Consider the following 144,179-nt stretch of genomic DNA (forward strand, 5'->3'; position numbering starts at 1 on the left):
TGTGATCATTTAATTTTCAGTCTCTATATTAGCTCCATACCTATAATATTTGTTGTGACATGAAGCATGATCATCCATGTCCTTTATCTTGTTTCTTCTCTCTATCATACATTTGTTAGATAAATATATGTGTTCTAGTATTGTTGTTTCCCTTTGGTCATATTTGTATTCTTGTGTCAGTGTCTACTTTCTCAAGTAAAACGATAATACCAAAAAGACTAAAAGTACAATCTGAACCTCCCTTTGTTTCTGTGTCTTTTCCTTTATTGATACTCTTGTTAGTGTTAGTTTATTTTCTATTTTCATCACCCAATATCATGTTACCTAGCTTTAGCCGAGCATAGTTGCCATCGCCTAGTCCCTGTGGAGAACACGACACTCGCAGTTTGGGGCGTAAAAACCCCGCTATATTACAATTGATCACTTATCTCCCACAACCTTGTGCTCCTCCCTATGTCTCTATATCTACTACTTTTTTTATAACAAATCGAATAGTGCTGCGCCGTCCGCTGCACGCCCGGCTGGACACGCCTCCTCGCCTTCATCATCACCAACTGAGTCTTTTATAGGAGTAGGAGTAGAGAAAAAATCGAGTTGGTGATGATGGTGTGCTGTGCAATGCACGGGCATCTTGCTATTTTTTTGCATATAAGTCCAAACACCATGTAGACACGGTCTTTGAGCACGGTACGTAGTCGTTCCACGACCGGGCATTGAAGTTTGTAACTATTTTAGATTAGAATATACTACTCCTCCGGTGCTAGTAGTAGAGCAGAGTCCTACTCTACTACTCTACTCTAGCAAGCTAGGGCATAGTACTGTAATAGGTACTGTAGGGAGTACCAGTACTGTGATCACTCAAGCAAGTTGTCTGGCATCGATATGACCCTACGCTGCTGGTATGTGTCTCGTAAGCCAAGCGTGTGTTGTAGTCATCATCACCTATCCACTTCCCGCAGCACATATTCACTTCTCCATCTTTGTCCGCACATAATATCGTCCAAGCTTCCATCCCCGCTAAGGCGCCTCTCCCCCTCATCCGAAACCCAAGCACTAATAATGGCTGGAATTCGCTCCCCACATAGGTAATCAAGCTCATTGTTTCGCGTGTGGACAATCTCAGTACCATGCCGCTCGCCACGTGCTCGTTGGGGCTGTACCGTTTACTCAAAGCCCTCAGGCCAGAGCTTTTTAAGCCATCTCCTTGCTTGTTGATGCCGCCTGATCTTCAGAAACGGCATCTCACGCAGCTTAACGATCGTAGGGTGGCGAGCATCAACCCCCTTCACTGCGATCCGATCCCCGTCAGCCTCAACTACATTAACGGTATGTACTGGGTCGGCATGAACACATCTTAGATGGTGCTCATCGACGGTCGCGGTAGCTGGATGCTCGTGGAGGTCTACACCCAGCGATTGATCCCCCTTCCTTCGATTAACACTGCACTGCTTTGGCACCGCGGCCCAGAATACTCAGAATCTTACAGTAGCCAACATGATACCAAGTTTGATTTGCTCAAGGTTGTAATCTGCCAAGTGCCCACAAGATCTGCGAATTATAAATATTTCAGGCTAATTGCATTCTTCAACCGCGATCTCACCTATCTGACAGGTCACTGCGGTAAGTGGATAAATCTGCACATCCATCGCAGGATCATACATCCTCCATGGTTCTCTGATGCCATTGAACACAAGGGCTTCATTTACGCTGTTGACTCCTTCTATGGCTGGACGTATTGCTGGCCTACTCCAGTCATCACTACAACCGGCTGTTATAGCAGTATGTTACTTTCCTATGATATCATGATGGCTTGCTTATATTACTATCAACATTTACTGAAAAAATATTCATGCTCATGACATGTTGTTCTTAAGATTGACTAAATCAAAAGCCCTTTTTTGTTTGACTCCAACTGGATATGATGTTGTAGGCCGCCTGGTGTCCCTACCCTTCCTAATCCCAGAACCTTTCAAAGAAAAGCGGCATGGCAGTTGCAGGTGGTTCCTGGCTCGATCAGACGACAGCGAAAGATTGATGATCGTTCACACGTACCGGACGTGTTGTTTCGCAGAATACAATCACAGTCACTTCAAGGTCTTTGAGCAGGATCCCAGCTTCTCTGGGCCTTCAGGAATTTTTGACTGGAGGCTGGTAAGTAGCCTTGGTACACGCTCTCTGTTTGTCGGACTGAATTATCTGATTAACCAGGAGATAACTGACGGCAAGGATCATGATGGCAGCGCGGTTTCGTTCATCAGGCAAAACTGTGTGTACACATCGTACCATGCATCTCTGCATGCACCATACCCTGATATGTGTCGCCACGCTCTGCAGCCCAAAGTAGGAGAGAGGGTCGCAAGTATCAGACTTTGACCTGCTGGCTGGAGTTTCCCCCGTCAGGCACCCATCTGGTTCAAGCCGTCAGCTAATCTCCACATCTTTATTTAGCTTGACGCATACACTTGTTCTTTTTTGGTAGCCCTTTTGTAATGATGGCTGATGTTTGGTTTGGAAGAGAGAGCTGCGTCTTCACTCTTCTGGCCTGCTTACTGTTTCTGTTGCACCCCCAGCCCTGGTTGTTGCTGCTGCTGTTTTCAATGTACAATCAGTAGTATATTTCGTCTGTTGGTTGAATAAATGTATTGTTAGAACGACAAACATAATGTTTTGGAAGTCGTTGCATGGTTTGATCCTTTAGTGCCCCGTACCGTACGTAGCTCAAACTATTTTTCGTACGGAACACATTTTCCACTTGTTGATGACATGCAGCCCACTGATGAAGGCCCAATAGAGAAGCCCATAATTAACTGGAAGGGAGGCTCTCACATGAATCCGGCCTAGGTACATGCTCATGGTCCCCTAAACATAAATAAGTAAATAAATAAATAAAGCTAAATGCTCATGCACCAGTTCTTTATGAAAATAGGTAGCCCAGTATTTCTTTTTGAAGAATACCCAAGCTAGGCCTATTTGTTTTCTCCAAATTACTGGGCTACAAATCTTTCAAGATGAGGAGGGATGCATTCCGTCCTGGCCAAAGAGTATGGTCAATGTCTGTTAAAAGTAATATCAAAAGGGGTTGAAAATTCCAAAAAAATATAGCAAATGGGATATTAGTTTTTTAAATTTTGTTCTTCACTGATATCTTATACGTATTTCATTGGATTTAACATGACATAGTACTAATTTATTTTTAAATTTGCTTTAGTATGGCTATTAATTTTTGGATTAAGAATATTTCGTTCCCCAGCAAAAAATTGCGAATTTTCAAAATTTCCCACATATTTAGTTAGTTTTTTAACCCTGGTACTGACCAAAAAATGGATGACAATTCTAAAAATGGAAAACGGGCTGCAATAAATTCCATATGAATTAGAAAATGAGTAAAAATTATAAAAATAATAGCAAATGGGCTGTACACGCCACAGATTTCGAGGCTGACTTGTTTACGCAAGGCTTTGTCAGTGAACACACGATTCTAGCAGCAGTGACTGTTGGATGTCCATCCAATGGCCGACGTGCTTCTTCAATCTATGATCTTCCTACTCCAACCGCCTAAACTAGCACCGGCGGGACTGCCTGCTCCCTCCTCTTGTGGCCTGCTGTGATGCCGCACAGGCTTCCCCGGCCCACCCTACTCCCTCCGCTGGCCTGGCCGCACGCAATCAACTGCCTCCTTATTACGCGAAAAAATGATTCCTCCCACTGACATCTGGGGTGCACCGGTTGGGAGGCTAACCTGTGGGCCTACTACGTTGACGCGTACGCAGGGCTTGTCAACTTAGTCAACAAACGATTCTAGCAGCAGTAACCGTTGGATTTGAATTGAACGGTCCTGCTGCTTCTTCAATCGCTGCTCTTCTTGCACCAGCTGCCCAAACCAGCGCCGGGGAGACCGCCTGCTCCTGCCTCCAGTGGCCGGCTGTGCTGCCGTTGAGGCCTCATCGCCCCCTACTACTCCCACCACTAGCCAGGCCCTACAGCGACGGCAGCCTCACACCGCAGCCGAACCAGTGAACCCTCGTACTCCTTTCCGCGTGGGCATCCACTGTCGCGTCTTCCCTGGTTCTGTGTCGTCCCCTTCCTAGGCCTCGCCGTCGTCCACCGCCTTGGTGCTCTTGGCGCGGCATGGTCAATGTGGTCAACGACATTCCATCAAAAGAGTACTGTACGTGGAGAGGCTGACAGCTGGGCCCATGGCCACAACCCAGTTTTTTTGTGATTTGCCAAGTAAGTCGCTTTGTCAGGCCTGTTGGGGTGCAAATCTTTCAAGATGAGGAGAGCTTTCATTCAGCTGGCCAAGAAAATGGCCCATCAGTAATGAGAAATGGGTTGTACATTTTTAAAACACATCAAACCGGCAATTAGTTTCAAATATCTTTTTTTTCATTTCGAGATTTTAAATTACATTAATTTTTATGCGTGGAGAATTTGTTGGATTTTATATTGATATACATTTATTTTTAAAACCAGTTTGAACGTGAGTCGAAATTTCAGGATTAAAAATAGTTTGGACGACACCGAAATATGCGAAATTTCGTATAAGTTTTTAACCGTGGCCACAATATGGGTTGTAATGCTAGCAAAAAGAATATGGCCTCCAAAAAAACCTTAAGAATTAGCAAATGGGATGTAAATTATTAAAAATAATGGCAGATGGGCTGTATGCTGTTTTCCACATATTTGAGGCTTTCCTAAAAAAAGGTTGACGCACAAGCAGTGATTGTTGGATGGCCATCCAACGGCCGTCGTGCTTCTTCAATCTCTGCTCTTCCTGCTCCAGCCGCTCAAACAAACGCCGGCGGGACTGCCTGCTCCCTCCTCCCCGCGGCCGGCTCTGACAGCTCGGACCCACCAGCTATATCTTCGTACGCAAGGAAGTGCCTCCTTATTACGCACACACAAAATGAATACTCCCCCTGTTAGCTGGGACCCAGTATAGTGGCAGGCTGACTTGTGGGCCTACTAAGTTGATGGGGACGGAGGGCTTTGTCAACTTAGTCAATATGCACGATTCTAGCTCCAGTGACCGTACGATGTCCATCCAACGGCCGTAGTGCTTCTTCAACCTCTGGTCTTCTTGCTCCAGCCGCACAAACCAGCGCCGGTTGTGCCTCGTGCTCCTGCCTCCCGTGGCCGGCTACGATGCGGCGGAGGCCTCACCGCCCCCTACTACTACCACCGCTGGCCAGGCCATCCCTCTACTCACCCACACCCCCTGTTATTCTACGGCGATGGCAGCCTCACACCACAGCGAACCAGTGAACCCTCGTACTCCTCTACGCGTGGGCATCCACTATCGCGTCTTCCCCGGCTCCGCGTTGTCCACTTCCTAGGCCTCGCCGTCGTCCACCGCCCTGGTGCTCTCGGCGCGGCGTGGTCAACATGGTCAAGTAACGGCTTCCATCGAACGTGGACTGTACGTGGAGAGGCTGACAGCTGGGTCCACGGCCACAGCAAGGAAGTGCCTCCTCATTACGCGCAAAATAATTATTCCTCCACCTGACAGCGGGGACCCACCCGACGGGCTACCATATTTTGTGAAAAAAACATTTCCCCCCTGACTGCTGGGACCCATCAGCTACACCTTCGCACGCAAGGAAGTGCGTCCGAAAAAAAACTGATTCGCCCCCTGACTGCTGGGACCCACGAGCTACATCTTCGCACGCAAGGAAGTGCGTCCGGGCAAAAAACATGATTCACCCACCTGACTGCTGGGACCCACCAGCTACATCTTCGCATGCAAGGAAGTGCGTCCAGGCAAAAAAAACGATTCGCCCCCATGACTGCTGGGACCCACCAGCTACATCTTCGCAGGCAAGGAAGTGCCTGACAGTCGGGACCCACCTGGTCGAAGCATACGTAGCGTTGTCATTCTGGTCGCGAACGTGTACGTACATATATACTGGTTGATGTAGAGGCGCGCACGTGTCGTAGTAGAGGCGCGCACGTAGCATGTACACATACGTACAACGGCGAGGATGCAAGAAAGAAATACGGCCACGTACGGACGGGCAGGGTCTCGAACGCCTACTCGCGCATATGTACATGGCTGGGTCGGAACGGAGAAACAGCGTCGTCGTCGTGTTCATGAGGAGCCAACCGAATGGGTCGGAACGGAATGTGTGGTCGTGTTCATCGGGAGGGCTTGGATGGAACATGCGATGGAAACGAGGCCTGGTGTACCGCACAACGGAGGAAACGGCCTTGTGTTTGACCGGCCACGTCCGAAACGGGGTCCTGTTGACCGGGAGGGGCCTGGTGTACCACAAAACGGAGGAAACATACCTCCTACGGTCAAAACGAGGGTCATGTTGATCGGGAGGGGTGTGGCATACCGCAAAACGGAGGAAACGGACCTCCTACGGTCGAAACGGGGGTCCTGTTGATCGGGAGGGGTGTGGCGTACCGCAAAACGGATGAAACGGACTTGTGTTGGAGTGCTACGGTCGAAACGGGGTCCTGTTCATTGGGAGGAGTGTGGCGTACCGCAAAACGGGACTCCACGGGATACTGTTCATCTCCACCGTCGACCTCCTCCAGCCTCCACGGGCTCCTGTTCATCCAGCCTCCACCACGCGCTACTCCACCGGCTACTGTTCATCCAGCCCTCCACACCACGGGGTCCTGTTCAACCACCCCTCCACCGTCTATTGTTCATCCAGCCCACCACACCATGGGGTCCTGTTCATCCAGAGGCAACGCCACCGCTCACTGTTCATCCAACCCCCCCCCCCCCCGCAACGCTCACTGTTCATCCAATCGATCGGCTTTAGTTAGCAGCAGTAGCGAAGGAATTGCTCCATCGGGTTCAGTTAACAGCCATCGATCGATCGCTCGGGTTCAGTAACCCGTAGCCTGCAGTGCAATCGCTCGGGTTCAGTTAGAGCCCAACGCCTCGCTCGGTTTCAGTTAGAGCCAACGCCTCGCACACACGCGCATACATGTACGAGAGAAACGTGCATCGCTCGGCCCCCGACCTCCCATCGTAACCGGCAACTCCCCAAAATTTTCCTCCCCCTCGCTTCTACCACGGTTTTTTCTGTCATGAACGACCCAAAGAATGTCATGCACCTGCGTCTCCGGCCCGCCTAGGACGAAAAGCCCACTTTCTGTCATGATTTTTTGTCATGGAAGTAGGAGCCCACCACATCTATGATGATACCGGGTTTTTTCACAATTATCGTCATAGAAGTGTCATATGTATGACAGAAAAAATTTCGTTCGGCCCAAAATGCCACAGATGTGTCTTTTTTTGTAGTGCATGGTCCTTTAATAGGCCAAAAGTAAGATTGGGCCCTGATTGTGCCGAATAACCCACTGGTCATTAGCAGGCCAAAATGTATCTCAACTCGTGTTGGCCCATTTACAATGTAGATTGTTCACAGGCCGAAATTCAAACGGGTCGTAAATGCACCGACCTACTACATGGGCCTTTAACAGGCCGGAAGTTCGGTCGGGCTTGATTAGTATGAATTTTATATGGGCCATTAATAGGCCCGATGTGACATTTGGCCATATATGGCCCATGGATTTCGTCCGACGTTAACAGGCCGAAAGTCACAACAGGCTGGAAGTGGCCCAAATCTACAGCAGGCCTCTAACAGGCCGAATGTCACAATAGGCTGAAAGTGGCCCCAATCTACAGTGGGCCTCTAACAGGCCAAATGTCACAACAGGCTCGAAGTGGCCCAAATCTACAGTGGGCCTCTAACAGGCCGAATGTCACAACAGGCTGGAAGTGGCCCAAATATACAATGGGCCTCTAACAGGCCGAATGTCACAACAGGCTGGAAGTGGCCCAAATATACAATGGGCCTCTAACAGGCTGAATGCCAGACATGGACGAATATGACCCAAATCCTTGATGGTCGTTTATGGGTCGAATGTTTCAAGGGCCAAAAATGGGCCCAAATGAAGGAGGACCTTTAACAGGCCGGAAATAAAACGCATCATATTTCGGCCCAAATACTTAGCAGAATATTAACAAGCCAGAAGTGACCATGGGCCGCGATGATGACAAGTTTAGAACGGGCCATTGACGGGCCAATTTGACAATAGTCGTATGGGCCTTAACAGTGAATGGGTCGTCTGCAAGCAGTCCTTTAATGGGCCAGTCCGCTAATTTTGACTGAGCTAGCCTTTTTAACCTAAATGGGTCGTAGTTGGGCTTTGCCATGTGTCAACGTATCATAGGTGCCTCCTGTCCATTGGGCAGTTGACATTTGTCCTTTTCGGGTGCTGACACATGGTTGCTATAGCCAATGATAATTTTACCCGTGGAAAATCCCCATTGGTCGGGGCTGTTAACGGGTTATCAGATCCAAAATCGGACCTAATAGCATAACAGCAACCCATTAGGGTGGATTCCACGTGTCGGTCACCCTTGACGAAAGCACTTCTATGACACGCGATATATCGTCATGGAAGTGGACACTTCTGTGATGATAATTTTGGTAATGTCATGGAACACTTCTAATATAGCACAAGTATGACTATCTTGATTCTGTTATAAAACCGTCATGGATGTACATGCATGAAAAAAAAGTGACCTACTATGAGAAACACGTATCATCACGGAAGTGTATTTTTTGTATTGTTATTTCTTTCGCTGAGTAGTGTGTATTTTCTGCTCATCTATGTTAACCCGAGCTTACCCACTGCTATACGTTCAGTGTTCCGCACTTGCAAACTAATGTCCATTTATCTTTTCTGTCCAACTTATTCGGTGAAAATCAAAGCTTATCCAATTTTATCCCCTATTGTTGCATAGTACAAGGACCAATATTACATCTATGCTTTTGACAGCTTGAAGCACATCAACGATAAGCTATGGCAGGTTGACCCTCTCACCAACAACGACCGTCATTGGCGGGCTGCTGGTTCCCTCGGCCTTCGGCGACAACTCCGACTGCCCCTGCTCTCCTGACTAGCACAAGCTGCAACTCCTAGCGAGGTATGCACCTTCGTCCTTCCCCTTCCCCTTCCCCTACTGCTGCTACTAAGATTCCTTGGTCTTACTCATCTTGTCTCTTGTGTAGGGTGCACGAATGCCACTTCTTCCACCAGCGACCCTCCCCTCTATGCCCAGCCAGTGGAACACTTCAACACCATGTTTGGAGCTGCCAATGTCTTCTTGCAGGTAGCTCTCCATGTCCCTCTCCATCCTGCATTCCCCTGCAGATCCATTTTTCTTCAAGTCATCCTACATGCTTGCATACTTAGGCACATATGCTAAACTAAAACTAGTGCTATATTGCATCACTGATCTGCAGTGTATGTGGCATCTCATTCCTACTATTGCTATGTTCAACCACATTGCCAGTGTTCAGAAATGACACCCACTCACTATGCAAATGCATGCAACATAATCTGAAATTCATTCAGTTCCACGGTGCATAAACACTATAGTGTACAATTATCAACTTGTTTCACTATTCAGTTTGTCACCCATTCAGCTTACTTACTGGGCATCTTTCTTGTGAGAGTTTACTTGATAGTACAATATGTTATAAGAAACTACCATATCTTTGGAATGAATCACAATCACTCTTTATACACTTACAACTCGGTTTCTTTCATATAAGTTCTGATGCCTTTATTTAGGTTGACCTACTGCCCTGTTAACTGCTGTAACAAACATTATCATTTGCCAGTTTGCTCTGTGTTAAGAACTATGACCAGTAAGTTTTGTTTGCTAATTAGATTTCTGTGTGCATGCTCTTAATCCCCATAGCACTAAGAGAGGACCTTACTGATCCTCATATTACTAAGTTCTGTATCAAACATTATTATCTCTGTCCTCAGTAAGTCGCGGCGCTATGTTCTCTTTTTTGTTCAATTAGCTCTATCAAATATAATCAGTCTGCCTATGTTCCATTTTGCTATTTGTACTTAGGTAGAAAAGGCTAAAATTTGTACATGTATGCTGAAGCTGTATTGGTTGCTTATGTCTTCGTTTTTTTCTGTAATGATGATCTGAAATGTCACGCAGGTCATTATTGGTGTTGTTGCTGTTATTGTGGTTGTTGGAGGTGCTGTTGCAGCATCTGCCAGAGCTGTCATTGGGGCCCCAAAGGGCAACCTTCATCAGCCACAACCCCACAACAATGGCTCAAGGTTTTGTGCCCCATCACCATCTTTCTAAATTACTGAAATGAACAAAGACGTCATATATTTAGGAACGGAGGTAGTAATAAGGTTAAATAGAACAACAAGGGATGTTTCTAATTTGGTTATGCTAGAATAATCCATCAACTCATAATATTCTTGGAAGTCACTCTAGGTGTCAAAATGATAGTAAAACCTAGGTCTTGCATGGTTCTTGAATTAATTTTTCTATTTTATTGCTAACAAATATGGCCTATGTTGAGACTCTAAACATGTGGATGTTCCTCTCATTTACAGGAATTCTAGCCGAAGAAATTCGGAGAAAGCTTGAAGCCCCACTGAGCGACTTGCTTTATATGTTATTGACTTGTAATGTTAAATTTGTTGAGAATTTTGATGTACTGTTGCACATGTTACTCGAATGCTGCTATTTATGTACTTGTAATACTCACCATATTATTCGTTGTTTACTTGAAATGCATTCTTGGGCTGAAAGTGGCCGAAAATGTATATGTTGTATTGAATTTGCGTTGATTGTGTATGTCTATTCTACAAAAGAAGAGGCATGCTCCAAATGGAAAAAGAAGTGCAGAAATGTCTATTGGACCTAATCTATTTGGGCTTTGAAAAGAGGCCCGAAATATATTGGCAGCAATTAAGGCTGAAAATTAAATAGAAATGTGTAAAAAAGGCCGAGGCCCAAAAAAGAAACAGATAGTAACAGGCCATGGTCTAGAAAATTAAAAGGCTATAAGGTTGGTCCTCACCCATGTAGTTTTCCAAACTTAATAGGAAAAAATGCATAAAAGGCTGAATTGTTGGGCTCGGCCCATGTAAAACACCCAATTAGACCTTGCTGATTCTAAGCAATGACCTTTTCATTTGGTCGCAAATGTGCCACGTCATCTTGCCACGTTGGGTCTGACGTGGCCTGGGTAGACAACTAGCGACCAAAAGAAAAAGTCTTAGGACCAATGACCTTTTGTTTTGGTCGTTGCTTTCTATGACGATATCACAGAAAAGGTTGCTCAAATTCATTAAAGACGGTTAGCTTTTGACCAATTGTTTTTTGTCATAAAAAGGTCGCAAATGAAAAACAATGACCATTCAGCGACCAATAGTGATGGTCGCAAGTTGATATATTTCTTGTAGTGAGGTAGAGGGAGTGTGCGATGGTGATCATATGAATCTTGGAAACACTTCCAACACACATCGTCACCTCGCCCTTAACTAGTCTCCGTTTATTCTGCAACTCCTATTTTGAGTTACAAATATGAGCAACGGAACTAGTATCAAATACCCAGGCGTTACTATGAGCACTAGTAAGGTATACAACAATACATGTATATCAAACATACCTTTGTTTACTTTCCCATCCTTCTTATCTACGAAGTATTTTGGAAAGTTCCGCTTCAAGTGACTATTTCCTTTGCAGTAGAAGCATCAGTTTCAGGCTTGGGTCCAGCTTTGGGCTTCTTCATGGGAGCGGCAACTTGTTTGCCATCCTTCTTGAAGTTCCCTTTATTTCCCTTGCCCTTTTCCTTGAAACTAGTGGTCTTATTAACCAGCAACACTAGATGCTCTTTCTTGATTTCTACCTCCGCCGATTTCAGTATCATGAAGATCTCGGGAATCATTTTCGTCATCCCTTTCATATTATATTTCATCAAGAAGCTCTATTAACTTGTGATAGTGACTGGAGAAATATGCCAATCACTATCTTATCTGGAAGATTAACTCCCACTTCATACAAGCAATTGTAGTACCCAGACATTCCAAACACATGCTCACTGGCTGAGCTATTCTCCTCCATCTTGTAGGCAAAGTACTTGTCAGAGGTCTCATACCTCTCAACACGGGCATGACCCTGAAATACCAATTTTAGCTCTTGGAACATCTCATGTGTTCCATGGTGTTCAAAATGTCTATGGAGACCGGATTCTAAGCCATAAAGCATGGCGCACTAAACTATTAAGTAGTCATCAGATCGATCTTGTCAAACGTTCATAACATCCGCAGCAGCTCCTACAGCAGGTTTGTCACCTAGCGGTGCATCAAGGACATAATTCTTCTGTGCAGCAATGAGGATAATCCTCAAATCATGGACCCAATCCACATTATCGCTACCATCATCTTTCAACTTAATTTTCTCTAGGAATGTATCAAAAAAAGGGAGCTACATCGTGAGCTATTGATCTACAACATAATTTGCAAAGACATTGGGACTATGTTCATGATAAATTTTAGTTCAAATAATCAAATTACTAATGAACTCCCACTTAAATTAACATCCCTCAAGTTATCTTAGTGATACATGATCCAAATCAACTAACCGATGTCCGATCATCACGTGAGATGGGTAGTCATCAATGGTGAACATCTCTATGTTAATCATATCTACTACATGACTCATGTTTGACCTTTTGGTCTCCAGTGTTTTGGGACCATGTCTGTACATGCTAGGCTCGTCAAGTTTAACCCATGTATTCTGCATGTGCAAAACTGGCTTACACCCGTTGTATGTGAACATAGAGTCTATCACACCCGATCATCATGTGGTGCTTCGAAACGACGAACTTTGGCAACGATGCATACTCAGGGAGAACACTTTTATCTTGAAAAAGTGAAGGGATCATCTTATAATGCTATCGTCTTTCTAAGCAAAATAAGATGCATAAAAGATAAACATCACATGCAATCAAAATATGTGACATGATATGGCCATCATCATCTTGTGCTTTTGATATCCATCTCCAAAGCATCGGCATGATCTCCATCATCACCGGCTCGACACCTTGATCTCCATCGTTGCATCAGGGTCATCTCGCCAACTATTGCTTCTACAACTATTTCTAACGCATAGCGATAAAGAAAAGAAATTACGTGGCGCTTGCATTTCATACAATAATTACAATACAACCCTAAGGCTCTGACTGGTTGTCGATATTACAAAACATGATCATCTCATACAACAACGTATATCACATCACGTCTTGACCATATCACATCACAACATACCCTGCAAAAACATGTTAGACATCCTCTACTTTGTTGTTGCAAGTTTTACGTGGTTGCTACGGGCAACTAGCAAGAACCATTCTTACCTACGCAAAACCACAATGGTGATTATCAAGTTTTCTGTTTTAACCTTCTTCAAGGACCGGCCGTAGTCAAATTTGATTCAACTAAAGTAGGAGAAATGGACACCCGTCAGCCACCTTTATGCAATACAAGTTACATATCAGTCGGTGGAACCAGTCTCATGTGCATGGGCATGTAAGGTTGGTCTGGGCTGCTTCATCCCACAATGCCACCAAATCAAAATAAGACTTTGGTGGTAAGTAGTATGAAGATCACCACCCACAACTTCTTTGTGTTCTACTCATGCATATCATCTATGCATAGACCTGGCTCTGATACCACTCATCAAATATTACTACTAGGGAAAAGCCTAGGAGCAGCACGGGGTTTGAGTGTATCAGTAGCGTGGGTGCCCGCGCTACTGATACGGCACCACAGCTAACTTGTAGCAGTAGCGCGTGTTGACACACGCTACTACTATACATGGTTAGCTGTAGCGTGCGTTGCAAATAGCGCTACTGCTAATTAGCTGTAGTGGGTCTTATACCCCACGCTACTGCTATTACTTTCAAAAACAAAAAAAATTCTCGATCCTGTGCGTGCTGTCAATGGCAGCAATGGTAAGATCTAGCAATGATTGGCATCACCAGAGGCATGAACGGACAGCGGAAGACCAGATCCAGCAGTGGCTGTTGGAGAGGGCCCGTTTCTATGGCAGAGCCAGACCGCGGCGTGGGGCTCCTCTTCCCAACCATGCCAGATAGCTCCGGGTCATCCATGGCGACGACCTGCACGGGCATGGACATGGGAGGGTGAGTCAAACGAGAGGGAGAGAGAGAAAAGGAAAACCGAGGGAGAGAGGAAGGTGATGTAGGGAGCAGCGGAGCTAGTCACCGGTGGCGAGGTACTCCGGTGTGGTGGCGCGGGGCGGCCGCCTCCTAGACGTCAGTGGAAGACCGGCCAGCTCCTAGATGCCAGTGGCGCGAGGCGGCGGCCTCTTTTGGCGCCATGGAGGAGGATGGGTGCATGGGCAAGAGGTCCATGTCAGAGCATATGGAAAGTGAGAGGAGAGAGTGGTGGAAGAGAGGAGGGATTTGGGGGAGGAGATGGGGATTCGGCCGAGGATATGGCGACTTCACCTACCTCGTACTTAGTAGTAGCAAGGGGTATAAAACCGCGCTACTACTATAAACTTAGTAGTAGCGCGGATTTATACGCCTCACTACTACTATGGCATGTGTCGGGGGGCACGGTAGAGACTGCTTGGTAGTAGCGAGGGTTAAAAACCCGCGCTACTACTATCAACTTAGTAGTAGCGAGGGTTTAAAACCCGCGCTACTGCTAATTAGCAGTAGCGCTTCTTTTTGTGCCGCGCTGCTGCTAAGATTCTGTGTATAAGGTTTTCCCTAGTAGTGTATCCCAATACTACTCTAGCATCAACGAACATTAAGTGTGCGACCCTACGGGTTCGGGAATTATGTAGTCATGACCGAGACACCTCTCCGGGTAATAATCAATAGCGGGACCTGGATGCCCATATTGATTCCTACATATTCCACGAAGATCTTTTATTGGTCGAACCTTTATGACAACATACGTAATTCCCTTTGTCTATCGGTATGTTACTTGCCCGAGATTCCATCGTTGGTATCTCTATACCTAGTTCAATCTCGTTAACAGCAAGTCTCTTTACTCGTTCCGTAATACATCATCATGCAACTAACTCCTTAGTCACTTTGCTTGCAAGCTTCTTGTGATGTGTATTACCGAGAGGGCCCATAGATACCTCTGCGATACTCAGAGTGACAAATCCCAATCTCGATCCATGCCAACTCAACAAACACCTTCGGAGATACCCATAGAGAATCTTTATGATCACCCAGTTACGTTGTGATGTTTGATAGCACACAAGGTATTCCTCCGGTATTCGGGAGTTGCATCATCTCATGGTCGAAGGAACATGTATTTGACATTCAAGAAAGCAGTAGCAATAAACTGAACGATCATATGCAAAGCTAACGGATGGGTCATCTTATCCATCACATAATTCTCCTAATGATGTGATACCATTATCAAATGACAACACATGTCTATGGTTAGGAAACCTTAACCATGTTTGATCAACGAGCTAGTCTAGTAGAGGCTTACTAGGGACGCGGTATTTGTTTATGTATTCACACATGTATTTAAGCTTCCGACCAATACAATTCTAGCATGAATAATAAACTTTTATCATGAATAAGGAAATATAAAATAACAACTTTATTATTGCCTCTAGGGCACATTTCCTTCAGGTTGATCCTCTAGAGGGTGTAAAACCCATTCAATGTAAATGGATCTTCAAAAGAAAAACAAATGCGGATGGTAATCCCACCATCTATAAAGCAAGGCTAGTTGCAAAAGGGTTTTCGCAAGTTGAGGAAGTTGATTATGATGAAACTTTCTCTCCATTAGCAATGCTAAAATCTGTATGGATTATGATGGATATAGCTGCATATTTTGATTACGGGATATGGAAATGGATGTCAAAACTGCTTTCCTAAATGGAAATATGGAAGAGGATGTATACATGATACAACAGAAGGTTTTGTCGATCCAAAGGATGACAGAAATGTGTGCAAGCTTCAAAGGTTAATGTATGGTTTGAAGCAAGCATTGAGGAGATGGAATCAACGTTTTGATAAAGTAGTAAAAGAGTTTGGCTTTGTTAAAGATGATGAAGAAGCTTGTGTATACAAGAAGTTTAGTGGGAGCTCTGTAGTATTTCTAATATTATATGTGGATGCCATATTATTGATTGGGAATGGTACTAAGTATCTTGGCACAATAAAAGACTATTTAAAGAGTGTGTATTCAATGAAGGACTTAGGTGAGATTGCATGTAGTGGGCATAAAGATCTATAGAGATAGATCAAGACGTCTAAATAGCACTAAGCTACAGCACATATATTGACAATGTTTAAAAGAGGTTTAAAATGGAGAATGCAAAGAAAGGTTTTCTCCCAATGTCACATGGCATGAAACTTAGCAGAAATCAATGTCCCAAGACAGTTGATGAGTGAGTGCAAATGAGTGGAGTACCATATGCCTCTGCAATTGGCTCCATCATGTATAATATGATATGTACTAGACCAGATGTTTCTTATGCGGTAAGTGTTAGTAGCAGATACTAGAGTGATCCAGGATAGGCTCACTGGATAGCAGTTAAGAATATTCTTAAGTACCATAGAGAACAAAGGATATGCTCCTTGTTTATGGAGATGAAAAAGAACTCATTGTAAATGGTTACACCGATGCTAGCTTCGTGACTGATATAGATGACTATAAACCTCAATCAGGTTATGTTGTACACTTAATGGTGGTGCGGTTGTTTGGAAGAATTTCAAACAAAATAGTGTTGCGGATTCTACGACATAAGCAGAGTATATTGCGGCTTCAGAAGCTTCAAAGGAGGCGTTCTGGATCATTTTCCCAAGTGTTATGAACCCAACAGCCCTCTATTGTGGTAATAGTGGTGTTGTTGCTCATGTAAAGGAACCAAGATCACACATGAAGACAGAACACATTGAACAAAGGTATCACATTGTACGGCAATGTGTTGAGAAGGGCTATGTGAAGATTCTCCCAGATTCACACGGATTTGAATGTGTCAGACCCGATGATGAAGGCTCTACCACGAGCAAAGCATGAGCAACACCAGATAGCCATAGGTGTTAAAGAGACTATGCAAACTAGATTATTGACTCTAGTGCAAGTGGGAGGCTGTTGGAAATATGCCCTATTACATTTCCATATCCATAATTAAGGAGTTTATGTTCTATGCTATAACTGCTATGATCCTGGAATATGCGATTCAGTGGAAAACTCATATGCACGTGCGGAATGATAAATGGTAAAATAAAAGGTTCTTAGTCTCGCCTCTAAGACTAGCTCAAGTGTTGTTGGTGATCGCATTTCCGGATCTTAGGATATCATTAAGTGTAACGATAGTCCTAAAACAACATTGAGATTATGACGTTGGATGAACGATCATATTAAACTGACCCAATCTTGTTTGTTACGAATTGAGTTAATGTCATCAACATTGAATTGTAATAACATGGAGTGTTGACTTGTGAAATTTCTCTGAAGACCATGAGACTATTGTGGTCACTTCTTACCGTACGATGAGCTTTCGGGTTTCTCAAACGTCACCTGTAACACGGTGATCATAACGAATTTATAGGTTCATTAGAGAGTTTGACAAGTGACCAGATAGCTCAACAATGGGATATGCTCCTGCGACGATGGAGAGATATCCTTAGGGCCCTCTCGGTGTCACGGCATCAATCATCCTCTGGCCAGACACACGTGACTTCATCATGGGGATGCCAGAACAGAATAACAAGAAAGAAGAACAAAACCAGTAACGAGGATTTTGGTATAACGAGCATAGTGATGACTCGGGAGGATACCGATGCATCCCGGGTTTTGTAAAGTATCGTGAAGCAAAGGCAACATCACATGATAACCAAAGGTTCACGCAAATATCATTCGTGTGCAAATAAGGACCGATACAAACATCCACGGTAAGGCCTAGAGGTATTTAGAACATTTTATATTTAATTTAAATATCAATGGGCCTTAAAAGGCCAAGAGGTGGAAGGCAACTTGGGCCACAAGGGCCCAAGTAGGAAGGCGCCCCCCTTTCCTTGTAAAGGGGGCCGAATTGGACTTGGGGAGGAGTCCTACTCCTCCCCCTTCGGCCGGCACCCCAAGGGGGACTTTCCCCCTTGGTGGTTGCTTCTCCTCCTCCTCCAACCTATATACACTAGGTTTTTTGCTCTATTGGATATACAAGTTTTGGAGCTTCCTCTAGTTCTTCTAGCTCATGTTCTAGTTGGTCCTAGTTAACTAATTAGAGTGTGGCTAATCCTCTTGTCCTCATAATTAAAAACTCAGTGTGGTTCTAATCTCCTCCCTCTAATTCTTCGGTGACTATTATCTCTGGACAGCGAAGCGCTACCGGATCGTGAAGCTTGCGTGCTTGCAACTAAGTAAAGAGGTCGTGCTTTCGGTCTTCTGTTTGAGGGACTGTTCGTGGGCGGTACAAAGGATCGTTCATCAATGATTCGAGGGACTCCATGTACGTTCTACACCGACAGGTTCTTCCTTCGATGTAACTTGGTGATGGTAACGGTCGTGATCCCAACCTGTTATGAATCTTCGTATGATCTTGGGTGATTGTAGGTGCGATTTTTTTTGTTTTCTACTATGTTTCCCAACACCAACATCCAAATAGACACTGCGACGCCCAACAGAAAATCAACAAGAAAGGGGTGTGATCTAGCATAGCTCAGTAGTTCAGTTGACAAGAACACATAACCACCCAGAACGAGGTGAAGCAGAAGGGTACCGAGCGAAGCGATCCAGGGGGGCACAAACACAATGCCCCAACCTGACAAAGCTGGACAGCCAGGGAGACCCTACATCACCCAACAATCCGAGAGACCCGACAACATCCAACAAAGAAAGACGATCGACAATGTGACATCCTAATAGTCGATGGTGAGAATAGACCCGCCCATAACAAGGCTATGCAGAAGATTACCGAATGAAGCGACCCATCAGGCACGGGCGACAAAGCGAAATTATTATGGTCAATAATACATGGCCCCTCCCCCCGAGTCAGATACACACCCCAATCCGGAACACGCTAGGCGGGAAGCCCCAACGGTGTTGAACATAAGGGACCCGACCACGCGGCGGCCAACACCTGGGAGCCAGTGATACGTCTCCAACATATCTATAATTTATGAAGCATTCATGCTATATTACTATGTGTTTTTAATGATTATGGGCTTTATTATACACTTTTATATTACTTTTGGGACTAACCTATTAACCGGAGGCCCAGCCCATATTGCGGTTTTATTGCCTGTTTCAGTATTTCAAAGAAAAGGAATATCAAACGGAGTCCAAACGGAATGAAACCTTCGGCGGCGTGATTTTTTGGAAGAATATGATCCTGGAGACTTGGAGTCCACGTCAGAAGATCCTCGAGGAGGCCACGAGATAGGAGGCCGCGCCCCCCTTACAGGGTGGTGGTCTCCTGTCTCATGGGCCCCTCAAGCACCTCCCGGCCGACTTCTTTCGCCTATATATGCCTACGTACCCTAAAACCATCAGAAATCAAGATAGATCGGGAGTTCCGCCTCCGCAAGCCTCTGTAGCCACCAAAAACCTCTCGGGAGCCCGTTTCGGCACCCTGCCGAAGGGGGAATCCATCACCGGTGGCCATCTTCATCATCCCGGTGCTATCCATAATGAGGAGGGAGTAGTTCACCCTCGGGGCTGAGGGTATGTACCAGTAGCTATGTGTTTGATCTCTCTCTCTCGTGTTCTCTCCCGTGTTCCCTCTATGGCACGATCTTGATGTATCCTGAGCTTTGCTATTGTAGTTGGATCTTATGATGTTTCTCCTCCTCTACTCTCTTGTGATGAATTGAGTTTCCCTCTTGAAAGTTATCTTATTGGATTGAGTCTTTATTTGAGAACACTTGATGTATGTCTTGTCGTGTTTATCTGTGGTGACAATGGTATATCACGTGCCACTTGATGTATGTTTTGGTGACCAACTTGCGGGTTCCGCCCACGAACCTATACATAGGGGTTGGCACACGTTCTTGACTCTCCGGTAGAAACTTTGGGGCACTCTTTGAAGTACTTTGTGTTGGTTGGATGAATCTGAGATTGTGTGATGCATATCGTATAATCATGCCCACGGATACTTGAGGTGTCAATGGAGTATCTAGGTGACATTAGGGTTTTGGTTGATTTGTGTCTTAAGGTGTTATTCTAGTACGAACTCTTTTATAGATCGATCTGAAAGAATAACTTTGAGGTGGTTTCGTACCCTACCATAATCTCTATGTTTGTTCTCCGCTATTAGTGGCTTTGGAGTGGCTCTTTGTTGCATTTTGAGGGCTTGTTATATGATCTATCTATGTTATTATTGTTGAGAGAACTTGCACTAGTAAAAGTATGAACCCTAGGCCTTGTTTCCTATCATTGCAATACCGTTTACGCTCACTTTTATCATTAGTTACCTTGTTGTTTTTATATTTTCATATTACAAAAACCTATATCTACTATCTATATTGCACTTGTATCACCATCTCTTCGCCGAACTAGTGCACCTATACAATTACCATTGTATTGGGTGTGTTGGGGACACAAGAGACTCTTTGTTATTTGGTTGCAGGGTTGCTTGAGAGAGACCATCTTCATCCTACGCCTCCCACAGATTGATAAACCTTAGGTCATCCACTTGAGGGAAATTTGCTACTGTCCTACAAACCTGTGCACTTGCAGGTCCAACAACGTCTACAAGAAGAAGGTTGTGTAGTAGATATCAAGCTCTTTTCTGGCGCCGTTGCCGGTGAGGCTAGGTAAAGGGCACTCACTCACACCCCGTCAACTAAGCTCTTTTCTGGCGCCGTTGCCGGGGAGGTTAGCGCTTGAAGGTATATCTTTAGATCGTGCAATCGAGTCTTTTTGTTTCTTGTTTTATCACTAGTTAATTTATAAAAGAAAACTACAAAAAAATGGAGTTAAGTTTGTCTCATACGCTTTGTCTTTTTAATATATTTCGTGAGTATGATGGAGAGGAAAATTGTGCTCAAGTGCTAGAAGAAGAATGCTTTAAAATGCTTGGTACTAAATCTTTGAATGATGAGCATGATTGCAATGTTGTTAGTATAAACTCCTTGAATATCCATAGTATTAATGATGGTTGCTCTAGTCATGATGAAAATATCTCTTATGAGCATGTCAACTTGTGTGGAGTGCATGTTTGCATGAACACACCAAATAGAGAAGATATTTATTGCAAGAGGCATAAGCACTTAGAAACTAAATGGTTGCATGAAAGGCTAGGTGTGAGTGCTGAAAATTTAAAATTCCTTTGCCGTACTTGTGAACTTTGCAATGAACGTGGTCATTTACATCTCCTATGCAAATTGTTTCATGGTCGAATCGTGTCCAAAAATTGTGATGATTTGATCTCCATTGCTCATTACAATGAACTTAGTTTGCTTTTGGGTTATGAAGAATTGAAACGTTTACTGAAGGACCTTCCAGAATTTGCCCATAAGAAATTCCTTGATATTGATCTAGAAAAGATTTATTTGTTTTGTGCGGAGAATTGCATTAAAAATCCTTATATTGCCAATTACCTAAAGAAAAGAAAGCAAATAGAAGATTATGAAAATACTAATGAAAGGGAAGAGACTTCCCAATATCCTCCTATTATTTCTCATGATGAATCAGGTAACGAGGAGGAGCTTTCTATTCAACCAATCTCATCAATAAGGAGCTCAAAGAGGAAGGTTGAACCCACACATAATATGAAGAAGAAAACGAAAATAAGGAGCAAAAAAGGTAGAAAGGTATCCCTCCCAAATGATGTTGCTCCTACTACTCATTGTGATGATGATAATTGCTATACTATTGGTGCTATCAATATTTTTGATGATGAGAGTGATTATGCTTATGATATGAAAGGGCCCAAGCTTGAAGAAGCTATGTTTGATGAGGATGACATATTTGAGAATATATTTGCTGGAATTAATGTTTGTCCCAAGCTTAGGGATGCTATGTTTAATGAAGATGGTATTTTTAGCGTCCCAAGTTTTGATATGCAAAGTTGTTATGATGAAACCATGCCTCCTACTTATGATGATTATATTGGTGAAAGTGGGTTTGGAAGAGTGTCAACTTTAGGAATTAGTGATCCCACTATTTTGGAGGATGTTGAATCTTATTGTGACGAATATGAAAGTGGATTTGGAAGAGTGTAAACTTTATTTAGTGATTCCACTATCTTGGGAGAGGTTTCAATCGATTATGATGAGAACGAAGTTGCTACTTATGATGATTATTGTGATGAAACTTATGCTATAAAAAGTAGTGATGATTATATTTACAAATCTTGTCATGATTATGATTACCCTTTTTCTGAACATTACTCTTTTTATGTGGAAACAATTTTTAGTGTTCAAGTCTCTTATGATACTCCTACTATTCCGAATGAGAAGAATTTTGTTTATGTGGAGAGTAGTAAAAATTCTATGCAAGTAGATCATGAAAAGAATGCTTTAGGTGCTGGTTATATTGTTGAATTCATTCATGATTCTACTGAAAATTATTATGAGGGAGGAACATATGCTTGTAGGAGTTGCAATAATATCAAGTTTCCTCTCTATGTGCTTAAAATCTTGAAGCTATGCTTGTTTTACCTTCCTATGCTAGTGGATTATTATTCCCATAAGTTGTTTGTTCACAAAACCCCTATGCATAGGAAGTGGGTTAGACTTAAATGTGCTAGTCATGTGCTTCATGATGCTCCCGTTATGTTTCAATTCTTATCTTTTATGTGAGCATCATTGTCATCAGCATGCCTAGCTAGAAAGGCATTACTGTTTTTGTGTGTCCACATGATTATTCTACTGTATTAATCATGTTTTATAAATTTTATTTCAATAAAGTGCCAAGTAAGACCTTTAGGATAGCTTACGGTGATAGTTGTGTTGATCCTGCTGAAAATCAGAAACTTTTGCACCCAGTAAAGTAGTTTTGTTAATTCACAGAAACGTGCTTCTGATCTGATTCTTTTTTCTCTGGATTGGTACACAAGTTTCTCAGGACTTCCTAATTTTGTAGGAGTTTTGGAGTTCCATAAGTATACGTTTGATACAGATTACTACAGACTTTTCTGTTTTTGACAGATTCTGTTTTATATGTGTTGTTTGCTTATTTTGATGAATCTATGGCTAGTATTAAGTGGTATGAACCATAGAGAAGTTGTAATACAGTAGATATTACAGCAATATGAATTTAGAATGAGTTTATTATAGTACCTAAGTGGTGGTTTTAGTTTCTTATACTAACGGAGCTTACGAGTTTTCTGTTGAGTTTTCTGTTGTGGAGTTTTCAAGTTTTGGGTAAAGATTCGATGGACTATGGAATAAGGAGTGGCAAGAGCCTAAGCTTGGGGATTCCCTAGGCACCCAAAGGTAATATTAAAGGATGTCCAAGAGCCTAAGCTTGGGGATGCCCCGGATGGCATCCCCTCTTTCGTCTTCGTTCATCGGTAACTTTACTTGGAGCTATATTTTTATTCACCACATGATATGTGTTTTTCTTGGAGCGTCATTTTCTTTTGTTAGTATTTTCTTGCTGTTATTTAGAATAATGTTTTGCATCTTTAGTTTCAATAAAAAAGTCAAGGATAGCCTTTGCCATGCTTATTTTGCTAGTATACATGCTGCTGTTTGAAAACAGAAAGTTTACCGCTGTTGCAAACATTACCTAGAAAATTCAGAGCATGATATAATGTTGAAACCTTTTGCATAATGATCTCTGATAAATTTACTACATTGAGAATTTTATTTCATAATTTTTGGCGTTAGGGAAGTATTATTACTCTTGCATTCTTTACAGACTGTACTGTTTTGACAGATTGCTGTTATGGTTGCATTGTTTGCATATGTTTGCTTGTTTAATGATTCTATTTGAGGATAGTAGTATTAAATATACAGAGGCATTTAGTATGCAATGTTGGATAATAATTTTAGTGATTTGTTACAGTAGAAAATGATAAGGTTTTGCATTGGTTTATACTAACCTATCTCACGAGTTCTTGTTGAGTTTGGTGTGAATGAAGCTTTTGATAAAAAGAGAAACCATGATATGAGAGGAATTAAGGAGACACAAAAGTTCAAGCTTGGGGATGCCCAAGGCACCCCAAGATAATATTTCAAGAAGTCTCAAGCATCTAATCTTGGGGATGCCCCGGTAGGCATCCCACCTTTCTTCTTCAACAACTATCGGTTAGTATCGGTTGAGCCTAAGTTTTTGCTTCTTCACATGAGTTGAGCTATCCTTGCATTGTCATTTTATCTTGCTTTGCTTGCTGTTTGATTAGAGTACCAAGATCTGAAATTATTAAATGAGAGAGAGTCTTCATGTAGTTACATAATTATTTAGCTACTCATTGATCTTCACTTATATCTTTTTGGAGTAGTTTGTCATTTACTCGTGTGCTTCACTTATATCCTAGTAAATTGTTGAATGAGTTGATTGTCATGAATCTGAAATTATATATGCCTCATTTTCTTATCCCATGGGGAGTAATGACTTCACGTCTAAGAAGTAGAGGTTGTAAATTTATTGGAGGTTAGCAAGCATTGTATTGGTCATTTGAACAATTCATGAAAGAATATTGAAGGAAAGAGATTTCATATATAAATATACTATTGTAGACATCTTTTATAATTGGGAGCACTCATTAAGTATGACATGCTAAAGAGTGATGTTGGACAAGGAAGACAACGTAATGGTTATGTTTTCCGACATCTTAGTTAAAGTATATTGTCATGGATCATTCAAACATGTTGAGCTTGCCTTTCCCCCTCATGCTAGCCAAAATTCCTTGCAACAAGTAGAGATACTACTTGTGCTTCCAAATATCCTTAAACCCAGTTTTGCCATGAGAGTCCACCATACCTACCTATGGATTGAGTAAGATCCTTCAAGTAAGTTGTCATCGGTGCAAGCAATAAAAATTGCTCTCTAAATATGCATGACTTATTAGTGCGGAGAAAATAAGCTTTGTACGAACTTGTTATGGAAGCAATAAAAGCGATGGACTGCATAATAAAGGTCCATATACAAGGGGCAATATAAAGTGACATTCTTTCGCATTAAGATTTTGTGTATCCAACCCTAAAAGCGCATGACAACCTCTGCTTCCCTCTGCGAAGGGCCTATCTTTTACTTTATGTCTTTTACCTTTATGCAAGAGTCAAGGTGATCTTCACCTTTCCCTTTTCATTTTATCCTTTGGCAAGCACTTTGTGTTGGGGTGATCCTGATATATATATCCAATTGAATGTAAGTTAGCATGAACTATTATTGTTGACATCACCCAAAGGTGAATACGTTTGGAGGCAACATTATAAGCCCCAATCTTTCTCTGTGTCTGATTAAAACTTCATAACCACAAGTATTGCGTGAGTGTTAGCAATTGTAGAAGACTATATGATAGTTGAGTATGTGAGTTGCTACCAAGCTCTGACATAGACTTCCTGAAAATAAGATGGATTGCAATTGTTTGAATGACTGGGAATGAAGTTTGCTAGTTTTCAAGAAAGTTTATGGTCTATGCTTTAACATGTGAATTGCTTGTTACTTGATTATGAATTTTTTTATGAGATGAACTACTGTTATGACATATTATCATGCTAGAAAAGGTGATTGAAATTATCATTGATAAAACTTGTGCACCTTCTAGCATTCATACTTCATAAATTCTTTCTTTTATCATTTACCTACTCGAGGACGAGTAGGAATTAAGCTTGGGGATGCTGATACGTCTCCAACGTATCTATAATTTATGAAACATTCATGCTATATTACTATGTGTTCTGAATGATTATGGGCTTTATTATACACTTTTGTATTACTTTTGGGACTAACCTATTAACCGGAGGCCCAACCCATATTGCTGTTTTATTGCCTGTCTTAGTATTTCGAAGAAAAGGAATATCAAACGGAGTCCAAACGGAATGAAACCTTTGGCAGCGTGATTTTTTTGGAAGAATATGATCCTGGAGACTTGGAGTCCATGTTAGAAGATCCTCGAGGAGGCCACGAGATAGGAGGCTGCGCCCCCCTTATAAGGTGGTGGCCTCCTGTCTCGTGGGCCCCTCGAGAACCTCCCGGCCGACTTCTTTCACCTATATATGCCTACGTACCCTAAAACCATCAGAAATCAAGATAGATCGGGAGTTCCGCCGCTGCAAGCCTCTGTAGCCACCAAAAACCTCTCGGGAGCCCATTCCGGCACCCTACCGGAGGGGGAATCCATCACTGGTGGCCATCTTCATCATCCCGGCGCTATCCATGACGAGGAGGGAGTAGTTCACCCTCGGGGCTGAGGGTATGTACCAGTAGCTATGTGTTTGATCTCTCTCTCTCTCTCTCTCTCTCGTGTTCTCTCTCGTGTTCCCTCTATGGCACGATCTTGATGTATCCTGAGCTTTGCTATTGTAGTTGGATCTTATGATGTTTCTCACCCTCTACTCTCTTGTGATGAATTGAGTTTACCTCTTGAAAGTTATCTTATTGGATTAAGTCTTTATTTGAGAACACCTGATGTATGTCTTGCCGTGTTTATCTGTGGTGACAATGGGATATCACGTGCCACTTGATGTATGTTTTGGTGACCAACTTGTGGGTTCCGCCCACGAACCTATGCATAGGGGTTAGCACACGTTCTTGACTCTCCGGTAGAAACTTTGGGGCACTCTTTGAAGTACTTTGTGTTGGTTGGATGAATCTGAGATTGTGTGATGCATATCGTATAATCATGCCCACAGATACTTGAGGTGACAATGGAGTATCTAGGTGACATTAGGGTTTTGGTTGATTTGTGTCTTAAGGTGTTATTCTAGTACGAACTCTTTTATAGATCGATCCAAAAGAATAACTTTGAGGTGGTTTCGTACCCTACCATAATCTCTACGTTTGTTTTCCGCTATTAGTGGCTTTGGAGTGACTCTTTGTTGCATGTTGAGGGCTTGTTATATGATCTATCTATGTTATTATTGTTGAGAGAACTTGCACTAGTGAAAGTATGAACCCTAGGCCTTGTTTCATATCATTGCAATACCGTTTACGCTCACTTTTATCATTAGTTACCTTGTTGTTTTTATATTTTCAGATTACAAAAACCTATATCTACTATCTATATTGCACTTGTATCACCATCTCTTCGCCGAACTAGTGCACCTATACAATTACCATTGTATTGGGTGTGTTGGGGACACAAGAGACTATTTGTTATTTGGTTGCAGGGTTGCTTGAGAGAGACCATCTTCATCCTACGCCTCCCACGGATTGATAAACCTTAGGTCATCCACTTGAGGGAAATTTGCTACTGTCCTACAAACATGTGCACTTGCAGGCCCAACAACGTCTACAAGAAGAAGGTTGTGTAGTAGACATCAGCCAGCAACCCAAATCAGACACACCACCCACCCGGAACACACCAAACCCACCCAAAACACGCCAACCAGCCAGGACTAGCAGCGTCGAACATCCGGTTAGATGCCATAGCAACCTGATCATGACGCGGTGAGTATCCGGGTAGATAGCAACCTAACTGATACGGCTCCAACGTATCTATAATTTTTGATTATTCCATGTTGTTATATTATCATTCTTGGATGTTTTAAAATAATTTTATAGCAACTTTATATCATTTTTTGGGACTAACCTATTGACATAGTGCCCAGTGCCTGTTGCTATTTTTTGCTTGTTTTTTACTTCGTAGAAAATCAATACCAAATGCAGCAAAACTTTTTGGAGATTTTCTGGGCCAGAAGAGACATGATGGGCCAAAGAATTACCAGATGGGTGCCCCGAGGGGGGCACAACCCACGTGGGTGCGCATGGGGGCCCAGGCGCGCCCTAGTGGGTTGTGTCCACCTCGGTGGCCTCCCGCACCGCCTCTTCGCCCTATAAATACCCAAATATTCCAGAAACCCTAGGGGAGTCTGCGAAAAACAATTCCAGCCGCCGCAAGTTCGATGAGCACGAGATTCAATCTAGACACCATCACGGAGGGGTTCATCATCCTCGTTGGTGCTTCTTCGATAATGCGTGAGTAGTTCATTGTAGACCTATGGGTCTATAGGCAGTAGCTATATGGCATCTTCTCTCTTTTTGCTTCTCAATACAATGGTCTCTTGGAGATCTATTTGATGTAACTCTTTTTGCGGTGTGTTTGTTGATCCGATGAACTTTGAGTTTATGATCAGATCTATTTTATCCACAAAAAATATTTGAGTTTTTGATCTCTTATATGCATGATTGCTTATAGGCTAGTATTTCTTCTTCGAATCTTTGGTTTAGTTAGGCCGACTAGATCGATTGTTCTTGCCATGGAAAGAGGTGCTTTGTGATGGGTTCGGTCGTGCGTTGTTCTTTCCCAGTGACAGAAGGGGCATCAAGACACGTATTGATCGTTACCTTTAAGGATAACAATATGAGGTCTATTACTACATGAATAGATCTTGTCTACATCATGTCATCATTCTTATTTCATTACTCTATTTCTCCATGAACTTAATACACTAGATGCATGTTGGATAGCGGTCTATGTGTGGAGTAATAGTAGTAGATGTAGACAGGAGTCGGTTTAGTAATCTTGGACGTGATGCCTATATAATGATCATTGCCTGGATATCATCATAACTATTTGAAGTTCTATTAATTGCCCAACAGTAATTTGTTTACCCACAGTATGCTATTTTCTCGAGAGAAGTCACTAGTGAAATCTATGACCCCGGGGTCTATTTTCTCATCTTATATTTTTAGATATATATTGTTGTCTGCACTTTTATTTATTTGCATCTTTTATTATAGATCTATATTATCAAAAACCCAAAAATACCTCGCTGAATTTTATTTGCCGTTATTCTATTTGCATCTACCAAATTATATCTTTACCAATCTTTCACCGGGAGGGATTGACAACCCCTCTTACGCGTCGGGTTGCAAGTATTTGTTCTTTGTGTGCAGGTACTGCTCACATAGTGTTGCTTAGTTCTTCTACTGGTTCGATAACCTTGGTTTCATCACTGAGGGAAATACCTACCATAGATGTACTGCATCATCCCTTCCTCTTTAGGAAAAAACTGACGCGGACACGAGCCATCAAGAAAGGAATTCTGGCACCGTTGCCAGGGAGACATCATCAACATCTATCAGGTTCCTAATCACAAATTTTATCTCCTTGCAATTTACATTATTTGCCATTTGCCTCTCGTTTTCATCTCCCACACTTCACAAAAATTTGCTGCTTTATTCGCCCTCTTTTTTGTTTGCCGTTTTCTTGTCACATCTGTTACTTTGCTTGAACTCGTCACCATGAGTAACTTTGGTATGGCAGAAACAGACGATGGCCTAACTCCTAAAATTGGACGATCTGGGGCAAGGGAACGTTATGGGGAAAGAACATATTCAAGAATTTTTTTAACAGCGTTGGAAATTTGACTCTTGATGATACTCCTATACTTAAGAAAACTTAATCATATGCGGAAGCTATTTCAACACTTGTTCTGAAACTTGAAAATAGATTTATCCGTGCCCATCCTACCTTGCAGAGATTGTTTTATGAGTTACCCATTATTAAGGATCCTAAAGCTAAAAAGAGAGCAACCCATGTCCTTATGAATGATTTTGATTACATATTATGGGAAGCTAAGGAAATCTTTGATTTTTATGGTAAGAACCATGAAAAACTGGTGATAGATGAGATCCTTTATAATAGTGATTATATGTTGAGACATTTGCTTGGAAATAATCAAATATTTGATGATAATCTTAAAAGGGAAATTCCCGTTTTAGATATAATCCAACGAGTTTTAATGATGTCACTCAACAATATTCTCGGATTGTTGCTGGAAATCAAAGGGGGTACACAGATGGGCAACTTAATAATGCTAAAATTACTACGGATAATGTGTTTCAAGTTATTTTTGCAAAACCTCTTGGCAAGAACACATCTACGGAGAACAAGAAGAAAGATGCTAACACTTGAAACTATGCATTATGCCTAGCTACGGGCATAAAACGATAGCACCTGTTGGGAGGCAACCCAATGAATAAAATTATGCTACTCTTCTGATTGTGTTTTTATGTTTTAATTAGTGTTTGCGCTAAGTAAAGCCTTTGGGATCATGTTGGGTGATAGTTGATTTGATCTTGTTGAAAAATATGTTTAAAATCACGGAAGCGCGATAAAATTCTGAATTTTTTACACAAAAATGATATATGAATTTCCCACGTTGTCCTAATTTTTCAGATTTTTTAGAGTTACAGAAGTATTCAAAGTTTTCAGATTCCTATAGACTGATCTGTTTTTGACAGATTCTGTTTTCTTTGCATTGTGTGCCTATTTTGATGAATCTATGGTTTGTATCGGAGGGTATAAGCCATGGTAAAGTTGAAATACAATAGATATAATGCAAAAATAAAATATGAATGGGTTTGGAACAGTACTTAGAGTAGTGATTCGCTTTCTTATACTAACGGATCTCATGAAGGTTTTGTTAAGTTTTGTGTGATTGAAGTTTTCAAGTTTTGGGTGAGATCACGATGGATGAAGGAATAACGAGTAATAAGAGCCTAAGCTTGGGGATGCTACCGCACCCCAAGGTAATATTCAAAGATGAACAAGCAACTAAGCTTGGGGATGCCCCGAGTGGCATCCCCTCTTTCTTCTAACAATCATCGATATTTTACTTGAGGCTATATTTTTATTCATCACATATCATTAGTTTTGCTTGGAGCATCTTGTATTATATGAGTCTTTGCTTGTTTTGCTTTTTATTTTGTCACAAGTATCCTTGCTGGACACACCTATTTGAGAGAGCCAAAATTATGCTATGATTTGTTAGAATTGCTCTTCATGCTTCACTTAATTTTTTTTGAGCTATGGAATTGCTCTAGTGCTTCACTTATATCTTTTTGAGCATGGTGTGCTTTAATATTTTTGAATTAGTGATCTCATGCTTCACTTAGATTTATTTGAGAGCTAGTAAATTTTTGAAGAAATTCTCATGCTTTACTTATATTATTTTGAGAGACGAAATTTTTTATGCTCATGTTCTTCACTTAAATTTGCTTGGTCTTATCAAAAGCATTTGCAACAAATGCAATTAGTCCCAAAGTGGTAGATATCCAAGAGGGATATAATAAAAACTTTCATGAAGATCATAGGACAAAATAAACTTGATTATTTTTAATAGTTTTGAGATATGATGATAGTTGTATGTGAGTTATGTTGATGAGTAATTATGCTTTAGTAAGAATACTAATGTTAAGGTTTGTGATGTCCTATGTAAGCACGAATGTCAATAGTTATGCAATGAAATTATATCCTACTTGTTGTGCATTATTCGGTGTTAGTTATGCTTCATGCTAGCTTACGTGATTTTTCGTTTCTTGGTTGGTTGCTTCTCAATCTTTTTGCTAGCCTCCATTTGTACTAAGTAGGAACACTACTTGTGCATCCAAAAACCATAAACCCAGTTTTATCATATCAGTCCACCATACCTACCTATATGTGGTATTTCCGTGCCGTTCTAAGCAAATTTGTTTGTGCCATCTCTAATTTCAAAATAAATTTCCTTTTTGTGTGCTCATAACACTCATGAAGCGGCAGGGGGTGATCAATATTTTCCATGCTAGATGTGTTATTATCAAGATGAATGTTGATTCACTTGTCATTGCACAAGAGTACGACAAAGGTATTAGGGATGCCCAGTCCCAAAATGAAAAAGAAATTTACTTTATGTTTTCAAATAATAAATTCTTTGGAAAGTGTTGGTATGGACGGCACTCATGGATACGGCTAGCCATGGAATGTGAAAGTATGGTGGAAAAAAGAATAAACTTTATTTTCCTTTTGGGAACCGCATATGATATATATAGCATGGAAAGTGTTGGGAATTACTCGATCGTTCTCGTTGATGGGAAAAGTATGCCTCTCAAAATGTTTTATCTCTTAATTTTCGCCTTGAGCTCTGGCACCACTACAAATCCCAACTTCCCTCTGCGAAGGGGATTTCTATTTACTTTATGCAATTTTTATTTTTATTTGAGTCTCCATCTTCTCTTATAAAGAACCAACTAAGGGGCACTATGATCGTACTTGAGCACTGGATGTAGCTAATACGCGAGTGTGTTTCATGAATGGATCAATGACTGAGCATGATGGGCTAGGGATAACTTGCTTTAACGTTGCTATTTGGAAAGACATGGTTTCTTGTTGATATGCTTGAGTATTGAAATCTTCATGTCAAAACTAGACTATTGCTTTGAACCATATAGAAGTCCATATGTCCATGCTACAAAAGAAAAGAATATGTGATGAACATGTTCGCCAGCATTCCACATCAAAAATTATGTTGTTATCACTTACCTACAAGAAGACGACCAGGAATTAAGCTTGGGGATGCTGATACGCCTCCAATATATATATAATTTTTGATTGTTCCATGCTGTTATATTATCATTCTTGGATGTTTTACAATCATTTTATAGCAACTTTATATCATTTTTTGGGACTAACCTATTGACATAGTGCCAAGTGTTAGTTGCTATTTTTTACTTCGCAAAAAACCAATACCAAACGGAGTCCAAATGCAGCGAAATTTTTTGGAGAATTTTTCTGGGCCAAAAGACACAGGATGGGCCAAAGAAGTACCACAGGGGTGCCCCGAGGGGGGCACAACGCAACTGGGCGCGCCTAGGGGCCCAGGCGCGCCCTGGTGGGTTGTGCTCACCTCAGTGGCCTCCCGCACCGCCTCTTCGCCCTATAAATACCCAAATATTCCAGAAATCATAGGGGAGTCGACGAAAAACAATTCCAGCTGCCGCATTTTCCAGAACTACGAGATCCAATCTAGACATCATCACAGAGGGGTTCATCATCCTCATTGATGCCTCTCTGATGATGCGTGAGTAGTTCATTGTATACATTGGGTCCATAGGCAGTAGCTAGATGGCTTCTTCTCTCTTTTTGATTCTCAATACGATGGTCTCTTGGAGATCTATTTGATGTAACTCTTTTTGCGGTGTGTTTGTTGAGATCCGATGAACTTTGAGTTTATGATCAGATCTATCTTATCCATGAAAGTTATTTGAGTTTTTGATCTCTTATATGAATGATTACTTATAGCCTCGTATTTCTTCTTCGAATCCTTGGTTTACTTAGGCAGACTAGATAGATTTGTCTTGCCATGGGAAGAGGTGCTTTGTGATGGGTTCGATCGTGCGGTGTTCTTTCCCAGTGACAGAAGAGGCAACAAGACACGTATTTATCGTTGCCATTAAGGGTAACAAGATGGGGTCTGTTCCTACATGAATAGATCTTGTCTACATCATGTCATCATTCTTATTGCATTACTCCGTTTCTCCATGAACTTAATACTCTAGATGCATGGTGGATAGCGGTCGATGTGTGGAGTAATAGTAGTAGATGCTGGCAGGAGTCGGTCTACTAATCTTGGACGTGATGCCTATGTAATGATCATTGCCTGGATATCGGCAGAATTATTTGAAGTTCTATCAATTGCCCAACAGTAATTTGTTTACCCGTCGTATGCTATTTTCTCTAGAGAAGCCACTAGTGAAATCTACGACCCCCGGGTCTATTTTCTCATCTTTTATTTTCAGATCTATATTGCTATTTGCCTTTTTATTTATTTGCATCTTTTATTTTCAGATCTATATTATCAAAAGCCCAAAAACACCTTGCTGAATTTTATTTGCCGTTATTCTATTTGCATCCACCAAATTATATCTTTACCAATCTTTTACCCGGGAGGGATTGACAACCCCTCTTACGCGTCGGGTTGCAAGTATTTGTTCTATGTGTGCAGGTACCGTTTACATAGTGTTGCTTGGTTCTCCTACTAGTTCGATAACCTTGGTTTCATCACTGATGGGAATACCTATCGTAGTTGTGCTGCATCATCCCTACCTCTTCGGGGGAAAACTGACACGGACACGAGCCATCACTAACCCCACGACGTCGCCCCACCAGGCGCTGGAAACACACACGCAGTAGCAAGGCAAATGACAACATACAAGGGGGCTCGATAGGAGTCCCCTCCCCATGCATCATGGACCTTCAAAGCCGTCAGGCAGTGAGGGACAGGATAATACGATCAGACGCGGAAAGGCTGCCAGGCAGGCGGTAAGGGAGGGATTGGATCAGACGTCGCACGAGGCCGTGGATGGCCTTAGGAGGCGGGTACCCTAGCATCCTTTAGAGTATCTCTAGCAGAACCCTTATATCCCACCAAACTGTAAATTAACCACTAGTTTTCATTTTTGGACGAAAAAGTAGCCCGAACAGACACCTTATACACCTTCGACCATTTTTTAAGGGGTGCGGTAAAAAGCTCCTCCCGATCTCCAAAAACATAGTTTCCGCGTCTGCTTCTGCAGTGCCCTGTATCGGGAGAAGGCAGTTGACGGGAGCCCAACTGCCATGGAAACATCTCTGTGACCTGTCTGCGCTGCCCCGGACGCCGCCCCACCTGTCCTTGGCCGCCGGCTGTCGGAGGTAGGGTGTGAGGAGGTGGAGGCCCTCGAGCAGAAGAGACAAAGCTCGCGCGTTGCGGCCACGGCGGCAGGAAGGGAGCGGAAGAGGAGGCGTGCGGCGCCGTGGCGAGAAGACGAAGAGGTTGTCGGGGGGCGGCGGTGGAGAACGGCGACGAGCGCGTCAATCTCCGTGGCGGTGGGCGTGGAGGCGTTGGGGCCTGCGAGGAAGAGGATCACGGCGAACTGCGGTGCCGATTGCAGTTGACGGTGGCTTTGCTGGTGGTGCGGGCGGCAGTGGGGGGCGTGGAACCCCAGTCCAGCGGACGGAAGGGGCGGCAGTGGTTGGATTGACGCATGGAGGCGACAGAGGCACGTCGAGAGAGGCACGGTGGGGCGGCAGCGCGTCGAGGGAGGATTGGTGGCGGGGGCGGCGGTGCGTCGAGGGAGTCGAGGTGGTGGGTATATTTAGAGAATAGTCTTTTTTACGTGTTGATTATATGGAATCTGTTCGGCCCCAGCTAAAATTGACCCTTAAAACACGTTTTTCTCGGCCCGCATAACGATTTTAAGTGTCCACGCGATAGGGTCTGTCTATTAGAGATGCTCTTAAAGGAGTAATTTCATTGTGGTGTTCGCTTTGTTTTGTAATCAGTGAGCTTCGTAAATAATTGGCCTTATTGTTGTGGCTCTAATAATTTATAAAGCTTGGCGTTGTTCGTGGCTTTCGTCTAAATAACCATGTGCAAAATTGAACTGTTTTGTCATGAATAGACATTGACAAGAGAGAATCATACATAGATATGCAGAGATGATTCAGTAATTTTTGAGTTGATCAGATTGGCAAATGAGATACTCGTAATGGCAATCGAAAGAGACAGGATATAAACTTGACAAGTTCCTTCTCGTAATTAAGTGAATACTAATATACACCGACCATTAGGGTGAAATGAGAGTACAAGATGCTAAACTCAGAATAAGAAGAAATGGCTATACCCCCAAGAAAGGTACAAGTTACAAGTTAAGAAGGAACATCATCAGACCCTACACAACCTTCTCATGTCCACGATAAAATTAACCGCCTCCAGTGTCAAGGCCCTATCCCCAACCAAAAGATGTTAATCACACGGATTGATACAAACCATTTTGCAACCTATGTTGGGATCAAAAGGGTCAAGCAAAGTATACGCAAAAGCACCTGAGATGTATATACACATTGCTAGGCAGATGTGAAGAAGTCAGCTTGTGTGTTCTTCCTACGTACATGCATGCCATGCGATGCGATGCCATGCCATGCCAGCCTCTCGGATCTGCAACAAAACCGGTGGGTGCACGTGGATCGATCAATTTGACGTACGTTAATGGTAACCTTTTGCCCCTCTGGATTGGTAGAGCTCCATCCGGATCTTGGCCTCCGGCAACAAATTCTCGATCAACGTGTCCTGCACCATGAACGGCTGCTTGGACGCCCACTCCAGCACGGTGAGGATCTCCGCCTGCGCGAGGTCCTCGCTGTCGGGGACGTTGTGCGCGATGTAGCACACGAGGAGGAGCGCCGCCACCTGCACCACCTGCTCCCCGAAGTACACCAGCTGGACCAGGTGCTTGGCGCCGCTGGCGTTGATGATGGCCTTGGAGTGGTCCACGTGCAGGTAGTTCTCCGTGCAGGCGAACTTGGTCAGCGCCACGGCCGCCTCCCGGGACACGTCGGCTTCCCGCTCGTCCAGGAGGTTCACCAGCGGCCCGATGATCCGGGTCTCCGTCGCCCGGAAGGTTCTCGACAGGCAGCCTAGCGACGTAATGCAGGGGATCAGGAGATCGTCGTACTCCGCCTTGGTGACCACGCGGAGGAGCTGGTCCACCACGGCGCGCGCGGCGGGTGACGTCGGCTTGAACGCCGACCGCCGGAGGTCCGAGTTCTGCTCAGCCACACGGCAGATCTCCATGAGCGCCAGGGCGGAGTTGTACTGCACGTCGGGGGCGCCTTTCTCCAGGAGGATGGAGAAACAGAGCAGCGCCCTGGACTCCGTGATGTTCTTGCACACGGCGGCATTGCCCATGGCTAGCTGGCACAGCGCTCTGGCTGCGTTGGATTTCATGTAGGCTTTGGTCTCTTCGTCCTCGTAATCCCTCCCTCGCGTGCTCGTCCCCGACAAGGACACATTGTGCTGCTTCGTCCCCGCAACGCTGCCAATGCTCGCAGTCGCAGCTCCCGTCACGCCACTTGAGCTGGTGCCGCCGCCGGCGGCGGCAGCAGGGGTAGCGGCAGCGGCGCTACCACCGGTTGTGGGCTTCGCCGACATGCTGTTGGTGGTGGTGGTGTTCTCCGACGCATCAAATGTGTCCTGATGCGACGAGTATTTGCCGCTGCCCTTCTTGTCCATGACAACAGAGTGTAGGCTCATCCTGGACGCGACGGCGTACTTGGAGTGCTCCTGCACCGTCTCGAAGGCGAGGTGAGACACGAGCAGGCGGATCACGTTGCTCTGCATGAACGCGTCCTGGCATTTGGGGTGGTTGGTGGCCAGCTCGGACACGGCCCACGCCACCATGCCCTGCACCTTCATGGGCGCGTCTTTGAGAATCTTGGAGAAGGCGGTGCAGACGCCGGCGAGCACCATTAGCTCGACGCACTCTGGGTCGCGGCCGAGGAGGCCGATGGCGAGCGCGGCGTTCTCCTGGCCCTCGGGGCGGCCCTCCTTTATGAGGCGCAGCAGAGGCGGGACGCCGTCCTCTTCGATGATGAGCCTGCCGTATCGGTCATTGTCGCGCGCGAGAGAGACGACGCTGGCCGCGGCGTCAGCGCGGGCGTCGAAGGTGCCGGTGTAGAGCACGGCGATCTGTTCCCAGATGAGGAAGAGGATGGGCTCGTTCTGGGCGATGGGGGGCAAGCCAATGTGGTCATCCAGGTCATCGCCGGCGTTAGCGTAGTTGGACACGCGGAGGATCCAAGAGAGGTCGCCGAGGGAGTTGTCGAGCTGGTTGGATGTCCTCTTGAAGGAGCCAGCGGGGATGATGGTGAAGACGCGGTGGACGATGCCGCGAGCGCGGCAGCGGTCGAGAAGGGCGGCGGCCTTGTCGAGCGCCTTGCCGGTGTCGTCGAGGATGCGGCGGGCAGGACGCTCGTAGAGGTCGGCGCGCGCGGCCTGGCGGAGGAGGGAGGCGAGGCGCTCGACCTTGGTCTTGAGCTCCAGGCACTCCTGCCGGCACGTCTGCGCCTCCTCCGCCCACTTGATCACCTGCTCCGCGACCTGGATCGGCCGCGCCAAGATCGCCTTCAGGTCATCCATCCTGTGCCGCGGCGGCCCCGCCCCCTCCTGATCACCGATCGGTCAACGGAGCAATGGCGAGCGGAATTGTCGATCTTTCTTGGTCTCCGGTTCCGGCCGTCCTCCGGCGGCGGCGGAGGAGGATGGGGAATGCGCTAATTTTGCTTCGTTTATTTGGGGACGGAAATGGAAGGGAGCGGGAGCGCAGGGGCGCGGCATGCGAGAGGTGAGGCGCGAGCTCCTCCTGGCCTTGATGGCTGGATAGGAAGGAGGGAATGGGAGGAGGCGCCACGGCGGTTTCCATTCTTCCGTTCGGCCTTGTCATTTCCCCCTCCCCTCCCTTTTGGGCGTTTGATTGGAGGCCGTTAGATATGAAACCTAGGGCAACCTCTCTTTTAACCATCCGATAATAATGGATAAGTTTGAGAGAGGCCTGATTGCTCATTTGAGTCAAGAATTTTCAGTCCACTATGCAGGTATTCAAACGCACACAATCTCGCGGAAATGGACAAGAACTAAGTACTTCCTCCATTCCATATTAGGCTAGTCATAGAGGAGAGTAATTTAGACAACTAGTAATATGCACATGTTACTAGTGTATGTTACTAACATCATAGGCATGGTAATATAGATGTCTTCATTTATTACTTTATAGACTCACTTTGCATTGGAAAGCGCTATCTGATGATAATATATTATGTTACTCTATTTGTCTCTCTTCTCATTAACTCTTTGCCACATCACCATTTTTAAGTATGTGGCATCTCTGTTACCGGCACCTTCGACGCCATCACTACTTGATGATTTGAAGGAAACTTTTGATAATCTCCGGGTCTACAAGATGATGCTCAACTCGGTCGTGTGTGTTTTTGGTGTGCTTGCAGGTAAACTGCTAGGTTTTTTGGTCTCAGAACGGGGCATTGAAGCTAACCCGGAGAAGATAAAGGCCATCACTTCACTTCCTAAGTCGGTGTGTGTTAATGACGTCCAGCGCTTGGCGGGTCGTATTGCGGCCTTAAGCTGGTTCATAAGCCGCCTGAGAGAGAAGGTTGTCAGATTCAGGGCTCCGCATACCCAAGAAGGTTCAAACTCTGGGACGTGTGCAAAGATCTCAACCAACTCAAGCCTCAAGCTCGCCACCGCACAGCCTAGCTTCATCGAGTTCGCGTGAGCGGGGGAGAAGACGAACACATCAGTTTACCCATGTTCTGGCCACCTTACGGTGTAACACCCTACTCCTGCTTTGTGGTGGATTGGCCTCATGAGGAGAGAGTGAATGAACTAGTACAGTGGATGAGCAGCCTCGCGAGGGCTTTGGTGGTGCATATGAATCGGTTCGGGCTCGAATCGGGGTCCCTTCTACGGTGGTGGCTAGTCTATACTTATAGTGGCCTTGGTCCTCTTCCCTCTCAACTTAGGCGGGAAGGGATCCCACAACGGTCAATTTGAAAGGGGACAAGAAGTACATCCTATCCTGACGAAAGTTGGTCTTCGCCTGCAAATCCTCTGGCCATGACACAGCGGTGGGCTCGGCGATGACATCCGTCCTGCTGAGCTCCTGTTCTTGGTCTCGTTGCACCGGAATGGATAGCTTTGGGGCCTTCCTCGGGAATCCACGTCAGTCCTTCCTCCCTTAGCAACGAAAGGGAAACTGTCTCCTTCGCGCCCGCTGGCGCCCGCCTGGCCTTGGTCATCGTGGCTTGCGTCATCGAGAGCCTCGTGAGGCTAGGTACCTGCATAGAAACCTCCGCTCCTCGGGAGGCAGGCTCGGAGAGCTGCCCCTCGGGACGCTTGGCGTCGCTTTCCTCGCGAGGCCGGGGCCCTCACGAGGGTCTTGACTTGGGGGGCGGGGTTGAGGGAGTCCTGGATTAGGGGGTATCCGGACAGCCGGAATATACACTTTGTCCGGACTGTGGGAGCGTGAAGATACAAGACTCAAGACTCCGTCTCGTGTCTGAATGGGACTCTCCTTTGCATGGAAGACAAGCTTGGCGATCCGGATATTATATTTCCTTCATTGTAACCGACTCCATGTAAACCCTAGCCCTCTCTGGTGTCTATATAAACCGGAGAGTTTAGTCCTTAGAGGGACGATCACAATCATAATCATTGTAGGCTAGCTTCTAGGGTTTAGCCTCTACGATCTCGTGGTAGATCTACTCTTGTACTACTCATATCATCAATATCAATCAAGCGGGAAGTAGGGTTTTACCTCCATCGAGAGGTCCCGAACCTGGTTAAACATTGTGTCCCTTGCCTCCTGTTACCATCAGCCTAAGACACACAGATCGGGACCCCCTACCCGAGATTCGCCGGTTTTGACACCGACATTGGTGCTTTCATTGAGAGTTCCTCTGTGTCGTTGTTGCAAGGCCTGATGGCTCCTTCAATCATCAACAACAACGCGGTCCAGGGTGAGACTTTTCTCCCCGGACAGATCTTCGTGTTCGGCGGCTTCGCACTGCGGGCCAATTCGCTTGGCCATCTGGAGCAGATCGACAGCTACGCCCCTGGTCACCAAGTCAGGTTTGGAAACCTGAACTACATGGCCGACATCCGCGGAGACTTGATCTTCGACGGGCTCACGCCTGCGCCAGGAGCGCTGAACAATCACGACGAGCACAACTTAGACCTGCTACCGGACAATGCTCGGGATATCGCCCCTGCAGGAGCCCCGGACCTAAATCCAGAGAAGATTGCGTCGCCTGAGGACGGGTGGATGGACCCCGCCCCGCAGGCCGCACACCCATCGGCGGTAGAGCTGAACACATGCCTCACCCACAAAGAAGCCTGTGACACCGGACCCTCGGACTCGTATCCGGCAGTGGGTTCCAGTCCGCACGCTCCCGAGCCCATTGAACCTGGTTGGGCTCCGGTAATGGAGTTCACCGCCGCGGATATCTTCCAGTACTCGCCCTTTGGCGACGTGCTGAACTCGTTTAAATCTCTCTCCTTGTCAAGAGACTCTTGGCCGAACTATGTCCGGCTCGAGTGGGAAGCAGGCGATGAAGGAATCCGTTGCCCACCCACCACCCACTACATTGCCACAGTCGATGATTTAACCGACGTGCTTAACTTTGACTCCAAAGACATCGACGGTATGGACGACGATGCAGGAGAATAACAGGAACCACCGCTCACGGGGTGGTGGACAGCCACCCCGTCATACGATATATACATGGTGGACACGCCTAAGGAGGACGACGGCGACAATCCAGAAGATAAAACCCCCGGGCAAAACCCAAAACGACGGCGCAGACGCCGCTCCAAGTCAAGCAATAGTAAAAATAGCGACAAGAGCGTCAGAAAGATCGACACCCCAGTCAACTCCGAAGGCAACAACGACCATATGGACCCAGCAATGGAGCAGGATGAGCCAGGTCACGCCGAACACAGTTCGGAGCAGAGGCCCGATCACAATGATCCCGAGGGACGAATTCACCAAACCGCCCCGGGACAAGAACACAGTCCGGATGACGACGCATTCATCATCCCGGAAACACGCTTGGAATGAGATAACCTCCACAGAAGGCTTATGGCCACTATGAGAAGTCTAAAGAAGCAGAAGCAACGGCTAAAGGCCCCACAGGAAACGCTCAATCGCAGATGGAATAAAGTGCTAGACACTGAAGAAAAGTACGGCGACGATCGCCATACGAAGAGCTATCCAAAACGCTAGCTGCTGCCAGAATTCGACAACGAGGCCGTTCCACCAAAGAACAACACAGCCAAGAGGCCGGACGAACCACTTCATAACCGCAACAGAGCAGCTACCAACGCCGCACACGATTTACGCGAGCTCCTAGATAAGAAAGCCGGCGCGGCTAGGTCCATCTACGGATCAAGAGGATACACCCCGGCGCGGGACTATGGTCACCAAAACGATCATACTGATTGGATACCAGTTCGGAATCAACACCAGACACAACAACAGCCGACGACATGCAACAGCACGTCCAGACACAGAGGGGCTGCTCACCCCCTATGCTTCACCGAAGAAGTATTGGACCATGAATTTCCACAGGGTTTCAAACCTGTGAACATAAAGGCATACGACGGAACGACAGACCCAGAGGTCTGGATCGAGGATTTTATCCTGCATATACACATGGCTCGTGGGGACGACCTCCACGCCACCAAATACCTTCCCCTCAAGTTGAAGGGGCCAGCTCGACACTGGTTGAAAGGCCTCCCCGAAAATTCAATTGGAAGTTCAGAGGAACTCGAGGACGCTTTCAGGGCCAATTTTCAAGGGACTTATGTCCGGCCTCCGGATGCGGACGATTTAAGTCACATCATCCAACAGCCCGGAGAGTCCGCCCGCAAGCTTTGGAACAGATTCCTCACTAAGAAGAATCAACTTGTCGATTGTCCGGATGCCGAAGCTTTAGCGATGTTCAAACACAGCATCCGGGACAAGTGGCTCGCCAAACACCTCGGCCAAGAAAAGCCAAGGACAATGGCAGCCTTAACAAGCCTTATGACACGCTTTTGCGCGGGTGAAGATAGCTGGTTGGCCCGTAAAGGCACCAGCGACCCAAGCACATCCGAAACAAGGGATGGAAACGGGAAGCCACGACGCAATAAGAACAAACGTCAAAACAAGGAGGAGAGCCCGGACAACATAACGGTCAACGCCGGATTCAGGGGCTCTCGACCCAATCAACAAAAGAAGCCATTTAAAGGCAGCAAAGAGGGACCATCCGGTCTGAACAAAGTCTTGGACAGACTGTGCCAAATTCATGGCACCCCCAACAAACCTGCGAACTACACTCACAGAGAATGCTGGGTCTTCAAGCAGGCCGGCAAATTAAATGCCGAACACAAGGGAAGGGAAACTCCAAGTGAAGACGAGGATGAGCCTCTCCAGCCGAACACTGGGGGACAGAAAAAATTCCCACCAGAGGTAAAAACAGTAAACATGATCCACGCGACTCACACACCCACGAGAAGGCACGAATGCGCGCTCAAAGACGCATACACTATAGAGCCCATCGTACCCACACCTAGCCACTGGTCGGCTTGTCCGATCACTTTCAATCGCACGGACTGCCTGGCTAGTATTCGACGCGGAGGATCAGAGGCCTTGGTGCTTGACCCAATAATCGACGGATACCATCTTACCCACGTCCTCATGGACGGCGGCAGTAGTATCAATTTAATATACTAGGACACTATCCGCAGAATGGGGATAGACCCATCCAGAATTAGCCAAAGCAACACCACCTTTGAAGGGGTGATACCAGGCGCCAAAGCCTACAACAAGGGCTCCATTGTACTGGGGGTAACATTCGGCTCCCCAGGCAACTCCAGAAGCGAGGAACTACTCTTCACCATCGCCCCCTTCCAAAGTGGCTATCACGCATTGCTTGCGAGAACGGCCTTCGCCCGCTTGAACGCAGTACCGCATTATGCTTACCTTACACTCAAGATGCCCGGTCCACGTGGCGTCATCACCGTTAACGGAAACACAGAGCGCTCTTCACGCATGGAGGAATACGTGACGGCCCCAGCGGCCGGACTCTAAGCGGCCTCCAATAACAGAAAGCATGACTGGTCGTTAAGACCATGGACACAGTTAGACGAGTCCGGCAGCCCGGATAAAAATGAGCCAGGGCACCGTATATGTAATCCCATAGAGGACACCAGGGGCTATAAATATTTAATAAAGCGCCATTGTTGGCCTGACATTATTTATAGGCCAATGTGTTACACTTTTACTATCCATCGCACGCTCATGTTATGCTCTTCTACGTGAGTTTTTCTTTTTACAGACAACATTCGTGCGATACCCTTCCAGGACACGGCACAATGGAGACAAAGGCGCAAACGTGCAGCAGGGCCCCGCTCAAAGGTTTCTCTTTAGATTAAGCCCATGTGTAAACCTTTTTATTGCCTCTTATTGCTTACATATCCCATGGGTACTATACCCACAGAGGGTACTACCGTTATTGGCATTTCGCCACGACAGACTAATGCACGTACCTGGAAATACAGGGTTCATAATGAAAGGGCGTTCTTCAGCCCATTTTATGTTATAAAGTCCGAATACCTTCAGGAGTGTTCGGCGTCACGAGTTTGGCCTTATATGCATCAGCTCCGAATCATGTCTTTGGTCAAATGTTGGGTTTGCCCGGCTCCTGGGTTTGCCGCCTTACATTCCGTTCTTATCGGCTAAGGCGGCCAAAGGAGAACTACTGCGATTGTGGCCTGGTTGTTCCGGATGAGAACCTCAGTAGAGAAAGCCGAAAACTGACTGTCATGATACAACGAGAGACTGTTCAACCACTCGAAGACTTACCGGAATCTTTAGGATTCCTCCGCATTAACGAAGCCCCACTGTCAAACTCCTATGGCTAAGTGAAAGTGTTACAAGTATATAGTTCGGTTGCCTAGTTCGACGTGCGATCACCTCCTTAATGGACCAAGACGTTGGATCAAGTGTGATTATGTATATTTTTCGCGAACACCCCCGCATTGTATGCATGGGGGCTGAAGCCGACGACTGCTAACTTTCAGATTACACGTATACATAAAAACGGCCGCACAAGAGGCACAATAATACTTTCGGGCACAAAGTATAAATATAGCCTCATAAACAAAATAACATTGTTTTTACAATGAAGCGATTTGTCACTCGAACATGACATTCTTCGAGCACTGAGCCTCTATTAAGCGAGCACCTTCTGTTACCTGCTCCAAGTAGTGCTCGGTCGGATCCTGGCCTCCCGCCGGATTCTGGGTCGCAATAATGGTGGCCTCCATATCAGTCCAATATGCTTTAACACGGGCAAGTGCCATCCGTGCACCCTCTATACACGCCGACCTCCTCGTGGCATCAATCTGAGATACGGCACCGAGGAATTGTTGCACCAAACCAAAATAACTGTCCGGCTTGGGCCCCTTCGGCCAAATATGGTCTATTATAGACCGCATGGCAAGCCCGGACAGCCTATGAAGCTCTGCCACAGCAGCCATCTTCTCACTCAATGGCAATGGGCGCGCAGGAGCATTGAATTGGGACCAGAACAGCTTCTCCACTTCTTTATCACCTTGATCCTCAAAAAACTTGACTGCATCAGATGTACTCTTCGCCAAGTCCGCATACACGTCTGCAGGACTCCAGCGTCGATCCAGGGGAGCATACTTCGGATCCAAAAACTTCATCTGCAACAAGTAGGGGTTCCCAGCCGCGATTTTCCGGCCTGTCGAAGCTCCTCCTACACATCCCTGACTTCGGTCCGCATCTCCTTGTCTGCATTAAGTGCCTTGTTCAGGTCAGCCGAATTAACCTGATTCTCCTTTTCAAGGAGCTCATACCGGTCGGCGGCATTTTTCAACTCCACAGCCATTTCGACTATCTTGTCTTCGCTTCGGCGATGAGCAGCCTGTTCGGCTCTCAACTCTTCGGCCGCCTTTAGGGCAGCCGCATTGCTAGCCCGAGCTTGTTCCTTGGCCTGGGCAAGTTCCGCCCTCAGGGCTTCCATGGCAGCAGCACCGTCTGCAGTCCAAGCATGTCGCATTAATATCATGCCCCTCTCAACTTTTCCTATACAACATAAAAAGGAAAGGAAAGCACATACCTTGTGACTCGTTCAGCCGCTCGTTCACCAGCGTGATATCGGCATCAATAACTCCAATCTGCCTCCTCAGTTCGGCAACTTCAACGGACTGGTCAGCTGCCGGATCCTTAGACACCCGCGCATATATATAGCGCAGTCATTACTTACACAATATGATCCTCGTTTGCCGCCTAGGGCGGGCAACCAGAGTCTCAGGGGCTACTATCCATATGGAGCACACCTAGCGTGTGCTTCACAGCCAGACATTATGTATTTTTCATTACATACCTCAAAGCCTCTGAGCAGGCTCGTAAACACTTCATTCAAACCGCTTGTGGCGGATGAAATCTTCTTGAGCACCGTGCTCATTAATGAGCGGTGCTCCTCTGAGAGTGCAGCTCGCTCCAGAAGGCCTGTCAATATGTCCGGCCGAACACCGAACTGTGGCGGACCCTTCTCACCGCCCCCCGTGGGAGCCGAACGCTCCGGGCTCAGGGCGGTTGAAGGATTAGCTTCTGGCTTCGACAGATCCGGACTCCTCCATGACGACACCTCGGTGTCGCCCGCCTCATGAGGCGGAGAGGGTGGTGGGGTCTCACTCTCCATCTTCTCCTGAGGGAGATCCCCCGAAGACGAACTCTGTTGAGAGGAGCTGCTAGCTGGACTGCAAAAAATGAATCCTGGTTATTGTTCTCGGAGAAATGCAGTACCTTCGAATTAAGGATTAACTCACAACTCGATTGAGGGCTGGCCTGTTGGCGGGCATGACGTGGTAAGGGCGCCCTTCGGGGCAGGGCCCCCTGGTGACGTTTTCTTCCCCTGCTTGGGAACCTCCGTCTCCAAGTCTTCGGAGGAGGCCCTCTTCTTCCCGCGCGGGGAGGAGGCTTTAGACTCCCCTCCCCGATTATCCTCCTTAGGGGAGGTAGCAATTCCCCCAGTTCGGATGCTCAGTGTGTGAAGTTCGGCTTCTCTGTTCTTCCCTTCGGCTTTCCCTGAGGGCATTTTGGTAAGCACCCGGCCAAGCATCTTGGCTATGGTAGGACTAGGCGAGCCTTCGGGAAGTGGCGCCGGACACCTGATTCTCTCCGCCTTGTTGAGCCATTCCTGGCCACGGAGGATTTTCAAAATAATGCGTACGATAAATATAAATGAAGTGTCTGGTTTCGGGATTACTTACTTGGGTATCTAGGCGATTACAGCTTAGGCCCGCATCCTCGGTGGTGTCCAGACACTTTACTTGTGGTCCGAAGAATAATTTACACATCTCTTTGAGCATCAGGGCGAAGAAGTGCTGAATAGTCCGCGGACCCTCTGGATTGAACTCCCACATCCGGAGAGGCCGGCGTTTGCATGGCAACATCCGTCGGATTAGCATTACCTGAATTATGCTGACAAGGTTAATGTCCCTTTCAAGAAGCTCCCGGATACGACCCTGCATTGTTGGTACATCACTAGCAGACCCCCAATCCCGTCCTACGTTGGTCCATGATGCCAGTTGTGATGGAGGGCCCGAGCGGAAGTCAGGGGAAGCCACCCACTTTGTGCCTCTGGGAGCCATGACGTAAAACCACCTCCGATGCCATAAATCGGATACCTCTGGGAAACAACCCTCTGGCCATGGGGCATCGGCGTTCCTGCTTATTGTGGCACCTCCGCACTCTGCATGTCGCCCCTCGATCATCTTCGGCTTCACATTGAAGGTCTTGAGCCATAAGCCAAAGTGTGGAGTGACGTGGAGAAAAGTCTCACACACAATGATGAATGACGAGATATGGAGGATAGCGTCCGGAGCTAGATCGTGAAAATCTAACCCGTAATAGAACATGAGACCCCTCACAAAGGGATCAAGGGTAAGCCCCAAGCCGCAGAGGAAGTGAGGAACAAATACGACGCTCTCATTAGGCTCGGGAGTAGGGATGACCTACCCTGGAGCAGGAAGCCTGTGCTGGACGTCGGCAGTCAGATATCCGACCTCCCTAAGCCTCGCAATGTCCTCCTCTTTGATTGAGGAGGACAGCCACCGGCCTTGAAGGTTGGATCCGGACATATTGGAGGATCTGGGGTGTTTGAGCTTGGGTCTCGGGTGTTAGAACTCGAGATGCGAAAAGGCGCAAGGGAGTTGGAAAAGAGGTATAGGCCTCGGCCCCTTTATAAAGGGGATGAATATCAAGAGTCCTCAGCATGACCGCTTGAGACTTATCTAAAAACACGGAGTCATACCAACAGTCGTCGTGGGGTGGCGCACGCCTGTATTGATGGAAGATCCCGTAATAAGGGGAACATGATCTCTGCTTTGGCAGGGCATGCCAATAAAACCGCCTCGCAACATGTATCGAGGTAGGCTAAGAAAAACCGGTTCGTGTTGGACCGGGCCATGATGCAAGGGCACGACACACAAAAGATTGCCAGCAGATCAGATTTATGCTATGCTCCCTACGGTGGTATGTGAAGATCATCTTGCGGATCTGGACATGGTCTACGTGTTCGATAATTACTTTGGAGTATTTGGAGATGGAACCCGCCTTGCAATGCCGAAGACAAGACTGCGCGCCGGACTCATCGTCATTGAAGCCTGGTTCAGGGGCTACTGAGGGAGTCCTGGATTAGGGGGTATCCGGACAGCCGGACTATACACTTTGTCTGGACTGTGGGAGCATGAAGATACAAGACTCAAGACTCCGTCCCGTGTCCGGATGGGACTCTCCTTTGCGTGGAAGACAAGCTTGGCGATCCAGATATTATATTTCCTTCCTTGTAACCGACTCCATGTAAACCCTAGCCCTCTCCGGTGTCTATATAAACCAGAGACTTTAGTCCTTAGAGGGATGATCACAATCATAATCATCATAGGCTAGCTTCTAGTGTTTAGCCTCTACAATCTCGTGGTAGATCTACTCTTGTACTACTCATATCATCAATATCAATCAAGCAGGAAGTAGGGTTTTACCTCCATCGAGAGGGCCCGAACCTGGGTAAACATTGTGTCTCTTGCCTCCTGTTACCATCAGCCTAAGACGCACAGATCGGGACCCCCTACCCGAGATCTGCCGGTTTTGACACCGACAGGGGCCTTGCAGCTAGGCCATACCAGGCCGACGAGGGAGCTACGATATGGGACGCAGGCAGATAGATCTGGGTACCCTCGGTCCTAGAACGCCAACAGTAGCCCTGGGCCTGAGGCGCGCTCGGGCTAGCTTCGAGGCGAAGCCAAGGAGAGTAGGCTGAAGTGCTGTGGGCCCCAATCGCCTGCGGGCCAGACTTTTGGCGTGTGGCGCACGACGGGACGAGGATGCCTCCACTTCCCCATGTTGGCTCGGCAACTTCCCTGGTTGACAATAAGCCTGGCGCACGCTACAGGGCCATCACAGTACCGCCGTGCATCCGACTTTTGCTCCTTCCTTCCTCTTCATGCCCGCACCTCTCCTCGCCTAATCTTGTGCCCGCTGCAACCTGCCCCACCGCCATGGCTCCCAAGAAGAAGAGGGGCAGAGCCTCGACGATGGCGGAACCTTAGTTGGGGCCAGAGCCCGCGCTAGGTCGGTCCATCATGGTCAATCGCGAAGGGCTGGAGAAGGTCCGGCTCGCGATCGCCGCCGACTCCAATGAGTGGAATGTGACGAAGATCTGGCCCCCTCTCGGCGCTTAGTTGATCTGGAGGCCATCGACATCCCTCTTCACCTCCACGCCCTTGATTCAACAGAAGGGGAGAGAAAGAATATTCTCAAGTATTAGCAGCTGAGTTGTCAATTCAACCACACCTGAAAGACTTAATATCTGCAGCAAAGTATTTAGTAGCAAAGTAGTATGGAAGTAATGGTGACGGTGGAAAAAGTAATAGTAGCAGTTTTGTAGCAATCGTAACCGTGGCAATGGAGTAGTAACTTAGCAAAGATCAATATGTGAAAAGCTCATAGTCTATGGATCAATGACCGATAATTATGTTGGATGGCATTCATCATGAAACGGTTATAACATAGGGTGACACAGAACTAGCTCCAATTCATCAATATAATGTAGGCATGTATTCCGAATATAGCCATACGTGCTTATGGAAAAGAACTTGCATGTCATCTTTTGTCCTACCCTCCCGTGGGGGCGGGGTCCTAATGGAAACTAAGGGATATTAAGGCCTCCTTTGAATAGAGAACCAGACCAAAGCATTAGTGCTTAGTGAATACATGAACTCCTCAAACTACGATCATCACCGGGAAGTGTCCCGACTATTGTCACTCCGGGGTTTGCCGGATCATAACACGTAGTAGGTGACTATAACTTGCAAGATAGGACAAGAACACTCATATATTCATGAACACATAATAGGTTCAAATATGAAATTATGGCACTCGGTCCCTAGTGGCAAGCATTAAGCATGGCAAAGTCATAGCAACATCAATCTTAGAACATTAATGGATACTAGGGATCAAACCCTAACAAAACTAACTCGATTACATGGTAAATCTCATCCAACCCATCACCGTCAAGTAAGCCTATGATGGGATTACTCACGCATGGCGGTGAGCATCATGAAATTGGCGATAGAGGATGGTTGATGATGACGATGGCAACGGATTCCCCTCTCCGGAGCCCCGAACGGACTCCAGATCAGCCCTCCCGAGGAAGAACAGGGCTTGGCGACAGCTCTGTATCGTAAAACACGATGAACCCTTCTATCTGATTTTTTTTTCTCCCCGAACGTGAATATATGGTGTTGGAGTTGAGGCCGGTTGTGGTCCAGGGGGCCCATGAGGCTAGGGGCGCGCCCAGGGGGGTAGGGCACGCCCCCACTCTCGTGGCCAGGGTGTGGGCCCCCTTCTGTTGATTATTTCGCCAGTATTTTTTATTAGTTCCAAAAAATGACTCCGTGAAGTTTCAGGTCATTCCGAGAACTTTTATTTCTGCACAAAAATAACACCATGGCAATTCTGCTGAAAAGAACGTCAGTCCGGGTTAGTTTCATCAAAATCATGCAAATTAGAGTCCAAAACAAGGGCAAAAGAGTTTGGAAAAGTAGATACGTTGGAGACGTATCAACTCCCCCAAGCTTAAACCATTGCTTGTCCTCAAGCAATTCCATTGATAAACTGAAACTGATAAAGAAAAACTTTGACAAACTTTGTTTGATCTTGTTGTTGCAAATATGTAAAGCCAGCATTCAAGTTTTGAGCAAAGATTATGAACTAACCATATTCACAATAACATTTAGGTCTCAAGTTTACTCATATCAATGGCATAATCAACTAGCGAGTAATAATAATAAATCCCGGATGGCAACACTTTCTCAAAACAATCATGATATGATACAACAAAATGGTATCTCGCTAGCCCTTTTTGAGACCGCAAAACATAAATGCAGAGCACCCCTGAAGATCAAGGACTGACTAGACATTGTAATTCATGGTAAAAGAGATCCAGTCATAGTCATACTCAATATCAATTAATAACAATGCATACAAATGAAAGTGGTGCTCTCTAACTGGTGGTTTTTTTATAAGGGGATTATGACTCAACATAAAAGTAAATAGATAGGCCCTTCACAAAGGGAAGCAGGATTTGTAGAGGTGTCAGAGCTCGAGTTTTGAAACAGAGATAAATAATATTTTGAGCGGCATACTTTCATTGTCAACATAACAACCAAGAGATCTCGATATCTTCCATGCTACATACATTATAGGCGGTTCCCAAATGGAATGGTAAAGTTTATACTCCCCCACCACCAACAAGCACATTCCATAGCTGGTCTGAAACAACGAGTACCGTCCAACTAACAACAATCCTGTGGGAGTTTTTTGTTTGCAATTATTTTGATTTGATTTGAGCATGGGACTGGGCATCCCGGTTACCGGGCATTTTCTTGTGAATGATGAGCGGAGTCCACTCATTGTGAATGATATAGACAGCCCTAATTGATACATGAGTTATTCGAGCATACAAAACAAAATTTCATTTGAAGGTTTAGAGTTTGGCACATGCAAATTTACTTGGAATGACAGGTAAATACCGCATATAGGTAGGTATGGTGGACTCATATGGAACAACTTTGGGGGTTATGGAAGTGGATGCACAAGCAGTATTCCTGCTTAGTATAGGTGAAGGCTAGAAAGAGACTAGGAAGCGACCAACTAGAGAGCGACACAGTCATAAACATGCATTAATATTAACCAACAATGAGTGCAAGCATGAGTAGGATATAAATCACCATGAATATAAATATCATGGAGGCTATGTTGACTTTGTTTCAACTTCATGCGCGAACATGTGCCAAGTCAAGCCACTCGAATCATTCAAAGGAGGATACCACCCTATCATACTACATCACAACCATTTTAATAACATGTTGGCACGCAAGGTAAACCATTATAAAATCCTAGCTAATTAAGCATGGCATGAGTAACTATAATCGCTAATTGTCATTGCAAACATGTTTCAATCATAATAGGTTGAATCGGGAATGATGAACTAATCATATTTACAAAAACTAGGTCGAGTTCATACCAGCTTTTCCTCATCTCAATAATTTCATCATATATCGTCATGATTGCCTTTCACTTGCACGACCGAACGGTGTGGATAATAATAATAGTGCACGTGCATTGGACTAAGCTAGAATCTGCAAACATTTTAATTCAAAGGAGAATACAAAGTAATATGGGCTCTTTTTTAGATCAACAGTAATGCATATGAGAGCCACTCATTATTTTCATCGTGGTCTTCTCCTCTCGACCCCCAAAAGAAAAGAAAAGAAATTCAAAAAACAAGGAAAACTATTTACACAGGAAAGCTCCCAACAATCAAAAGAAGAACGATAAATCTTTTTGGGTTTTCTTGTTTAATTAGTACTACAACAAGCATGGAAAATAAACTAGCTAAAAGCTATAACTATTTTTTTTGGTTTTCTCAAAGTTACTCAAACACACAAGAATAAAGCAAGAAAAGAAAATAAACTAGCATGGATAATACAATGAAAAAGTATGAACACCGGCAACTAGAATGAGTGTGTGAACACGAATGTAATGTCGGTGAGAAATACGTACTCCCCCCAAGCTTAGGCTTTAGGCATAAGTTGGTCCACGCCCATGGATCAAAGTAGTCCTCTCCGATGTACTGAGGAGGATCCTCGGGGTTCCATTGGTTAGCGAGCTCCTACGGATCCAATTGATAAATAGACTCCTGATATGGATTAGGTGATGGCTCAGGCTCAGGCTCTAGGAATCGTGTCCGCTCCCAGTACGCATAAATCTCATTGGGCATGATAAGGTGGAAGGAAATATGCCCTAGAGGCAATAATAAAGTTATTATTTATTTCCTTATTTCATGATAAATGTTTATTATTCATGCTAGAATTGTATTAACCGGAAACATAATACATGTGTGAATACATAGACAAACTGAGTGTCACTAGTATGTCTCTACTTGACTAGCTCATTAATCAAAGATGGTTATGTTTCCTAACCATGGACAAAGAGTTGTCATTTGATTAACGATATCACATCATTAGGAGAATGATGTGATTGACTTGACCCATTCCGTTAGCATAGCACACGATCGTTTAGTATGTTGCTATTGCTTTCTTCATGACTTATACATGTTCCTATGACTATGAGATTATGCAACTCCCGTTTACCGGAGGAACACTTTGTGTGCTACCAAACGTCACAACGTAACTGGGTGATTATAAAGGTGCTCTACAGGTGTCTCCGAAGGTACTTGTTGGGTTGGCGTATTTCGAGATTAGGATTTGTCACTCCGATTGTCGGAGAGGTATCTCTGGGCCCTCTCAGTAATGCACATCACATAAGCCTTGCAAGCATTGCAACTAATGAGTTAGTTGTGAGATGATGTATTACAAAACGAGTAAAGAGACTTGCCGGTAACGAGATTGAACTAGGTATTGAGATACCGACGATCAAATCTCGGGCAAGTAACATACCGATGACAAAGGGAACAACGTATGTTGTTATGCGGTTTGACCGATAAAGATCTTCGTAGAATATGTGGGAGCCAATATGAGCATCCAGGTTCCTCTATTGGTTATTGACTGGAAACGTGTCTCGATCATGTCCACATTGTTCTCGAACCCGTAGGGTCCGCACGCTTAAGGTTTCGATGACAGTTATATTATGAGTTTATGAGTTTTGATGTACCGAAGGAGTTTGGAGTCCCGGATGAGATCGGGGACATGACGAGGAGTCTCGAAATGGCCGTGACGTAAAGATTGATATATTGGATGACTATATTCGGACTTCGGAAAGGTTCCGAGTGATTCGGGTATTTATCGGAGTACCGGAGAGTTACGGGAATTCGCCGGGGAGAAGTATTGGGCCTTATTGGGCCATACGGGAAAGAGAGAGGGGCTGCCTAGGGCAGGCCGCGCCCCCCCAAGGCCTAGTCCAAATTGGACTAGGGGGAGGGGCCGCACCCCCTTCTTCCTTCCCTTCTCTCTTCCCCTTCCTTCTCTCCTACTCCTACTAGGAAAGGAGGAGTCCTACTCCCGGTGGGAGTAGGACTCCCCCTTGGGCGTGCCTCCTCCTCCTTGGCCGGCCCTCCTCCCCTTGCTCCTTTATATACGGGGGCAGGGGGCACCCCTTGACACACAAGTTGATCATCGTGATCGTTCCTTAGCCGTGTGCGGTGCCCCCCTCCACTATATTCCACCTCGGTCATATCGTTGCAGTGCTTAGGCGAAGCCCTGCGCCGGTAGAACATCATCATCGTCACCACGCCGTCGTGCTGACGGAACTCATCCCCGACACCCTGCTGGACCGGAGTCCGGGGATCGTCATCGAGCTGAACGTGTGCTGAACTCGGAGGTGCCGTACGTTCGGTGCTTGGATCGGTCGGATCGTGAAGATGTACGACTACATCAACCGCGTTGTCATAACGCTTCCGCTTACGGTCTACGAGGGTACGTGGACAACACTCTCCCCTCTCGTTGCTATGCATCATCATGATCTTGCATGTGCGTAGGAATTTTTTTGAAATTACTACGTTCCCCAACAGTGGTATCAGAGCCTGGTTTTATTCATAGATGTCATATACACGAGTAGAACACAAGTGAGTTGTGGGCGATATAAGTCATACTGCTTACCAGCATGTCATACTTTGGTTCAGCGGTATTGTGAGATGAAGCGGCCCGTACCGACATTACGCGTACGCTTACGCGAGACTGGTTTCACCGTTACAAGCACTCGTGCTTAAAGGTGACTAGCAGGTGTCTGTCTCTCTCACTTTAGTTAAACCGAGTGTGGCTACGCCCGGTCCTTGCGAAGGTTAAAATAGCACCAACTTGACAAACTATCGTTGTGGTTGTGATGCGTAGGTAAGAACGGTTCTTGCTAAGCCCGTAGGAGCCACGTAAAATTTGCAACAACAAAGTAGAGGACGTCTAACTTGTTTTTGTAGGGCATGTTGTGATGTGATATGGTCAAGACGTGATGCTACATTTTATTGTATGAGATGATCATGTTTTGTAACCGAAGTTATCGGCAACTGGCAGGAGCCATATGGTTGTTACTTTATTGTATGAAATGCAAACGCCCTGTAATTGCTTTACTTTATCACTAAGCGGTAGCGATAGTCGTAGAAGCAATAGATGGCGTAACGACAATGATGCTACGATGGAGATCAAGGCGTCACGCCGGTGACGATGGTGATCACGATGGTGCTTCGGAGATGGAGATCACAAGCACAAGATGATGATGGCCATATCATATCATTTATATTGATTGCATGTGATGTTTATCTTTTATGCATCTTATCTTGCTTTGATTGACGGTAGCATTATAAGATGATCTCTCACTAAATTTCAAGATAAAAGTGTTCTCCCTGTGTATGCACCGTTGCCAAAGTTCGTCGTGCCCAGACACCACGTGATGATCGGGTGTGATAAGCTCTACGTCCATCTACAATGGGTGCAAGCCAGTTTTGCACACGTAGAATACTCAGGTTAAACTTGACGTGCCTAGCATATGCAGATATGGCCTCGGAACACTGAGACTGAAAGGTCGAGCATGAATCATATAGTAGATATGATCAACATAGTGATGTTCACCATTGAAAACTACTCCATTTCACGTGATGATCGGTTATGGTTTAGTTGATTTGGATCACGTGATCACTTAGATGATTAGAGGGATGTATATCTAAGTGGGAGTTCTTAAGTAATATGATTAATTGAACTTTAATTTATCATGAACTTAGTCCTGGTAGTATTTTGCAAATTATGTTGTAGATCAATAGCTTGCATTGTTGCTTTCATATGTTTATTTTGATATGTTCCTAGAGAAAATTGTGTTGAAAGATGTTAGTAGCAATGATGGGGATTGGATCCGTGATCTGAGGTTTATCCTCATTGCTGCACAAAAGAATTATGTCCTTGATGCACCGCTAGGTGACAGACCTATTGCAGGAACAGATGCAGACGTTATGAACGTTTGGCTAGCTCAATATGATGACTACTTGATAGTTTTGTGCACCATACTTTATGGCTTAGAATTGGGACTTCAAAGACGTTTTGAACATCATGAACCATATGAGATGTTCCAGGAGTTGAAGTTAATATTTCAAGCAAATGCCCGAGTTGAGAGATATGAAGTCTCCAACAACTTCTATAGCTAAAAGATGGAGGATAATCGCTCAACTAGTGAGCATGTGCTCAGATTGTCTTGGTACTACAATCGCTTGAATCAAGTGGGAGTTATTCTTCCAGATAAGATAGTGATTGACAGAATTCTCTAGTCACCACCACCAAGTTAGTAGAACTTCGTGATGAACTATAATATGAAAGGGATGATGAAAACAATTCCCAAGCTCTTCGCGATGCAAAAATCAGGGAAGGTAGAAATCAAAGAAAAACATCAAAGTATTGATGGTGGACAAGATCACTAGTTTCAAGAAAAAGGGAAAAGGGAAGAAGGGGAACTTCAAGAAGAACAGCAAGCAAGTTGCTGCTCAAGTGAAGAAGCCCAAGTCTAGACCTAAGCCTAAGACTAAGTGATTCTACTGCAAAGGGACTGATCACTGGAAGCGGAACTACCCCAAGTATTTGGCGGATAAGAAGGATGGCAAAGTGAACATAGGTATATTTGATATACATGTTATTGATGTGTACTTTACTAGTGTTTATAGCAACCCCTTGGTATTTGATACCGGTTCAGTTGCTAAGAGTAGTAACTCGAAACAGGAGTTGCAGAATAAACAGAAACTAGTTGAGGGTGAGGTGACGATGTGTGTTGGAACTAGTTGCAAGATTGATATGATCATCATCGTACACTCCCTATATTTTCGAGAGTAGTGTTGAACCTAAATAAATGTTATTTGGCGTTTGCGTTGAGCATGAATATGATTTGATCATGTTCATTGCAATACGGTTATTCATTTAAAGTCAGAGAATAATTGTTGTTCTGTTTACATGAATAAAACCTTCAATGGTCATACACCCAATGAAAATAGTTTTTTGGATCTCGATCGTAGTGATACACATATTCATAATATTGATGCCAAAAGATGCAAAGTTAATAATGATAGTGCAACTTATTTGTGGCACTGCCGTTTGGGTCAAATCGGTGTAAAGCGCATGAAGAAACTCCATAAAGATGGATTTTCAGAATCACTTGGTTATGAATCATTTGATGCTTGCGAACCGTGCCTTTTGGGCAAGATGACTAAAACTCCGTTCTCTGGAATAGTGGAATGAGCTAGTGACTTATTGGAAATAATACATACTGATGTATGCGGTCCAATGAGTGTTGATGCTCATGGCAGGTATCGTTATTTTCTGACCTTCACAAGATGATTTGAGCAGATATGAGTATATCTACTGAATGAAGCACAAAGTCTGAAATAATTGAAAGGTTCAAAGAATTTCAGAGTGAAGTGGAAAATCATCGTAACAAGAAAAAAAATTCTACGATTTGATCGCGGAGACAAATATTTGAGTTACGAGTTTGGTCTTCAATTAAAACAATGTGGAATAGTTTCACAAACTCATGCCACCTGGAACACCACAGCTTAATGGTGTGTCCGAACGTCATAACTGCACTTTATTTGATATGGTGCGATCTATGATGTAAATTACCGATTTACCACTACCATTTTGGGGTTATGCATTAGAGATAGCTGCATTCACGTTTAAATAGGGCACCATCAAAATCCGCTGAGACGACGCCTTATGAACCGTGGTTTGGCAAGAAACCAAAGTTGTCGTTTCTTAAAGTTTGGGACTGCGATGCTTATATGAAAAGTTTCAACCTGATAAGCTCGAACCCAAATCGGAGAAGTGCGTCTTCATAGAATACCCAAAGGAAACTATTGGGTACACCTTCTATCACAGATCCGAAAGCAAGATATTCGTTGCTAAGATGGATCCTTTCTAGAGAAGGAGTTTCTCTCGAAAGAAGTGAGTGGGAGAAAAGTAAAACTTGATAAGGTAATAGTACCTTCTCCTGAACTGGAAAATAGTTCATCGCTGAAATCAGTTCCAGTGATTCCTACACGAATTAGTGAGGAAGCTAATGATGATGATCATGAAACTTCAGATCAAGTTATTACAGAACCTCGTAGGTCTTCCAGAGTACGGTCCGCACCAGAGTGGAACGGTAATCCTGTTCTGGAAGTCATGTTACTAGACCATGATGAACCTACGAACTATGATGAAGCGATGATGAGCCCAGATTCCGCGAAATGGCTGGCGGCCATGAAATCTGAGATAGGATCCATGTATGAGAACAAAGTGTGGACTTCGGTGGACTTGCCCGATGATCGGCAATCCATAGAAAATAAATGGATCTTCAAGAGGAAGACGGACATTGATAGTAGTGTTACTATCTACAAAGCTCGAATTGTCGCAAAAGGTTTTCGACAAGTTCATGGTGTTGAATACAATGAGATTTTCTCACTCGTATCGATGCTTAAAAGTCTGTCCGAATCACGTTAGCAAATTTCCGCATTTTATGAAATCTGGCAAATGGATAAATAAAATGCATTCCTTAATGGATTTATTAAAGAAGAGTTGTATATGATAAAACCATAAGGTTTTGTCAATCCTAAAGGTGCTAACAAAATATGCAAGCTCCAGCGATCCATCTATGGACTAGTTTAAGCATCTCGGAGTTGGAATATACGCTTTGATAAGTTGATCAAAGCATATAGTTTTAATACAGACTTGCGGTGAAGCCTGTATTTACAAGAAAGTGAGTGGGAGCACTACAGAATTTCTAATAAGTATATGTGAATGACATATTGTTGATCGGAAATAATGTAGAATTATTCTGCAAAGCATAAAGGAGTGTTTGAAAGGAGTTTTTCAAAGAAATACCACAGTGAAGCTACTTACATATTGAGCATCAAGACCTATAGAGATAGATCAAGACGCCTGATAAGTTTTTCAATGAATACATACCTTGACAAGATTTTGAAGTAGTTCAAAATGGAACAGTCAAAGAAAGAGTTCTTGCCTTTGTTACAAGGTGTGAAATTGAGTAAGACTCAAAGCCTGACCACGGCAGAAGATAGAAAGAGAATGAAAGTCATTCCCTATGCCTCAGCCATAGGTTCCATAAAGTATGCCATGCCGTGTACCAGATCTGTTGCATACCCTACCACTAAGTATTGGCTAGGGAGTGCAATAGTGATCTAGGAGTAGATCAATGGACAACGGTCAAGAATATCCTTAGTAAGGACTAAGGAGATGTTTCTTAATTATGGAGGTGATAAAAGAGTTCGTCGTAAAGAGTTACATCGATACAAGCTTTTACACCGATCCAGATGACTCTAAGTCTCAATCTGGATACATATTAAAAGTGGGAGCAATTAGCTAGAGTAGCTCCATGCAGAGCATTGTAGACATAGAATATTTGCAAAATACATACGACTCTGAATGTGACAGACCCGTTGACTAAACTTCTGTCACGAGCAAAAACATGATCATACCTTAGTACTCTTTGGGTGTTAATCACATAGCGATGTGAACTAGATTATCGACTCTAGTAAACCCTTTGGGTGTTGATCACATAACGATGTGAACTATAGGTGTTAATCACATGCAGATGTGAATATTAGTGTTAAATCACATGGTGATGTGAACTAGATTATTGACTCTAGTGCAAGTGGGAGACTGAAGGAAATATGCCCTAGAGGCAGTAATAAAGTTATTAATTATTTCCTTATTTCATGATAAATGTTTATTATTCATGCTAGAATTGTATTAACCGGAAACATAATACATGTGTGAATACATAGACAAACTGAGTGTCACTAGTATGCCTCTACTTGACTAGCTCATTAATCAAAGATGGTTATGTTTCCTAACCATGGACAAAGAGTTGTCATTTGATTAACGAGATCACATCATTAGGAGAATGATGTGATTGACTTGACCCATTCCGTTAGCATAGCACATGATCGTTTAGTATGTTGCTATTGCTTTCTTCATGACTTATACATGTTCCTATGACTATGAGATTATGCAACTCCCGTTTTCCGTAGGAACACTTTGTGTGCTACCAAACGTCACAACGTAACTGGGTGATTATAAAGGTGCTCTATAGGTGTCTCTGAAGGTACTTGTTGGGTTGGCGTATTTCGAGATTAGGATTTGTCACTCCGATTGTCGGAGAGGTATCTCTGGGCCCTCTCGGTAATGCACATCACTTAAGCCTTGCAAGCATTGCAACTAATGAGTTAGTTGTGAGATGATGTATTACGAAACGAGTAAAGATACTTGTCGGTAACTAGATTGAACTAGGTATTGAGATACCGAAGATCGAATCTCGGGCAAGTAACATACCGATGACAAAGGGAACAACATATGTTGTTATGCGGTTTGACCGATAAAGATCTTTGTAGAATATGTGGGAGCCAATATGATCATCCAGGTTCCGCTATTGGTTATTGACTGGAAACGTGTCTCGGTCATGTCTACATTGTTCTCGAACCCGTAGGGTCCGCACGCTTAAGGTTTCGATGACAGTTATATTATGAGTTTATGAGTTTTGATGTACCGAAGGAGTTTGGAGTCCCGGATGAGATTGGGGACATGACGAGGAGTCTCGAAATGGTCAAGACGTAAAGATCGATATATTGGACGACTATATTCGGACTTCGGAAAGGTTCCGAGTGATTCGGGTATTTATTGGAGTACCGGAGAGTTATGGGAATTCGCCGAGGAGAAGTATTGGGCCTTATTGGGCCATACGGGAAAGAGAGAGGGGCTGCCTAGGGCAGGCCGCGCGCCCCCCCAAGGCCTAGTTCGAATTGGACTAGGGGGAGGGGCCGCACCCCCTCCTTCCTTCCCTTCTCTCTTCCCCTTCCTTCTCTCCTACTCCTACTAGGAAAGGAGGAGTCCTACTCCCGGTGGGAGTAAGACTCCCCCCTTGGGCGCGCCTCCTCCTCCTTGGCCGGCCCTCCTCCCCTTGCTCCTTTATATACAGGGGCAGGGGGGCACCCCTTGACACACAAGTTGATCATCGTGATCGTTCCTTAGCCGCGTGCGGTGCCTCCCTCCACTATATTCCACCTCGGTCATATCGTTGCGGTGCTTAGGCGAAGCCCTGCGTCGATAGAACATCATCATCGTCACCACGCCGTCGTGCTGATGGAACTCATCCCCGACACCCTGCTGGATCGGAGTCCGGGGATCGTCATCGAGCTGAACGTGTGCTGAACTCGGAGGTGACGTACGTTAGGTGCTTGGATCGGTCGGATCATGAAGACGTACGACTACATCAACCGCGTTGTCATAACGCTTCCGCTTACGGTCTACGAGGGTATGTGGACAACACTCTCCCCTCTCGTTGCTATGCATCATCATGATCTTGCGTGTGCGTAGGAACTTTTTTGAAATTACTATGTTCCCCAACAAAGGTATGTGCCTAAATGAATGTTAAACAAAGAAGGTGCAGGCAAGGTAATAATCTGACAAGTTTCTTCACTAAATACCAGGTTATAAATGAGTCTCTTCTCCTTATCATCACATATAAAATCATGTGCTACCATACCTTTATAGCCTAAGAAAACAGTGGGCAACACCTTTTATTCTTTTTCATAATGTCTAATAGGCATCTCAAAATATTTAGCAAGACGCGAAGCAAAGATACCTCAAAAAACGGGGCCCTTTGTACGGTTTAGACTAAACCGTTTAGCAACCACAGCGCCTAAACTGAAAGTTCTATCACAAAGTAAAGCATGGCGCAAAATGGTAAGGTCAGGAGCACTAAGGCCCCCACTGTTCCCGCAACCAATTAAACATCTACTAGCAAATATTGCATAGTAACGTAGAACAGGAAAATGTATACTAGTAGTTCTTGCATCTGACACTTTTCTCCTTTCTCCTACAGTAATTTTATCAATAAAATCTCCCACATCACTAGCATGTGGTTCCTCGACAATGCCCTCAAACGGCAATTTTCAAACCTCACAAAAAATCATAGAGTGACATCTCCTTAAACTCATCATATAAATAAAAATCTGCTGAAGGTGGTGATCTCCTAGCATGGAAATGAAAGTTTTGCACGGAAATATTAGTGAGTAGGAGGTATTGATCACACTTATCATGGATGAATTCGGTGATGCCTGCATTCTCAGCCAAGTAATAGAAATCCTCATAAATTACAGCGGCCTTCAAGAATGCATCACAAGGCCATTCGCACGGCCGAACCTTCGCGGTGCGAGGAAGGTTGTATTTGGGCTTTTCATTCTCTTCATTCTCCTTTTCCTTCGAACCCCGACTTGAGGAGCCTCTCAACAATCTCCTCAACATTTTCTTCCTGTGAGAACTTCTGAAATTTTTTAGTGACTTAAAATAAAAGTGATCCAAACTCAACAAGATTGATAGCAACTACTCCCACAAGTGCCTAGAGACTATATCATGCATTAAAACTACTTTGTACCATATACATTTGATATGCAAGCTCAATAAAAAGGTCACTTTAGCAGCAAAAAATTGCAATAAATAAAGCACTAGAGCAAAAACTAATCAGACCATTGGAGGAGTCACATACTGAAGAACAATCCCCCAGAGCAGTTTTGTTAATGGGGCTTTTAGCAAGGAGATCAAAAATGGCAGCAAAACGAGCAAGAACATGAGTTTGAGCTACGGGATGATTTTTTCTGGACGAAGACGAAGTGTGTGGGTGCTGGAATAAGTGGAGGGGGCCATGTGGGGCCCACGACGCAGGAGGGCGCGCCCAAGGGGGTAGGGCGCACCCTCCACCCTTGTGGCTAGATGGTGTGGCCCCCTGGTGTGTTCTAAGTGCCAGAAATTCTCAAATATTCTATAAAAAATCATACTAATTTTTCAGGGCATTTGGAGAACTTTTATTTTCAGGGTATTTTTTTATTGCATGGACAATTCGGAAACAGACAGAAAATACTATTTTTGCTTTATTTATACTAAATAAATGAAAGTAAAAGTAGGGTACAAAGAGTTGTGCTTTCTAAATTCATCCATCTCATGCTCATCAAAAGGAATCCACTAACAAGGTTGATCAAGTCTTGTTAACAAACCTCTTTCGAATAACATGAAACCGGAGAATTTTTGAATAACACTTAGTTAGCTCAACGGGGATATACATGTCCCCAACAATAAGAATATCATTTTTTTGACAGTAGGAAGAGGGAATTCAAAACCTCCAATAGTAATAGTTGAAATTTTTCCAATAGAATTGATACTATGAACTTGAGGTTGTTTCTTTGGAAAGTGTACCGTATGCTCATTACCATTAACATGAAAAGTGACATTGCCTTTGTTGCAATCAATGACAGCCCATGCAGTATTCAAAAAGGGCCTACCAAGGATGATCGACATATTGTCGCCCTCGGGAATATCAAGACTAACAAAGTCCGTTAAAATATTAACGTTTGTAACCACAACAGGCACACCCTCACAAATACCAATGGGTATAACAGTTGATTTATCAGCCATTTGCAAAGAGATTTCAGTAGGTGTCAACTTATTCAAATCAAGTCTACGATATCAAGATAAAGGCATAACACTAACACCGGCTCCAAGATCACATAAGGCAGTATTAACATAGTTTCTTTTAATGGAGCATGGTATAGTTCGTACTCCTAGATCTCCTAGTTTCTTTGGTATTCCATCCTTAAAAGTATAATTAGCCAGCATGGTGGAAATTTCAGCTTCTGGTATCTTTCTTTTATTTGTAACAATATCTTTCATATACTTAGCGTAAGGATGCATTTTAAGCATATTAGTCAAACACATACGCAAAAAGATAGGTCTAATCATTTCAGCAAAGTGCTCAAAATCCTCATCATCCTTTTTCTTGGATGGCTTAGGAGGAAAAGACATGGGTTTCTGAACCCATGGTTCTCTTTATTTTACTGTGCTTCCTAGCAATAAAGTCTCTCTTATCATAACATTGATTCTTTGATTGTGGGTTATCATGATCAACAGCAGGTTTAATCTCTACATCAGTATCATTACTAGGTTGAGCATCAACATGAACATCATCATTAACATTATCACTAGGTTCATGTTCATCACTAGATTGTGTTTCAGCATGAGAAATAGAAATATCATTGGGATTCTCAGGTGTGTCAATAACAGGTTCACTAGAAGCATGCAAAGTCCTATCCTTATTCTTTTTCTTTTTATTAGAAGGACTAGGTGCATTAGTATTAATTCTCTCAGAATCTTGCTCAATTCTCTTAGGATGGCCATCAGGATACGAAGGTTCCTGGGTCATCTTGCCACCTCTAGTCATAACTCTAACATCATTATCATTGTTCTTATTATTCAACTCATTGAGAAAATCATCTTGTGCCTTAAGTACTTGTTCTACTTGAGTTGTAACCATGGAAGTAGGTTTACTAACAAGCTTAAGATCACTTTTAACTCTAGACATATAATCACTCAAGTGTTCAACCATATAAGCATTACGTTTCAATTGGCTACCAACATAAGCATTGAAGTTTTCTTGTTTAACAATAAAATTATCAAACTCATCCAAGCATTGACTAGCAAACTTGGTAGATGGGATATCACCCTTATCAAATCTATTGAGAGAATTTACCTTTACTACCTATGTCAGGTTATCAAGACCATGTATCTCTTAATAGGTGGTAAATTCTTAACATATTCAGATTTAATACCTTTTTCTTTCATGGATTTCTTTACCTCTTGCATATCTTTAGGACCGAGAAATATAATACCCCTTTTCTTCGGAGTTGGCTTAGAAGTTGGTTCAGGAAGTGTGCAATCATTATCATTACTCAATATATTATTCACTGGTAATTTAGCTTGCTCAACAGTTCTTTCCCTGAAAACACAACCAACACAACTATCCAGGTGGTCTCTGGAAGCACCGGTTAGTCCATTATAAAAGATATCAAGTATTTCATTTTTCTTGAGAGGGTGATCAGGCAAAGCGTTAAGTAATTGGAGAAGCCTCCCCCAAGCTTGTGGGAGACTCTATTCTTTAATTTGCAAAAAATTAAATATTTTCCGCAAGGCAGCTTGTTTCTTATGAGCAAGGAAATTTTTTGTAGAGAAGTAGTAAAACATATCCTGGGGACTACGCACACAACCAGGAGCAAGAGAATTAAACCATATCTTCGCATCACCCTTTAACGAGAAAGGAAACAATTTAAGAATATAGTAATAGCAAATTTTTTCCTCATGAGTAAATAGGGTGGCTATATCATTCAATTTAGTAAGATGTGCTACAATAGTTTCAGATTCGTAGCCATGGAAAGGATCAGATTCAACCAAAGTAATTAACTTAGGATCGACAGAGAATTCATAATTCTTATCACTAACACAGATAGGTGAAGTAGCAAAAGCAGGATCATATCTCATTCTAGCATTCAAAGACTTTTCTTTTAGCTTAGCTAATAGTTTCTTAAGATCATATCTATCATTGCAAGCAAAAAAGTCTCTAGCAGTTTTTCATCCATAATATAACCCTCAGGTACGACACGCAATTCATATCTAGGGGGAGAATATTCATCATTAGATTCAATGATATCATCAGTTTCAGTAATTTCATTCTCTCTAACCCTAGCAAGTTGTTCATCAAGAAATTCACCTAGTGGCACATAATTATCAAGCAGAGAAGTAGTATCATCATAAGGATGCATAATAGAAGTGGCATCATCAATAACATGCGACATATCAGAATCGATAGCAGGTGTAGGTGTCGCAAGTTTACTCAAAACGGAAGGTGAATCAAGTGTATAGCTAGATGGCAGTTCCTTACCTCCCCTCGTAGTTGAGGGATAGATCTTGGTTTTGTTATCTTTCAGATTCCTCATAGTGATCAACAGATATAAATCCCAAGTGACTCAGAGAATGGAGCTATGCTCCCCGGCAACGGCGCCAGAAAAAGGTCTTGATAACCCACAAGTATAGGGGATCGCAACAATTTTCGAGTGTAGAGTATTCAACCCAAATTTATTGATTCGACACAAGGGGAGCCAAAGAATATTCTCAAGTATTAGCAGCTGAGTTGTCAATTCAACCACACCTGAAAGACTTAATATCTGCAACAAAATATTTAGTAGCAAAGTAGTATGGAAGTAACGGTGACGGTGGCAAAAAGTAATAGTAGTAGTTTTGTAGCAATCGTAACAGTGGCAACGGATAAGTAACTTAGCAAAGATCAATTTGTGAAAAGCTCGTAGGCAATGGATCAATGATGGATAATTATTTCTGATGGCATTCATCATTCAATGGTTATAACATAGGCTGACACAGAACTAGCTCCAATTCATCAATATAATGTAGGCATGTATTCCAAATATAGTCATACGTGCTTATGGAAAGGAACTTGCATGGCATCTTTTGTCCTACCCTCCCGTGGCAGCGGGGTCCTAATGGAAACTAAGGGATATTAAAGCCTCCTTTTAATAGAAAACCAGACCAAAGCATTAGCACTTAGTGAATACATGAACTCCTCAAACTACGGTCATCACCGGGAAGTGTCTCGACTATTGTCACTCTGGGGTTTGCTGGATCATAACACGTAGTAGGTGACTATAACTTGCAAGATAGGATCAAGAACACTCATATATTCATGAAAACATAATAGGTTCAGATCTGAAATCATGGCACTCGGGCCCTAGTGACAAGCATTAAGCATGGCAAAGTCATAGCAACATCAATCTTAGAACATAATGGATACTAGGGATCAAACCCTAACAAAACTAACTCGATTACAAGGTAAATCTCATCCAACCCATCACCGTCCAGCAAGCCTATGATGGGATTACTTACGCACGGCGGTGAGCATCATGAAATTGGTGATGGTGGATGGTTGATGATGATGATGGCGACATATTCCCCTCTCTGGAGCCCCGAACGGACTCCAGTTTAGCCCTCACGATGAAGAACAGGGCTTGGCGGTGGCTCTGTACCGTAAAATGCGATGAATCCTTCTCTTTGATTTTTTTCTCCCCGAACGTGAATATATGGAGTTGGAGTTGAGGTCGGTGGAGGTCCAGGGGCCCACGAGGCAGGGGGCGCGCCCACACCCTGGTGGCTAGGGCGTGGGCCCCTTCTGTTTATTCTTTCGCCAATATTTTTTATTAATTCCAAAAAGTGACTCTGGGAAGTTTCGGGTCATTCCGAGAACTTTTATTTCTGCACAAAAATAACACCATGGCAATTCTGCTGAAAACAGTTTCAGTCCGGGTTAGTTCCATCCATATCATGCAAATTAGAGTCCAAAACAAGGGCAAAGGAGTTTGGAAAAGTAGATACGTTGGAGACGTATCAGCCATCTTCTCTGGTTTGCTGCCGCTGGTCTCTGATTTGTTTAATGCCATACTCACGCACTACCAGGTCCATGCATTGCATCTTGACCCTGGATCCATCGTCCTCCTCCCCGCCTTTGCATTCTTGTGCGAGGTCTTCATGGGCATTGCCCCGTCCCTGGCCCTGCTTCGCCACTTCTTCTCCCTTCAGATGGTTGACATTGGACAACGGTCGGGGTGTGTGTCACTCCATGCGGGGGACATGACGGTGGGCATGTGCATCGACACCGAACTTCGTATGGACACGGGAGGATTCTGGAGGCAATGGGCGTATGCCAACGCCACCGCGTACATCGCCCTGCTCCTGATTCCGACGGCCTAGCAGAGCCGAGCTCCGGTTGGGAGCACGTGAAGCTCGTCGACCCGCGGCTTGTGTGAGTCATGTCCAGGCTGGCTGACCTGAGGAAGGCGGGTGTGATGATGGTGTTGGTGGTGAGAGAGTTTGTTCGGCAACAGATTGCTCCACTCCAACGCCATTCCCACCCAATGTGGGCCTTCACCAGCCCCGAGGCCGTCATGAGGCTTCCGAAACCTTCCCTTCCCTCTGTCACGCTGCGCGGGATACTCCGCCTCCTGATCGGCGGAGAGGTCGCCGCGCTCCCTTAAAAGGGGCTTCCCCTGTATAATTACCCAAACGGGGGAGCCTTTGCCAGGGCGATGCCACGCTTCGATGAGTGGGGGCTTCTCCCCAAAGGCCACACTGGGCCTCGCGACAACCCCCTCCAGGTGGCCCCTGGTACCGAGGGCCCCGAGGTCGAAACTCAACGGGTGTAGGATGCAAGGGATCAATAGGAGGCGCACAAGGGCTAGTAACATACTTGTTCACTTTAATTTTTTGAAAATCTCAAGAATTTCATTTTTCCAAGCACTATAAAATTCTCCATCAAGCATAGGCACTCTACGTCTAATACTCCTAATAGTAGACTCATCCATCTTCCTCCAATGGTGATTAAACCAAAGCAATGGATACCAATGCTCCGATACCAATTTAAAGGATCGAGAAGAGGGGTCTTGGGGTGATTAGACCCTCAACAAGAAAAAGTGGCAGTTCTTAAGTTCTTCAAGTTGAGGTCGAATTTGAGCACAAGTTTAAGCATTCACAATACATTTCAAGCAAGGATGGCAAGAGTACAAGCAGCAGAAAGAGTAAAGCATGCTAGTTGCAAGAAAGTAAAGGGATGGGATTGGAGTGTGTAAATGCAATGTAGGCACGGAGATTTTTGGCTTGGTTCCGATAGGTGGTGCTGTCATACATCCATGTTGATGGAGACTTCAACCCACAAAGGGTAACGGTTGCGCGAGTCCATGGGGGGCTCCACCCATGAAGGGTCCACGAAGAAGCAACCTTGTCTATCCCACCATGGCCATCTCCCACGAAGGACTTGCCTCACTCGGGTAGATCTTCACGAAGTAGGCGATCTCCTTGCCCTTACAAACTCCTTGGTTCAACTCCACAATCTTGTCAGAGGCTCCCAAGTGACACCTAACCAATCTAGGAGACACCACTCTCCAAAAGGTAATAGATGGTGTGTTGATGATGAACTCCTTGCTCTTGTGCTTCAAATGATAGTCTCCCCAACACTCAACGCTCTCCCACAGATTTGGCTATGGTGGAAAGATGATTTGAGTGGAAAGCAACTTGGGGAAGGCTAGAGATCAAGATTCTTGTTGTCGGATTGGAATGTCTTGGTCTCAGCACATGAGTAGGTGGTTCTCTCTTAGAAAATGAGTAGTGAAAGTGCAGGCATGTTCTGATGGCTCTCTTTCAAATGGAGAAGGGGGTGGAGGGGTATATAGCCTCCACACAAAATTCAAAAGTTACACTATCACAACCCTAGAATTTGCTCGCAATTAGTTACATGGGTGAGCATATTGCATCATGTTTAAAAAATTTCAAAGTTGAAATGGCGATTGATCAAACCCTAGCATCAGAAAGAATTCAAATAGGATCAAATAAAATATTTTTCAAATAACCCAAAATGCCCTTTGAAAATGTTCATGATTTTTGATAAAGGTGAAAACCTCCGCCAAAAATGATGAGCATATATGTTGGCCATTTATGGATTTTTGAATTAACCCCAATTGTATTTGAATTGGGGCATTTGAATTCTATAAATATTTTAAATGCTCCAAATATTTTGGTTTCAATTATGGGCTTTTGGAATAATCCAAATAGTGTCCACAATTTATCTCACGAGTTTTAAAAGTGAATTAGTATTTTTACTTATTCAAAATAGAAAAAGAAAAATAGAAAAAGAGAAACAGAAATGAGAAAGGGGAAAAACCTTACCTGGCACACCAGCCGGCCCAACACTATGCGGCCCAGCTGGGCCAGCACACCAGCACCGTCGTCCTCCTGGCGCCAGTCAGCTGGGCGCGTGGCCGACGCGCGCGCACGGACAGAGCGCCGTGCCACCAGATCGCTTGCCTACCTCCCTTGCCAGCGTGACGCCGCATTGCTTCTCCTCGGCGTCGCCCCGACCCCGCTGGCCTAACCACTTCTCCTCTCCCCTCCTCTGCTTTCTCCCCAGAGCGCACCCGAGCATGTTCATCGCGCCGTTTGCTGCCACTGCGTCCATCGAGCTCCCCTCGCCCCTCTGCCTTGTCCAACGGGTCCGCCTCGACGCCGTAGAGCACCAAGACGAAGCACGCGCCCGCGGGATGCCTAAAGTGATGCCATCACCTTCATCTTCATCATCGGCCACCGGAGATCGCTGACGACCTCACGACGTCTCCAGCCCGTCCCCAAGCTCGTCGTTCACTCCCCTGCAGTCACCATGAGCCACTGACCCTTCTCCTCCTCTCTGTTCTCGCTCTCGTGCACCATAGCCACCGCACCTTGCTCACCCACGCGCGCCACGGACGTGTCTCCGGCCACCTAACGGTACGGCCATCATGGCCAGCTTCCTCCCCGCACCACGTACAACACATAGATGCCCCACACAAGTTGCCCGCCCGCCGTAGTGTCGAGCCCAAGCTCACCCGAGCTCCGGCGACCGCCAAGGTCGACGCTGGTGATGACCCCGGCCACCCCAGGCCCAACCGCCGCCACCACTCGACGTGGACGAGTGCCCGCATCACATAGACGTCCTCCGCTGGCCATTTGGTCACCGGAGGAGGAATCCCGCACCTCGCCACCGTGTCTGGCTTCGCCGGAGTTGACCCGCCGGAGAGTTAGCCTCGGTTGACCAGGGGTTTGACCTACCCTGGGTCAATGACAGGTGTGGCCGCCCTGCTAATTAAGTTAGGTTAGTGCTAACTAAGTTAGGTTAGTTTAGTTAGAAACTAACACGCGGGACCCACTGGTCAGTTTGACCTGGACTGCCGTGTTGACTCGCTAATGTCATGCTAATGCAATGCTGACGCAGTAAATCGTTTTCTGGAATTAGATTATTTCTTATTAATTAGAAAATCCAAAAAAGGTTTAAACTTTAAAAGATCATCGAAATTAATCTATAACTTCAAATGAAAAGATTTATATATGAAAAATGATCAGGAAATCCAATCTATCCATATGTACCATTTTCATGCATGTTAGAACAACTTGACCACTATTTAGAACAAATCAAATAAATGGCATTTAAATAACCACATATGGAGTTTGAATTTGAATCTTGTATTCAAACCTAGCTGTATTTGCCCAAATCACAGCATATTGCCATGTCATGATCATGCATCATATTGTTGCATTGCATCAATTGTGTTCTCTTTGTGCTGCCGGTATTTGTCCCCCCTAGTAGATGTGTTACGGTGATGAGTTCCATGACACCGATGAAGAACTATACTATCTTCAGAAGTGCCAGGCAAGCAAAACCCCCTTGTTCATTTTGATACAATCCCACTCTCTTGCTCCTGCTCTCTTTTACTACATTAGGACAACAACGATTCATCTGTTACATGCTGTGATAGTGGAACCCCTTTCCTTTGCATGACCTGTCATTGCCACAGTAAATAGATGAAACCCACTAGAGTAGGAGTTGTTTGAGCTCTGATGTGCCTACTCATTCATGCTTGTTTTTCATGCCTGCTACTGCTTAGAGTTGAGTCAGGTCTGATTCATCGAGGATGAATTGGAATGGTGATGAACATGTCCTACTGTGTGTGAGCTAAGTGTGTGAACATGATTTGGTAAAGGTACCGATGAGAGGCCATGTAGGAGTACATGGTGGGTTGTTTCATTGGAACCGTCCTTAGGAACTGAGATTTGTGTATGTGATTTGAGATCAACTACTACCACGCGTTGGGCCCGAAACCAATGGACCCTCTCGACTTATCAACCGCCCATGTCCTCTTTCCAGGAGTTGCAAGTTGTTTCTGGTGTTTGTAGTATGCTGGAGGCTGTGCACAACACTGACCCGAGGGGTGGGCTGTGATGTGGTAGGCATGTGGCTAGGTATACCGAGTCGCCCGTTTGGTGACCCGGGAACCCTGCACACATCATTCAGGGTCGTAGTGGAAACCTCGGTCGGACTCCCTGCGGATGGAACCTGAATAGGTGATAAACCTGGACTAGGGACTTATGTGGTTAGTCGGGTCATGGCCGACACCCTCGCCAGGCTTCCGCTTGAAGGTTGCCGAGATACATGACGTGTACATGGCGGTAAGTGGCGAGAGTGTGTGTGAAGAACTACACCCCCGCAGGGTTAACATCATCTATTCGAATAGCCGTGTCCGCGGTAAAGGACTACTTGGTTGCTTATACGGTTCATAGACAAGTGAAAGTGGATACTCTAAAATGCGCAAGATAAGTATGAATGCCTGGATGGCCTTCTCATAGGGAGACGGGAACGGAGCCATAGAGGTGTATTGATATGGTGAATATGTGGACCATGTGCACCACCTCAAAAGAGTACTTGCAGTCGTAGTTCAGGACAGCCATGGTCAAAGCTGGCTTGCTGCAGTTAAACCCCACAATCCCTTTGTTGATAATGATGCATATGTACCTAGTTCTGATGTAAGTCTTGCTGGGTACATTCGTACTCACGTTTCCTTAATTTATGTTTTTGCAGAGAGACTTCAGTCTCACTAGTAGTTCCACGTGGACTTCGACATTTAGCTTGTTAACTCAGCTACGATCTTGTACCCTTGGAAGGGTCTTGTAGATAGTCAGGCTTCTCAGACCTTTTCATTTGTAGATGTTTGTACTCAGGCATGTTACGCTTCCGTTGATTGTATGCTCTGTATGTTGGGTCACGAGACCCATAGTGTCGGGGGGATGAACCCCGGGCAGGCAACGGAACCCGGATCCTCTTCAAAAAACGATGGGGCTGGCACCGCCCCACAAACCGGCACGCGCTTGGCCGGGTCACTCGACCTGGCCAAGCCCCGCAACCTGGCCAGACTCTCCGACCCGGCAAGACACGTCGACTCGGCCTCAACAACTAGCGCAAGACAGCCGAACCCGGCACAACCGAAGCTTCCTCGACAAGCCAGCTCCACCCGTGGCGTGCTCTGCAATCCGGCCGCGGGTCAGCTCCTGTCCCAACCAGGCCGTACGATGGGACGAGTCTTCAATCAACGATGACCAAGGCAACAGTACTCCACCCATGCCTCTGGTCAGCCGGAGCGTGGCAACAGTGCCCCTCACCTACCTGCTGACTAGGGCCGGCGTGGCTACAGTGCCCCCGCCCTCACCACTGGCAACAGCAAGCGGCAACCTGACGGAGAGCCACTGTACACAACTCGACTCGGCCACGCCCTGACGATCAACAAGACGGCGCACAGTCCCCCTAGGCACGCGGGGCCCGCACCTAGGGGAACCCGGCAAACCGCAACCCCTCACCGGGACCCAGCCCGGGTCCTCGGACACCGACAATGCGGACCCACCAACTTGTAACATTACCATTGTACCCCTGGGGGGTTGGTATATAAAACCCCCCAGGAGCCCACGCTCATACGGGCATGTAAGGAGAGAAAGGCAAGTAAGCACAAAACTAGCCACCGAAACGAGCAACACCAGAGAGAAGGACCAGCCCAAGCCTTAGCCAGCTTCCTTTCCTCCCCCATACAGCTCCAGGAGCAACATTGTACTATCGAACATCCAACTACACTCGGCAGGACTAGGGGTGTTATCTCTTCAGAGAGCCCCGAACCTGGATATATCCGGCGTCTCGTGCCCGCTCATGCCAACCTCGCCTATGGAGCCCACCAGCGCCCTCGAGTCTCCTCCTCTCTTTAGCCATCCCTTGGCATCTGCCGTGCGCCCACAACGACAGTTGGCGCCCACCGTGGGGCAGCTCGAGGAGCTGGCCGTGAGCATGCTTTAGACGGGGCCCTTCTCCTACTCCGAAGAGTCCGTTGCACTGGCGGACGACGTCATCGGCGCGCTCGCCGCCTCCTTCACCGCGCTGTGCATCTCCGATGTGTTCACGACCGACGAGTACACCAGCGAGGTGCTCAGCTACTCCGACTCCCCCCTCTTCCTCGGCAGCAGCGTTTCCGCCGGGGCAATGGACGTCCATGTGGAGGTCTTCGTCACCGGTGATGGCGCCTCCTCCTCGTCGAGCAAGACGAGGAAGGCTGCCGAAGCCAGGGCCGCAGCGGAACGGACCAAGCCGTCCGATCCGTTGTGCGCCGTGATGCAGAGCCTCCACATCCCCATAGGCACCGACATTGATGCCACCAACGTTGCTGAGGCCCGAACCCAGCTCAAGGAAAGGCGTCAGTAGATGCTGGACCTGTCCGAGACGCTCGCCGCCACTCAGCATCGCCTGGACACTGCTCAGCTAGAGCGCAATGCCGCCTACGGATTCACGCCCGCCGCGGCCGAGCCAAGCCGGGTCGCCGATGTGCGTGCCCGGGGAGGAGCGATCGGCCGGGCCCTTGGCGCCCTCCCGACCGTCTACGTGACCCCAGCGAAGAACATGCGCGCTGCCCAGGCGGCCGCAGTTGGCCTGGACCAGCTCACGGGTGAGAAGCTGAAGGAGCGCATCGGGCGGATGCGCGAACTCCTCAATGCGGCCAACACCCAGCAGGACCGCCTCAACCAGCTCGCCAAGCCGGAGGGATCCGGCTCCGCCCGCCTTGGCGGACCCGACGAAATTGTACATACAGCTTCCTCGCCACCCGATGAGGCGCACTCCGGCCGAGCCCGGATTCGGTGTGATCCGGCCGCCACAGCCGCCGGCGGATTGGGCGACGAGCCCGTCCCAGAGATCCAGCACGGATCCGGCCAGCATGGCCGGCATCTGGCTCCAAACGACCCGGCCCCTCGTGGCCTGGCCGCAAGTCGAGTCATCCCGCGCGCCATCAACGACGCCGACGCTCGCCACCGCCTTGATCAGGTTGCTCGCTCCCTGGAGGTGGAGGAGAGCGGCGCTATCGGGCCGGCGTGCTTCGGCCCACACATCCGGGAAGAGCTCTTCCCCAAAGGGTTCATGCTCCCCCGCGACACCCCCAAGTACAACGGGACCATGAAGCCAGAAATCTGGCTCACCGACTACGCCACGGCCATTGGCATCACCGGTGCCAATCGTCGTCTCGTCGTGTGCTATGCACCGCTCGTACTCCAAGGGTCAGCCCGCACGTGGTTGAACAGCCTGCCGATGGGCAGCATCAACACGTGGGTCGATTTCGAGGAAGCCTTTGTCTGCAACTTCACGGGGACCTACAAGCGACCTGACCGCCCTAGCCAGTTCGCCATGTGCGTGCAAGGGCCTACTGAGACCGGTCGCGAGTACCTGCGCGCTAGACCGAGCTCCGGAACAGCTGTGAGGGCATCCATGAAGTCCAAGCGATCCAGTACTTTGTCAGCGGGTGCCAAGACGGCACCCTCCTCAAGCACAAGCTCTTACGCTCCGAGCCGACCACCATGGCCACACTCATGGTGACGGAGGACAAATATGCCAACGCCGACTCCGCCATGAAGATCCAGGTGGCGTTGGATGAAGCCGGAAAGGCAAAGCCGGTTCCCCCTCCGAAGCCGGCCAGCGAAAGCAGCCGGCAGCAGCATCACCAGAACAACAAGCGCAAGGCCGACCAGCCGGCGCAGCGCCATGACAACCGGCTCGTCGAGGCCACCGAGCCCGCGACGGACCCGACGGCGAAGCGCTGGTAGACCGGCAAGACGGCATGGAAACCCGACATGAGTTTCGAAGAGATGCTCGACGCCCCCTGCAAGCACCATAGCGGCGCTAGACCCTCCACGCACACACTTCGGCAGTGCGCCATCACCAAGCACATCATGAGGAGCAACGTCCCGCCTCCTCCAGGTCCGGCTCCAGGCGCGGGGCTGCCGCCTCTGCCTCCACCGCTGCCTCCTATTGGCCGCGCGATGTGCGATGATGCCTACCCGGACCAGAACGCGGCCTACATCGTCTTCACCAGCCTCGGCGATGACAAGCGCAGCGAGCTCCTCCTTCGGCAGGAGGTGAACACCGTCGTCCCGGTCAAGCCAGCATTCATGCACTAGTCGGATCGCCCGATCACCTGGACCCGGGAGGATCATCCGGCGGTCATGCCAAGTCCGGGTGGTTACGCCCTCGTCCTCAACCCTACCATCGTCGTGCGGCGCACATGCAAGTTCTCCCGAGTCCTCATCGACGGTGATAGCAGCATCAACATCCTCTACCGCGACACGATGACCAAGCTCGACCTCAAGGCCGAGGACCTGGAGCCGACCCGGACGATCTTCCACGGCATCGTGCCCGGCCTCTCATGCTCTCCCATTGGCCGGGTCCGGCTCGATGTCCTGTTCGGTGACAGTAGCCACTTCCGACACAAACCAATCTGGTTCGAGGTGGTGGACCTGTCCAGTGCGTACCACGCATTACTGGGCCGGCCCGCGCTCGCCAAGTTCATGGCGGTTCCCCATTACGCGTATCTGAAGATGAAGATGCCGGGTCCCAAGGGCCTCATCACCATCACCAGCGATTACCGCAAATCCCTGGAGTGCGCCCGAGATGGCGCCAAGTTGGCCGAGTCGCTGGTCATTGCCGAGGAGCAGCGCCAGCTCGACGGGATCGTCGCCCTGGCAGGCGAGGCCTCCGCTGCGTCAATCCCGACCCAGGACCCGACCGACGAGGCCGCCTTCAAACCCTCCAAGGAGACCAAGAAAGTGAAGCCGAACCCGGAAGACCCCAGCTGCAGCAAGTATGTTGTCGTAGGCGCCTGCCTCGACAGCAAATAGGAAGGCGAGCTCATCGACTTCCTCCGTGAGAATCGGGATATCTTCGCATGGACCACCAAGGACATGCCGGGTATCCCGAGGAAGTACGCCGAGCACAAACTTCACGTCCGCAAGGATGCCAAGCCTGTCCGTCAACCCCTGCAACGATTTTCCAAAGAGAAGAGAAGAACCATTGGTGAAGAGGTCACCAAGCTTTTGGCGGCCGGCTTCATAATGGAAGTGTTTCACCCCGAGTGGCTGGCCAATCCAGTCCTCGTCCTGAAGAAGAACAAGACCTGGTGCATGTGTATTGATTACACCAGCCTCAACAAGGCCTGTCCCAAGGATCCGTTCGCGCTCCCATGGATCGACCAAGTCATTCACTTGACCGCCGGGTGCGAGCTCCTGTCCTTCCTGGACGCTTACTACGGCTACCACCAGATCAAGATGGACCCAGCCGATGCCCTGAAGACGTCCTTCATCATGCCCTTTGGGGCGTACTGCTACATCACCATGTCGTTCGGCTTGAAGAACGCCGACGCCACCTTCCAACGCTGCATGCAGAAATGCCTGCTGCCACAACTCAGCCGCAATATCCACATGTATGTGGACGACATCATGGTGAAGACCAAGCAGCACCTTACGCTCCTCGACGATGTGAAGGAAACATTCGCCAACCTCCGTGAATACAAGGTCAAGCTTAACCCGGAAAAATGCGTCTTCGGCGTCCCGGCCGGAAAGCTACTCGGCTTCCTTGTCTCGGAACGCGTCATTGAGGCAAACCAGAAGAAGATCAAGGCCATCGAGCGCATGCGCAAGCCGGCTCGGCTACGCGATGTCCATAAGTTCATCGGATGCTTGGCCTCAGCCAGCCGGTTTTTAAGCCGGCTAGGCGAGAGGGTGCTACCCCTTTACCAGTTGATGAAGAAGACGAGCCCGTTCAAATGGAACGACAAGGCAGACGAGGCCTTCCAAGACCTCAAGGCATGTTCTCCACCGCACCAGTCCTGGCCGTCCCGACCGACAAGGAGCCGCTGTTGCTCTACATAGCCGCGACCTCGCGGGCGGTCAGCACGGTGCTGGTGGTCAAGCAACCAGAGAAGGGCAAGATCCAAGCCGTCCAGCGCCCAGTCTACTACCTGAGCGAGGTGCTCTCCATCTCCAAGCAGAACTACCCGCACTACCAGAAGATGTGTTACGGCGTGTACTTCACCGCCAAGAAGCTGAAGAGTATTTCCAAGAGCACATCGTCACCATGGTCAACACGGCGGCTGTCGGAGAAATCATCGGGTGACGGGATGCCTCTAGCCGGGTTGCCAAGTGGGCGATCCAGCTAGCCGGCCACACCATCCTCTACGAGCCCCGCACCATGATCAAGTCTCAAGCCCTGGCCGACTTCCTCGTCGACTGGACCGAGACCCAGTACTTGCCGCCGCCCCCCGACTCGACGCGCTAGCGCATGCATTTCGACGGATCCAAGATGCGACTCGGCCTGGGTGCCGACATCGTACTATCGTCCCCGAAGGGCGACTGGCTCCGCTACGTGCTCCAGATCCACTTCGCCGCCTCCAACAACGTCGCCGAGTATGAAGCCCTTGTGCACGGCCTCCGGCTTGCCAAGGGACTCGGAATCCGGCGCATCCTGTGCTACGGCGACTCGGACCTGGTGGTGCAGCAGTGCTCCGGTGAACGGGACGCCCGCAACTCCAACATGGCAAGCTACCGCTTCCTCGTCCAGAACCTGTCCGGATCCTTCGAGGGCCGCAAGTTCCTCCACGTCCCGCGCATGGAGAACGAAGCAGCCGACGCGCTCACCAAGATCGCCTCGTCATGACAAGCCATCCCGTCCGGCGTCTCTCTCAAGCACATGTGCAAGCCGTCCGTCAAGCCATCGCCGGAGTCAAGTCCATCCACGTTCCAGATGACCCGGTCGGTGTCAAAACCAGCGGATCTCGGGTAGGGGGTCCCAAACTGTGCATCTAGGCGGATGGTAACAGGAGACAAGGGACACGATGTTTTTACCCAGGTTCGGGCCCTCTCGATGGAGGTAAAACCCTACTCCTGCTTGATTAATATTGATGATATGGGTAGTAAAAGAGTAGATCTACCACGAGATCAGAGAGGCTAAACCCTAGAAGCTAGCCTATGGTATGATTGTTGTTCGTCCTACGGACTAAAACCCTCCGGTTTATATAGGCACCCAAGAGGGTTTGGGTTACACAGAGTCGGTTACAATGGTAGGAGATCTACATATCCGTATCGCCAAGCTTGCCTTCCACGCCAAGGAAAGTCCCATCCGGACACGGGACGAAGTCTTCAATCTTGTATCTTCATAGTCCAAGAGTCCGGCCAAAGGTGATAGTTCGGCTATCCGGACACCCCCCTAATCCGGGACTCCCTCAGTAACCCCCGAACCAGGCTTCAATGGCGATGAGTCCGGCGCGTAGATTGTCTTCAGCATTGCAAGGCGGGTTCTTCTCCAAATCCTGCGTACCTGTTTGAATAGCGTCCGGCTTCTTGTAAATATTGCGCTCCTTGGCTTCCACGCCCAATAATGGCCATCTTGCACGTGTCGAACGAATGCGAAAAGCTAGGGTATTTTTACATTTTACCCCCCTAGCTGCGCAAATGAGCTGCCTATAAAAGAGACGAGGATCTAGATCCGAATCACACCATCCTCCCTTCGCGAGCATTCATCAGAGCGCATCTGACAGAAATCCATTCCATCATGGACAGTCGATGCGGCTCCTCCTCTCGCCCTTCCAGCCCTCAGCCTGGAGATTGGGAGAGATGCTCCGTCCCGCACAGCAAGTTAGTGATGCTCCAAACCAAGGGATTTCTTCCCCCAGCCTTCATGGTTCCGGTTCGAGCCGGACTCACCACCTATAAGGGCAGAAAGCAAGCGGAGAGCGTCCCCAGCCCCTCCAAAGGAGAGCGGGTATGCCTTATCTCTTATTTGATAAGAGGGCTCGGATTTCCAATTCATCCGTTTCTCCGGGGGCTCCTCGAGTTCTACGGCCTCCAGTTGCACAACCTTACGCCTGCCTCCATTCTGCATATTGCGGGCTTCATGGCCCTTTGCGAGCTGTTTTTGGGCATCGAGGCTCATTTTGCGTTGTGGAAGAAGTTGTTCTGCCTTGTGCCCCATTCTCAAGAGGGGTCAATATATCAAGTGGGCGGAGCCGAACTATGGTGCATCGCCGGGACCGGATATCTATCCGGAACCCCGAAGAAGGCGTCCGATGACTGGCCTTCAGAATGGTTTTATATAGAAGATGTCCCCCTGTCGGACCCTGTTCGGATCGGCCTCCCTGAGTTCAATAACGCTCCTTTGAAGAAACGCCTAAGCTGGCATCCATGGAGCCCTCAGAAGGAAAATGACAGGGACGCCCTTTACCTGATGAGCCAAATAAGGTTGTTAGCTCATTCCGGACTGACCATGATCGGGGTCATGGCCACATGCATTATGCGGGGGGTGCAACCGCTCCGGTATAGAGACCACCCCATGTGGGATTTCAACGGGGAGGATGATGCCACCCGCTGCGGCCATAAGGGGCCGGGATCGGTCACCGATCTGATGAAGATCTTTTCCGCATTGTACAAGGGAGAAGAGGAGGAATTTCTCCGCGTCAATCCACAGAATGGATTTTCTATGTACAATCCTCCGAGCTGGGTAAGCGGACATTTCTTTTTGCCTATCCAATCCATATTCCCATAGTCAAGTATCTCATTTTGTGATTACGGCGCAGGAACTGCGCCAGGTCATAAAGGACATAAACAGCCCGCCTCCACAACCCGAGGATCCGGAATGGTTCCTCGATCCAACCTCCCAAGAGGATCCGGACATATCGGTGGAGCTGATAGATGGAGTATTTCACCAACTGAGCATCGATAATGCCTTGGTCGCCATCACGTCCGATTACCCCGGAATACTTCCGGCCTTGCAGGTAACTGAGACCGAAGTCCCAATACATTGAAAATGACCCATCCGTGCTTATTTTTTATCACCATACCAATGGTGTTTCGCAGGGGAAGTCCTTGAGGCGGGAGGCCGAGCCTGCGACGGCTAGCCAACAAGGGGCAGCACGGCCCAGCAGGCTAAAAAGAAGTGCGGTCCGGATCGAAACGCCGGTGCAACGGTATGGCGTGTCACCATATTCCCAGGTTTCATTCCCGGGAGGCATACTAACGCTCGTGCTTTTTCAGGAAGAAGAGCGCTCGCCGGACTGTATCCGGAGAGGTTGCCAATCAATCCTCCGCTCACCAGGCTCCAAAGCTGGGTTCAGAAGCGGAGGCGAACACTTGGCGTGCGTCGGACGCTCCTCCGACAGAGGATGCCGACAGGTTATCTGCCACCAATTCCGAGGTGGAGAGTGCCATGAATCACCGGCGTCGCCGGACAGTTCTTCGGGACGCATGTTTCTCCCTAGAGGCATTGAATGCCTTTAATCCGGGAGATGCGCACCTCCGCGCCGCTCAAAATGGTCTAGCCAGAGCCACAGAGCAGTATGTAAAAGACATACGGGTGAGAAAATTTGATAGTTATATATGCCAGTAGCCCCTGAGACTTGAAATAGTTAGAATAACTGATTTAAGGATCATTTATTGTGCAGGATCTTACAGAAAAGAATACCCAACTGTCCCAGGAGCTGGAGGAGTGCAAAGCCCAACTTGAGGCCGCACTAGCTGCATCGGGGGAAGCCAAAGAGACCCCCTCTGGTAATATATGCTTCAAAAGATAATTAACTTGTGAAGTGCGGCGTGTGTAAAAGTCTGACAATAATATTGTAGATGGCGTCGGGATAGATCCGGACAAGAAACAGCTCATGCGCCGGTTAAAAGCCGGCGAGAATGTGCTTACAAGGGTGAGGCAAGAGAAAAATAATCTCCAAGATGCCAACACCCAGCTGGGTGAGGAACTAAAGGATGTTCGTGCCCAGCTGTCTGACTCCGTTAAGGAGAATCGACGGCTTCGACGCGACATTTTTAGTAAGTGCTTGAATGAACTTTGAAAAAGAGTTCGGCGAGGAAGTCCACTAACAGAGGTATGTCTGTAGGCATGCTCACAGGCCGTCCTACAGAGGAAATGCCCGGTTCTATGGGTGACCTTCTTCCCGAGCTCTTGCAACTGCACGAATGAGTTCGACAGGTGATGAAAGGCGTTGCCCAGGCCTTGTGGCCATCTGTCTCCCTGCCCGAAGGCCTTGGAGAGCTTGCAGAGAGGCTTCAGGGAGCGCGGCGGCGCTTCCGATTATGGAAGGTATCGGCCTGCCGTCAAGGCGCCAGGGAGGCCTGGGCCATGGTGAAGACGCGGTACACGAAGGCTGACCCAAACCACATGGCCGAGGTCGGACCTGTGGAGCCTGATGGGAAGGAGATCCCTGTGAGCTTAGTGTATGGCCAGTAGAGTTGGCCGCAAAGTATTCCCAGCAAGACTGTAAACTAGACAGCCTATTAGATGGCATTGAAGAGGAATAAAATCAATCGGATTGACTATGTAATTAAAGATGACATGTAAAATGCCTTCTAGCCAGATTGTAGATCGTTTGTCATAGCGGACCTTTTCGCTTCAACCTCGGGACCCAATAGTCCGGAGTGTGTCCGAATACCCTCACGGTTATATAAGAACTGGGGCATGTGTGGAGACTAGGCGTAGGGGTCATTAGTGCTTTATCAGACAAGTGCCCAACTAGTTATGTTATATTACATGGTTAGTAAGAAACATCTTCCAGGGAGAATAGTTCCGTTAGGGGTTCCTTTCCCTGGGAGGCATGCCCTAAAGTGCATGTCCGGACTTCAAAAAAAAGCAGAAAAACATCTGGGGGTAGATAAATAAATAGGTAAGAAATCGTCTTTTAGTTCATCGACCGAATATTCCCTTAAGAACTCTAGCTTTCGGCTTCACCCAATCTGAGGTACACATCCGGCTGACCCGGCAGTAACAATCGCAGAGGTGCTCCCTTTACCGCCTAGCCGAACAATGGAGAACGTAGGGGTAAGCACAGGAGCCAGGCAACCCAGCTTGGCCAAAACTTAAGTCATATCGATGCATATAATGGTGAATAAAAGGTACATGTGGAAGTGTGACACATGTGTTGGGCATGAAGCCCGTATAAATAAACTTCTGTTAAAGAAGCCCCCAGGTATAATGAGCGCGGATAGCGCGTCAAGTGTTTGCGAACAATGCGCGAACAAGCTTTCAAGGGCTGTAATAGAAAAGGAGGGAGAAGGAGAGAAACAGAAGACAACTAATATGTAAAATATAGACAGAGGAAGGAGACGAACTTGGAGTCCGGCGCTAGGCGTAGAATCTTCGGAGACAGGCTGCGTTCCATGGGTTCGGCTCGAGTCGGTTATCCGATGCATCTCGCAGACGGTACGCTCCACCAGTCAGGACTTGGTCAATGATAAAGGGACCTTCCCATTTGGGCTTGAGTTTGTCCTTTTTCTTGTCCGGCAGGCGTAGAACTAACTTGCCAACGTTGTAAGTTTTGGCCCGTACTTCTCTACTTTGATATCTTCGAGCTTGTTGTTGATAAAATGCAGAACGGGCTTTTGCCACGTCACGCTCCTCGTCCAATGCGTCCAAACTGTCCTGCCGATCGAGCTCGGCTTCTCTTTCTTCGTACATGTGCACGTGAGGTGAGTCATGAATTATGTCACAGGGCAGAACTGCCTCTGCGTCGTATACCATGAAGAATGGTGTGAATCCGGTGGTGCGATTCGGAGTGGTCCGTAGCCCCCAGAGTACAGAGTCAAGCTCCTCTACCCAGTGCGTGTTAGATTCCTTGAGGGACCGCACTAATCTGGGTTTGATGCCGCTCATGATTAGACCATTTGCTCGCTCGACTTGACCGTTAGTTTGAGGGTGATAGACTGAAGCATAGTCGAGCTTGATGCCCATGTTTTTACACCAGAGTTTGATCTCGTCGTCTGTAAAGTTCGTGCCGTTATCGGTGATGATGCTATGGGGGACGCCATAATGGTGTACGACCCCTGATATGAAGTCTATCACCGGTCCAGATTCAGCCGTCTTAATAGGTTTGGCCTCTATCCATTTGGTGAATTTATCCACCATGACCAGTAGGTATTTTTGCTTGTGGGTTCCTCCTTTAAGGGGTCCAACCATGTCAAGTCCCCAGACTGCGAAGGGCCAGGTTATGGGTATAGTTTCGAGGGCGGTGGGTGGCATGTGGCTTTGATTAGCAAAGAGCTGGCAACCAACGCATCGTTGGACTAAGTCCTGAGCATCTGCCTGGGCCGTCGGCCAATAAAATCATGTACGGAAGGCCTTGCCTACAAGGGACCGGGCTGCGGCGTGGTGCCCACCGAGTCCTGCATGAATTTCAGCCAGTAGATTCCGCCCTTCCTCTTCGAAGATACACCTTTGAAGGACTCCGGTTGTGCTTTTCTTGTAAAGCTCTCCCTCATGGACCTTATAGGCTTTAGATTGCCGCACTATGCAGCGTGCCTCGTTTTGGTCCTCGAGAAGTTCCTGCCTGGTTAGGTAGGCTAGGAATGGTTCCGTCCACGGGGCAACGACTGCCATTATTACGTGGGCTGAAGATGTTACTTCGTTGGCAGAACCACCAATTGTGTCAGAATGTTTGGTGTCTGGCAGTGCGGTTGGGTCCGGGTTGTTGTTTCTGGATTCCCCCTCCCATAGTACGGATGGCTTGAACAGCCTCTCTAGGAAGATGTTGGGAGGGACGGCATCGCGCTTTGCACCAATGCGTGCCAATACGTCTGCTGTCTGGTTGTTATCCCGGGCTATATGGTGAAATTCGAGCCCCTCAAACCGAGCTGACATTTTTAGGATGGCGTTGCGATAAGCTGCCATTTTCGGATCCTTGGCATCGAAGTCTCCATTTATTTGGGATATCGCGAGGTTCGAATCCCCGCGCACCTCTAGGCGTTGAATGCCCATGGAGACTGCCATTCGGAGGCCATGTAGAAGGGCCTCATATTCGGCTGCGTTGTTGGAGTTTGTATACATTATCTGGAGTACGTATTGAACCATATCTCTGGTTGGGGACGTCAGGATGACGCCAGCCCCTAGACCAGCCAACATTTTGGAGCCGTCGAAGTGCATGATCCAGTTGGAATATGCGCCATACTCTTTAGGGAGTTCGGCTTCAGTCCATTCGGCGACGAAGCCGGCCAAAACTTGCGACTTAATAGCTCGTCGTGGCTTATAGGTTATGTCGAATGGGAGGAGCTCAATGGCCCATTTGGCAATCCGGCCCGTTGCATCGCGGTTGTTTATAATGTCATTAAGAGGTACTTCGGAGCCTACTGTTATCGAACACTCTTGAAAGTAGTGTCGCAGCTTCTGGGATGCCATGAACACTGCGTACGCTATCTTTTGATAATGCGGGTACCGTGACTTGCATGGTGTTAGGACAGTGGACACGTAGTAAACTGGTTTTTGAAGGATGAACTTGTGTCCGTCCGTTTCTCATTCGACAATGAGCACCGTGCTCACAACTTGATGAGTTGCCGCAATATATAATAGCATTGGTTCGCCCATTTTGGGCGCGGCCAGGACCGGGTTTGTTGCCAATATGGATTTTATTTCTTTGAGCCCGGTCGTGGCGGCATCCGTCCACTCGAAGTGTTTGGTGCGTCGGAGGAGGCGATAAAGAGGTAATGCCTTTTCTCCTAAACAGGAGATAAAGCGGCTTAAAGCCGCCACACATCCCATCAATTTTTGTATTTGTTTGAGGTCCTTTGGGATATCCAATTGTGACAGAGCTCGGATCTTGGCTGGGTTTGCTTCAATTCCTCTACCGGATACAATGAAGCCCAAGAGCTTTCCGGCTGGTACGCTGAAAACATAGTTTTCCGGGTTAAGCTTAGTGTCGTATGTTCGGAGATTATCGAACGTGAGCCTCAAATCGTCTACTAGAGTTTCGACATGCTTGGTTTTAACGACCACATCATCTATGTATGCCTCCACTGTTTTGCCGATCTGGTCTGCCAGACATGTCTGAATCATGCGCTGATATGTTGCGCCGGCGTTTTTGAGCCCAAAGGGCATTGTGTTGAAGCAGAATGGGCCGTATGGGGTGATGAATGTCGTTGCGGCCTGGTCAGGCTCTGCCATCTTAATTTGGTGGTAGCCGGAGTATGCGTCGAGGAAACACAATGAATCGTGTCCTGCGGTAGCGTCGATAATTTGATCGATGCGAGGGAGTGGGAAGGGATCCTTTGGGCAAGCCTTGTTGAGGTCCTTAAAATCGACGCATAGGCGCCAGGATTTGTCCTTCTTTGGTACCATCACCAGGTTTGCTAGCCAGTCCGGATGTTTTATATCTCTGATGAATCCGGCCTCCAATAATTTGGCTAGCTCCTCTCCCATGGCCTGTCTCTTGGGTTCGGAGAAACGCCGAAGAGCCTGTTTGACTGGCTTGAATCCTTTTAGGATGTTTAGGCTGTGATCGGCCAGCCAGCGTGGGATTCCTGGCATGTCTGAAGGGTGCCAGGCAAAAATGTCCCAATTTTCGCGTAGGAATTCTCATAGTGCGGCGTCTACATCAGGGTTTAATTGTGCCCCGATGGAGGCTGTTTTTGTAGGGTCCGTTGGATGGACTTGGAATTTGAATATTTCGTTCGCTAGTTTAAAGGAGGTGGACTTGGATCTCTTATCGAGTATCACATCGTCCCTATTCACCGTGGAGCGCAGCACAGTGAGTTCCTCGACCGCTAGGGCTTCGGATAGTGCCTCAAGGGCCAGTGTGGCTGTCTTATTTTCGACGCGGAGTGCTATGTCCGGGTCACTAGCAAGAGTGATGATTCCGTTGGGCCCGGGCATTTTGAGCTTCATGTACCCGTAATGGGGTATAGCTTGAAAAATTGTGAATGCCTCTCGCCCTAATAGAGCGTGATATCCGCTGCTGAACGGGGCCACTGGAAACATGACCTCCTCGGACCTGTAATTATCCGGCGTGCCGAACACCACATCCAGTGTGATTTTTCCTGTACAACATGCTTCCCGACTGGGGATTATTCCTCTAAAGGTTGTGCTGCTTCGCTCAATGCGGCTCCAGTCTATTTCCATTTTTCGGAGGGTTTCCTCGTAAATGAGGTTCAATCCACTGCCACCGTCCATGAGTACCTTGGTGAGGTGAAAGCCGTCCACTATTGGACTGAGGACCAATGCGGCTGGTGCTCGGGCTGTTCGGAATTTAGGTTCGTCACTAGCATTAAAGGTAATAGCCGTGTCACCCCATGGGTTTGTTGTTGCTACTTGGTAGACTTCGGCAAGGCCGCGGAGTGTTCGTTTCCGCATATTATTTGATGCGAAAGTCTCGAAGACTATTAACACCGTACTGGTATCCTTGGGATGGTGCTCTGGAGTTAGAATCTCTTCGCCACTTTTGGCCACCTGCCGTAGTATCCAACATGCACTAAGGCTATGAGTTGGAGTGGCGCCCTCTGTACTATGAATTTTGCCGGGTCCATTGAGCCATCCTTCCAGTACGGTTCCATGCCCTATAGAGGGTTTTTGCTTTTTGGTGTTTAACCCAGGTGCCTGGCGATAATGCACCCTTTTATTTCGGACTAGGGTTGTATTCAGGGCCGGATTGTCCCAAAATTTGATTTCGGTTTTCCAGGCGCTTTCCATCACATAGTACTTTTGTACTATGGACGCCAAGTCAGCGAAGCGTGTAATTTCAGGACGGCTTACGGCATTGAGGATTCCCTTGTCCGTGCAATTATTGCAGAAGAATGAAATCGCGTCCTCCTCACGGCAGTCCTTTATCATGTTCATAACCAGGAGGAATCTGGCCCAGTAATGGTGTACTGCTTCTGCGGGCTCTTGCTGGATTTGGGATAGATCGCTTAGGTTTGGGTGGGCGGGTGGAATTGAATTCGGAACCCCGTCCAATTTAAGACTCAGGGGCCAAGTAGTTTCCGAACTTAGAAGCTTGGGTTCTTGGATGTTGTCTAATGAATCTAGCCCGCTGCCTGATTTTAGGTTCAGGGCTTGAGTAACGTCCTCCCCTCCACGGGAATCCGGCATGGAGGGATCGGGAATCCAGACATAGCTAGTCCTTAAGATATAAGAAGGGTCGCCGTATTGTTCCTCTACCACAGCAACGTGGTGGGTAACCTGGGGAGAGTTAATCTCTCTCAGGTCGGGTTTAGGCCCAATCTGATCATAGTCTGTAGCGACTCCCAGGGTGGCGATACGATCCAAGAGCTCGTTTAAGGAAGAGAGCTCCATCGGATCTAACTGCTCGGCGAGTTCCAAGTTAACGTGAAGATTGCTTCCGATGACCCGAGAAGTCATTGTCGGCGCGACAGCCGAACGGGCGGTCATAAGGAAACCGCCTATCCGGAGAGTTTGGCCGATAGCCAAAGCTCCTTTAGCAATAGTGTCGTCTTTAAAGACGGGATGGGGCATCCTTCCTGATGGTGACGGCACAAAGGAACTCTCAATGAAAGCACCAATGTCGGTGTCAAAACTGGCGGATCTCGGGTAGGGGGTCCCGAACTGTGCGTCTAGGCGGATGGTAACAGGAGACAAGGTACACGATGTTTTTACCCAGGTTCAGGCCCTCTCGATGGAGGTAAAACCCTACTCCTGCTTGATTAATATTGATGATATGGGTAGTACAAGAGTAGATCTACCACGAGATCAGAGAGGCTAAACTCTAGAAGCTAGCCTATGGTATGATTGTTGTTCGTCCTACGGACTAAAACCCTCCGGTTTATATAGGCACCGAAGAGGGTTAGGGTTACACAGGGTCGGTTACAATCGTAGGAGATCTACATATCCGTATCGCCAAGCTTGCCTTCCACGCCAAGGAAAGTCCCATCCGGACATGGGACAAAGTCTTCAATCTTGTATCTTCATAGTCCAAGAGTCCGGCCAAAGGTGATAGTTCGGCTATCCGAACACCCCCTAATCCGGGACTCCCTCACTCGCCAAGATCGCCTCGTCCCGACAAGACATCCCATCCGGCATCTCCCTTGAGCACCTGCGCAAGCCGTCCGTCAAGCCATCGCCGGACTCAAGTCCATCCACGTTCCAGATGACCCAGCCGCACCTCAAGCCGCCCCGGGGGCTGCTGAACCTGGCCCGGGGGCTGCTCAGCTCGACCCGGCCACCATCGCCCCGGACCCGGCTGTCGCCATCCCCGACCCGGGGGCTGCCCAACCCAGGTCGGGGGCTGCCGACTCGGAACCCACCCTGGTCGCCGTCTTCGCTGTGGTTACGGCTCCATCTTGGGCCCTCCCAATATCAGAATTCCTGGAGAACGGGGTTCTCCCCATGGACGAGACTGAAGCTCGGCAAGTGCAGCACCGGGCGTCCGCCTACAGCATCATCAACAACGAGCTCGTCAAGCGCAACTTCATCGGCGTGTTCCAGGGCTGCATCGAGCAGGAACAGGGCATCGACATCCTCCTCGACATACATCAAGGCGAGTGCGGGCACCACGCCGCATCGCAATCCCTGGTGGCAAAGGCGTTCCGTCGCGGTTTCTACTAGCCCACGGCCCTTTAAGATGCCGAGTCGCTTGTCCTCAAGTGTGAGGGATGCCAGCACTTCAGCAAACGCAGCCACCAGCCGGCGTCAGCACTCCGCACCATACCGATCGCCTGGCCCTTCGCGGTCTGGGGACTCGACATGGTGGGACCCTTCAAAACCACTCGAGGCGGCATGACGCACCTGCTGGTGGCAGTGGACAAATTCACCAAGTGGATCGAGGCAAGACCAATCAAGAAACTGGACGGGCCAACAGCCGTTCGGTTCATCAAGGACATAGCGGTGCGCTACGACATGCCGAACATCATCATCACGGACAACGGCACCAACTTCGCCAAGGGCGCGCTGAAAGCACAAGTGCTCCCTAGGTGGTTTTGGTAATTAGTGTCAACATATCTCTTGTTGGACTAACACTTTTATCTAGTATGTTTTAGACAAGTTCAACAATGGAGTGGCATGGACTAAAGGATGTGGGAACTCCTTCAAGATGCTAAGGACAAAGGATTGGCTCAAGCTTCAAGCTCAAGACTCTTCATTTTACATTTTAGTGATCCAAGATCACATTGAGTCTATAGGAAAAGCCAATACTATCAAGAAGGGATGAGGTGTTGCTTAATGAGTTTCTTGCTCCACAGTGCTTAGTGATATGCTCCAAAACCCTCAACTACTTTCCCACTTCCACACATATGTCCTAAACCTAAAGTCAAACTCGGCCATACCGATTCTTTCTATCCGGTGCCACCGAGTTCAAATGTCATAGCCACTGCCACAAACCCTAGGCAAATCGGTCTTACCGATAGGGATCTCGGTCTCACCGAGATGGGATTGTAATCTCTGTGTGTATGTCCATTACCAAAATCGGTCTCACCGAGTTTGAGAAATCGGTACTACCGAGATTACAATGCAAACTCTCTGATTAACTTATTACCAAAATCGGTCCCATCGAGTTTGAGTAATCGGTCCCACCAAGTTTGCCTGACCAACTCTCTGGTTAGCTAATTACCAAAATCGGTCTCACCGAGTTTGTGTAATTGGTCTTACCGAGATTATGTTATGCCCTAACCCTAACCATATCGGTCCTACCGAGTTGCATGTCGGTCCCACCGAAAATCCTAACGGTCACTAGGTTTACTAAATCGGTCCGACCGAGTTTGTTGATTCGGTCCCACCGAGTTTGGTAAATTGTGTGTAACGGTTAGATTTTGTGTGGAGGCTATATATACCCCTCCACCTCCTCTTCATTCATGGAGAGAGCCATCAGAACAAACCTACACTTCCAGCATCCTATTTCTGAGAAAGAACTACTTACTCATGTGTTGAGGCCAAGATATTCCATTCCTACCATATCAATCTTGATCTCTAGCCTTCCCCAAGTTGCTTTCCACTCAAATCTTCTTTCAACCAGATCCAAATCCTATGAGAGAGAGTTGAGTGTTGGAGAGACTATCATTTGAAGCACAAGAGCAAGGAGTTCATCATCAACGCACCATTTGTTACTTCTTGGAGAGTGGTGTCTCCTAGATTGGCTAGGTGTCACATGGGAGCCTCCGACAAGATTGTGGAGTTGAACCAAGGAGTTTGTAAGGGCAAGGAGATCGCCTACTTTGTGAAAATCTACCACTAGTGAGGCAAGTCCTTCGTGGGCGACGACCATGGTGGGATAGACAAGGTTGCTTCTTTGTGGACCCTTCATGGGTGGAGCCCTCTGTGGACTCGCGCAACTGTTACCCTTCGTGGGTTGAAGTCTCCACCAACGTGGATGTACGATAGCACCACCTATCGGAACACGCCAAAAACATCCGTGTCTCCAATTGCATTTGAATCCTCCAAAACCCTTCCCTTTACATTCTTGCAAGTTGCATGCTTTACTTTCCGCTGCTCATATACTCTTTGCATTCTTGCTTGCTATGTGTTGTGAATGTTAAACTTGTGCCTAAACTCCACTTAAACTTAAAAATAGTTAAAAACTACAACTTTGGTAGTTAGTGTCTAATCACCCCCCCTCTAGACACCTCTTCTCAAGGTCCTACAAGTGGTATCAGAGCATTGGTCTCCATTGCCTTGGTTTAATCACCATTGGAGGAAGATGGATGAGTCTACTTTGGGGAGTCTTTGACATAGAATGCCTATTCTTGATGGAGAGTATTTTCATGAGTGAAAAATGAGATGCTTGTAATTTTCTATCAATATCATTTGAAGAAGTACATTGCTAGCCCTTGTGCACGTCATGTTGATCCTATGCATCCTACCCTTGATGAGTCAATTGACATGATTAGGAATCTTAGAACTGTTAATCTTATCACTAGAGGCTTGCCTAGAAACTTGATTATAAACTTGCCTACTCTTGAGTGTGCCTACACTATATGGAACTTTCTTGAGGAACGATTTCCAAATTATTCCTTGAAAAATCTAGATGAAATTCTCCATAAGTCTATTGCCTTAAGTAAGATGAATACTAGTGATCCTATGTTTGGTGATCGTCTATTTGAACTTACAAACCTTATGCGTGCCAAAGGAGATGTTGGAATTATTAGTGATATTATTTCCGAAGCTATAAAAATTCATAAGCAAGATCATTGTCAAACTCACTCTAACCAATCACCCTCTCTAGGAATTGAACCACCACATGATGATGTTGAACATGGATACTATGATGAGGATGATGATAGTGACTTCGATCTTGATAATGCAATGAGACACTTTGGTCTTATGGCAAATCTTTGGGGATATATGTCAGGAGGAAAGGAATGGGTTCTTGATAGTGGATGTACTGATCACATGACCGGAGATAAAGACATGTTTCGTGAGCTTGCTGAAAATGATAGTCCTCGGAAGTATGTCACTTTCGGTGACAACTCAAAGGGTAAGGTGGTTGGCCTCGGTAAGGTGACCATATCACATGATAGCTCCATACAAAATGTCATGCTCATTGAATCTCTTGGATACAACTTACTTTCAGTATCTAGACTTGCTGATTTTGGTTTCAATGTCCTATTTACTGAAGTAGATTGACAAGTGTTTCGTCGATACAATCATAAAATGGTCTTTACCGGTGTGCGTACAGGTGATCTATACATTGTTGATTTCACTAAAAAGGCTCAACCTAAGACTTGCTTCATTGCTAAATCCTCAAAAGGTTGGTTATGGCATAGACGACTAGGTCATGTTGGTAGGCGAAACCTTGACAAGCTTATTAAAGGGAATCATATCCTTGGTGTTAACGATGTCATATTTGATAAGGATAGACTTTGCAGTGCTTGTCAAGCAGGTAAACAGGTTGGAGGAAGGCATCCCGTGAAGAACATTATGACCACAAGGAGGCCACTCGAGCTACTTCACATGGATCTTTTTGGTCCCAACTCTTACAAGAGTCTCGGTGGAAATTCTTTTGGTCTAGTTATAGTTGATGATTTTTCAAGATTTACGTGGGTGTTCTTTCTCGATGATAAATCGCAGGTCCAAAAGATCTTCAAAAACTTCGCTAGGAAGGCCCAAAATCAACTTGAAGTGAAGATCAAGAAGGTTCACAGTGACAAAGGAACGAAGTTCAAGAACGCAAACATGGACACCTTTCTTGACGAAGAAGGGATTTCACACGAGTTCTCGGCTACGTACACACCTCAACAAAATGGAGTTGTTGAGAGTAAGAACCGGACGCTCATCAACATGGCGAGAACAATGCTTGATGAGTACAAGACATCGAAGCACTTTTGGGCAAAAGCGGTTGAGATAGCTTGTCATGCAACAAATCGCTTGTATCTTCACAAGCTACTCGGCAAGATGACATACAAGCTCCTCACCGGTAACAAACCCCAAGTTGGATACTTTCGAGTATTCGGCTCAAAGTGCTACATTCTTGATAAGCATCGTCGTTCTAAATTTGCTCCTAAGTCTCATGAAGGTTTCCTACTAGGTTATGGCTCAAACTCTCACACTTACCGTGTCTACAACAATTTCACCCGAAAGGTTGAAGAGAAGGTAGATGTGAAGTTTGATGAATCTAACGGCTCGCAAGTAGAGCAATTGCCAACTGATGTAGGAGACAAAGATCCTTCGGAAGCAATCCAAGACTTGTCTATTGGCAAGGTCCGTCCAACGGAGGTTAAGGAGAGTACCTCGTCCGTCCAAGTGGAAGATTCTACTTCACAACAAGGTTAACCAAGAGTTGATACGGAAGCATCCACAAGTGGGACACACCAAGATGAAGAAAAAGGAAGTGTATCAAGATGAACGTCAACAACCTCCTTCTCCACCACGACAAGAGAACGACAACGCCAATAATGAAGAAGACTAAGAAGAAGAACAAGATGAAGAAGAAGTTCAACCAAGAACCAACCGAAAGCTTTCACGAGTTCAAGCAAGAATTGCTAAAGACCATCCCGTCGAGCAAATCTACAATGATATTCAAACCGGGAGAATCACTCGCTCTAAAACTCGTCTAGCTAACTTTTGTGAAAACTATTCTTTCATCTCTAGCATTGAACCTATGAAGGTCGAAGAAGCATTGGAGATCCGTATTGGATAAATGCTATGCATGAAGAGCTACACAACTTTGAGAGGAACCAAGTTTGGACATTGGTTGAGAAGCCCGACAACAACCACAACATCATCGGTACCAAATGGGTGTTTCGCAACAAGCAAGATGAAGATGGACAAGTAGTTCGCAAAAAAGCACATCTCATTCCCAAGGCTACACACAAGTCGAAGGTATGGACTATGGTGAGACTTATGCTCCTATTACTAGACTTGAGTCCATTCGCATCTTACTTGCCTATGCTAATCATGATGATATCACCTTGTACCAAATGGACATTAAAAGTGCTTTTCTAAATGGTGAAATAGAGGAGGAAGTTTATGTTAAGCAACCTCCCGTCTTTCTCAATCCTAAGAAACCCAATCATGTTTACAAACTTCACAAAGCCCTGTATGATCTTAAACAAGCTCCTAGAGCGTCGTATAAATGCTTGACCAAGTTCCTTATTGAAAAAGGCTTTGAAATTGGGAAAATCGATTCTACTCTGTTTACTAAAAGGGTTAATGGGGAACTATTTGTGTGCCAAATCTATGTTGATGACATTATATTTGGTTCAACTAACCCTCATTTTAGTGAAAAGTTTGGGAAGCTAATGTCGGAGAAGTTTGAGATGTCTATGATGAGTGAACTCAAATTCTTTCTTGGTTTTCAAATCAAGCAAACTAAGGAAGGTAACTTTGTCTCTCAAACGAAGTACACCAAGGACCTATTCAAGAAGTTCAATATGCAAGAATGCAAAGGTATGTCTACACCCATGCCTACTAGTGGACATCTTGACTTGACCAAAGATGGTGAACCGGTTGATCAAAAGGTTTATCGCTCTATGATTGGTTCTTCGTTATATCTATGTGCTTCATGTCCCGATATCATGCTAAGTGTGTGCATGTGTGCATGATATCAAGCTGCTCCTAAAGAATGTCATCTTAAGGCCGTGAAAAGGATAGTGAGATACTTAATCCATACACCAAATTTTGGCATTTGGTATCCTAAGAGGGCCTCTTTCGATCTTGTTGGCTACTCCGACTCGGACTATGCCGGTGACAAGGTTGATAGAAAGTCCACTTCGGGTACTTGTCAATTTCTTGGTAGATCTCTTGTGTCTTGGTCCTCCAAGAAACAGAACTCGGTATCCTTATCCACCGCCGAAGCGGAATACATTGCCGCTGGTTCATGTTGTGCTCAGTTACTCTGGATGACCCAAACTCTTAAAGATTATGGGATATATGTGAAACATGTTCCATTGCTTTGTGACAATGAAAGTGCTATCAAAATTGGTCATAATCTCGTACAACATTCTCAAACTAAGCATAATGAAGTTCGTCATCATTTCATTCGAGATCATGTTGCTAAGGGTGACATTGATCTTAAGCATGTTCACACCGAAAAACAATTAGCAGACATATTCACAAAACCTCTTGATGAGAAAGTGTTTTGCAGGTTAAGAGGGGAATTGAACATCATTGATGCTTCAAACTTGGAGTAGAAACTCCATTGGATACATGCAAGACATGAGCTTATGACTAATCCTTGATATTTCTCTTATGATGAAAATCTTATGTCTTGGATACATTTGTATCTTGCATGTTATCTAACCCATGTAGGTGCTTGGTTGAATAAAATTCCATGAGATTGTAATCTACTCACATCTTGAGCAATCTCTACATCACCAAGTTTCTACACTATGGTGGTTGAAGACAAGGAAGCACAAAACCATTCAAACATATCCTTTGACAAATTCTATGTTGATCTTCATGATTGTCATTTTTGGATACACAAGTGCTCTTCCTTGCAAGAACTAACCCATGTAGGTAGATGGACTCAAATTCCAAGTGGTGCTCCCAACTCTTGATGAGCAACATCAACCGTGAGCAACCCACACAAGTTCAACTACATGGACAACATCTTCAACCAAGGTATGTTATTCCATCTTAGAGAGGCTTTACTCCAAGTCATGAGCTAAAGCAACTCGACAAGATGTGAATACATCAAGATGCTTAAACGAAAAATGGCAACCCCATTTTGAGCTTAAACGATGAGTAGGACCTATGATCAAGTGATCTCACTTGACTCCTAAGTCAATATACTCTAACATAGGTGACTTTGTTTTTGCATTTGTCTCATGCATATTTGTTTCCCCTTTCAAAAAAAAACTTCATCTAGATTTCTTCCTGTTTGCTCTGCATTTTCTGCATCCAATTCATTGCATATCATTCAGTAAATTCCTTGCAAATCTTTGTGAGATCTTACTAGTCAAGCGAGCTGAGGTGACACGTGTTTTCTCTGTGATGAACTCGGTTTCACCGATTTGTTGTTTTTGGTCCAACTGAATCCTTTCGGTACAACCGAAGCATACCACTCGGTGCCACCGATTTCACAACAGGAAAAACAGTTTGCCACTTATTCTGTGATTCTTCTGATCCAGCTCCACTCAATGAATCGTGTCCTCTACAAGCATCACATTTTTACAAATGCTTTGTTCTGTGACTCAAGGATCAAACCCTTGTTGGAAATTGATGTCAAAGGGGGAGAGAGAGAGATCACATCAAAGCTTATTACTTAGAGAGATCACATCAGAGAGAGAGAGTATCACTTCCTCAGGGGGAGAAAGAGATATCCAGGGGGAGAGAATACTCAAGTAGAAGGTATTTCTCAAGGATCCCAGATGCTTGGTGTTCAAGAGGAGAGATTCCACATGTCTTATTGAGGGGAAAGACATGTTCATATGTGCTTATTTGCATTAGTTTGCATTACCTCTGTTCATTTATATCTTTCAGCTCTGATTTTCTATTCCCTATCTTCTCCTAGTATCCCATGCTAGATTCAGAGGGAGAAAGACATCTAAGGGAAAGAAATCATCTTAATTCATTGCATATCTTTACTCTTGGGGACATGTCTAATCCAATGTGCTACTTAGTACTCACTCTCTACATGTCATCCCAGTCTTGGTATTCTTGTGGGTTCTTCTGTTTGCTCTGGCTAGTAGATGTATCTGTGTTATCTAACTTGTTTACGCAGGTTCATTCCATCCTAAGCCAACTCAAGACTACAAGGTAAGTATATGCATCACAATCATGTGTATGAGGCATTCTTGCTAATGTACATACTGTTTGCAAGAAGGACTCATGGGCATGAAGGTATCTCCTTTAATATTCTTTGCTCTGATGCATATGGCCAAGATACATGTAACACATTGCCTACTCTATCATGGTTATGCTCTCACATGCTTCTATATTCTATATTCACATGATTGCATACATGTAGGGGGAGCCTATGCTTGTTACACGTCTTTCCAAAGCTTTACTTGCTATTCTTTATATCTCTATCTAAAGCTTTGATGTATGTTGTCATCAATTACCAAAAAGGGGGAGATTGAAAGCACAAGTGCTCCCTAGGTTGGTAATTAATGTCAACATATCTCTTGTTGGACTAAAACTTTTATCTAGTATGTTTCAGACAAGTTCAACAATGGATTGGCATGGACTAAAGTATGTGGGAACTCCTTATAGATGCTAAGGACAAAGGATTGGCTCCAGCTTCAAGCTTAAGACTCTTCATTTTACATTTTAGTGATCCAAGATCACATTGAGTCTATAGGAAAAGCCAATACTATCAAGAAGGGATGAGGTGTTGCTTAATGAATTTCTTGCTCCACAGTGCTTAGTGATATGCTCCAAAACCCTCAACTACTTTCCCACTTCCACACATATGTCCTAAACCTAAAGTCAAACTCGGCCATACCGATTCTTTCTATCCGGCGCCACTGAGTTCAAATGTCATAGCCACTACCACAAACCCTAGGCAAATTGGTCTTACCGATAGGGATCTCGGTCTCACCGAGATGGGATTGTAATCTCTCTGTGTATGTCCATTACCAAAATTGGTCTCACCGAGTTTGAGCAATCGGTACTACCGAGATTACAATGCAAACTCTCTCGTTAACTTATTACCAAAATCGGTCCCACCGAGTTTGAGTAATCGGTCCCACCGAGTTTGCCTGACCAACTCTCTGGTTAGCTAATTAGCAAAATCGGTCTCACCGAGTTTGTGTAATCAGTCTTACCGAGATTACGTTATGCCCTAACCCGAACCATATCGGCCCTACCGAGTTGCATGTCGGTCCCACCGAATATCCTAACGGTCATTAGGTTTACTAAATCGGTCCGACCGAGTTTGTTGATTCGGTCCCACCGAGTTTGGTAAATTGTGTGTAACGGTTAGATTTTGTGTAGAGGCTATATATACCCCTCCACCTCCCCTTCATTCGCGGAGAGAGCCATCAGAAGAAACCTACACTTCCAGCATCCTATTTCTGAGAAAGAACTACCTACTCATGTGTTGAGGCCAAGATATTCCATTCCTACCGTATGAATCTCGATCTATAGCCTTCCCCAATTGCTTTCCACTCAAATCTTCTTTCAACCAGATCCAAATCCTATGAGAGAGAGGTGAGTGTTGGGGAGACTATCATTTGAAGCACAAGAGCAAGGAGTTCATCATCAACGCACCATTTGTTACTTCTTGGAGAGTGGTGTCTCCTAGATTGGCTAGGTGTCACTTGGGAGTCTCCGACAAGATTGTGGAGTTGAACCAAGGAGTTTGTAAGGGCAAGGAGATCGCCTACTTTGTGAAGATCTACCGCTAGTGAGGCAAGTCCTTCGTGGGCGACGGCCATGGTGGGATAGACAAGGTTGCTTCTTCGTGGACCCTTCGTGGGTGGAGCCCTCCGTGGACTCGCGCAACCGTTACCCTTCGTGGGTTGAAGTCTCCACCAACGTGGATGTACGATAGCACCACCTATCGGAACCACGCCAAAAACATCCGTGTCTCCAATTGCATTTGAATCCTCCAAAACCCTTCCCTCTACGTTCTTGCAAGTTGCATGCTTTACTTTCCGCTGCTCATATATTCTTTGCATTCTTGCTTGCTATGTGTTGTGAATGTTAAACTTGTGCCTAAACTCCACTTAAACTTAAAAATAGTTAAAAACTGCAACTTTGGTACTTAGTGTCTAATCACCCCCCATCTAGACACCTATTCTCAAGGTCCTACACGCGCTCGAGCAATACTGCTCTATCTCCGGCATCCGCCTCGACCTGGCCTCCGTTGCACACCTACAGTCCAACGGGTAGGTCGAGCGGGCCAACGGACTCATCCTGTCCGGCGTCAAGCCACGACTCGTCGAGCCACTCATCCGCTCACCCTGCAGCTGGCTTGACGAGTTGCCGGCCGTTCTCTAGAGTCTACGCACCATGCCGAATCAGTCGACCGGGTTCACCCCGTTCTTCCTTGTCTATGGAGCCGAAGCCGTCATCCCGACCGACGTCGAGTTCGACTCGCCGCGCGTCGTGATGTACACCAAAGCCGAAGCCAGAGAAGGCCGCGAAGATGGCATCGACCTGCTCGAAGAAGCACGCCTCCTGGTGCTCAGTCATTCGGCCATCTACCAGTAAGGCCCGAGGCACTACCACAGCAAGAAGATCAAGCCCCTTGCGTTTCGCGAGGGTGACCTTGTCCTCTGACTCGTCCAAGAGCAAGCAGGCCAGCACAAGTTGTCCCCTCCATGGGAGGGCCCATTCATCGTGAGCAGGGCCTTGCGCGACCACAACACCTACTACCTCATCGATGCACGCAAGTCAAGGAAGCGCAAAAAGGGCACCGCCGGCGAATAAACAACCCGGCCATGGAACGCGGAACTCCTCCGCCCGTTTTACAGTTAGCCGCACTGGTGTATGTATCGTCGCCTTTTGTAAACGCATGAAACTATGGGGTTCCCGAACGAGACTCGGGGGCTGCCTTTTGTCGACCAATTTATTGTGTCCCTATTTTCCTGCATCACTATGCCACTGAACCCGTCCACCGGTCCGACTCGCTCAACCTGGGGGCTCGGGGGCTGGCCAGCTCGGTCGCCACCAATCCACCTTACTTGGTGATTCCTGATACAGTTAGGATGCCGCGGTCCCCCACTTCACCCTAAAGCCACAGATCCAGCTTTGGCTATCGGCTGGCAAGCACAACGGGCCAGAGCTCCTTTACGCTTCATACACTAAGTCAAAGGCTGTCCGGTCAATCAACCCGGCCCTCCGCTCATCAAACAAACAGCCGCACGACCGGCTGCTCGCCAACTGGCTTCGTTGGATTGCCGCCAGCCGGCCTAGTGTGTGTTTCGCTCGCGCTCAATGTTTCAAAGGGCCCAAGTCCTGCGCGCTCCTCTCGAATAATCGAACTCCTTGTCATGGACCGGAGCCTTGGCCGTCTGACTCGCGAGGGGAAGGGGGAGGTTTGAGAAAGGAAAAGCGCATGAAATCGGTCCAAAAAATGGAAGGCAAGAGCAAAAACACTCACGACATTTGCAGACAAATATTTAAGAAAAAGCCCACGGCCCGAGTTCATTACACCTTAAAAAAACCCAGTGGGTGGGTGGACCTTCTACTTAACAAATTCTACATAGAATGTCTCAGGCATCTCCAGCGCTGCGTCGCGACGTCGATGGCTCTCCCCTAGCGGCCTCCGAGTCCGGTGAGGCGCCGGTGTCCTCCTCGGCACCCCCATCGCGGTAGACGCCCGTCTCCTCCGATCTCCCCTCTGAATCATGGAGAAGCAAGCCTAGTCATCACCGTCCACGACCCTTCCATCTTTTGTCTGCTCCGGGTGGAACTCATCGTGGAAGGCGAACTCGGCGATGTAGCTGGCTCGGGAGACAATCCGGCCGGCTTGCTCCTGCAAGAGCTGCTCCGAGCTGGTCCGCTGGCCCATCAACGCGTCCAGCTGCACGTCCGCATGCCAAGATAGCATGAACCGGAGCGCCATCTCAGCACCGGCACGAGCGGCGGAGATGCACCACTTGTGAAGCCGGTCCGGCCCCATCTCCAACCAACGCGCCAGGCGCGTGAAGCTGCTCGGCTCGACGGAGTCCGGCCAAAGGTCCATCCTCATCACGGTGCCGGCCTGGAACAGCCGCCCCATCTGTGTTCCCTAGACCCGTAGGCGGGCCTTAGTGGCGGTGTTGATCTCCGGGAAGGTCCACGCCACCCGCGGATCCGTCCCAGACCCAACCACTCCGGTCGGGTCGCGCTGATAGCGGACAACTTCCTCCACCAGTCGTTGCATCTTTGGGAAGGCTCCTGCCACAAAAGGAGAAGCATATCAGAAGAAGAAGAACAAGGACGAAAGGCCGGATACCGACCCGGCAAAATGCAAGAAAAAGCCCTTACTGGAGAAGGACTCTTCCAGGTGTTGCGCTTCGAGCATCGTACCACGCCGCTCCCGTTCAATGGCGCGGTCACGCTCCTGGAGCGCCTTCTCCAGATCGGCCGCCTTGGCAAGGGCCGCCTTCAGCTCGGTGTCCTTGTCGTTGACTACCTTCTCGGCCGCCTCGCGGCGACGGGCCTCGTCCTGACGGTCCCCCTCAGCCATGGTGACCTGCCCCCGCAGGCGATCCACCTCGGCTTGGAGCCGGCCCTTGTCGTCGGCCAGCTGGCCGTGCTACTGGTCCGCCTCCACCAGGGCCTACTGCGCCTCCACCACCTTGGCGGCTTCCGCCTTAAGAAGCTCCACCTCGCCCTCGAGGCGGCTCTTGTGACCCACCAGCTGCTCATGCAGCTAGTTGGCCTCGTCGAGAGACCGCCGGGCCGCGGCCGCCTCCGCCCTCGCCTGCGCCGCCTCAACGCCAAGACGGACGGTGTCGGCAACGAGCCAGTCATAGTGATGACCGGCCCGGAGCAGACGAGTCCGCCAGGACAGCGCCTCGTCTGCGAAGAAGAAGGATTCAGCAAATGAGAAAGCAATACTTAAGATTTGGCCCAACTATTACACAGTTGGCCCGAATCTCAGGGGCTACACCCAATGGGTGCGCTAGAGCACCCCCACTAGAAAAGAGCACAAGGATACCTGCGGCGACACGAAGCTCCTCCTCCTTGGCGGCGAGCTGCTCCTTAAGCTCCCGGTGCTTGCCCAGGAGACGGTTGAAGGCAGCGACCCGGAAGGCGTCGAGATGCTGAAGATAGCAGAGGTCAGAACAAGGCCAACGCTCTAAAGATTAGACCCAACTACTACGTAGTTGGCCCGAAGCTTGGGGCTACACCCAGTGGGTGCGCTGGCGCGCCCCCACAAAGAAGAAATTGCAAGAAAGAAAAGGCTTACCAGAGCGGCGTGCTCCAGGTCCCGCGTTCGCTCCACCTCGGCCTAGGCAAAGGCCTTGAGCCGGTCCGTCCGCCACGCAGGCGGCGGCTGACGGCATCCAGCGCCGCCTCCTCCCGGGTCTGAGGCCCGAAGACTACGGTGCCCCGCTCCCCGCCGGCTGCGGTGTGGCGGCCCGGCGCCCTCCCTGACGGGGCACCCAGGCGTGCTCCATGATGGCCACTCCCAAAGTGGCCAGCACCTCCTCTGACGCCCCTCCGGGCAACGTTGATAACTCGGTCGTCGGGACGCCCTGCGTCGCCGCCTCCAGTCCGGACGCCGGGACGGCCTACTGCGCCACCATCGGCCCAGCTACCAAGGTGACCTCTGGCACCGCCGCACACGGTGCCTCCTCCGACACCGGTGGTGCCTCCAGCACCGCCGCCCGCAGCGCCTCTTCCAAGACGGCGCCGCCTCCACCGCCATCAGCCCCCGCTCGTTCGACTACGTCGACCCCCGGTGGGGTATCATCCTCCACCTCCACGACCTCCCGGTCGAGGATCACCACCTCAGCCTGGCCTTCACGGTCGCGCTCCCTCACCGATGACGGCTCAAAGACCGTCACCACCACCACCGTGCCCTCCAGCATCACACGCCAGACCGGCTTCGTGCCGGCTCGCGCCCATGCCGCCGCCGCCTCGGTCCAAGCCCGGACCGACGCCGCCTCCAGCTCCGCATCGGCCCTGTTCCTGTCCCGCCAGGCCAAGCCTTCGGCGTCATTCGGGTCCAGGCCGAGGTCCGAGTCGGCCCGTCCCTCCACCTCGGCCTGGTCAGCGAGGCCGGACCGGCTCCTGCGGAACACGGTCCCTTCAGCGGTCGCGGCGTCCGCTGCCGCCCTTGCCATCGCGATTGGCGACCTGAAGAAGAAGACAGGATAGGCAAAATGGAAACAAGGCTAGCTCAACAATCCGGATGTGTGCGGGAGATAAAGCTTACCCTGACAAGACTGGGACTGGGGTTGGCCTCCCGTGCCCGGTGCCGCGCTTCCTCTTGGCCGGCCTCCCAGCCCCGGCCAGGTCCTCCGTGCGCTTCAGGGCCCGGGATCGCGACGCAACGCTGTCTTTCCCATCCGGCGGCTCGGCGCCGCCCGATGCGAAAACCCAGCTCCGCCCGCGTCGCCGCCTCCCCCGCCCAACGCTGCTACACCAACAACTGGCGCAGCATCGCCCGCACCGTACCTGGTCAGCAATTCAAGACACATGAAGAAAATTACAGGACTTACCCGCGCGACGCCTAGCTGTCACGCCCAATATGCGACCCTATCCAAAAGGAACTCGAAGGTCCCACCAAGGATAGACCCGCATATTGAAACGCTTTTGCAAGGTGGATATCATTACATCAACATTACATAATAGATGGGGATACATACAAGAGGCATACAATGCCACATGAACACAACATCACAATACGTTAGAGCATCATCCGACTACGAATGAAACACAAACAGAAACTCAAACGACATCCACCCTGCTAGCCCAGGCTGCCGACCTGGAACCTATCCCTGATCGAAGAAGCAGAAGAAGAACTCAACGCAAACAAGCATCGCTCTCGCGTCATAATCATCGCACAACCTGTACCTGCAACTGTTGTTGTAGTAATCTGTGAGCCACGAGGACTCAGCAATCCCATTACCATGGGTATCAAGACTAGCAAAGCTTAAAGGAATGGAAGGGGTAAAGTGGTGAGGCTGCAGCAGCGACTAAGCATATATGGTGGCTAACATACGCAAATAAGAGCGAGAAGAGAGCAAGCAGAATGGTCGTGAAGTTAGCAATGATCAAGAAGTGATCCTGAACTCCTACTTACGTCAAACATAACCCAGAAACCGTGTTCACTTCCCGGACTCCACCGAGAAGAGACCATCACGGCTACACACGCGGTTGATGCGTTTTAATTCGGATCTGGTGTCAAGTTATCTACAATCAGACATTAACAAATTCCCATCTGCCAATAACCATAGGCACGGCTTTCAAAAGATTATACCCTGCAGGGGTGTCCCAACTTAGCCCATGACAAGCTCTCGCGATCAACGAAGGAATAGACCTTCTCCCAGGAAGACCCGATCAGACTCGGAATCCCGGTTTACAAGACATTTCGACAATGGTAAAACAAGACCAGCAAAGCCGCCCGATGCGCCGACAATCCCGATAGGAGCTGCACATATCTCGTTCTCAGGGCAACATCGGATAAGTCAAGCTACGAGTAAAAACCAGCCCTCAAGTTGCCCCGAGGTGGCCCCGCAGGCTGCTCAGTTCGGACCAACACTTAGACAAGCACTGGCCCGGGGGGGCTAAAATAAAGATGACCCTCGAGAGAGCGACTCCCAAGGGAAAAGTAGGTGGTGGTAAGGCAAATGGTAAAACCAAGGTTGGGCCTTGCTGGAGGAGTTTTATTCAAAGCAAACTATCGAGGGGGTCCCATAAATTACCCGACCGCGTAAGGAATGCAAAATCCGAGAACATAACACCGGTATGACGGAAACTAGGGCGGCAAGAGTGGAACAAAACACTAGTCATAAGACCGAGTCTTCCACCCTTTACCAAGTATATAGATGCATTAATAATATAAGAGATATTGTGATATCCCAACATAATCCTGTCCACCATGGAGTAATCTTCAACTTCACCTGCAACTAGAAACGCTATAAGAGGGGCTGAGCAAAGCGGTAACATAGCCAAACAACGGTTTGCATAGGAAAGGTGTCAAAGGTTAGAGGTTCATGGCAATATGGGAGGCTTGATAAACAGATGATAGGTAGCGCAGCAAAGCGATAGAAGGAAGCAACTAGCATAGCAATGATAGTAGTGAGATCCAGGGTAGCGGTCATCTTGCCTGAAATCCCGCAAGGAAGAAGAACGAGTCCATGAAGAAGACGAACGGGAGCAGTCGAACGAATCCTCACAATCGCAACATTACCGGAACTAAGAAGCAACACCGGAAAGAAACAAACAACATGGTAAATGCACAAGCATAAACATGGCATGATGCACAAACAAGCATGATGCATGTCCGGTTTAAAGAGGCATGGCACGGCAAAGTGCAACAAACAATACTACAAGTTAAGTGGAGATCAATATGCAACGAGTTGCATATTAACAAAACACCACATAAAATATTTAGTTCTCTCTCGTTTAAGCTACCAAACAATATTAAATGTTATTAAACATGGCAAGGGGTGAAGCACGAGAAAAACTACCTATCTAGACAAGTTTAAATGAGGCCGGAACAACAAACAACAATTCCGGAAAATCCCCATATGCATATTTTAGATTCGGTACTGTTCTGCCCTAAACACAATTTTAATGTTGTTAAACAGCAAAATAAAGTGCACCATATTAAACTAGGCATTTTTCCACCCCATTTACATATAAAGTTTATTTAAAACCGAGCTACGGTTATTTAGTTATGAATTAAAGCATTTTAGCATGGCATTATGCAAAATAAACACAAACAACATGTTAAACATTTTTAACATAGATGAAAGTGGCATATTATTAATCTACACAATTTTTTGAGCATTTTACATATTTAAATTATTTTAATCCGATGCACAGTTTGAGAGATATTAAATGCATGAAGTCTAGGGGGTTTTTTGTAAATCTGTAATCACTGGATAAATGACAAAAACGCAGCAGCAGGAAAAAATACTATATGGGCCAAATCTGGCTACACTACTGTGCTAAAGAGAGGAGGGGCCGCGGGGAGCTCACCCATGGGCCTTTGAGGCCGAATCGGTGGAGGAAGAAGCTGGGCCGCAGGGGCTGCAGCTGGGGAGGCCCACGCGGGTGCGGTGCGCGCTGGGCCTGGAGGAGGGGCGCGCTGGGCCTGGAGGCCGCTGGCCCAGGTATGACGCGGCACGGCCTTGGCGCGGTCAACGACGAGGAGGGGAGACCGGATCGGGGCGATGCAGGGCGCGGCGGCGGAGGGGCCATCTCCGGCGAGGGCAGGCGCGGGGAGGCCGGGACGGGGCCGCAGGTGGTCGAATCCAGTGGTCCTCGACCGGATCAGGTGAAGAGGAGGCCGGGGCGGCGATCTACATGGCGGCGAGGCTCGGCCCCGGCGGCGGCGCTTGGCATCCCGGGCGGCGGCGGTGCCCTGCGAGGGAGAGAGAGAAGATGAGAGGCGAGGAGGAAGAAGGACAAGAAGGAGAGGGAAGGAGGAGATGGGGCGCGGGGCGCTCGCCGGCGAGGACGGCGACCATCGGCGACGACGACGCGGGACGCCGGCACGGCGGGGCTCTGTATCGGGAGCTCCTCTCCCGATCTGGAGCTTAGGGCGCAGGGGCGGCGCGGTCCGGGCCCGATGGGCCTGCCAGGGCCGCGACGGCTGGAGGCGGGCAGGGGGGTGCGCTGGGGGCGCGTGGTGCCTCCTGGGAGGCTGTAGACGGCGGCTCGGGTGGCGGCTGGCCTATAGGGCAGCGCCAAGTGGTGGAGGGGGCTTGGGGCGCGCCGGATTCGGAGGAGAAGGTGGAAGGATGCGGCGGCTGATGATTGGGGAGGCACGGAAATCGAGGAGGGAGGTTAGGGTGACAAAAATGGCAAGGGGGGCTGCTATTTATAGAAGGAGGGGGTTAGGGTTGGGGTTAGGAGGGGTTTCCGGACCCTCGGATCACGATCGTGCGCTCCGGACAGAGAGGGGGACTAGGTGGCTGCAGGTGGGCTGTGTAGAATGCCTCGAGCTGAGAAGAGAGAGAAACAGAGCGACCCGGTAACCGTTTCGGAGACCGAAACGTCTGACATGTAAACCGACTATATCACGGTTATAAATATAACGGTTGGGCAATCAAACGAACTCCGAATGCGATGAAACTTGGCAGGCGGCCTGTCTACACTATAATAAGACCGCATGACAAGTTGCAACCCATTCCGAGAACATTTTTATGCCACTTATAACATAATATTTCGGAGGTGCCGCGGGCGCGTGCAAGTGTGGTCGGGCTCAGAACGGACAACGGAGAGAACCGGCGGAACACGAACGGATGCAAGTTTTATTAAAACGATGCCGATGCAATGCGCATGATGCCATGAGATGAGATTCCTGACATGAAAAAAATGCAAAACAAAAGACAAAAACCCAACCACGACAGAAATAATAAATCACATAGCCAGAAATGGCAAGAGTCGGAGTTACGAATATGGAAAGTTGTATCTGGGGCGTTACAACACTCCACCACTACGAGAGGATCTCATCCCGAGATCTAGGATGGCACCGGAGGGAAAAGGAAGAGGAAGAAGACGATAAGAGGTAAAACTAAGTTGCTTCTTCGACAAACGAGTGAAACCATGAACCTTGAGAGGTTGAGCAAAATGAAGAAAGAAAACAACGGAGATGGCCAAGATTGCAAACAGTCTGTTAGAAAAGAGGAACGAGGAACATTACGAGAACTTGAAGGTTGCAAAGACATGAATCAAGAGTTTAATGGACAAGAAGGAATAGAAACCACTCTGGTTGAAACGAGATAAGAATGAATAAGAATGATATAATTTTGACAGCACTCCGATTGTAAATGGAATAAATAGAACATGAACTTGACAAGATGAGAGGATACTTGATGAAATCAACAACACACTGCCTCCAAAACTATTGAAGGAATGGCACAAGGGGTAAGAAGGATTTCAGACAGCACTCCGATTGAAACGATAGGCAAAACTTGATAAGATGAAAGATCTTGAATGAGACCACAACACTCCGGTTAAATGGATAAGCACGAAAAGAACATGATCTTGACCAAACGCGGGAATGGGTGAGGAGAGCAACATCACAATGACTCTGGAAGAAAGAATAGAAGATAGATCATTGGAATAACAGAATGGAGAAGGAAAATGCCAACTTCTGCCACAAATGAGCTTGGAAAACATCCTTGCAAAGAAGAATTGAACGGAGTTGTTGGAAAATCAACAACGAAAAGCACAAGCTTGTTGTGGGCTTATGGAAACATCTCAACACTTGAGGTGAAATTCTGCCACTAACGAAAAACAATTGCTTGTTTGAGATCAAACAAGAGATGAAAACTTCTTTCGCCAAGAGGATAGGAGAAAACTCTGAACATTGATAAGCACCACAATAGCAACATTCCTTAGGGAAGGCTTTAGGTGAAATCTATACCAAGATAACTCCAGAGAAGAGATTGATGGATTTCAAATACCTCCTTCTTGACAACATGTGAATCGCGAAACATGAATGGAAATTGTCAAGAATGATATAACACCATCTCAAAAGATATTGTAGAAGGAATTGCACTTCGCAATGCAAGAAGAAGAATACTTGAGCTCCTCAAAACAAAACATGTGTTGAGCACCATGTTTATTTTTTTGAGTAAAGCTTGGCAGATCTTAACTTCAACAGAAATCTAGAAGAACAATTGAAGAATGAAAAGAATCCTTGACGAACCACCATGTAGAGCTTCCATGAAGAACTCCGGTAATGAAAGGATGATAGAAAGAAAGAGAAGTTGAAAAACACAAGGTGAAGCCTTGCGATGATTTACATGGAGCTTTGCGATGATATAACCGAGAAAACTTGGAACTCCGGAAATAAAAGAATTGAATCACCTCGAGGAAATAAGAATAAGATTTATTGTATGCTTAACCTTCATCAAATTCAATTGATGACAAGCAATGGATATGGCACACTACTTATTCTCGTAGAAAGGATTAAGAAAGATATAGCGTAAACTTGAGAAGGTCTTCATGAATCACCGGTAGGATTGAAAAGAACGAATGAATTAATGAATTGATACGATGACGAAGGAAGAGAAATCTTGAACGAACCACTGTAAGAATTGAAAACGAACGAAGTAAAGGGGTGAATCACCGGTAAGAATTAGAGAACGAATGAAGATACTTGAGGGAATTTAGATACATGAGAACAAATAGATCACGAGCTGATTAGAGAATACTTGAGCAATGCACCGGTAAGATTTGGAGAAAGAGAGCTAAAAGCTGAGAATGAATAAACCTGAAATGATGGCCTTCGTAGGCATAAAATGGAAAGAACTCACGAAATACTCTGGATGGGTGAAAAGAATTCTCACAATCTAAAACAATTATGAGAGTATGGCATCAAGCTTGAACTATGCATCTTTGGAAGAACGGGTAAGGATTTAAGAGGAAATCTTCTTCGGACTTCAAAATTCGAGAATGACAACGAGAAACACCTCCATGAATTGTTGAGATACTCCGGAAGAATGACAAATGAAGAGGTTGAGCCAACAATGAAAAATGATTTGAAATTGATCTTGGAAAAGATCTGACTGATGAAATTCATTCTTATGTCAAACTTGGAAATGAATTTGAGAATCGCTCCTGATAATTCGAAGAGTCAGGTAAGATCCTGGGAAAAGACCTGTGGGTTAGGGCCCACTGAAAAGAAAACACCGTTGAAGGATTGCTTGAAAAGGAGATTGCACCGGTAGAATTAAATGGCTTGAATGGAAACACGAATCTTCTGAGATATCCTCGGCACTTCGGATATGAAGAGAGAGAGGTGAACGATTGTGAGGTGCACCGGCATGGGAAAAGCATGTGACACGAGGAAAAGATTATGATCAACACTGAAAGCTTGAATTGGATCCACCGGAGAAGAAAAAAGAACGAAGGATGATGAACTTGAAACTGTTGAGCATCTTCATGGGAAATCACCGGTTAAGAACATTGAAAGAAAAGAACGAAGAGACTTCCCACAAATAAAAGGATACATGATTAAGATATCCGAGTCCTTAAAGAAAAAGGGTGGGAGGGCGGGAAAACAAAGGCAACTTGGGGAAGATGGAACAAACACCATTGAGAAAACTTAGAATTGATCTTGCGGATGTTGAAAATGATCAGATCCACTTGAAGAGAAGCACACGAGTTGGAAAAGAGTTGACATGACAACCGTAGTGATCAAGAAGGATTAGTACTCCCATAGAAATATGAGAACACCGCTTGAAAAGGTATGGAATCAACACTTGACATTGAAGAATCTCGAATACCACAAATAAAACAAAACAAAGGATTTGGCTTGCAAAATAAGCCAGAAACAAACATATGATTGAGATTTACCCAATCCCATATCATGCATCTGTCGGAAAGATATCCTAGGAGCTACTTGAATTCCCACCTATAAACTCCCGAAACTTTCTGGTTATGCAATCTGGTGTTGGGGATACAGGGGAAGCAATATATCTCACCCAAACTAACAATCCCTACATCCAGTTGTATCCATCCGTCAACACATAACCACGAAAACTCCGGAAATCGTGTACCTCAACCTTCGAAAAGCATCCATTATACGAGTTATGGCAATACTCCCGAGCTCGCCCCAGTACTGGGTTATCGGGGTTATCTCACCAACAACTGCATAAAAGAGATTTTCAATGTCGGCAAATCTCAGGTATTCCAGAACTGCAACGATAAAATTGTGACGACAACACCTCGGAGCTCAACTCCCCGGGTCAAAGCCACATAAATAGACAGGAGGCACCAAGAACAATGTTCTCGTCACAAAACCATCAGAACGATTCCAAGATACCCGTGTGATCCTAAAAAAAAATTGAGTGAAATTTGAGGAGAGGAAAATCAAAACATCTACGTCAAGAGTCCTCACCAGAGCGACGAAGGGGCTGAGGAGTAAATAGAATCCTACTCTCCGATATATATAATCCTAAGACTCAAAATAGTTTTTCTTCTAGACTCAACAACGGCCAACAATCAAGGGGGCTCCTAAGGTCGGTCGAGGCTCTGATTACCAACTTGTCACGCCCAATATGCGACCCTATCCAAAAGTAACTCGAAGGTCCCACCAAGGATAGACCCGCATATTGAAACGCTTTTGCAAGGGGGATATCATTACATCAACATTACATAATAGATGGGGATACATACAAGAGGCATACAATGCCACACGAACACAACATCACAATACATTAGAGCATCATCCGACTACGGATGAAACACAAATAGAAACTCAAACGACATCCACCCTGCTAGCCCAGGCTGCCGACCTGGAACCTGTCCCTGATCAAAGAAGCAGAAGAAGAACTCAACGCAAACAAGCATCGCTCTCGCGTCATAATCATCGCACAACCTGTACCTGCAACTTTTGTTGTAGTAATTTGTGAGCCACGAGGACTCAGCAATCCCATTACCATGGGTGTCAAGACTAGCAAAGCTTAAAGGAAAGGAAGGGGTAAAGTGGTGAGGCTGCAGCAGCGACTAAGCATATATGGTGGCTAACATACGCAAATAAGAGCGAGAAGAGAGCAAGCAGAACGGTCGTGAAGCTAGCAATGATCAAGAAGTGATCCTGAACTCCTACTTACGTCAAACATAACCCAGAAACCGTGTTCACTTCTCGGACTCCACCGAGAAGAGACCATCACGGCTACACACGCGGTTGATGTGTTTTAATTTGGATCTGGTGTCAAGTTATCTACAACCGGACATTAACAAATTCCCATCTGCCAATAACCACAGGCACGGCTTTTGAAAGATTATACCCTGCAGGGGTGTCCCAACTTAGCCCATGACAAGCTCTCGCGATCAACGAAGGAATAGACCTTCTCCCAGGAAGACCCGATCAGACTCGGAATCCCGGTTTACAAGACATTTTGACAATGGTAAAACAAGACCAGCAAAGCCGCCCGATGCGCCGACAATCCCGATAGGAGCTGCACATATCTCGTTCTCAGGGCAACACCGGATAAGTCAAGCTACGAGTAAAAACCAGCCCTCGAGTTGCCCCGAGGTGGCCCCGCAGGCTGCTCAGTTCGGACCAGCACTTAGACAAGCACTGGCCCGGGGGGGCTAAAATAAAGATGGCCCTCGAGAGAGCGACTCCCAAGGGAAAAGTAGGTGGTGGTGAGGCAAATGGTAAAACCAAGGTTGGGCCTTGCTGGAGGAGTTTTATTCAAAGCGAACTGTCGAGGGGGTCCCATAAATCACCCGACCGCGTAAGGAACGCAAAATCCGGGAACATAACACCGGTATGACGGAAACTAGGGCGGCAAGAGTGGAACAAAACACCAGGCATAAGGCCGAGTCTTCCACCCTTTACCAAGTATATAGATGCATTAATAATATAAGAGATATTGTGATATCCCAACATAATCCTGTCCACCATGGAGTAATCTTCAACTTCACCTGCAACTAGCAACGCTATAAGAGGGGCCGAGCAAAGCGGTAACATAGCCAAACAACGGTTTGCATAGGAAAGGTGTCAAAGCTTAGAGGTTCATGGCAATATGGGAGGCTTGATAAACAGATGATAGGTAGCACAACAAAGCGATAGAACGAAGCAACTAGCATAGCAATGATAGTAGTGAGATCCAGGGTAGCGGTCATCTTGCCTGAAATCCCGCAAGGAAGAAGAACGAGTCCATGAAGTAGACGAACGGGAGCAGTCGAACGAATCCTCACAATCGCAACATTACCGAAACTAAGAAGCAACACCGGAAAGAAACAAACAACATGGTAAATGCACAAGCATAAACATGGCATGATGCACAAACAAGCATGATGCATGTCCGGTTTAAAGAGGAATGGCACGGCAAAGTGCAACAAACAATACTACAAGTTAAGTGGAGATCAATATGCAACGAGTTGCATATTAACAAAACACCACATAAAATATTTAGTTCTCTCTCGTTTAAGCTACCAAACAATATTGAATGTTATTAAACATGGCAAGGGGTGAAGCACGAGAAAAACTACCTATCTAGACAAGTTTAAATGAGGCTGGAACAACAAACAACAATTCCGGAAAATCCCCATATGCATATTTTAGATTCGGTACTGTTCTGCCCTAAACACAATTTTAATGTTGTTAAACAGCAAAATAAAGTGTACCATATTAAACTAGGCATTTTTCCACCCCATTTACATATAAAGTTTATTTAAAACCGAGCTATGGTTATTTAGTTATGAATTAAAGCATTTTAGCATGGCATTATGCAAAATAAACACAAACAACATGTTAAACATTTTTAACATAGATGAAAGTGGCATATTATTAATCTACACAATTTTTTGAGCATTTTACATATTTAAATTATTTTAATCCGATGCACAGTTTGAGAGATACTAAATGCATGAAGTCTAGGGGGTTTTCTGTAAATCTGTAATCACTGGATAAATGACAAAAACGCAGCAGCAGGAAAAAAATACTATATGGGCCAAATCTGGCTACACTACTGGGCTAAAGAGAGGAGGGGCTGCGGGGAGCTCACCCATGGGCCTCTGAGGCCGAATCGGTGGAGGAAGAAGCTGGGCCGCAGGGGCTGCAGCTGGGGAGGCCCACGTGGGTGCGGTGCGCGCTAGGCCTGGAGGAGGGGCGCGCTGGGGCTGGAGGCCGCTGGCCCAGGCATGACGCGGCGTGGCCTTGGCGCGGTCAACGGCGAGGAGGGGAGACCGGATCGGGGCGATGCAGGGCGCGGCGGCGGAGGGGCCATCTTCGGCGAGGGCAGGTGCGGGGAGGCCGGGACGGGGCCGTAGGTGGTCGGATCCGGTGGTCCTCGACCGGATCAGGTGAAGAGGAGGCCAGGGCAGCGATCTACATGGTGGCGAGGCTCGGCTCCGGCGGCGGCGCTTGGCATCCCGGGTGGCGGCGGTGCCCTACGAGGGAGAGAGAGAAGATGAGAGGCGAGGAGGAAGAAGGACAGGAAGGAGAGGGAAGGAGGAGATGGGGTGCGGGGTGCTCGCCGGCGAGGACGGCGACCATCGGCGACGACGACGCGGGACGCCGGCACGGCGGGGCTCTGGATCGTGAGCTCCTCTCCCGATCTGGAGCTTGGGGCGCATGGGCGGCGCGGTCCGGGCCCCGATGGGCTTGGCAGACCCCAGATGGGCCTGCCAGGGCCGCGATGGCTGGAGGCGGGCAGGGGGGTGCGTTGGGGGCGCGTGGCGCCTCCTAGGAGGCTGCAGACGGCGGCTCGGGTGGCGGCTGGCCTATAGGGCAGCGCCAAGTGGCGGAGAGGGCTTGGGGCGCTCCGGATTTGGAGGAGAAGGTGGAAGGATGCGGCGGCTGATGATTGGGGAGGCACGGAAATCGAGGAGGGAGGTTAGGGTGACAAAAATGGCAAGGGGGGGCTGCTATTTATAGAAGGAGGGGGTTAGGGTTGGGGTTAGGAGGGGTTTCCGGACCCTCGGATCACGATCGTGCACTCCGGACAGAGAGGGGGACTAGGTGGCTGCAAGTGGGCTGTGTAGAATGCCTCGAGCTGAGAAGAGAGAGAAACAGAGCGACCCGGTAACCGTTTCGGAGACCGAAACATCCGACGATTAAACCGACTATATCGCGGTTATAAATATAACGGTTGGGCAATCAAACGAACTCCGAATGCGATGAAACTTGGCAGGCGGCCTGTCTACACTATAATAAGACCGCATGACAAGTTGCAACCCATTCCGAGAACATTTTTATGCCACTTATAAAATATATTTCGGAGGTGCCGCGGGCGCGTGCGAGTGTGGTCGGGCTCAGAACGGACAACGGAGAGAACCGGCGGAACACGAACGGATGCAAGTTTTATGAAAATGATGCCGATGCAATGCGCATGATGCCATGAGATGAGATGCCTGACATGAACAAAATGCAAAACAAAAGACAAAAACCCAACCACGACGGAAATAATAAATCACATAGCCGGAAATGGCAAGAGTTGGAGTTACGAATATGGAAAGTTGTATCTGGGGCGTTACACTAGCGCCGGCGTCGGCCTCGGCCTCCTCCTTCCCGCCGTGGGCCGCGGGCTCCTCTGGCGCCACTGGCGCCACCTGCAGCAGAGCCTGGGCATAAGGATGCCGGATCACGTTCAGAAGCACCTCCCGTGTCACGTCAGGACGGACGAGAAGGTGTGCAACGGCAAAGTAAGACGACCAGACACTCACCTGCGGCGCCGGGTTCGACTCGCTGCATGGAGCCTTGCCGAACCGCCAGTCCTCCCTAAGGTTGGCCTTGGAGATGTCGTTCACGCGGCGCGCGATCTGATCCACAGTCATCCGCGTCGACCCCATGCGGTTGTGGTCTTGAAGGCCGGCCATTTCGCTGATGAGGCAGGAGCGCCTCTGCAGTGGGAGGACCCGGCGCATGATAAACGCGACGATGAGGTTGGAGCCGGTGAGCCCCTCCCGCGTCCTCATCACCGTCACCCGCTCACAGAGATTGAGAATCTCCTGGGACGGGCGCCTGGGCGAGTAGCCCCAGTTTTCCTTCGCCCGCGGCGGCGCGATGGCGAAGAATGGAAGATTGATATGGTCCGCACCCAAGCTGCGGATGTAGAAGGAGTTCTGCCATTTCTTAGCAGAATCCTCCAGCGGGATCTTGGGGAAGTCCGCCCCGACCGCTTCGAGATGACAGCAGCGCCGCAGTCGGCGAACTCTCTGGCTGACGGGACCTGCTGCTTCAGGGAGAATAAGCGCGCCCAGAGGTCGATCGTGGGCTCGACCCCCAGGTACCCCTCGCAGAGGGTGACGAAAACGGAGAGTTGGACGATGGCGCCGGCGCCGAGATGATGCGGCTGAAGCCCGAAGAACTCCAGGAATGTGTGGAAAAAGGCGCTCGCCGGCAGCCCAAACCCGTGCTCGAAGTGCGTGAGGAAGACCACGCGCTCCTGCTCCTCGGGCCACGGCCTCTGCTCATCGTGCGGCAGACGGACGCCAACGTCTGTCTCCCGCGGTAGGTGTCGCGTCGCCCGAAGATGGGTGATGTCCTCGGTGGTGACATTCGAACCCATCCAGGAGCCCAACGGCAGTGCCATGATCGAAGGAAGGAAAAAGAAGATGGGCGACGAAGGAGTTCTGCTCGGAGCAGCGGGCGCCGCAGTGCGTCTGTTGCAAAGAGCGGAGCAAGAGCAAGGGGACAGGAGGGCGCGAGCAAGAATGATGTATGCCGCCCCCTGCCCCCCTCAATTTATAACTCTCGATTCGAACGTGGGGGAGTGGGATCATCTGCACGCGCCCGTTCCACTACCCCGCATTAAGTGCGCACGTACACGCGTAGTAACTGCCCGGGGAAGAGCAACCGGCCCCCAGACGCTGCAATAAATCCGCACGCGTGGGCCAAGGGCGTGCGGCGGCAGGCCCCAGCCCGTCGCCCAGTCCCGTCACGCGCGTGGCCTGTCAGGCCCCTCCGACTTCCGGGCACCACGTGGCGCCCGCGCGAAGCCTGAGGGGTTGCCCCAAGATTCAACGGACTCCTCAGTTCCCGCCATGGCCGGGATGCCGCGATCCGGTTTCCGAGAGAACCGGCACACAGTGGGTGTTGCCGGACACGGCGCTCGCAGAATCTGCCTTGCTTAAGGGGGAAACTGCGAAGGCCGACTCATCCGAAGACGGCGGACCTTCACAGCTTCAGGGACTACTGTCGGGGGGGTGAACCCCGGGCAGGCAACGGAACCCGGATCCTCTTCAAAAAATGCGGGGCTGGCACCGCCCCGTCAAACCGGCACGCGCTTGGCCGGGTCGCTCAACTCGGCCAAGCCCCGCAACCCAGCCAGACTCTCCGACCCGGCAAGACGCGTCGACTCGGGCTCAACAACTAGCGCAAGACAGCCGAACCCGGCACAACCGAAGCTTCCTCGACAAGCCAGCTCCAGCAGTGGCGTGCTCCGCAATCCGGCCGCGGGTCAGCTCCCATCCCATCCAGGCCGTACGATGGGAAGAGTCTTCAATCAAAGATGACCAAGGCAACAGTACTCCACCCATGCCTCTGGTCAGCCAGAGCGTGGCAACAGTGCCCCTCACCTACCCGCTGACCAGGGCCGGCGTGGCTATAGTGCCCCTGCCCTCACCGCTGACGGCAGCAAGCGGCAACCTGATAGAGAGCCACTGTACATGACTAGACTCGACCACGCCCTGACGATCGATAAGACGGCGCACAGTCTGCCTAGACACGCGGGGCCCGCACCTAGGGGAACCCGGCGAACCGCAAGCCCTCAGCGGGACCCTGCTACGTCTTGAGCTTGCGTTGGTTTTCCTTGAAGAGGAAAGGGTGATGCAGCAATAGTAGTGTAAGTATTTCCCTCAGTTTTTGAGAACCAAGGTATCAATCCAGTAGGAGGCTCCTCAAAAGTCCCACGCACCTACACAAACAAACAAAGAACTCGCAACCAACGCAATAAAGGGGTTGTCAACCCCTTCACGGCCACTTGCGAAAGTGAGATGCAATAGAGATAGTATGATAAGATAAATATATTTTTGGTATTTTACAATATAGATGCAAAAAGTAAACATGCAAATAAAAGTAGATTGAAAGCAAATATGATAACAGATAGACCCGGGGGCCATAGGTTTCACTAGTGGCTTCTCTCAAGATAGAATAAGTATTACGGTGGGTGAACAAATTACTGTCGAGCAATTGATAGAAAAGCGAATAATTATGAGATTATCTAGGCATGATCATGTATATACGCATCAGGTCCACAACAAGTAGACCGACTCCTGCCTGCATCTACTACTATTACTCCACACATCGACCGACTGCTGCCTGCATCTAGAGTATTAAGTTCATAAGAACAGAGTAACGCCTTAAGCAAGATGACATGATGTAGAGGGATAAACTCATGCAATATGATATAAACCCCATCTTTTTATCCTCGATGGCAACAATACAATACTTGCCTTGCAACCCTTTCTGTCACTGGGTAAGGACACCGCAAGATTGAACCCAAAGCTAAGCACTTCTCCCATGGCAAAAAAGATCAATCTAGTAGGCCAAACCAAACTAATAATTCGAAGAGACTTGCAAACATAACTCAGTCATACATAAAAGAATTCAGTGGAGATTCAAATATTTCTCATATATAAACTTGATCATAAACCCACAATTCATTGGATCTCAACAAACACACCGCAAAAAGAGTTTACATCGAATAGATCTCCACAAGAGAGGGGGAGAACATTGTATTGAGATCCAAAAAGAGAGAAGAAGCCATCTAGCAAATAACTATGGACCCGAAGGTCTGTGGTAAACTACTCACAACTCATCGGAGGGTCAAGGATGTTGATGTAGAAGCCCTCCGTGGTCGATTCCCCCTCTGGCGGAGCGCCGGCGAAGGCTCCAAGATGTAATCTCGCGGATACAGAAGGTTACGACGGTGGAAATTGTGTTTCGTTGGCTCCCTGGATGTTTTCGGGGTACGTAGGCTTATATAGGAGGAAGAAGTACGTCGATGGCCGCCCGAGGGGCCCACGAGACAATGGGCGCGCCCTATAGGGGGGCGCCCTCCTATCTCGTGGAGGCCTCGGCTACTTCTTGACTTGCACTCCAAGTCCTCTGGATCACGTTCGTTCCAAAAATCACGCTCCCGAAGGTTTCATTCCGTTTGGACTCCGTTTGATATTCCTTTTCTTCGAAATACTGAAATAGGCAAAAAAACAGCAACACGGGTTGGGCCTCCGGTTAGTAGGTTAGCCCCAAAAATGATATAAATGTGTAAAATAAAGCCCATAAACATCCAAAAGGGGTAATATAATAGCATGGAACAATAAAAAATTATAGATACGTTGGAGACGTATCAGACCCAGCTCGGGTCCCCAGACACCGACAATGCAGACCCACCGACTTGTAACATTACCATTGTACCCCTGGGGCTTGGTCTATAAAATCCCCCAGGAGCCCGCTCATACGGGCATGTAAGGAGAGAAAGGCAAGTAAGCACAGAACTAGCCACCGAAACGAGCAACACCAGAGAGAAGGAGCAGCCCAAGCCTTGGCCAGCTTCCTTCCTCCCCCATACAGCTCCAGGAGCTAAATTGTACTATCGAACATCCAACTACACTCGGCGGGACTAGGGGTGTTATCTCTCCAGAGAACCCCGAACCTGGGTATGTCCGGCGTCCCACGCCCGCTCATGCCAACCTTGCCTCTAGATCCCATCAGCGCCCTCGAGCCTCCTCCTCTCTTTAGCCATCCCTTGGCATCTGCCGTGCGCCCACCACGACACATAGCTTGTTAACTCAGCTACGATCTTGTACCCTTGGAAGGGTCTTGTAGATAGTCAGGCTTCTCAGCCCTTTTCATTTGTAGATGTTTTTACTCAGGCATGTTATGTTTCCGTTGATTGTATGCTCTGTATGTTGGGTTATGAGACCCATGTTTGTAATACTTGGCTCCTCAAAGCCTATTGAATAAATTCTTTGAGTCGTAGAGTTTTGTTGTGATGCCATGTTGTATTTGCACATATCAAGCATATTGTGCGTATGTTATTGAAATGCTTGGTATTTGTGGGATCCAACAACCTGGTTGTTTACTCTTGGTAGCCACTCTTACTAGGAAATGTCTCCTAGTGCTTCCACGAAGCCATGTTAGCTTGCTACTGCTCTCGAACACTTAGGCTGGCCGGTATGTGTGCTTCTTCGTTCCTGTGTCTGCCCCTTCGGGGAAATGTCACGCATTGTTTCTTTAAGTCCTTGTAGGTTTCTACGACTTGGGTTCATACGTCGATGATCGACACGTTCGTTGCTGGGTCATGTATGCATGTCCCTGTAAGTTAGCGCCACCTTGGGTTTACGACTAGTCATGTCGGCCCGGGTTCTCTATCATATGGATGCTAGCGATACTATCATATACGTGAGACAAAAGGCGCAAATGGTTCCGGGCCAGGTAAGGTGGCACCCGTGGGAATACCGTGCATGAGCTTGTAAAGTGATATGATGTGTTACATGCTAGATCAGTGTGACTTAGGATCATGGTTCTGATAGCTTTGGTATGAGAGCCTGACTGCCTGTAGGATTACCAAGCCCAACCGTCGAAGCTGAGTCTAGAAACTCTTTAGTTATATAAGGGAATTGATTGTGGAAGGGAACATAAGGCTCTTTTTACTACTTACCTTAAGCCCTTCTGATCCGGGTCATCCTATCTTCCTACGGGGTTAAGGAACTAGGCTTTCTCTTCTTTTTATCAGGATCACGTGTTACTAATTCATAGACTTATAGGAATGATGGTTTCAAGCCTCAGTTCAGTCCCTACTACTTCCGTATGTTCACCGTTGATCTCGGAACCTTGGTATTTTGATGCTAAGTGGTTATGCCACCATTTTGCCCGATGTCTCCAATCTTTTTGAGCATTTACAACAGTTATGCTGTCCGAGTCATCCTAGGTTTCTAAATAGTCTGACGCATTTGCAAATCCCTTCTTCCGTTCCTGATGTTCCTTTGGGCCAGATTAACCACACTAATCGGTGGGTTGAGGTACTCTCTTGCCTCGACACATATGTTGGAGCTATTATTATGACCCTAGGTGTCTTAGAGAACCACCTAGTAATCTAGCCATGATTTGTGTTCCCCATGTGATGATTCTGGCCACCATTCTTGAAAGCATCTTGTGATGCCATTTAGTTAGTAGGCATTCTATTTCTGGGTTTTTGAACCCGAGATTCACCCTACATACTTCATGTTGATAGTGTTTGCTAGTTCCTTTAGGTTATTAGTAACCTTTGTGATAGTCCTCAAGGTCTGTGGTATACCATTCTTCCAAATACCATGAACCATTCTTGGCAGAAGTTCTTTTGAACCAAAGGGTCACAATAAAAGTGCTTTTGATGAGTTCTCCATTCCACATTGTGAGTCTGCAAGTCCTTCCTCTTTTGCACGGGTTATCCAGAAGAAACATGTTGAACTTGTTCGACATACTAATCTATGCATCTACAACTCGTAAAATCATATGATCCTTTGAGTTGTCCCCCTTTAGTTGTTTCTGACCTTCGCCTTCCAACCGATAGTAAGGAGTAGTCGTGCATTCGTGTTCATCGATGCCCTTTACTCTTGTGTTTCGTCAAGCCATTCTATCTCGGAATGACTAGGAGAAACAAACTCCAGTACCTTATCCATTTCTAGGATTGGGTCAAAGCAGTTGTAATCCGCAAATCAAAATGTCAATCCATCTTTTGATTGTGATCTACCCAGAAGTATTACCCACTTTATATCAGGAATATCATGAGAATTGCACCAACTCTTATGAATTCTTATTGCAGTGATACTTCTCGCCATCATTATTCATTCCTTGGTTCCGTGTTATCGCAACCAGAAGGCCGACAAGTGAACTATGATGTGTGAAATCAATACTCCTAGCAACTGTGTTGCTTGGTAGTCAAAGGACAACAATTTCGTTCTTAGCATGTTGGTTATTAAATCATCATTATAAGATAGATTTTGCTACCTAGTCCGTTTTTGTTGGTGCAATATCCGATTGATGAGTTAGGATTTTGTCAAACCCTTGCTCTTTTGATCATATCGTGTTTCCCAAAGAGCAAGATTGTTCTCGAGCTTAGTAACATATCGGTGGTTTGTGATTTTCCAATGATCCTCTCGAAAGTATCACCAGGTTGTCCCCTAACGGTTATGTTGATCTTGTGATCAAGTTGGTTCTTGTGACCACCCCTTCTCCAAGAATCTTTGTCGGATACCCCTGAGCTAGTTGGTTAAGCTAAACAACAACTTGGAGGATTGGAAGATAGAAGTTTTTCCTGACTTGGTTCATTCCGGGGATACCTTTGTGTGTGTATTGAAGAAATACGATATCTTCATCGATTGGTCCCCGTGATCAATTGTTAGATCTATTGTCTTGTCAAAACCTTGATTTGAGTGTGGGCTATTGTCAAATCAAATCAGAACCAATGATGTTCGTAATGTTGTCTTACTCGTGGTTGTTTCCTCGAGCATACACCATTATATTCTTTGGTCTGACCAATGCTACCACTTGGTTCACATAATTATGGAATTCCATTTATATGGAAACCTTGATGAATTGTTGTTGAGCCCATCGACAACATTACTATCTTCTCCATGATTTTGTTGGGCATTAAGCTAGTGTTGGAAACTTCTGTAAGCATTATCTTCATGTCCCATTCATGAAATATATGTTTGGTGTAGGAAGTAACTTTCTCCAAGTTCGTGTGCGTCAGGTGCAAGTTGCCGCCATGAATTTGACAAAGGTTTGTCTTGTTTCCTCTGGAATCATCCCAAGTCAGTCATGCATGTGCAAAGTATATTTTGGTTTGGTAGATTAATTACCTCCACTCCATATGTATTCCGTAGCACACCAAGCCACTGATTGATTTGTTCAGGAAGAAGAAGTTCCTTCTTAAGACCTGGGCTTATACAAGAACTTCGATATCCCCAATGATGGTTCCCCACCTGAACTCGGTAGTGTTTTATTGTAAGACTACTATGTGGTCATGCTTGTCTTGGACAACATGTGCACACGTGTGTAGCAGAACCAGGTCATGTCTTGGAGCTTGCTATCGTAGTTCATTCCCCGAGAATCTCGCAATGCCATATCGTTGATTTGTGTTGCAAAGTTTCATTTTTCTTTCTGGACTTGATGAGTCCGGAATATCATGTTACCAACCGTATCAGAATCTCAGGTAGGTATGATGGTTGGAACTTTTCCAAGATCTATTATGTAGGTCCCGACAAGGTTGATGTTTTGGCCGACACACCTAGATCGAAGATTTATCATTGTAGTATCTTGATTGAGCTATTTGACCATCTTCTCCATGAGGATTTCGTGCAACTTATTCTAGAAGTTGTTCCTTACGGGTCCTTACGCTCTCGGTACCCTCAATTATACTATAACCATTCAAACAGTGAAGTCACTCTCGATTGTTGAGTTTTTTCCCTAGTTACCAGAATCATTCCCAGCATTTGCATTTTGTTCCCAGCCTGCACCTGCCATGGTGCCATTTTACCATGGGCTGCCCTTCTTAGTAATTGTTGTTCAGGATCATCTTCAAAAGTGGTCCTACCATGGGTCTCATCCATCTCCGATGATAAGAAAAAATCATCCATCGCATTGTCTTCAACAAGGTAGTCAACATCATCCATTCTATCCCGAGTATGCCATTCCTTCGGACTTCTTCAAATGATCGATTGTGATTTGCCTTAGGCTGGTATAAAGAGTTTCAATGATCTAGAAATCAAAAGTAATTCTTTTTGCCACTTAAGGGAATAATTCTACGAGTCACCTCCCCTAAGGTACCCCGTTATGGGATCATGGCAATTATTTTCTCGCTACTTTAAAACCCTCGTCAAATTGTTTCTTCCGTCCTTTCCAATGTGTGTTTTGCCTCTCAGCTCAAGATATGTTTCTATGTCTCATTCTGTGAGTTGATCTTGTGATCATTAAGATGATCCATCCTTGTAGAGTTGTCTCTGTCCTCGTGTTGGATGAAGATCTAGAAAGCAAATACGTCAAGATCAATTTGAGTCAATAAACCAACATCCTCGAGAAGGGAAGTGGGATCGTGAAGATCGTGTTAGCTTTGTGTCCCCTCTGTCTTCTTACCTCACATCTTGAATCTCGGGACGAGATTCTTGTTTAGTGGGGGTGAGTTGTCATAGCCCTAGAATTTGCTTGCAATTAGTTACATGGGTGAGCATGTTGCATCATGTTTAAAATTTATTCAAAGTTGAAACGGGGATTGATCAAACCCTAGCATCAGAAAGGATTCAAACAGGATCAAATTAAATCTTTTTCAAATAACCCAAAATGCCCTTTGAAAATGTTCATGATTTTTGATAAAGGTGAAAACCTCTGCCAAAAATGATGAGCATATTTGTTGGCCATTTAGGGATTTTTGAATTAACCCATATTGTATTTGAATTGGGGCATTCGGATTCTATAAATATTTTAAATGCTCCAAATATTCTGGTTTCAACTATGGGCTTTTGGAATAATCCAAATAGTGTCCACAATTTACCTCAGGGTTTTAAAAATGAATTAGTATTTTTACTAATTCAAAAGAGAAAAGAAAAATTAGAAAAACAGAAAAAGAAATGGGAAAGGGGGGAAAACCTTACCTGGCACACCAGCCGGCCCAGCACTGTGCGGCCCAGCTGGGCCAGCCCACCAGCGCCATCGTCCTCCTGGCGCCAGTCGGCTGGGCGCGTGGCGACGCGCGCACACGGGCAGAGCGCCACGCCACCAGCTCGCATGCCTGACTCCAGTCGGCTGGAAGCGTGGCCGACGCGCGTGCACGGGCAGAGAGCCATGCCACCAGCTCGCTTGCCTGCCTCCCTTGCCAGCGCGACGCTGCATTGCTTCTCCTCGGCGCCGCCCCGACCCGCTGGCCTATCCACTTCTCCTCTCCCCTCCTCTGCTTTCTCCCCGCAGAGCACCCGAGCGCGTTCATCGCCGCTGTTCCAGCCACCATGTCCATCAAGGTCCCCTCGCCCCTCTGCATTTTCCAACGGGGGTCTGCCTTGACGCCGTGGAGCACCAAGACGATGCACGCGCCCGCAGGACGCCTGAAGTGACGCCATCGCCTTCATCTCAAGGAAATATGCCCTAGAGGCAATAATAAATTTATTATTTATTTCCTCATTTCATGATAAATGTTTATTATTCATGCTAGAATTGTATTACCTGGAAACATGATACATGTGTGAATACATAGACAAACATAATGTCACTAGTATGCCTCTAGTTGACTAGCTCATTAATCAAAGATGGTTATGTTTCCTAACCATAGACATGTGTTGTCATTTGATTAACGGGATCACATCATTAGGAGAATGATGTGATTGACTTGACCCATTCCGTTAGCCTAGCACTTGATCGTTTAGTATGTTGCTATTGATTTCTTCATGACTTATACAAAGTTCCTACAACTAAGAGATTATGCAACTCCCGTTTACCGGAGGAACACTTTGTGTGCTACCAAACGTCACAACGTAACTGGGTGATTATAATGGAGCTCTACAGGTGTCTCCAAAGGTACATGTTGAGTTGGCGTATTTCGAGATTAGGTTTTGTTACTCCCATTGTCAGAGAGGTATCTCTGGGCCCTCTCGGTAATGCACATCACTATAAGCCTTGCAAGCAATGTAGCTAATGAGTTAGTTACAGAATGATGCATTACGTAACGAGTAAAGAGACTTGCCGGTAACGAGATTGAACTAGGTATTGGATACCGATGATCGAATCTCGGACAAGTAACATACCGATGACAAAGGGAACAACGTATGTTGTTATGCGGTTTGACCGATAAAGATCTTCGTAGAATATGTAGGAGCCAATATGAGCATCCAGGTTCCGCTATTGGTTATTGACCGGGAACAGTTCTAGGTAATGTCTACATAGTTCTCGAACCCGTAGGGTCCGCATGCTTAACATTACGATGACAATTTTATTATGTGTTTATAAGTTTTGATGTATCGAAGGTTGTTCAGAGTCCCGAATGTGATCACGGACATGACGAGGAGTCTCGAAATGGTCGAGACATAAAGATTTATATATTGGAAGCCTATATTTGGATATCGGAAACGTTCCAGGTGAAATCGGGATTTTACCTGAGTACCGAGGGGTTACCGGCCCCCCCCCCCCCCGGGGGGGGGCGGGTTATTGGGCCTACATGGGCCATGAGGGAGAAGAGGAGGGCCGGCCAGGGCAGGCCGCGCGCCCCCTCCCCCCTAGTCCGAATAGGACAAGGAAGGGGGGGCGCCCTCCTTTCCTCTTTCCCCTCCCCACTTTGTTTCTCCACCAAGGCAAGAGGAGGAAGTCCTACTCCCGGTGGGAGTAGGACCCCTCCAGGCGCACCCCTAGGGGGCCGGCCACACCTCCCCCCTCCCTCCTTTATATACGAGGGCAGGGGGCACCTCTAGACACACAAGTTGATCATCGTGATCGTTCCTTAGCCGTGTGCGGTGCCCCCCTCCACCATATTCCACCTCAGTCATATCGTTGCAGTGCTTAGGCGAAGCCCTACATCGGTAGAACATCATCATCATCACCACGCCATCCTGCTGACGGAACTCATCCCCGACACCCTGCTGGATCGGAGTCCGGGGATCGTGATCGAGCTAAACGTGTGCTAAACTCGGAGGTGCCGTACATTCGGTGCTTGGATCGGTCGGATCGTGAAGACGTACGACTACATCAACCGCGTTGTCATAACGCTTCCGCTTACGGTCTACGAGGGTATGTGGACAACACTCTCCCCTCTCGTTGCTATGCATCACCATGATCTTGCATGTGCATAGGATTTTTTTTTAAATTACTACGTTTCCCAACAGTGGCATCCGAGCCTAAGTTTTATGCGTTGATGTTATATGCACGAGTAGAACACAAGTGAGTTGTGGGCGATACAAGTCATACTGCTTACCAGCATGTCATACTTTGGTTCAGTGGTATTGTTTGATGAAGCGTGCCGGACCGACATTACGCGTACGCTTACGCGAGACTGGTTTTACCGCCGTGCTTTGCACACAGGTGACTAGCGGGTGTCTGTTTCTCCAACTTTAGTTGAACCGAGTGTGGCTACGCCCAGTCCTTTTGAAGGTTAAAACAGCACTAACTTGACAAACTATCGTTGTGGTTTTGATGCGTAGGTAAGAACGGTTCTTGCTCAGCCCGTAGCAGCCACGTAAAATTTGCAACAACAAAGTAGAGGACATCTAACTTGTTTTTGCAGGGCATGTTGTGATGTGATATGGTCAAGACGTGATGCTATATTTTATTGTATGAGATGATCATATTTTGTGACCGAAGTTATTGGCAACTGGCAGGAGCCATATGGTTGTCGCTTTATTGTATGAAATGCAAACGCCCTGTAATTGCTTTAATTTATCACTAAGCGGTAGCGATAGTCGTAGAAGCAATAGATAGCGTAGCGACAACGATGCTACGATGGAGATCAAGGTGTTGCGCCGGTGACGATGGTGATCACGACGGTGCTTCGGAGATGGAGATCACAAGCACAAGATGATGATGGCCATATCATATCACTTATATTGATTGCATGTGATGTTATCCTTTATGCATCTTATCTTGCTTTGATTGACGGTAGCATTTTAAGATGATCTCTCACTAAATTATCAAGAAGTGTTCTCCCTGAGTATGCACCATTGCGAAAGTTCTTCGTGCTGAGACACCACGTGATGATCGGCTGTGATAGGCTCTACGTTCAAATACAACGGGTGCAAAACAATTGCACACGCGGAATACTCAGGTTAAACTTGACGAGCCTAGCATATACAGATATGGCCTCAGAACACGGAGACTGAAAGATCGAACGTGAATCATATAGTAGATATGATCAACATAGAGATGTTCACCATTGAAACTACTCCATCTCACGTGATGATCGGACATGGTTTAGGTGAATTGGATCACGTGATCACTTAGATGACTAGAGAGATGTCTGTCTAAGTGGGAGTTCTTAAGTAATATGATTAATTGAACTTAAATTTATCATGAACTTAGTACCTGATAGTATTTTGCTTGTCTATGTTTGTTGTAGATAAATGGCTCGTGTTGTTGTTCCATTGAATTTTAATGCGTTCCTTGAGAAAGCTAAGTTGAAAGATGATGGTAGCAATTACACGGACTAGGTCCGTAACGTGAGGATTATCCTCATTGCTGCACAGAAGAATTACGTCCTAGAAGCACCACTGGGTGCCAGGCCTTCTGCTGATGCAACTGACGATGTTAAGAACGTCTGGCAGAGCAAAGCTGATGACTACTCGATAGTTCAGTGTGCCATGCTTTACGGCTTGGAACCGGGTCTTCAACGACGTTTTGAACGTCATGGAGCATATGAGATGTTTCAGGAGTTGAAGTTAATATTTCAAGCAAATGCCCGGATTGAGAGATATGAAGTCTCCAATAAGTTCTATAGTTGTAAGATGGAGGAGAATAGTTCTGTCAGTGAACACATACACAAAATGTCTGGGTATAATAATCACTTGATTCAACTGGGAGTTAATCTTCCCGATGATAGTGTCATTGACAGAATTCTTCAATCACTACCACCAAGCTACAAGAGCTTCGTGATGAACTATAATATGCAAGGGATGGACAAGACTATTGCCGAGCTCTTCGCAATGCTAAAAGCCGCGGAGGTAGAAATCAAGAAGGAGCATCAAGTGTTGATGGTTAACAAGACCACCAGTTTCAAGAAAAGGGGCAAAGGGAAGAAGAAGGGGAACTTCAAGAAGAACAGCAAACAAGTTGCTGCTTAGGAGAAGAAACCCAAGTCTGGACCTAAGCCTGAGTGCTTCTACTGCAAGCAGACTGGACACTGGAAGCGGAACTGCCCCAAGTATTTGGCGGATAAGAAGGATGGCAAAGTGAACAAAGGTATATGTGATATACATGTTATTGATGTGTACCTTACTAATGCTCGCAGAAGCACCTGGGTATTTGATACTGGTTCTGTTGTTAATATTTGCAACTCGAAACAGGGACTACGGATTAAGCGAAGATTGGCTAAGGACGAGGTGATGATGCGCGTGGGAAATGGTTCCAAAGTCAATGTGATCGCGGTCGGCACGCTACCTCTACATCTACCATTAGGAATAGTTTTAGACCTAAATAATTGTTATTTGGTGCCAGCGTTGAGCATGAACATTATATCTAGATCTTGTTTGATGCGAGATGGTTATTCATTTAAATCAGAGAATAATGGTTGTTCTATTTATATGAGTAATATCTTTTATGGTCATGCACCCTTGAAGAGTGGTCTATTTTTATTGAATCTCCATAGTAGTGATACACATATTCATAGTGTTGAAGCCAAAAGATGCAGAGTTAATAATGATAGTGCAACATATTTGTGGCACTGCCGTTTAGGTCATATCGGAGTAGAGCACATGAAGAAACTCCATACTGATGGACTTTTGGAATCACTTTATTATGAATCACTTGGTACTTGCGAACCGTGCCTCATGGGCAAGATGACTAAAAACGCCGTTCTCCGGAACTATGGAGTGAGCAACTGATTTATTAGAAATCATACATACTGAGGTATTGGTCCAATGAATATTGAGGCTCGCAGCGGGTATCGTTATTTTCTCACCTTCACAGATGATTTGAGCAGATATGGGTATATCTACTTAATGAAACACAAGTCTGAAACATTTGAAAAGTTCAAAGAATTTCAGAGTGAAGTGGAAAATCATCATAACAAGAAAATAAAATTGCTGCGATCTGATCGTGGAGGAGAATATTTGAGTTACGAGTTTGGTTTACATTTGAAGCAATACGGAATAGTTTCACAACTCACGCCACCCGAAACACCACAGCGAAATGGTGTGTCCGAACGTCGTAATCGTATTTTACTGGATATGGTGCGATCTATGATGTCTCTTACTGATTTACCGCTATCATTTTGGGGTTATGCTTTAGAGACGGCCGCATTCACGTTAAATAGGGCACCATCAAAATCTGTTGAGACGATGCCTTATGAACTGTGGTTTGGCAAGAAACCAAAGTTGTTGTTTCTTAAAGTTTGGGGCTGCGATGCTTATGTGAAGAAACTTCAACCAGATAAGCTCGAACCCAAATCGGAGAAATGTGTCTTCATAGGATACCCAAAAGAGACTATTGCGTACACCTTCTATCACAGATCTGAGGGCAACATTTTTGTTGCTAAATTTGGATCCTTTCTAGAGAAGGAGTTCCTCTCGAAAGAAGTGAGTGGGAGGAAAGTAGAACTTGATGAGGTAACTGTACCTGCTCCCTTATTGGAAAGTAGTTCATCACAAGAACCGGTTCCTGTGACAACTATACCAATTAGTGAGGAAGCTAATGATATTGATCATGAAACTTCAGATCAAGTTTCTACTAAACCTCGTAGGTCTACCAGAGTAAGATCCGCACCAGAGTGGTATGGTAATCCTATTCTCGAAGTCATGTTACTTGACCATGGCGAACCTACGAACTATGAGGAAGCGATGATGTGCCCAGATTCCGCAAAATGGCCTGAAGCCATGAAATCTGAGATAGGATCCATGTATGAGAACAAAGTATGGACATTGGTTGACTTGCCCGATGATCGGCAAGCCATTGAGAATAAATGGATCTTCAAGAAGAAGACTGACGCTGATGGTAATGTAACTGTCTACAAAGCTCGACTTGTTGCAAAAGGTTTTCGACAAGTTCAAGGGGTTGACTACGATGAGACTTTCTCACCCGTAGCGATGCTTAAGTCTATCTGAATCATGTTAGCAATTGCTGCATTTTATGATTATGAAATTTGGCAAATGGATGTCAAAACTGCATTTCTAAATGGATTTCTGGAAGAAGAGTTGTATATGATGCAACCAGAAGGTTTTTTCGATCCAAAAGGTGCTAACAAAGTGTGCAAGCTCCAGCGATCCATTTATGGACTAGTGCAAGCATCTCGGAGTTGGAATAAACGCTTTGATAGTGTGATCAAAGTGTATGGTTTTATACAGACTTTTGGAGAAGCCTGCATTTACAAAAAAGTGAGTGGGAGCTCTGTAGCATTTCTGATATTATATGTAGATGACATATTGTTAATTGGAAATGATATAGAATTTCTGCATAGCATAAAGGGATACTTGAATAAAAGTTTTTCAATGAAAGACCTCGGTGAAGCTGCTTACATATTGGGCATCAAGATCTATAGAGATAGATCAAGACGCTTAATTGGACTTTCACAAAGCACATACCTTGATAAAGTTTTGAAAAAGTTCAAAGTGGATCAGGCAAAGAAAGGGTTCCTGCCTGTATTACAAGGTTTGAAGTTGAGTCAGACTCAATGCCCGACCACAACAGAAGATAGAGAGAAAATGAAAGATGTTCCCTATGCTTCATCCATAGGCTCTATCATGTATGCAATGTTGTGTACCAGACCTGACGTATGCTTAGCAATAAGCTTGGTAGGAAGGTACCAAAGTAATCCAGGAGTGGATCACTGGACAGCGGTCAAGAACATCCTAAAATACCTGAAAAGGACTAAGGATATGTTTCTCGTTTATGGAGGTGACAAAGAGCTAGTCGTAAATGGTTATGTCGGTGCAAGCTTTGACACTGATCCGGACGATTCTAAATCGCAAATCGGATACGTGTTTTTATTAAACGGTGGAGCTGTAAGTTGGTGCAGTTCTAAACAAAGCGTCGTGGTGGGATCTACATGCTAAGCGGAGTACATAGCTGCTTCGGAAGCAGCAAATGAAGGAGTCTGGATGAAGGAGTTCATTTCCGATCTAGGTGTCATACCTAGTGCATCGGGACAAATGAAGATCGTCTATGACAATACTGGTGCAATTGCCTTGGCAAAGGAATCCAGATTTCACAAGAGGACCAAGCACATCAAGAGACGCTTCAATTCCATCTGGGACCAAGTCCAGGTGGGAGACATAGAGATTTGCGAGATACATACGGATCTGAATGTTGCAGACCCGTTGACTAAGCCTCTTCCACGAGCAAAACATGATCAGGACCAAGACTCTATGGGTGTTAGAATCATTACTATGTAATCTAGATTATTGACTCTAGTGCAAGTGGGAGACTGAAGGAAATATGCCCTAGAGGCAATAATAAAGTTATTATTTATTTCCTCATTTCATGATAAATGTTTATTATTCATGCTAGAATTGTATTACCTGGAAACATGATACATGTGTGAATACATAGACAAACATAATGTCACTAGTATGCCTCTACTTGACTAGCTCATTAATCAAAGATGCTTATGTTTCCTAACCATAGACATGTGTTGTCATTTGATTAATGGGATCACATCATTAGTAGAATGATGTGATTGACTTGACCCATTCCGTTAGCCTAGCACTTGATCGTTTAGTATGTTGATATTGCTTTCTTCATGACTTATACAAAGTTCCTACAACTATGAGATTATGCAACTCCCGTTTACCGGAGGAACACTTTGTGTGCTACCAAACGTCACAACGTAACTGGTGATTATAAAGGAGCTCTACAGGTGTCTCCAAAGGTACATGTTGAGTTGGCATATTTCGAGATTAGGTTTTGTCACTCCGATTGTCGGAGAGGTATCTCTGGGCCCTCTCGGTAATGCACATCACTATAAGCCTTGCAAGTAATGTAGCTAATGAGTTAGTTACGGAATGATGCATTACGTAACGAGTAAAGAGACTTGTCAGTAATGAGATTGAACTAGGTATTGGATACCGACGATCGAATCTCGGACAAGTAACATACCGATGACAAAGGGAACAACGTATGTTGTTATGCGGTTTGACCAATAAAGATCTTCGTAGAATATGTAGGAGCCAATATGAGCATCCAGGTTCCGCTATTGGTTAGTGACCGGGAACAGTTCTAGGTCATGTCTACATAGTTCTCGAACCCGTAGGGTCCGCACGCTTAACGTTACGATGACAATTTTATTACGAGTTTATAAGTTTTGATGTACTGAAGGTTGTTCGGAGTCCCGGATGTGATCACGGACATGACGAGGAGTCTCGAAATGGTCGAGACATAAAGATTTATATATTGGAAGCCTATATTAGGATATCGGAAACATTCTGGGTGAAATCGGGATTTTACCGGAGTACCGGGGGGTTACCGGAACCCCCCCCCCCCTCGGGGGGGGGGGGGTTATTGGGCCTACATGGGCCATGAGGGAGAAGAGGAGGGCCGGTCAGGGCAGGCCGCGCGCCCCCTCCCCCTAGTCCGAATAGGACAAGGAAGGGGGGCGGCACCCCCCTTTCCTCTTTCCCCTCCCCCCTTTCCTTCTCCACCAAGGCAAGAGGAGGGAGTCCTACTCCCGGTGGGAGTAGGACTCCTCTAGGCGCACCCCTAGGGGCCGGCCGCACCTCCCCCCTCCCTCCTTTATATATGGGGGCAAGGGGGCACCTCTAGACACACAAGTTGATGATCGTGATCATTCCTTAGCCGTGTGCGGTGCCCCCCTCCACCATATTCCACCTCGGTCATATTGTCGCGGTGCTTAGGCGAAGCCCTGCGTCGGTAGAACATCATCATCGTCACCACGCCGTCGTGCTGACAGAACTCATCCCCGACACCCTGCTGGATCGGAGTCCGGGGATCGTCATCAAGCTGAACGTGTGCTGAACTCGGAGGTGCCGTACGTTTGGTGCTTGGATCGGTCGGATCGTGAAGACGTACGACTACATCAACCGCGTTGTCATAACGCTTCCGCTTACAGTCTACGAGGGTACGTGGACAACACTCTCCCCTCTCGTTGCTATGCATCACCATGATCTTGCATGTGCGTAGGAATTTTTTTGAAATTACTACGTTTCCCAACATTATCTTCGTCATTGGCCACCGAAGATCGCCGACGACCTCACGACGTCTCTAGCCCATCCCCGAGCTCGTTGTTCACTCCCTGCACTCGCCGTGAGCCATTGACCCTTCTCTCCCTCTCCGTTCTCACTCTCGTGCGCCATAGCCACCACACCTTGCTCGCCCGCACGCGCCGCCGCCTGTGCTCACCACCGACGTGTCTTCGACCACCTAACGGTCCGGTTGTCGTGCTCAGCTTCCTCCCCGCGCCGCGTAGAGCATGTAGGTGCCCCACACGAGCTGCCCGCCCACCGTAGTGTCAACCCCGAGCTCAACCGAGCTCCGCCGACCGCCAAGGTTGACGCTGGTACGACCCCGACCACCCCAGGCCCAACCACCGCCACCACTCGACGCGGACGAGTGCCCGCGTCATGTAGATGCCCTCCGCCGGCCATTTGGTCACCATAGGAGGAATCCTGCACCTCGCCACCGCGTCTGGCTTCGCCGGTGTCGAGCCGTCGGCGAGTCATCCTCAGTTGACCAGGGGTTTGACCTCTCCTGGGTCAATGACAGGTGGGGCTGCCCTGCTAATTAAATTGGGTTAGTGCTAACTAAATTAGGTTAGTTTAGTTAGAAACTGACACGCGGGCCGCACTGGTAAGTTTGACCTGGACTACCGCGTTGACTAACTGACGTCATGCCGACATAGTGTTGACACAGTAAATCCTTTTCTGGAATTAGTTTAATTCTAATTAATCAGAAATCCAGAAAAAGGTTTAAACTTCAAAAAATCATAGAAATTAATCTATAACTCCAAATAAAAAGATTTATATATGAAAAATGATCAGAAATATCCAATCTATCCATCTGTACCAATTTCATGCATGTTAGAATACCTTATGAACACTGTTTAGAACAAATAAAATAAATGGCATTTAAATAACCACATATGGAGTTTGAATTTGAATCTTGTATTCAAACCAACTCCATTTAATTTATTGCTATCTACATTAGCCCAAATCACAGCATATTGCCATGTCATGATCATGCATCATATTGCTGCATTGCATCGATTGTGTTCTCTCTATGTTGCCGGTATTTGTCCCCCAGTAGACGTGTTCTGGCGATGAGTTCGATGACACCGATGAAGAACTATACTATCTTCAAAAGTGCCAGGCAAGCAAAACCCTGTTGTTCATTCCGGTACAATCCTACTCTCTCGCTCCTGCTCTCTTTTACTGCATTAGAACAACAATGATTCATCTGTTACATTCTGCGGTAGTTGAACCCCTTTCCTCTGCATGACCTGTCATTGCCACAGTAAAGAGATGAAACCCACTAGCATGAGTCAGAGTTGTTTGAGCCCTGATGTGCCTACTCATTCATGCTTGTTTGTCATGCCTGCTACTGCTTAGAGTTGAGTCAGGTCTGATTCATCGGGGATGAATTGGAATGGTGATGAACATGTCCTACTGTGTGTGAGCTAAGTGTGTGAACACGATTTGGTAAAGGTACCGATGAGAGGACATGTAGGAGTACATGGCGGGTTGTTTCATTGGAACTGTCCTTAGGAACTGAGATTTGTGTATGTGATTTAAGATCAGCTACAACCACACGTTGGGCCCGAAACCAATGGACCCTCTCGACTTATTAACCGCCCCTGTCCTCTGTCTAGGAGTTGCAAGTTGTTTCTGGTGTTTGTAGTATGCTGGAGGCCGTGCACAGCGCTGACTCGAGGGGTGGGCTGTGATGCGGTAGGCACATGGCCCGGTGTACCGAGTCACCCGTTTGGTGACCCGAGAACCCTACAAACACCGTTCGGGGTCGTAGTGGAAACCTTGGCCGGACTCCCTGCGGATGGAACTTGAATATGCAATAAACCTGGACTAGGGACTTGTGTGGTTAGTCAGGTCGTGGCCGACACCCTTGCGAGGCTTTCACTTGAAGGTTGCCGAGATACATGATGTCTATATGGCGGTAAGTGGCGAGAGCGTGTGTGAAGAAGTACACCCCTGCACGGTTAACATCATCTATTCGAATAGCCACGTCCGCGGTAAAGGACTACTTGTTTGCTTATACAGTTCATAGACAAGTGAAAGTGGATACTCTAAAATGCGCAAGATAAGCATGAGTGTTATGGATGGCCTTCTGGTAGAGACGGGAGAGGATCCATAGTGTTGTATTGATATGGTGAATACGTGGACTCGTGCGCCCCACCTCAAAAGATTACTTGTAGTCGTAGTTCGGGATAGCCATGGTCAAAGCTGGCTTGCTGCAGTTAAACCCCACCATCCCTTTGTTGCTAATGATGCATATGTAGCTACTTCTGATGTAAGTCTTGCTGGGTACATTTGTACTAACGTTTGCTTAATTTATGTTTTTGCCGAGAGATTTCGGTCTCACTAGTAGTTCTGCGTGGACTTCGACGTTTAGCTTGTTACCTCATCTACGATCTTGTACCCTTGGAAGGGTCTTGTAGATAGTCAGGCTTCTCAGCCCTTTTCATTTGTAGATGTCTGTACTCAGGCATGTTATGCTTCCGGTGATTATATGCTCTGTATGTCGGGTCATGAGACCCATGTTTGTAATATTTGGCTCATCGGAGCCTATTGAATAAATACTTTGAGTCATAGAGTTTTGTTGTGATGTCATGTTGTATTTGCGCATATCGAGCATATTGTGTGTATGTTATTGAAATGCTTGGTATGTGTGGGATCCAACAACCTAGTTGTTTATTCTTGGTAGCCTCTCTTACCGGGAAATGTCTCCTAGTGCTTCCACTAAGCAATTGTAGCTTGCTACTACTCCGGAACACTTATGCTGACCGCATGTGTCCTTCTTCGTTCCTGTGTCTGTCCCTTTGGGGAAATGCCACACATTGTTCCTTCAAGTCCTTGTAGCTTGCTACGACTTGGGTTAATACGTTGATGATCGACACGTTCATTGCTGGGTCATGTATGCCTGTCCCTGTAAGTTCGCGCCCATGTGATAAGCTTTGATGTGCTCTCTCTCCCCTTTGACATCAACTTCCAAGAAGGATACTTTTGGAGCAAGGTCAAATAGGATTGGTCCTTGACACACATTACAAAGCAGTATGTAGTTGAAGATGCGGGTAGAGGATAAGAATCATTGAGTGCAGCTGGATAAGAAATGAAATATGCAATGGCAAAAAGTTTTCTCAGCAGTGAAATCGGTAACGCCGATCCATTTTCATCGGTGACACCAAGTTGGTAGTCTTATGGATGATGCATATTGGTAAGACCGGGTTAGTCCATGTCGGTTGTACCGATGAACTGTCTACAGGTAATCCCTATAGGTCAGTCTAGCCGATAGGCATGAATCGGCGAGTCCAAGTTCAATGTAGAGGTTTTTTTTGTCAACTCACCTCTCTAGATAAATTAAATCTCACAAGGATTTGCAATGAAATAACCATAAGATTTGCAAGGAATTTGATACAGAAAATACAGAGAAAAACATACATAAGGAAAGAGATCTAGGTGAAGTTTTTTTATAAGGGGAACAAGATAGCAAGAAATATATGCAAGAACACAAAGTAAGTGAACAAATAAACACTAGAGAACTTCATTTAGAAGGGGTCGTCGATAAATCACCTGTGTTAGAGTATATTGACTTAGGAGTCAAGTAATAACACTTGATCGTAGGTCATGCTCCTTGTTTAAGCTCATAATGGGGTTACTATTTTTCGTTTAAGCATCTTGATATGTTCACATCTTGTTGAGTTGCTTTGACTCATGACTTGGGTCAAAGCTTCTCTAAGATGGAGTGACATACCTTGGGTTGTGCTGTTGATCTTGATCATGTAGTCGAACTTGTGCTGGATGCTCAAAGTTGATGTAGTCCATCAAGAGTTTGGAGCACCACTTGGAGTTTGAGTTCATCTTCCAACATGAGTTAGTCTTGCAAGGAAGAGCACTTATGTATCTAAAATGACAATCATGAAACTTGATACCAAATGGAATTTGATATATATAGATTGTCAAAGGATATGTTGAGTGGATTCATGCTTCATTGTATTCAACAACCATATAGTAGAAACTTGGTGCTGTAGAGATTGTTCAGAATGTGAGTGGCTTGCAATCTCATAGATTTGGGCTTATCCAAGTACCTACAAGGGTTAAATAACATGCAAGGGTTAAAATATAGATCCAAGACATATGACCATCATCATAAGAGAAATATCAAGGATTAGTCATAAAAAAGGCTCATGCCTTGCATGTATCAAAATGGAGTTTCTACTCCAAGTTTGAGGCATCAATGATATTCAATTCACCTCTCAAACGGCAAAAATACTTTCTCATCGAGCAGTTTGGTGAATATATCCACCAATTGCTTATCGGTATGAACATGCTTAAGATTGATGTCTCCTTTAGCAACATCATCTCGAATAAAATGATGACGAACTTCAATATGCTTCGTTCGAGAATGTTGCACGGGATTGTGAGCAATCTTAATAGCACTCTCATTATCACAAAGCAATGGAACATGTTTCACAAGTATCCCATAATCCTTAAGGGTTTGAGTCATCCAAAGTAATTGAGAACAACATGATCCGGCGATAATGTATTCCGCTTCGGCGGTGGATAGGATACCGAGTTTTGTTTCTTGGAAGACCAAGACACAAGAGATCTACCAAGAAATTGACAAGTACCTGAAGTGGATTTTCTATCTACCTTGTCACCGGTATAGTCCGAACCAGAGTAGCTAACAAGATCAAAAGATGACCTCTTAGGATACCAAATGCCAAAATTTGGTGTATGAATTAAGTATCTCACTATCCTTTTCACAGCCTTAAGATGACATTCTTTAGGGGCCGCTTGATATCGTGCGCACATTGATAACCCACTACCTATTGATGATAGCTTTCCTGATGAACAATTAGCGGTCGTTAATGCTTCTCATACTGCTCCTTGGTATGCTGATTATGCTAATTATATTGTTGCTAAATTTATACATCCTAGTTTCACATACCAGCAAAAGAAAAAGTTCTTTTATGATTTAAGACATTACTTCTGGGATGACCCACACCTTTATAAAGAAGGAGTAGATGGTGTTATTAGACCTTGTGTACCTGAGCATGAACAGGAATAGATCCTACGCAAGTGTCACTCTGAATCATATGGAGGACACCACGCTGGAGATAGAACTGCACATAAGGTATTGCAATCTGGTTTTTATTGGCCTACTCTCTTCAAATATGCTCGTAAGTTTGTCTTATCTTGTGATGAATGTCAAAGAATTGGTAATATTAGTAGACGTCAAGAAATGCCTATGAATTATTCTCTTGTTATTGAACCGTTTGATGTTTGGGGTTTTGATTATATGGGACGTTTTCCTGCCTCTAATGGTTATACACATATTTTAGTTGCTATTGATTACGTTACTAAGTGGGTAGAAGCTATTCCAACTAGTAGTGCTGATCATAACACTTCTATTAAAATGCTTAAAGAAGTTATTTTTCCGAGATTTGGAGTCCCTAGATATCTTATGACTGATGGTGGTTCACATTTTATTCATGGTGCTTTCGGTAAGATGCTTGCTAAGTATGATGTTAATCATAGAATCGCATCTCCTTATCACCCGCAGTCTAGTGGTCAAGTAGAGTTGAGCAATAGAGAGCTCAAATTAATTTTGCAAAAGAGTGTGAATAGATCTAGAAATAATTGGTCCAAAAAACTTGATGATGCATTATGGGACTATAGAACTGCATACAAAAGTCCTATGGTTATGTCTCAGTATAAGATGGTTTATGGAAAGGCATGTCATTTACCTCTTGAACTTGAACATAAAGCATATTGGGCTATTAAAGAGCTCAACTATGACTTCAAACTTGCCGGTGAGAAGATGTTATTTCATATTAGCTCACTTGATGAATGGAGAACACAAGCCTATGAGAATACCAAGATATTCAAAGAAAAAGTCAAACGCTGGCATGACAAAAGAATACAAAAGCGAGAATTTAACGTAGGTGATTATGTGTTATTATTCAACTCTCGTTTAAGATTTTTTGCAGGAAAACTTCTCTCTAAATGGGAAGGTCCTTATGTTATCGAGGAGGTCTATCATTCTGGTGCCATAAAAATCAACAACTTCGAAGGCACAAGTCCGACGGTGGTGAATGGTCAAAGAATTAAACATTATATCTCACGTAATCCTATCAATGTTGAAACTAATATTATTGAGACTGTAACCCTGGAGGAATACATAAGGGACACCTTCCAGAACGTTCCAGCCTCCGAAAAGGAATATCTATGTGGTACGATAAGTAAACCGACTCCAAAACAATTCTAATGGCAATTCTTATCAGTTTTGGAATATTTAAGAATTTTAGAAAGAAAGAAGTAGTCCGGGAATGACACGAGGCCTCCACGAGGGTGGAGGGCGCGCCGACCCTTCTTGGGCACGCCCCCTGTCTCGTGGCCACCTCGTGTGCCTCCCGGACTCCGTTTTCTTGCATGTTATGTATTTTGGTCGGTAAAAATTCATTATTTAATCTCCCGAAGGCTTTGACCACCATATCACGCAAATATCCTCTGTTTTCGTTTCGAGCTGTTTTTCTGACAGATCTAGAGCACCATGACGTCGCCCTCCTTCAACAATGAAGACAAGGATGCTTGGCTATTGAAGATAGAGCTAAAAAGAGAAGAACCGGAAGAGATCAACAAGGATGAAGGGATCAAGAAGGCCATGGAGGTTCAAGCTCCAACGGTGAAAGAAGAAGACATCCCTCAACCCTTACCTAACCTCTTTAATCCAACTGAGATTGAAGCTTTCAAGATGATTGACTTAGCTCGCATACAGAATAAGTATCTCACACTAGAGAATATTTTGCTGAAGGATCATATTGCCGGACTCAAGGGCATTATTCGCAAGCTGGAGGAGCTTTTACGCTCGATGTGCGATTATCCACCATCATCATCACCACCTCCATGACCTCCGAGGACATAATCACATGGGTATGGGCACTCCCCTTGGCAACTGCCAAGCTTGGGGGAGGCGCCTCGGTATCGTATCACCATCACACTCCTATCTTTACCGTTTTATTTAGTTCGATCCTTTTAGCAGTATCTTGATCTAGTAGATTGATGTTTTGATATCAAGTAGTTTTGAGTTTTGCTTTGTGATCTCTTTATGTAATCGAGTCCGTGAGCTATCTGTAATAAAGATTAGTGTTGAGTCAAGGGCTTTGCTATCTTGCTATGATCTTGAGAAAGTAGGAAGAACAAAAAGAATAAAAGAGTTCATATTGATCTTACAAATAGTAATGACTTCATACATAGAAAGTATGAGGCATAAAAGTTATTGAGAGTTGACAAACGTAGTTTTGGTCATCGTTGCAATTAATAGGAAGTAATAAGGAAAGAGAGGTTTCACATACATTAATATTATCTTGGACATCTTTTATGATTGTGAAGCACTCATTAAGTATGACATGCTAAAAGAGTTGATGTTGGACAAGGAAGACAACGAAAATGGTTTATGTTTTCTCACATCTTAGTTAAAATATATTGTCATAGACCTTCTAAACATGTTGAGCTTGCCTATCCCCCTCATGCTAGCCAAATTCCTTGCACCAAGTAGAGATACTACTTGTGCTTCCAAATATCCTTAAACCCAGTTTTGCCATGAGAGTCCACCATACCTACCTATGGATTGAGTAAGATCCTTCAAGTAAGTTGTCATGTTGCAGGTAATAAAAATTGCTATCTAAATATGTATGACTTATTAGCGCAAAGAAAATAAGCTTTATACGATGTTGTTGTGGAAGCAATAAAAGCGACGGACTGCACAATAAAGGTCCACATACAAGTGGCAATATAAAGTGACGTTCTTTGGATTAACATTTTATGCATCCAACCCTAAAAGCACATGACAACCTCTGCTTCCCTCTGCGAAGGGCCTATCTTTTACTTTATGTTTTTACTTTATGCTTGAGTCAAGGTGATCTTCACCTTTCCCTTTTTCATTTTATCCTTTGGCAAGCTCCTCGTGTTTTAAAGATCTTGATATATATATATATATCCAATTGGATGTAAGTTAGCATGAATTATTATTGTTGACATCACCCAAAGATGAATATGTTGGGAGGCAACACAATAAGCCCCTATCTTTCTCAGGGTCCGGCTGAAACTCTATAACCACAAGTACTGCGTGAGTGTTAGCAATTGTAGAAGACTACATGATAGTTGAGTATGTGGACTTGCTGAAAAGCTCTATTCTTTACTCTTTTTGATGTTATGATAAATTGCAATTGCTTCAATGACTGAGATTATAGTTTGATAGTTCCCAATGAAGTTTCTGAACCATACTTGACATTGTGAATTGATTGTTACTTGAGCATAAGAAATCATATGATAAAATCTATATATGTTGATGTTATAAGAATGATCATGATGCCCTCATGTCCATATTTTATTTTTATCGACACCTCTATCTCTAAACATGTGGACATATTTTTCGATACCGGCTTCCCCTTGAGGACAAGCGAGTCTAAGCTTGGGGGAGTTGATACGTCCATTTTGCATCATACTTTTATACCAATATTTATTGCATTATGGGCTGTTATTACACATTATATCTCAATACTCATGGCTATTCTCTCTTATTTTACAAGGTTTACCATGAAGAGGGGGAATGCCGGTAGCTGGAATTCTAGCTGGAAAAGGAGCAAACATTGGAAACCTATTCTGCACTGCTCCAAAAATCCTGAAACTCCACGGAAGTATCGGAATTCCCCCTCTTCATGGTAAACCTTGTAAAATAAGAGAGAATAGCCATAAGTATTGAGATATAATGTGTAATAACAGCCCATAATGCAATAAATATTGATATGAAAGTGATACGTCTCCAATGTATCTATAATTTTTGATTGTTCCATGCTATATTATCTACTGTTTTGGGCAATATTGGGCTTTATTATCCACTTCTATATTATTTTTGGGACTAACCTATTAACCGAAGGCCCAACCCAGATTTGATGTTTTATGCCTATTTCAGTGTTTCGAGGAAAAGGAATATCAGACGGAGTCAAAACGGAACGAAATCAACTGGAGAAGTTATTTTTGGAAGGAAAGCCACCGGATAGACTTGGACTCTACGTCAGAAGATACGGGAGCTGGTCACGAGTGTGGGGGGCGCGCCCACCCCCCTAGGGCGCGCCCCTGCCTTGTAGGGCCCCCGAAGCTCCACCGACGTACCCCTTGCACCCATATATACCTACGTATCATAAAACTTTCAGAACAGAAGATAGATCGGGAGTTCCGCTGCCGCAAGCCTCTGTAGCCACCAAAAACCTCTCGGGAGCCCTTCCCGGCACCCTGCCGGAGGGGGGATCCTTCACCAGTGGCCATCGTCATCATCCCGGCGCTCTCCATGACGAGGAGGGAGTAGTTCACCCTCGGGGCTGAGGGTATGTACCAGTAGCTATGTGTTTGATCTCTCTCTCTCGTGTTCTTGATTTAGCACGATCTTGATATATCGCGAGCTTTGCTATAGTTGGATCCTATGTTTCTTCTCCCCCTCTACTCTCTTGTAATGGATTGAGTTTTCCCCTTGAAGTAATCTTATCGGATTGAGTCTTTAAAGATTTGAGAACACTTGATGTATGTCTTGCCGTGTTTATCAGTGGTGACAATGGGATATCACGTGCCATGTATGTTTTGGTGATCAACTTGCGGGTTCCGCCCATGAACCTATGCATAGGGGTTGGCACACGTTTTCGTCGTGATTCTCCGGTAGAAACTTTGGGCACTCTTTGAGCTTCTATGTGTTGGTTGAATAGATGAATCTGAGATTGTGCGATGCATATCATATAATCATACCCACGGATACTTGAGGTGACATTGGAGTATCTAGGTGACATAAGGGTTTTGGTTGATTTGTATCTTAAGGTGTTATTCTAGTACAAACTCTAGGGCTATTTCTGACACTTATAGGAATAGCCCAACGGATTGATTGGAAAGAATAACTTTGAGGTGGTTTCTTACCCTACCATAATCTCTTCGTTTGTTCTCCGCTATTAGTGACTTTGGAGTGACTCTTTGTTGCATGTTGAGGGATAGTTATGAGATCCAACTATGTTATTATTGTTGAAAGAACTTGCACTAGTGAAAGTATGAACCCTATGCCGTGTTTCCTATCATTGCAATACCGTTTACGCTCACTTTTACCACTTGTTACCTTGCTGTTTTATATTTTCAGATTACAAAAACCTATATCTACCATCCATATTGCACTTGTATCACCAGTTCTTCGCCGAACTAGTGCACCTATACAATTTACCATTGTATTGGGTGTGTTGGGGACCCAAGAGACTCTTTGTTATTTGGTTGCAGGGTTGCTTGAGAGAGACCATCTTCATCCTACGCCTCCCACGTATTGATAAACCTTAGGTCATCCACTTGAGGGAAATTTGCTACTGTCCTACAAACCTCTGCACTTGGAGGCCCAACAACGTCTACAAGAAGAAGGTTGTGTAGTAGACATCAAGCTCTTTTCTGGCGCCGTTGCTGGGGAGGCTAGGTAAGTGAAGGTATATCTTTAGATCTTGCAATCGTATCTTTTTGTTTCTTGTTTTAGCACTAGTCTAGTTTATAAAAGAAAATTACAAAAAAAATGGAGTTAAGTTTGTCTCATACGCTTCATCTTTTTAATATATTTCGTGAGAATGATGGAAAGGAAAATTGTGCTCAAGTGCTAGAAGAAGAATTACATAGAATGCTTGGCATTAAATATGTGAATGATGAGCATGATTGCAATGTTATTAGTATGAATTCTTTGAATACCCATGATGCTAATGATATGCAAAGCCACAAGCTTGGGGAAGCTATGTTTGATGAAGATGATATTTTTTGTCCCCAAGCTTTGATGAGCAAATTCATTATGATGAAAGCATGCCTCCTATCTATGATGATTATTGTGATGACAATATGCTTTAAGGAATAATGATAACCATGAAACTTGTCATCTTGATCTTAAATTTCAAGCACATGATAGTTATTTTGTTGAGTTTGCTCCCACTATTATTCATGAGGAGAATTTTGCTTATGTGGAGAGTAGTAAATTTTCTATGAAAGTAGATCATGGAAAGAATGCTTTAGGTGCCGGTTATATTGTTGAATTCATTCATGATGCTACTGAAAATTATTATGAGGGAGGAACATATGCTTGTAGGAATTGCAATAATATCAAGTTTCCTCTCTATGTGCTTAAAGTTTTGAAGTTGTGCTTGTTTTACCTTCCTATGCAAGTTGATTATTGTTCCTATAAGTTGTTTGCTCACAAAATCCCTATGCATAGGAAGTGGGTTAGACTTAAATGTGCTAGTCATGTGCTTCATGATGCTCCCGTTGTGTTTCAATTCTTATCTTTTATGTGAGCATCATTGCCATCATCATGCCTAACTAGAAAGGTATTAAAGAAAAGCGATTGTTGGGAGACAACCCAATATTTATCCTTACTGTTTTTGTGTGTACACATGATTATGCTACTATAGTAACCATGTTTTATAGCTTTTGTTTCAATAAAGTGCCAAGTAAGACCTTTAGGATAGCTTACGGTGATAGTTGTGTTGATCCTGCTGAAAATCAGAAACTTTTTCACCCAGTAAATTAGTTATGTTAATTCATAGAAACGTGATACTTATCTGATTCTTTTTTCTCTGGATTGTTACAAATATTTCTTAGGACTTTCTAATTTGGTAGAATTTTTGCAGTTCCAGAAGTATACGTTTTATACAGATTACTACAGACTGTTCTGTTTTTGATAGATTCTGTTTTCTATGTGTTGTTTGCTTATTTTGATGAATCTATGAGTAGTATCGGAGGGTATGAACCATAGATAAGTTGAAGTACAGTAGATATTACACAAATATGAATTTAGAATGAGTTCATTACAGTACCTAAGTGGTTGTTTTATTTTCTTATACTAACGGAGCTTACGAGTTTTC

The 144,179-nt window shown here is 46.4% G+C and overlaps 1 protein-coding gene across 1 annotated transcript; it reads right to left on the bottom strand.

Annotated features, from left to right (window-relative positions):
- Window positions 1-35,538: 35,538 nt before the first annotated feature.
- LOC123160506 (uncharacterized) lies at window positions 35,539-37,941 on the bottom strand. The gene has a single exon (XM_044578316.1). It carries the CDS (start codon window positions 37,638-37,640, stop codon window positions 35,709-35,711), a length of 1,932 nt encoding a protein of 643 aa, XP_044434251.1. The 5' UTR covers window positions 37,641-37,941; the 3' UTR covers window positions 35,539-35,708.
- Window positions 37,942-144,179: the final 106,238 nt, after the last annotated feature.

The sequence above is a fragment of the Triticum aestivum genome, chromosome 7B, assembly GCF_018294505.1.
Source record: "Triticum aestivum cultivar Chinese Spring chromosome 7B, IWGSC CS RefSeq v2.1, whole genome shotgun sequence".
NCBI lineage: Eukaryota > Viridiplantae > Streptophyta > Magnoliopsida > Poales > Poaceae > Triticum > Triticum aestivum.

Bases quoted from the DNA above. Each gene is read 5' to 3' on its own strand.
- LOC123160506 (XM_044578316.1), bottom strand. From the start codon at position 37,640: ATGGATGACCTGAAGGCGATCTTGGCGCGGCCGATCCAGGTCGCGGAG.